The following is a 144,179-nucleotide window of genomic DNA, read 5'->3' on the forward strand; positions in this document are numbered from 1 at the left end:
ACAGGGGTGAAGCTGCAGCAGGTGGTGGGCCAGGAGGGGATAGTGCACCTCCTCCTGCTGGGCAGAGTTCTGGAGGGGAAAGGCAGGGAAGCGCTCCTACGGCGGAGCCACAGGGTGCACCTCGAACCCAAAAGGCAAGTAGGGTCCCTCAAAGAGAAAAGGGGGTACGGCATGCAGATGTTGCCCAGGCCCCTGTCACTGAAGTTCAGGTGCCCGGTCCAGATATTGGTCAGGTGGAGGTAGTTGGGCCTCCCTTTTTGGATAAGGGGGGGGCACAGGGTTCTGTTTCCCAGGTTACTGCTCCCACTCCCCTTCCTCGGAGATGTAGGCCGGGCAGACGTCTGGTCACTGTCTCCTCATCCGATTCTTCGGCTGGGGATGACAGGTCTGGGGAGGAGGAGATGGAAGTCTCGGTTAAGGGGGCTCAGAAACGCCCAAAAGAAGTATCGGATGAGGAAGGTGAAGTGGCTTGGGTCACGATTAGGAAAAAGCAGGGGAAGAAGAAGAAAAAAAGGGCCCCGTTACCTGAGGTGGATCCTGGGCCACCAGAAGGGCCTAGCAGTAGGGGTGATGCTCTACTTATAAATTTTTCTTCTGGGGAGGAGGAGGGGGAAGATGACATGTAAGTTGTTTTTTCCCTTTTGTTTGTATAGTTTATTATCTGTTAAATTGCAAAGTGTATGTTAACTGATATTTGATTTGTAATGAAAAATTTGTATGTTCGGTAGCAGATAACCATTAAAAAAATATCCACCTATATAGCTAGCTATCTTGCTCTTTTTAAATAGAGCTTGCAGTCAGCTATAGGAGATTGTGCGTGCTGTCTGCGTGCCCTGACCGCAGAATACACCGTTATATCCACCTATATAGCTAGCTATATTGCTCTTTTTAAATAGAGCTTGCAGTCAGCTGTAGGAGATTGTGCATGCTGTCTGCGTGCCCTGACCGCAGAATACACCACTATATCCACCTATATAGCTAGCTATATTGCTCTTTTTAAATAGAGCTTGCAGTCAGCTGTAGGAGATTGTGCGTGCTGTCTGCGTGCCCTGACCACAGAATACACCGCTATATCCACCTATATAGCTAGCTATCTTGCTCTTTTTAAATAGAGCTTGCAGTCAGCTGTAGGAGATTGTGCATGCTGTCTGCGTGCCCTGACCGCAGAATACACCACTATATCCACCTATATAGCTAGCTATATTGCTCTTTTTAAATAGAGCTTGCAGTCAGCTGTAGGAGATTGTGCGTGCTGTCTGCGTGCCCTGACCGCAGAATACCCCGTTATATCCACCTATATAGCTAGCTATATTGCTCTTTTTAAATAGAGCTTGCAGTCACCTGTAGGAGATTGTCCGTGGTGTCTGTGTGCCCTGACCGCAGAATACACCGCTATATCCACCTATATAGCTAGCTATCTTCCTCTTTTTAAATAGAGCTTGCAGTCAGCTATAGGAGATTGTGCGTGCTGTCTGCGTGCCCTGACCGCAGAATACACCGTTATATCCACCTATATAGCTAGCTATCTTGCTCTTTTTAAATAGAGCTTGCAGTCAGCTATAGGAGATTGTGCGTGCTGTCTGCGTGCCCTGACCGCAGAATACACCGTTACATCCACCTATATAGCTAGCTATATTGCTCTTTTTAAATAGAGCTTGCAGTCAGCAGTAGGAGATTGTGCATGCTGTCTGCGTGCCCTGACCGCAGAATACACCGCTATATCCACCTATATAGCTAGCTATATTGCTCTTTTTAAATAGAGCTTGCAGTCAGCTATAGGAGATTGTGCGTGCTGTCTGCGTGCCCTGACCGCAGAATACACCGTTATATCCACCTATATAGCTAGCTATATTGCTCTTTTTAAATAGAGCTTGCAGTCAGCAGTAGGAGATTGTGCATGCTGTCTGCGTGCCCTGACCGCAGAATACACCGCTATATCCACCTATATAGCTAGCTATATTGCTCTTTTTAAATAGAGCTTGCAGTCAGCTGTAGGAGATTGTGCGTGCTGTCTGCGTGCCCTGACCACAGAATACACCGCTATATCCACCTATATAGCTAGCTATCTTGCTCTTTTTAAATAGAGCTTGCAGTCAGCTGTAGGAGATTGTGCATGCTGTCTGCGTGCCCTGACCGCAGAATACACCACTATATCCACCTATATAGCTAGCTATATTGCTCTTTTTAAATAGAGCTTGCAGTCAGCTGTAGGAGATTGTGCGTGCTGTCTGCGTGCCCTGACCGCAGAATACCCCATTATATCCACCTATATAGCTAGCTATATTGCTCTTTTTAAATAGAGCTTGCAGTCAGCTGTAGGAGATTGTGCGTGCTGTCTGCATGCCCTGACCGCAGAATACACCGCTATATCCACCTACATAGCTAGCTATATTGCTCTTTTTAAATAGAGCTTGCAGTCAGCTGTAGGAGTGGATGTTGTGTATGCCTCCAGCACAATATACACTACCCAATTGCTGGTTTTCCCATCTCCCTTCAGGCCATTACCATGTCTGGAAGGCCAGCAAGGAGAGGCAGACAGGCGCGAGCCGATAAAAGATGGCAAGCAGGCTCTGTGTCTAGAGACAACAAAGCTGGTCGTGGACGCGGTGCATTGTCATCATCAGCACGTGGCCATGGGACACGCTTGTCCTTCTTTTCGGCAGCTGAACATGTTGAGCCGCAACATGCCGAAGACTTGGTAGAGTGGATGACCAAGCCCTCTTCATCCTCCTCATCCTCTCTCACCCAGGCTCAGGGTACTAGCAAAGTAGCTGCCAACGCATCGTCTTCCCTCCTCTCAATGTCATCATCAGTGACTCCTTCCCTAGACCCACCACATCCTCCTAAGGAGTCTCCTGAACTCTTTGAACACAGTGTTGGGTACATGCTCCAGGAGGATGCCCAGTGTTTTGTAGGCTCTGATGATGATACTCAGCTAGAGGAAGGCAGTAGCGTGAGCGCAGAGAGAGGGGATGCTCAAGAAGGACAGCAATCTGGCAGTCATGTTCTACAAGCTGCAGCATACTGCTCCAGCGATGAAGAGGGAGGGGATGATGAGGGTACTGACTCCACGTGGGTGCCTGGTAGGAGAGAGGAGGAGGAGGAGGCACATATACAACAAGGCAGGATGCCCTCCGGGGGCCAGCTTAGGGGCAGCACACCGACTGAATCACACCGCAGAGCTCCGCCTGTGCAGGGCGCTGCCTCTGCGCGTTATTCTAAAAGTTCTTTGGTGTGGGCCTTTTTTGAGACGAGTGCATCAGATCGCACCACTGCTATTTGCAACATATGTCGTATCTCGCGTGGCCAAAACATCAGCCGCTTGGGCACCACATGCTTGACCAGACATATGTTGACCTGCCATGCAGCTCGTTGGCAAGCGTACCTCAAAGACCCACACCAAAGAACAAAGCGGACCTCTCCTTGCTCCTCATCAGCTGGGATCTCCAACCCCACTAGACCTTCAGTCCTCTCTGAAACCTGCTCTGAGAGGAATGAATGTGTAGAATTAGGTGTGTCACAGCCAAGTGCTTCCGGGCACTCTGCTAGCAGTACACCCACGTCCGATTATAGCAGGCAAATGTCCCTGCCCCAGCTGCTGGACCGCCAAAAGAAGTTCACTCCCAGCGATCCACATGCCCAGCGGTTGAATGCTAGCTTGGCTAAATTGCTAGCACTTCAACTGCTGCCTTTTCAGTTGGTAGACTCGGCCCCCTTCCGTGAGTTTGTACAATGTGCGGTTCCTCAGTGGCCGGTCCCCAAACGTCACTTTTTCTCACGGAAGGCGATTCTGACTCTCTACCAGCATGTGGAAGGCAATGTCCTTGCCTCGCTGGACAGGGCGGTCAGCGGTAAGGTGCATATTACTGCTGACTCATGGTCCAGCAGGCATGGACAGGGACGTTACCTGTCTTTCACGGCCCATTGGGTCACTCTTCTGGCAGCTGGGAAGGATGCAGGACAAGGTGCAGTATGGTGGAGGTTGTTCTGTCACCACACCTCCAAAATGCTACTATTGGTTGTGACACACCTCTCTCCTCCACCCCCTCCTCTTCTTCTTCCTCCATGGCCTCTTCCAGTGCTCTGTCCTCAGAACCAGCGGTGCTCCGTAGGCGTTCCAGGGGCTATGCAAGTATGCAGGCAAAGCGATGCCATGCCGTGCTTGCGCTGGTTTGTTTGGGGGACAGGAGCCACACTGGGGCAGATGTTTTGTCAACTCTGCAGGGGCAGGCCGGGAGGTGGTTGACGCCATGCCAGCTTAAGACAGGAATGGTGGTTTGCGACAATGGCACCAACCTCCTCTCCGCCCTCCGACAGGGACAACTGACCCATGTGCCCTTTGTGGCTCACGTCCTTAACCTGGTGGTGCAGCGGTTCTTGGGCAGGTACCCGGGCTTACAGGATGTCCTGAAGCAGGCCAGGAAAGTCTGTGTGCATTTCCGCCGATCATTTAATGCCTGTGCTCGGCTGGCTGAGCTCCAAAAGGAGTTGAACCTGCCCAAGAACCGCCTTATATGTGATATGCCCACCAGGTGGAACTCAACGTTGGCCATGCTGCAGCGGCTGCACACGCAGCAGAGGGCCATCAATGAGTACCTGTGCGACTACGGCACCAGGACAGGGTCAGGGGAGCTCAGTTTTTTCTCACCACGCCAGTGGGGCATGATCAGGGATGCATGCACTGTCCTGTCACCGTTTGAGGAGGCCACAAGGATGGTGAGCAGTGACAGTGCATGCATTAGTGACACTGTACCTCTTGTCCACCTGTTGGAGCATACGCTGCGTGGAATAATGGACAGGGCACTTGAGGCAGAACAGAGGCAGGAAGAGGAGGACTTCCTTGCCTCTCAAGGCCCCCTTTACCCAGACAGTGTTCCTGTTGTGCCACCCATCACACAGGAAGAGGATGAGGAGGAGGAGGAGGATGATTGTGTCAGCATGGAGATGGAGGCTGGCACTCAGCATCAGCAGCAGTCTTGTAGGGATTATTTACAGTCCCAAGAAACCCGTGGACTTGTACGTGTCTGGGAGGAGGTAGCTGCGGATCATGTTGTCCTTAGTGACCCATAGAATTCCGGACTGAATGCCTCAGCTAACCTACGCTGTATGGCCTCCCTGATCCTGCGGAAGGATCCTCGTATTCTTCGGATCAAGGAGAGGGACCATTACTTGCTGGCCACTCTCCTTGATCCATGGTACAAGGGTAAGGTTGCCGACCTTATCTTGCCGTCGCAGAGGGAGCAGAGGATGAGACATCTCCGGGAGGCCTTGCAGAAAGGTCTGTGCAACGCGTTCCCAGAGACTGGGAGGTTACAAACTCCCAGTCCTGGACAACGTGTTGCTGAGGCATCAGTCAGAAGGAGCGGTGGAGAAGGTGGCCCTCTGACCAATGCGTTCAGACAATTTTTTAGTCCGCAGCCCCAAGGTATGATCGGTTCCAGCAACCATCGCCAGCGTCTGATTTACATGGTGCAGGAATACTTAGGGGCAAGGTCAGACTTGGACACCTTCCCCACCGAAAATCCTCTGGCTTACTGGGTCTTGAGGATGGATCACTGGCCAGAGCTTGCACAGCATGCAATTGAGCTACTGGCCTGTCCTGCATCCAGCGTTCTTTCGGAACGCACCTTCAGTGCTGCTGGTGGCTTTGTTACCGATCACAGGGTGCGCCTGTCCACCGACTCAGTTGATCGACTGACCTTCATCAAGATGAATCAGTCTTGAATCACCCACAGCTACCAAGCACCTGAAGCTGATGTAACCGAATAATTTTTTTTAAATAATCACATCCCTTCAAGACTGCCTATGCTGATGCTGAATGACTGTCCTGTTATGTTGACTGACTATCTTCTTCCACCTCAATGATCCTGCTGATAGCTTGGAAGAAAATGACACTGTCCTGTTATGTTGATTGTCTATCCTCTTCCTCCTCCGCTGATATGTTGGAAGAACATTTTTGGTTCTGGGTGATGCCACCAGCCCAATTTTTCAGCCCCTGTTTAACAGGGGCGTTTAATTACAATTTTTGATGCAATTCTTTGTAGCAGGGCTCATTCCTGCACCACAACTAGAGTATATGGGAGAGGTGTAGTGTTGTGGCACCAGCACCAGTGCCTAAGGCCCAATTTTTCAGCCCCTGTTTAACAGGGGCATTTAATTACAATTTTTTATGCAATGCTTTGCAGCCGGGCTCATTCCTGCACTGCAACTAGAGTATATGGGAGAGGTTGCAGTGTCGTGGCACCAGCACCAGTGCCTAAGGCCCAATTTTTCAGCCCCTGTTTAACAGGGGCATGTAATTACAATTCTTGATATAATATTTCACAGCAGGGCCCGTTCCTGTACCCACCCAGAGTAACTGTGAGGACTTATAGTGTTGTGGCACCAGCACCAGCACCACAACCACCAAAGGCCCAATTTTTCTACCACTGTTCAACAATGGCATGTAATTACAATTCTTGATATAATCGTTCACAGCAGGGCGCTCCAGCGCCCACCAAGAGTCACTTTGAGAGCTTACAATGTTGTGGCAACACCAACACTTTGTTCCGCCATTTCTGCTGAGCATATAGGGCAGGCCCCTACTTTCAAACATCCAACTTACAAACGTCTCCTACTTGCAAAAGGAAGGAGACAACAGGAAGTGAGATGAAAAAAGACGGACGGCAAAACAAATTATACAGGGGTGATAACCCTTCCCTATGTTTTCCAAAAAGCTTAAAAATAGATTTTTTGACTGGAGCTACACTTTAAAAATGTACCAGTTGAAAATTACAAACAGATTCTACTTAACACAACAAACCTACACAGTCCCTGTCTTGTTTGCACCGCCTGTATACTGCTGTTCTGAGTATATAGGGCCTGGGGGCCAAACGTATTACCTTTTTTTAATATGGGTACGGGGTTCCCCTTAATATCCGTACAAGACCCAAAGGGGCTGGTAATGGGCAGGGGGGGCTACCCATGCCATTTTTCTCAATGATTTTCATCCATATTGCAGGAACCAGATATAACATTAAAACCGCAAGCAGTTTTAAATGACGTTATTTCCGTTAAAAGTCATTTTGTGCAGGGACTGTTCTAAACACAGGCAACACGTGGCACTTCACAGGCATACTATAGACACCCCCCAGGCATGATATTTAAAGGAATATTTCACTTTTTTTTTTCACTTTAATCGTCATTAAAATCAGTGCTCCAGCCAAAACGGCCATTTTTAACCACTTCAGATCCGCGCTATTGCCAAATGACGGCATTAGCGCGGACCTACATTTTCAGGACTACGTCTATTGACGTCGTCCTGGTTACGAGCGGCCTGCGCGCCCCCTGAGGGGCGCGCGCGGCGCGCTCTGTGATCGGCGAGTCCGTGAGACTCGCCTGATCACCGATCCGTGTAAGGGGTCGATCCCGACCCCTTATCACGTGATCAGCTGTCAGCCAATGACAGCTGATCATGTGATAGAACGGAGCCGGTAATCGGCTATTATTCCTCCTCGCGCTGACAGCGCGAGGAGAGAAAAAAAAAGCCGATCACCGGCGGCCGTGATCGGGACATCAGTCCCGATCACGGCCATCAATACAAGGGACCACCTGCCACCTGCCTGTGCCCACCTGCCTCCCGCAGTGCCATCCTGAAGTAAAATAAAAGAAAAAGTAAGTGCCCCCCGTCAGTGCCCCCTGTCAGTGCCCATAGTGCCCACAGTGCCACCCACAGTGCCACCCACAGTGCCACCCACAGTGCCACCCACAGTGCCACCCCACAGTGCCACCCACAGTGCCACCCAATCTGCCTCAAAGGTGCTGCACCCCAGTGCCGCCCATCAGTGCCCAGCAGTGCCGCCCATCAGTGCCCAGCAGTGCCGCCCATCAGTGCCCAGCAGTGCCACCTATCAGAGCCACCTATCAGTGCCACCTATCAGTGCCTATCAGTCCCATCTATCTGTGGTACCTATCAGTGCCCATCCGTGCCACCCATCCGTGCCACTTAACCGTGCCACCCATCCGTGCCATCTTATCTGTGCCCATCTTTGCCCATCAGTGCCGCCTTATCTGTGCCCATCGGTGCCGCCTTATCTGTGCCTATTAGTGCCGCCTTAACTATGCCTATCAGTGCCCACCAGTGCAGCCCATCAGTGCCCACCAATGCAGCCCATCAGTGCCCACCAATGCAGCCCATCAGTGCCCACCAATGCAGCCTATCAGTGCCGCCTAATCAGCGCACTTCAATGAAGGAGAAAAATGACCCGTTTGCAAAATTTTATAACAAACTATTAAAACATGATTTTTTTTTTTTTTTTTTTTGCATCTTTTTTTGTTTGTTTAGCAAAAAATAAAACTCCGAGCTGTAACTAAATACCACCAAAAGAAAGCTCTATTTGTGGGAAAAAAATGATAAAAATTTCATTTGGGTACAGTGTTGTATGACCGCGCAATTGTCACTCAAAGTGCATCAGCGCTGAAAGCTGAAAATTGGTCTGGGACTGAGGGGGGTTTAAGTGCCCAGTAAGCAAGTGGTTAAAAACATTTTAGGCATTGACCCATGTCCCCTGGGACAGGAGCCAGGTCCCCAAACCCTTTTATGACAGTATCTTGCATATTAGCCATTAAAATTAGCACTTTTAATTTCGAACGTTCGAGTCCCATAGACTTCAATGGGGTTCTAAAGTTCGTACGAATTTTCGGTCCTTTCGAAAGTTCTGGTGCGAACAGAACCGGGGGGCTCATCCCTACTAAAGATATTTTGATGCATCCCAAAATGTAATATCCCTTTACATTTGTATCATTTGTATTTAAATAGGTGTTCCAGCTTTATAGGAAAATGCACCATTGGGATACATATTCATAAATTGTTCCAGGAGTGAAAATATTGGTAATTCTTTTGAGCCACTTTTGTTCCTCTCACAACCTTGCCACATTACATACCCAGCATGATAACACCATTATTGCATTTTCTTGTATTTTTTTTTGTATCATTTGTCTGCTCAGTGGAATATGGCTGGGCATTAATAGACTGTTCTAAGCTGCCTAGACTCCCAATCCTCCAGATCCTGGTTCTTCAGGACATGATTGATTGACAACACACCACTACAGATGACATTGTGGAAAGGTAGTTTGTAAGGCATAGCTAGTTCAATTTCAGTTGCATGTGGATATGGTACTTATGCTGCCTGCATTGTTTTAAAATGAGGCTCCTTATATTTCTGGTTAATTTTACCAAACAGATGACGGCCCATAGGTTTGATACTCGTGCCAGTACCTCGAAGGAATCCTGCTGTTGGATTTTGTTCTGTTTGTCCTTTTGTTTTTCTTTGTTTGTACTTACTTTCTAAAAAAAATAAAAAAAATAAAATGAGGCTCTAGTTTTTGAGAAAATAAAAACTATACTCTTTTGACCAATTATGTAGCTTACAAATATTTCAACAAAGTTTATTGCAATTATTGCCTATTTATGTTCTTTGTTCTCTCTCCTATTGGCTGAAACGCGTCTAGATTTGATTGCGTCATTGCGACACCAGACCAGCCCAAAGAACGAGTACAGGAGACCGAGCCTCATCACAACTAAGTGGCGTCCAAAGGAGATAGGCCGAATTACCTTCCATTAAAACACATGCTGATCACACCGAGTGCCAGGCACAGGCACCAAACCATGTTAGTGCATCTTTTATGTTTTTCTTTGAATTCTTTTAAATCTCCACTTTACCAATACTGGATAATACTAAACACCAATGTTTATTTCATGTATTCATTTACTTATTGTCTCCTTTTTAGAAAATATGGTCTCTTCTTGCAAAATACCCCTGAAGAAGGAGACAACCTAGTACTCTGAAACGTGCCGGGTGCAAAAAGTATAAGCTGTATTACATTATAATATATAGGATGGTGTATAAGCTTTAGATGTGTTTCAAACATTCCTTGTATATTTTTTATATACTCTTTCTATGTACACTTTTCTAATAAATACTTTTTGAAAAATATTTAAACACTTCATTAAATCTTTTGAAAAACTATTGTGCCTCAAAAGTCCACCACATAGGGGATTTATTTTTCTTTATTCCCCACAAAATGCAAGTGACCACTCTAGCAATAGGTGAATGTACATCCATGTGGGACACCTCTGTCTGAACACTGAGCATTGGAGCACCATTATTTATCTACGCACGAGCACTTTATTTCACTAAGTGGGACCTTTATAACAATTTTGTATCAGCTAAGCACAGCGTCTAACTATTTATGCCCCCCCCCAAAAAGGTGCCAAATGTGGCACCAAAGGGGGGGCAGATAAGCAGAAGTTCCACTTTTAACTCCCATTAATCCATTAAAACAGAGACATAAAGACAAGGACATAAAGGCATAAAGCACTAGACAAATTGGGTTCCAAGTAATAGTTTAACCACTTCCCAACTGGCACACGCCGGTGTACGTCGGCAAAATGTCACGGGCAGGCATATTGGCGTACAGGTACGTCCAGTTTTAAATGCCGCCCTGCCATCGCGAGCATGCCGCCGGCAGTGCGCTAGCGTGCCGGTCGGGAACCCCGTGAGTCTGGTTGCGGGTCCCGCGGACTCGATCACCGCGGGCATACCCGCGATCGTCTCACGGGGCAGCTGAACGAGGAAATGCCGTTGTAAACAGCATCTCCCCGTTCTGCCTAGCAACAAGTGACGCTGATCTCTGCTCCATGTGATTGGAGCAGAGATCAGCGTTCACTAAAACAAAGCCCAGCCCCACAGTTAGTAACACGTCCCTAGGAACACTTAACCCCTACACTGCCACCCACTGGTTAATCCCTTCACTGCCAGTGTCATTTACACAGGAATCACTGCATTTGTATAGCTGTGATTGCTGTATAAATGACAATGGTACCAAAAATGTGTCAAAAATGTCTGATGTGTCCGCCATAATGTCGCAGTCACAATAAAAAGCGCTGATGAATTTACACTCTCTTTTTGTTTACAGCGCAAAAAATAAAAAACGCAGAGGTGATCAAATACTGGTCTTAAGCCAGCAAAATGGTCCGGTCTGAAAAGTGGTTAAGTAGTTTCCCTGAAACTTGTTTGGTTTGCTGCTTAATGAATTTGATATATTTAATAGTCATGCATTTAAAAGAGGGGAGATAGGGAGTTGTTTAAAAAAAAAAAACTTTACCTATGGTCTTAGGGGTTTGAGGGGCCGGGTACTGCCCTGGGGGACATGTATCAATGAACAAAATGTTTTTTTTTTTAAATGATAGTTTTTTATTAGGAGCAGTCATTTTAATTATGTTTAAAGTGCAACAATAAAAATTGAAAATTCCTTTAAATACAGTGCCTGGGGGTCCCCTTGGTCTGCATGCAAAGTGGTATCTGTAGCATATATATTTATAGCACATGCTGCAGCAAAAATTACATTTCTAAAGAAAAAACAAACAAACAAATCAAATAACATTTAAATTGACTCACGGTTGCAATTGCCAGCACCTGGCTATTGAAAAAGAAAACTAAGAAGAAAATAGCTTGGGTCTCCCTCCCCCTTCGAGTCCCTTCAAGTCTGACATGGATTTTAAGTGTTTGTTTTTTTCTTATTCAGCTGTCAGCGGGGGAAGCCCATTGATGATGACTCTTCAGGGAGCCTTAACAGCCAGCTTTTACTGTGCCTGGTTGGGCAACATTTTTCCCAATGAGGAAGCAGAATGCACTGCTCAGCATGTAGTGCATTGCAAGGCATTCGGCAGGGACACCGTAACAACTGACTTTTACTGCACCTTGATTGGGCAAAACTAAGGGTGCAGTGCACAGGGCATTTCAGGTTGTACGGTGGGTTTTCCGAATGGGGCAAACAGTCAATGTTCAGCCTGAACTCATGCTTTTGCCAAAACCGTTCACTCAACACTAAGTTATTGATGTCTCAAAGCATATAGAAAAAATGGCTTCTTGGACAACTCTATGTACATGTTTATGATTAACACATACTGTGCAATAACCTCAAGGTTTTTGTACAGAGATGCCAGTTTTGCTACATTTTGTTAGATTTTTCTAATACAGCAAGCGTTGGTATTACTGGGTCCTTTTACCTAAGACACATGCCCTGAGTTTCTTTCCTGCCTGGTGCCATGGGTGCTGGGTTGAAAATGCCATTAAAACAGTTCCACCATCTCCTTTTAGTAACGTATACCCCATTCACCCCATGAGATCTCCATGTTAATAGAGCCCTGACATCACTCTTCAGCCACACTACCGATTGGCCACTCATTAGAATCGTCATACAGCTGCATTATAGTGCCTGTATATCAATACACCTGTTTATATGCACCCTACTTTAAGCAGGCTGCAGGGCATATGGCACTATGCAGATAAGTATATGATAGCAGCAACACAAAAAGTTAAAAAATTACTTTCATATGCAGGTATTTTTATGTTGGATGCCTGTGTCCTGACTCCTGGTAGGGCTCAGTTACAAAGTGTCATTACCAAGGGAAACCACAGCAGGATTCAGATGTATACTGAATAGGAGATATCCCTACAGATTGATCAAACTGCATAAAACATGGACTTGGACATGGTTGATGAAGTAAAACAGTCATGTGCACAGTGACATGTAGACACACTGAATTAAACAAAATAAAAAATGAATTCATGTCTAGGATAGTGTATGTGTGTGTGTGTGTGTGTGTGTGTGTGTGTGTGTTTTTCTGTGTTGTTTGAACTGGATGGACTTGAATCTTTTTTTCAACCATATTAACAATGTAACTATGTAACATAAAATTGTTGATGTGACACAAATTTCAGGGCTCATGCAGAGTAATGCCCAGTTCTGTGTGTAGACACACTTACTTGTGTGCTACTTTTTCACATATGCACTGCAAAAGCACACATACGCTGCAAAAGACAGTTAAATGACCACTGTCTGTCCTGAATTAAAGTTGTCATTACAATAGAAATACTGTAGGTAGGTGGGACAGGCTACTTCAACTTCATGTCAAATATTGCAAAATGTCTGAAAGTGGTTGTGTAATTGATAATTATGTTACAACCCTGGCAAACTGACAACATCACAAATCTCAAGAGACATCGCCATGCTCTTAAACAACTGTGTCGTAAAACTAAATCCCTGCAGGACTTCGCCCTCCATGCTGCCGAACAAACCTACTTTGTCTCTCTTTTTAATACCTTGTCATCCAGTGCCTGTTGGTTCTTTCTACCTTTAACTGTCTTTTTGTTCCCCCACCCCCTCTACCCACTATCTCACTCACTGCCCATTCACTTAAGACAAGATTGATGCAATATGTGAGGACACCTCCACTGTACAGACATCTTCCCCATATAACATGCCTTGTCTAACTCCACAGTCAATGCTTTCCTCTTTTGAACTGGCTACTGCTGGAGGGGTTCCAAAACATTTCTCAGATGCCCACCTAACCAACTGTCCCCTGGATCCTGTTTCTGCACATCTACTAAAGTCATCCTCTTATTCTGTGCTATGCTCCCTCATTCACATCTTTAATCTCTCCATCTCTACTGACACCTTCCCCTCCCCTCTACAGCATGTGCAGATCACTCCCATACTAAAAAGGCCCTCACTGGACCCCACCAACATGAACAACTTAAGATCCATCTAATTGCTCCCATTCACCTCTAAACTTCTACAATGCTTAGTCTACAACCGTCTGAGCTCCTACCTCATTGAAAACCTTCTTGACCCCTTACAGTCTTGCTTTCACTCACAGTTTTTCACAAAAACTTCCCTACTAAAACTCACTAATGATTTAATAACTGCTAAAACCAAAAGCCACTACTCCATACTCTCACTACTTGATCTCTCTGCCGCCTTCAGTACTGTTGATCACCGGCTCCTTCTCCATAAACTCTGTTCCCTTGGCCTCCAAGATTCTGCTCTATTGTGGCTCTTCTCCTACTTATCACAGCGTTCCTTCAGTGTTACCTACAACTCTGTCTCCTCATCTCCATTTCCTCTATCTGCAGAGCTCCCCAAGGCTCTGTTCTTGGACCCCTTCTCTTCTCTATCTACACCTCCTCCCTTGGTCACTGGCTTTCAATACCATCTCTATGCCAATGACACCCAAATCTATCCCTCTACTCCTCACCTCACTCCTTCAGTCTCCTCTCGTATTACTAACTGACATTTTGGCATGGATGTTGCACAACTTCCTTAAACTAAATATTTCTAAAACTGAGCTGATAATATCCCTCCTGCCCGCACCCCCTCCGTGACTTTTTCATTGAGGTCTTGACTCATGTCTTGACTATTGCAACTTCCTTCTCATAAGCCTACATCTTCATAGGCCATCCCCTCTTTAGTCTATTAAGTATGCTCCTGCCAGACTCATCTACTTGCTCATCTGCCAATCCCTGCACTGACTTCCGATCACCCAGCAAATTAAATTAAAATACTAACAACATACAAAACCATTCACAACTCTTCCCTGAGCTACATCACCAATCTTGTCTCCAAATATCCCCCATATATCACCTCTCCGCTCAAGACCTCCTTCTCTCAAGCTCCCTTTTCTTCTCCTCCTCCCATGCTCATCTCCAGAACTTCTTCAGAGCCTCTCCTATTCTCTTGCACTCTCAACTCAATCTGTCCAGCTACCTCCTACTCTGCCTGCCTTCAAGTGATCCCTGAAAACTCTTCATGGAAGCCTATCATGCCTCCAATTAATATTTTATCACTTCCATCAGCTCATCCCCTACAGTTACAACCTTCTGTAGCACTTGCCCCATCCTATTAGAGTGTAAGCTCTTATGAGCAGGGCCCTCTTAGCCCTCGTGTATTTTATTGTATTGAAACTGTACTGTCTTCCTTTTATATTGTAAAGTGCTGCGTAACCTGCTGACGCTATATAAATTCTGTGTAATATTAATAATGGTACCACTAAAGGGGTTTGCACAGTGCTGTATCTTAGATGGGACAGTCTGGTGATGACATGTAATTAACATATTACAATTACTTCTTGTAGTTCTATCTGAACATTTTTCAGTCATCTGGAGTTAGTCATGTGAACTTGGAGAATCACTGCCTGTATACTATCTACATCTACATAGCAAAAATCAGTTGAATCAAATATTCAAATTATGGATAGGGTGAGAAAGGCTCAAAACTTTAGTCTATTTCCTTCTGGTGATTACCACTCACTTCTTGGGCTGGTAGCTTGTTACAGAGATTTACATTCTAAATACCTTTCTTATTCGCACAATATATATATATATATAAATACTATTTTGTATTAGAAATGTCTTTTTTTCCCTTTTTTCTCTTTCTCTTTTTAGGATGGGAAAGATTAGAATATGTATTGTTTTGAGTAGATGCAGTTTCCCAATCCCCTCCCCTTCTCTGTCTCCCTCATGTTCCTTGTCTGCTCTCTTTATTTGCCTGAATATAAATCACTGACAGTACCTTCAAGCTTTTAAGCCTGTTTGGCCCATCTGGGCTTAATCCAAGGAACCTCTTTGACATTGTCTATTTTCTTCCTTTTTTTTCCTTTCTCTTCTTTGTCTTGACACACCTACCCTAAATACAGGTCCACCACAGGGGCCTGTGGATTCTTTATTACTTGACCACAGGATTGTCTTATGTAATTGTTTTATGTGTCATTTGAGAATGTTCATTAACAGTGTTTCTTGTCTGCTGCACTAAAATGTAAACCTTTTTTTCTTTGTAAAATCCTTTCCAAATAAACACTGCATAAAACATAGGTACTGATGACACTCATCTTGTTTTTTTTTTTTTTTTTTGGTTTTCTATTTTTTGGATGTGGCTTGTTTGTATTGAGATTTTTTCTATGGTATATGTGTTTGTTGGGAACAAAAAAAAATCAATAAATAAAGTATAAAAAACATAACTCTTCTTCTTTCTTGATAAATACATATTATTTTGTTAAACAATCAGATTTATCTACTTGAAGTATTAAAAAATAACACATTTAACAACAGATACCAAAATATATTATTTAATAATTTTACATCATATTAGTAGGGCACTTGAGACACATAAAAATACAAATTGTGTGTACAATGTGTTGGTAAACATCCTTTTCTTTTAAAGGGTAACAACAAAAGCAAAGTATGTAGAGATACGAAAATATATTATTTAGAATATTTTAGGGTTTTTTAGAGTTACACAAAATTCTTTTGAACAATAGCTCCTGATATGACAAATTAAATACATATTACAGTAATAAGACGTAAACAAATCATGATGTTCACAAGTGATTTCAAGTGCTGTAAATGAAAGCTATGTATACCATAAAGAATGGTACCAATCCAATCAATCTACCCTTTCGCTGTACAGCATGAATGTATCTGGTTGGTTCTACTTCACCAAAAGATTTAGAATCTCCTTGTCACCATATCAATTATTGCACAAGTACATGGATGCATCAATACTTTTCATATACGCCCTGTACTTCATTTTACTTTATTTACTCTAAGTTAATTACAGTATTTAGTGCCTCTTTTATGTCAGTGCAAGTCCAAGGACAGAACTTTGCTCATGAGACCTAAGCAATACTCTCAAATTGAACAACATTCTCTCATTGATATATCTTGTATTGCTGTGGCAGACATTCAGTAAGGGTGTTGACAACATTGTCTTAGCCCCTGTACACACGGTCGGAGATTTCCACAACCAAATCCGTCGGATTTTGCCCGTCGGATTTTGTCTGTCGGATCTTATCCGAAACTGTTGCATACACACGGTCGGACAAAGTTGGTGAAAAATCCGATCTTTCAGAACGTGATGACGTAATTTAGTTATGATGGGACTATATTCAGGCTAGTAGCCAATAGCTTTGATGTAGGAATTTGATCTGAGCATGCGTGGCACTTGGTCCGATCAAAATTCTCTACACATGTTCTGAGTATGTCCGATCGGCCCAGTTGGTTGGGAAATATTTCCAACATGTTGGAAAATTGGGTCCGACGGATATTCTGACGGAATCAGTCCGATGCATACCACACACAGTCGGATTATCCGACGACACGGTCCGATAGGACACATTCCAACGGATTCTCCGACTGTGTGTACAACGGCTTAGAGTTATTTGCCATTCAAGGATCAACTAAAAACATTTATATTCCCAGACAAACAAGCAAAATTGTGAAAATGAATCCCAAACTGCTTTTAGGTAAACATTAGAATTCTGTTCTGCAAATCCATGATATATAGAAACATTTCTGTGGATGGGGCAGGATCTTTTCTATACACTCTATGCTAATGGATCATCCTAGGCAACACTTGAATCCTGTATGGATTTCATATGGTTTAGGGCATTGATCTTTATTCGGTATATCACTCAGTTTTTAACTTTAAAGCTATGTACACACAATCGCATCTGACAACAAAACCGTGGATTTTTTTCCGACGGATGTTGGCTCAAACATGTCTTGTCATACACACATTCATACCAATGTTGTCGGAAATTCCAAACGTCAAGAACGCGGTGACGTACAACACGTACCACGAGTTAAATAGCCAGTGCAGCTCTTCTGCTTTATTCCGAGCATGCGTGGACTTTTGTGTGTCGGAATTGTGTGCACACGCTCAGAATTTCCGACAACAAATCTTTTTGTTGGAAAATTTGAGAATCTGTTCTCAAACAGTTGTTGTCGGAAATTCCGACAGCAAATGTCTGAAGGAGCATACACACAGTCGGAATTTCCGTCAACACGCTCACATCGAACATTTGTTGTCAGAAAATCCTATCGTGTGTATGGCCTATAACGCTAGCTGTTCATAGTTTGGTAGTGTTTAGATTGAGAGCATATTTTTTGTGCTAAAACACATTTTATTTGTTCAGCAGCTAAATAGGAGGACTGCATTCTAACTCAATAATATGGCTCTATTATATCTGATCAGGTCTGCCTAAAGTGCTAGTCAAACAGTTCCAGGAACTAAGTAAACATTCCCACTCTATGCAGAGTGAGCAATCTAAAGTAGGGTCAGTCAACTTTGTACATAAAGGTTCAGTAGTAGCTTGAGAGCTTTTCATAATACTTGTTGAACTATCAAATTTTTACATGGTACACATAGCACTGGAAAAATGAAGAACACACAATTATTATTCTTATTTCAATACAAAGATGAGAGACTTTCTCCCCCAATAGAATATCTAAATTAATTACACCTACTTTTTTTTTAAAGATTTTACCATATATTGATATTACAGAATCCAACTGCATTTAACATTTAATTAATAACATTCCCTTAGTCATCCAAAATAATATATTTATGGATGATACATATTTACATCTATGTTACAACCTCATCACAAATCAGTACATTTAGATCTGAATGATAATTGATGGATTGGCAAAATATGAAACAAAAAACATACAATGATGGTAGTGTTGTACTCATACAAGTCAACATGGTGTTCTCTGTTAAAAGTAAATGATAGGTATAATTAGAATTCAGCTTTTTTTTGTGCAATCCTTTATGGAACAAGTGAACCCTTCAGCCATTTGAAGCATTTAAATGTCCTGACTATCAAACCACTGGGTGCCTCTTGCCTTTGCTAGCCAGAAAAGTCTTATCTGTGCTCACCTCTGACCCTCATCACCTGGTTATGGATGGCCTGATAGACCCGGCTTTTATAGTAAAGCTCTTCCCACTATCAATCCCTTTATATAGCCAGAGTGCCTCAGTTGTCAGTATGACTGCTTTTATTGTACAAAAGATGGTGGTATTAAATGCCTTACTAATAAAATAAAACCGGCACATGTAAAAATGAAACTGGCACACATGGCAGAGTTATTTTAGTTAATACAGATAATAGCAGGTGTGTTTTGGTGCTCTGCTCTTAGATAAGGCTTTTATAATAAACATGCTAAATAAAGAACAGTTTCTTGACTCTCCAGTATTCAAAGGATGACAGTATATATTAAATGTATAGGTCACTGAAAATGATTATACACTTTCCTTTAATGGGGCTCATTTTCCACCAAAGTACAAAACTAAGATTGCAACCAGTCATTAATTTGTTTTCATTAGTCTAAAATGAATTAGACCGATCATAGAAAATTTCTGATTGGTTGCTATGGATTATTGCACACAGCTGCTGTAGGTAAAGCTACCCACTTTGCGTATTCCATTAATGGAACAGCAGCAGCTCTCCTGGGGAAATGACCGTTGTTCATGAAATGTGTAGAGAGTTTTGACACTTCTTTTAATGGAATAAGCAAAGCATGCTGTTCAAAATGTTATTAGCATGTCTAATAGTGGATGTGTGGTAGATTTTATATAAGGCACCTCCTGTGAAATATTTTACCAGTCTTCCCATTTTTGAAAATGTATTTGTTGGGTAAAATGGTTACCTAATTTCTAGTCTACAATAGTTTATCTTTTACTAAACATCTAGTGCAGGGGTCTCAAACTGGTGGCCCTCCAGCTGTTGCTAAACTACAAGTCCCATGATGCATTGCAAGGCTGACAGTTACAAGCATGGCTCCCACAGGCAGAGGCATGATGGGACTTGTAGTTTTGCAACAGCTGGAGAGCCGCCAGTTTGAGACCTCTGATCTAGTGGGTATGTTAGCTAATCATAAAACAAGGCAGAGCTCAAAGCTCCACTATACAAATGTAGTCAAACAACACATACATTTACAGTAAAATAGGTATGACTACCTTAGCACTTTTATTTTTTTAAATGTTTGAAAAATGATTTCTTTTTTGATCTGTATTAAAACAAAATCACTGGCTATCATTTAAGATTTGTGCTGATGCAATCGACCTCTTTTTGTGCCTTGATGCAGTATTTTACATTTCATCCTATTGTTGTCTTCACAATTTTTTTAGTAAGTCAGTTTGTGTCCGGAATAGCAATTATTTCCTAAAAAAAAGAAATGCAAAAAATTACTTAAACAATAATACCAGTAGTAATGTTGAACCGTTTAAGTATTTGTAAACCTAAATCTATTTTTATTATGTGCGGCACCATGCCTTAATCCAAAATACTGCCACTAAAAACCTCAAGGCTAACTAAAGCATATTAAAGTGATTGTAAAGCGTTGCAGGAAAAAATAATAATAATTACTTACCTTAGAGCGAAGCCCTCCAGTAGTGCCCTGTCACAGCTGACAGGGCTACCATCTTACCCTGGTCTTTCTTCTGGGTTTGCAGACTCCGGCTGTGCATGCGCACAGAAGCCCGTTAAGAGAGCATGCTTCAATGATATCATCGTCTGCATCCAGTGTGAATATCTCCTAAACTTTGCCCATTTAGGAGATATTTATTTTACCTACAGATAAGCCTTATTCTATTATATTTACCTGTAGGTAAAAATCACAAAGCGGAATTTACTACCGCTTTAATGCCTGTCTTATATGTAGAAGAGTCTTTGATTTTATACCAGTATGCTTTAATGCAAACATTTTCCTTAACCACTTCTGGACCGCCTTACATTCGTGTACTGCGGTAGGGTGGCCCTTCAGTGCGAAATCACGTCATCTTTAGTCCTGGGTCTGGGGCACACATACGTGCCGCTGGTGACCCACTCCCGCTGTGATTGGAAACACCGAGAGCCAATCAGCGGGTCTGATGGAGCCGATGTTCGAAGGCAGCGGGCGATCGTTCCCAGGAGAGGCAGGATGGTAGTCTGCCTATCTAAACAAGGTAGATCACCTTTCTGTGTGAAGGGAAGATGGAGATCCTGTGTTTCTGCTAAGCACTCTGAACAAATGACATGGCTGAGTGGATGGAGCCATGTTACACCCTAAATACAGGTGCCAAAAGGATTTATAATTATGTTCAGCCAATATGTGTTAAGGAACACCTGCCAGAGAGCAAACCTAGGCCCTGGACTCAATGCAGCCCAGTCCAAGACTGTCCCTATCTATAATAAAACAAGGTCCAGCAGCACTCTGATGAAGTCATCCCTCTGCTCTCCCCTTCTGTGAGCATTATCATAGACCACACCATGCAAAGTAGTAGGCATTGATTGTCCCAGATTGGTGTCCATTGTTCTCTACAGTGCTGCGTGACATGGATTACAACAGGCTGGAATTCAATACAGATTCAGTGCAATGTTTTTTACATTTAGAGTCAGCATTAAATTAATGAAAATATAAATCAGAATGGGCACTAACTTTTGCATACATTTAGTAGACTTACTTCTTAGAGCTTCTAACACAAAGTGCTATAGAACAGGAAAGGAAAATAACACCACCCAGACATATTAGCACGATCCGTATAACGTCCAGCACCTTCATTGGCACAGTCACACTTGATTTAAATGTATTTGCTGATTCATCACCAATAAGAGCCGTCTAAAAGAAACACAGCAAAACATTAGTAATTGTATCAAATTTTTAGTAGTCTAGTATAATACATTACAATGAATAGAAGAAAAATTGCACTGCAACTGGTAACACAATTGTCTATACAGTTGTTATGTTGTAGCCTTTGAATTTTTAAAAATAAAATAGCTAAATTAGAATCCAGGACAAAACGTAGTTGCTGGAATGTTGATTTCTACCTATTGGTAACTTACAGTATGTTATCACATACAGGAAAACAATAATATATAATAGATCAGCCTCATAACTTTTTAAATCACGCAAAAGTGTTTTTTTTCTCCAAAACGAGATACCACATATCTGTCATTCACTGCCAAAAGGGGACGTGTGTATCTAATGACTGTATAATGTATGTGCCATACAAACTATAGTAGGTTAAAAAGTAAAAAAAAAAAAAAAATATATATATATATATATATATATATATATATATATATATATGTATGTAGCACCCCCCCCCCCCCCCCGTGTCTAATAGGAGCAAAAAGATAACTCCAGGGGCAGGGGGAAAGCTTACATTTACCCCAGGGCTGAGTTCATGACTATAATGGGAGGTTAGAACATAATTTGGGTACATTTTCTTATCCAGGCCTGCAGATGACCACTTTGTCAGAGTTGATATGCCGGCCATAGTTCCATTAGTAGCCAGCTTTTCTGAAAAGCTTTGGTACAGACAGAAAGCTTCACTGTATGGCTCATCTGGCTTTTATTCAATTTCTTGCATAGGATAACATATGGAAATTCCAGGCCATATTCTGTAGCAACTATTTTTGTTGAGCACTCTTTATAAGCAAGCAAGCTTTGGCAAGGCTCTGGTATTCCCCAATCCAGGAAGCACATGTGGATTCAGAGACTTTTGCACCATGGCTTTAGCAGACAACGTTTTAGTTTCAGCTGGACTGATAACTTTAGGCAGAGGCTCACTTGTAACACTTGGCATTTCCACACTAATTGGTGTCTCCCCAAAGTCTAAAGCTGCCCAATCTGGGAAAGTGAAGGTGGAAGCAACATCCTCACTATTAGCCCACAATAGTTCTTGTGACATAGATTCAAACAGTTCATTATCACCGGATAAATCAGACAAGAAATCCAGCTCAGAATCCCTTAATTCTTCTGCGGGCCTATATTTACATATTGACCCCACTGAATAGCTTGTCCCAGATTTCTCACCAGTTCCTGATGTGGATTTCCCAGGAGTGATGCCTTCCTCGGGTTCCGGTTCTGGTGGTCTCTGGAGTAAGTTTTGACTGTGGGATGCCCTTACATAGCGCACCTTCTTCTGGACAGGTACAGCGTTCACAGTAGCGATGGCGATGTCTGCTGATGGCACTTTAGGAACAGTAGCAGCGACATCATCAAATGGAACCCTCATAGTAGCAGGCGTGATGAGCGTAGGTTTTACAGCAGGAGCAAAAGCAGCAGACTCCACAGTAGCAACACCTGTGGCCCAATCAACTCTGTAGGCATGGGGCGGCAGGGTAGGGTGTTCCAAAGAAAAAACAGGTACTCCCTCCAGTGCAGGCAACAAACAAATGGATGGAGATGTATGGCCAGTCCTTCACACATGTGGCATAGCATACCCAGTGTTTCATTGTCTCCAACAGTATACAACATAAACCAACCACGTGGCTTCAGACGGATGCCAGTTTCTGTTAGCAGGGTTCCAGACAGCATAGCACTTGCAGCAGTGCCATCAGGAAACATCTTGGACCCCACTCTAGTTTGCACAAGAGAAAATTCAGCCATGACTGGCCTGTGATCTTCCCAGTAGTAACAGCAAACTTTCTCTCTTCAGCGTCAGACACACAAACACACAGCGCCTAACGTGGCAGCAGGCAGTAACTCCTCCCACTTGCTCTTCTGATCACGTAGCTCCCGGGCTTCCCTCACTCCACCCACAGCTCACGTAGTCATAAATGTGATCTTGCAACTAACCCCTGTTTTCCTGGAGAAAGTTACAAAGTCCAGTAACCCCTCTTTGGCAGAGACTCTCGGGTTCTTCCCCAGTAAATAGTGCAGCACTTTGGAAACAGTCTCAAGGGCTTTACTTGAGGTCACAGTTCACAATCCTCACGGTGCCATGAAGATATTCCTGAGTTGCAGTTGGTTGCTAGTGACAACAACAAATTTATTCTGTCAGGCCCCACATTGGTGCCAAAATGTAGCACCACCCCCCCTCGGTTCTACAGGGAGAAAAAAGGTACCTCCAGGGGCAGGGGGCAAGCTTATAATCACCCCAGGGCTGAGTCCATGGCTATAATGTGATGTTAGAACAGAATTGGGGCGCCAGTCACTTTATATATTTGTAATGCTTTAATAAGGAACTTGGAAGAAGTAGTAAGAGAGAGGTTTAGGGGAGATTTCAGATACCATTTGCAGATCACTTACAGACGCCTTGAATCCAAAGGTAAAACAGCTTTCTCTTTTAGCAGATCTTGAATACCTGGAGAGGCCTCTCACACAGACCTAGCAGCCAGTAGAACACCTGGATAAGCCTCTCTCACAGACTTAGCAGGCAGGAGTTAGTTACCATGGTTTAGATTATAGAATAGGATTTAGTTTCACAGTGACAGAAAATTTAAGCCATCCAGTAACACTGCAAGAGTAGTTTTTATTTAGGTGCATCCTCCAAACAAGTCACCAGGCCATCCTGAGAGACCAGCCTTCATCTTGGCTCTCTCCAGCAGGGTCCTCCCTTGGATCTCCTCAGCTTGGCTCAGCTTCTTCCACACAAGCAAGACAGCAGGATTAGTAGGCCCCAGACAGGCTTCTGGTCCTACTTGCAGAACTTGTAGCAACACACCCTCGGACCAGGAGGGCCCCAAGGCAATAAATGATACTAGAGCACATGGCTCTGTCCAATAAATACCCCCTTCCCAGAATGAACAGCAGCCAGGAACCTCCTACTAGGCTTTTCTGGAGAAAGAATATTCATTGCATAGCTCAACCTAGTTGTAGTTCTCATACTAGCATGTGGTACCAGTGACACCTATCGGCAATATAAACAAGAAACTATGTTTAAAATCACTGCATAGCTTGCTTATTGGATTTAAATATATATGCATTTATGATTGTGCATTAATCAAGGAAAACAAAATTGTACAGGTAAATATCAGTGTAGCTACTGCATGTACAATTAAAAGTGTTCTGACAGCTAATGCTGCGTAGAAGTGGTCGGATTTTCATAGGAGCTTGTTGTCCGAAATTCTGACCGTGTGTAAGGTCCATCGGACATTTTCCATCGGAATTTCTGACAAACAAAATTTGAGATCTGGATCTCAAATTTTCTGACAACAAAATCCATTGTCTGAAATTCCGATCGTGTGTACACAATTCCGACGCACAAAGTTCCATGCATGCTCGGAATCAAGCAGAAGATCCGTACTGGCTATTGAACTTTAATTTTTTGGCTTGTCGTACGTCACCGCATTCTTGACGTTCGGGATTTTCAACAGGATTTGTGTGACCGTGTGTATGCAAGACAAGTTTGAGCCAAAAGTCCATGGATTTTGTTGTCGGAATGTGCGATCGTGTGTACGTGGCATTACTGTGAACAGCTGTATTGAATTGTAAAATTTATAGTAATGGATGAATATCATTTATTTATAGCTAATATTTTCAATAGACACTGTATAAATACACTATAACAAGTGCATAGTATTTGCTTACTTCGTTCAGCCACAACACAGGAAACACAAATTCTGACTGGAGATTTGCCAAAACACTGGAAAATAAAGTAAAAAATAAATAAATAAATGCAACTATTTGACAGATTGCATGTAGGAAACAGCAAGAAGCCTGCAGTGGGTGTTTATTGGAATATCTCTCCTGTATTACAAGCAGGGGTTCTCAGGGGATCACCATCTGGATGAAAAACTAAAGTATTCAGCAGGTAGGTTGTGCTACCCGTATGCAGCACAATGTTTAATTTTCTGCTTTGAATACAGTGAACATTTAATGGTCCAAAAATGAGAAAACCATTGCAACAGTAAATCTGTAAATACCATACAAAAGTAGGTATATAACATAGTAATATTTAGTTAAATCATCATAGCTGCTATTATATTATATACAGTAATACCTCGGATTGTGAGTAACGTGGTTTACGCGTGTTTCACAATACAAGCTATTTTTTTTAAATCCTGACTCTGTTTGTGAGAGTTGTCTCACAAGACGAGCAGGATTCAAGCCCCTAGAGTGTGAGGTAACGTATTTGGCCAGAGGTGCGGGGACGCCAGTGACACTCGGAACAGCACGGAGACACTTGGAAACACTCAGAAACACTCCATTCCAGAGTGTCTCAGAGTGCATCTGAGCGGCTAGGAGCAAGTGTTTACGGTGCCCCCCCCCCCACCTCTGGCCAGATGCAGTACTGCATAAACTAGCAGTGCCCCTGGAACTAGTTATCTGATTTTCCAATGACTCCTATGGGGAAACTTGCTTTGATATACGAGTGCTTTGGATTACAAGTATTCTTCTGGAGCGAATCATGCTCGTAATCCAAGGTAGGACTCTCTCTCTCTCTCTCTCTATATATATATATATATATATATCTGCCTTCAGCTAACTGAATCTTCTACTTCCCTCATCAATTGATTCTCCACAGTCACTACATTTTGTTTCACCAGCCCCTCCCTCTTAGACTGTAAGCTTGCAGGAGCAGGGCCCTTCTAACCCTCTTGTATTGAATTGTACTGTTGGTGTATTGTCTCCCTTTATATTGTAAAGAGCTGTGCAAATTGTTGGCGCTATATAAATCCTGAATAATAATAATAATAATTATATATATATATATATATATATATATATATATATATATATAATGTTTTTGACAGGTTTGTCAAAGTGACATTCACACAGTATAGCAAGAACCATAAAATGCCTCATGTACCTGCCCTAAACTCTGCTGCCATCAAAGCTATATTCATGGGCCAAGATAAATCCAATTCTTCGGGACACAGGAGCTAGCACCCCCACTTCAATGCAGCACTTGATATCTAAGCACTGTCAAATGGAGGTAGGGGCTTTTGTTGTTCTGTGTAGGTTTCAGCATTCTAGACCTTGCACAGAAATCTCAGCGGAACACCATGAGCAGATTTAGCTAGCGGTGGAACTTGGGGTAGGTACTATGGTCACACTGTTTGCCAATTGCCCTTTTCAGTCAATCAATAGCGGAAACATCCGCAAATGTGTGCTCTTTTTTTAAATTTGGTATAAAAGAAAGCAGCTGACATCGGTCTTGGTTTGGGCTTTGCATGTATTCTGAATATGTTATACCAAGTGCATTGCATTGTAATACAAATCAAACTGCAGACAGACTCAGTGAAAATATGTTAATATTTCTCATTTATAAGGTACTGCTCTGCAAATAGTTGTTTCTTGGAAACAGGTTACTTTTTAAAGTAGAACTTAGCTGACTATTATTTCTAAAATCAGAATCTAAAATGGCTACATAACATCACTCATTATAATTATACCAAAACAAAATCCAAGCTAAATGTATTATTTTGGCGGTGTTCTCAAGAAACATAGAGACATTTGAAATGATATCTCTCTGTGATCACTGTGTCTCTATGATTTATTAGGAGCGTAAAAATGTACATTATGCTGCAAGTTAATGCAGTTGATGGGAATCAATATACATACAAGTTTTAAGGCTGTCGAGTACTCTGCAGAAAATCAGAAGCTCTCTAGATGGCATACAATTGATATGGTCTGATCAGTTATAACTTGAGAAAAATGTAATATTGCGTATTATAGAGAGCAGATTTCTTCATTTCTACTGTAGGAAGCAAAGACTATTGCATTAATGATCGCATGTTTAAGCTAGAAGAAGGAGAAAATGTATAGTGGAAAATGCTTGGAAAATACTATTAAGCCCCATACACACTATCAGTTTTTCTGCTGATTTTTGGTCTTCAGATTTACCAAAACCATATAATATGAAGTCAAACCTGAGGAGTTTCAAAATGTGTATGCAATCAGACAGGCCCTTGCACTACATGGTTTTGGTAAATCTGAAGACAAAAATCAGCAGAAAATTTGATAGTGTGTTTGGCGCTTTAGAATGGCTGTAGTGATCATTCTAAGGCATTAACAAATGCACAAAAATATATATAGAATTTATACAACTGTCTTTGACTACACCTGATTTTTTATCACAACAGATGACAGGTTCAAGATGACAGTTCAAGAACATGAACTATCATGAAATGTGGCCTCTTATCATGAAATTTGGCCTCCTAGACCGGTTTATGAAAATTGCTACAAAAACACTGCAGTTAACTAAAGATGATAAATAATGGTCACTGTCAAGCAACAGTCCTACATTTTCTCCAGTTTTCTGCGTTTCTGTTTTTTATTAACCAGTCACATTTAATACACAGAACTCCAAGTTTCTGTCCATGCGATACAATGTAAAACAGACAGCATGTATGCTGAGAACACAATTTTTATCTACAAATATTATTACTATAATCCTACAGACCACAGCCGGAGCAAAGGACAGGTCTAGTGCAGGTGAGATCAGGGGCGGACTGACCATTCGGACACTCGGGCACTGCCCGAGGGCCCCATGCCACTAAGGGGCCCCATCAAGTTTGCCAGCTTCAATAAAACCAGGGACAGTATGTGAAAATCTGTGTTTTTAACCACTTCCCGACCAGCGCACGACGATGTACGTCGACAGAATGGCACGGGCAGGCATATTGGCGTACAGGTACGTCCAATATTCGATGCCGCCCTGCCATCAGGAGCGCGCCGCCGGCGGCACGCTCCCGCGCTGGTCGGGACCCCCGTGAGTCTGGTCGCGGGACCCGCGGACTCGATCGCCGCGGGCATCCCCGCGATCGTCTCACGGAGCGGCCGAATGGAGGAAATGCTGTGTAAACAACATTTTTCCATTCTGCCTAGCAACTAGTGACGCTGATCTCTGCTCCATGTGATTGGAGCAGAGATCAGTGTACACTAAATGAAAGCCCAACCCCCCCACCGTTAGGAACACACCCCTAGGAACACTTAACCCCTACACTGCCACCCACTGGTTAACCCTTTCACTGCCAGTGTCATTTACACAGGAATCACTGCATTTATATAGCAGTGATTACTGTATAAATGACAATGGTCCCAAAAATGTGTCAAAAATGTCCGATGGGTCCCCGCCAATGTCGCAGTCACAATAAAAATCGCTGATCACCGCCATTACTAGTAAAAAAAAAATAATAAAAAATTATTAATAAAAATGCTATAAAACTATCCCTATTTTGTAAACGCTATAACTTTTGCGCAAACCAATCAATAATCGCTTATTGCGTTTTTTTTTACCAAAAATATGTAGAAGAATACGTATCGGCCTAAATTGAGGGAAAAAAATGTTTTTTTATATATTTTTGGGGGATATTTATTATAACAAAAAGTTAAAAATAATGCGTTTTTTTTCAAAATTGTCGCTCTATTTTTGTTTATAGCGCAAAAAATAAAAACCGCAGGGGTGATCAAATACCACCAAAAGAAAGCTCTATTTGTGGGAAAAAAAGGACGTCAATTTTGTTTGGGAGCCACGTCGCACGACCGCGCAATTGTCAGTTAAAGCGACGCAGTGCCGAATCGCAAAAAGTGGTCTGGTCTTTGACCAGCAAATTGGTCCGGTCTGAAAGTGGTTAAAAAAATCCCAAGATTATAGCTGTCCTGCCTCTCCAGTACCTTTGTGTGTATGCGTATACTGTGTGTGTATATTGTGTGCCTGTGTGTGTATACTGTATGTGTGTGTATACTATGTGGCCCCATAATCTATTGCCTGGGGGCTCTGTCTGGGGGCTCCATAATCTCCTATTGCCTGGGAGCCCCATAATCTCCTATTGCCTGGGAGCCCCGTAATCTCCTATTGCCTGGGAGCCCCATAATCTCCTATTGCCTGGGGGCCCCATAATCTCCTATTGCCAAGGGGCCCCATAATCTTCTCCTATTGCCCGGGGGCCCCATGAGTTGTCAGTCCTCCCCTGGGTGAGATATAATACTTGTTGCATACTCACTCTATTTGGCTTGTTGGCTGAAACATTACATTGACCTGTAATCTTTTAGCAAAGTGCATTGTAAACCCAGTTATCTGAAAAAGAAACATATTAAATGCATAAAACTGGCATATCAGCACAGAAATAAGACATAATAATAGCAAGACTTTGTTACTGTTGATTACTATGGGAAATATCAAGTATTTTCTTGTTTCTTAAAGTCATAAATCCCACAACATTGAAATCACCATTCTTTTATTGCATAGCTTTATTTAATATATAGATCACAGTAAGTAAAGCCCAGTTGAAATCACAGACATAGACATGCAGTCTGATAGACAATGTACTAGCAACCTTCATCTTCATTGACGTACCTCTATTTTCTTGTTATCTCAGTTATGCGGCTTTTTAAAATGACTGTGCAGCTTAAAGTGGAAATACATTCTCCTATCATTTTCAGCCAAGGAAGCTGCCATCTTTGCCTCTGTTTAATCTTCCATGGTGTTACACATGTGATCGTTTATGACACCAGCCATTGGATGGTTTGGCAGTTTGGTTGAGAGCATAGCCAATGTGCAGTTAGCATTCCTGGCATGCCAGGAATGTAACTGTGCTTTGAAACTATTAAATCAATGGGTTTACTATCGCTTTAATAAACATCAGAGCTAGACCCAGTGCACTCTGTGATCGGTTCTTAGTACCAGACCTGGCCAGGAACACTCCCTACCCTTCTCTTCAATACAAGTCTGTGTGGGGACATTTATGCTAAGGGGTGTAGCATTTTCACATGTATCTTACAGAATTCAGGGGAAAAAAAAAAGTGAAGACTATAATGAGATTAAAAACAGTGTGTGACTTCAGTTGGGCTCCACTTAAGGACCAGGCCTCTTTTGATTTGGTGTTTACATGTATAAAACAGTTTTTTTTTTTGCTAGAAAATTACTTATAACCCCCCAAACATTATATTTAGTTTTTTTTCTAACACCCTAGAGAAAAAAATGGCTGTCAATGCAATACTTTTTTTCACACCGTATTTGCTCAGCGGTCTTACAATCGCAATCGCACTTTTTTTGGAAAAAATTCACTTTTTGAATAAAAAAATAAGACAACAGTAAAATTAGCCCTTTTTTTGTTATATTGTGAAAGATAATGTTACGCCGAGTAAATTGATATTTGTGTTACAGAGGAGGTCTAGGGCTAGAATGATTGCTCTCGCTCTACCGATCGCGGCTATACCTCACATGTATGGTTTGACCGCCGTTTTCATATGCGGGCACTACTCATGTATGCGTTCGCTTCTGTGCGCGAGCTCGTCAGGACGGGGTGTTTTAAAAAAATATATGTTATTTATTTTACTTGATTTTATTTATTTTTACACTTTTAAAAAAAATTTAATAAAATAAATGGATCACTTTTATTCCTATTACAAGGAATGTAAGCATCCCTTGTAATAGAAAAAAGCATTAAAGGTCCTCTTAAATATGAGATCTGGGGTCAAAAAGTCCTCAGATCTCGTCTTTGGACTTAAAGTGGTTGTAAACCCTTACAAACCACTTTGACCTACAGGTAAGCTTAGATTAAGGCTTACCTGTAGGTCCAAGCAATATCTCCTAAACCTATATGGTTTAGGAGATATTTGCCCGAAAACGGGCACCGCTGTCTACGGCGCATGCACCGCGCAGGCGCACTGAACGCGGCAGTTCCAAAAATGGAGCTGCCGCATTTGTCGACTCCCTTGCGCATGCGCGGGAGTGACATCATCGCGGCTTCGCCGAATGACAGCGGCGGTGCTGCGAGACGCCTCAAGCAAGATGGATGCGGCGGACTACAGGGGACAGCGCGACTTCGCTGGCTCCTGTGTCAGGTAAGTGACACATAATGGGCCTACTATGCGATGCATAGTAGTCCATTATGCTTTACCTTTGCAGGGAAAAAAAGAGGAAGTAAACTCATCAGGGTTTACTTCCTCTTTAAATGCAATAGAAAAAAAAAATTTCATTTGAAAAAATGACATTAAAAAATGTACCTTTAAGAGGTATGGGTGGAAGTGACGTTTTGATGTTGCTTCCGCCCTCTTATGGTATAGAGATGAGTGGGGGCCATCTTAGCCTCACTCGTCTCCATACCGAGCAGATGAAAGGATCCGATCGCCTCTGCCGCTACCAATGGCTCCGGGAGGGGGGTGGTACCTCTCCCGCCACCGATAACGGTGATCTCGCTGTGAACCCACCACGGAGACCACCGTTATCGCACACAGGACCGCCTCCTGTAAAGAGGGATATCTCGGTTGTGGCAGCAGCTGTTGCCGTTACCGAGATAACCCTATTCAAAGTACCGACGTATATCTAATCAGGGAGGAGCCAGGTGTTACTATTGTCACTCCCTGTCGTGGCCGAGACTGGAAGTCTGTTTGTTTACATACTCGCAAATTTGTCTTCAGAACTGTAAGTATGGATTTATTTTGAATAAAGTTTTTACTATACATACTACACATGGGAGCCCCCCCCCCCCCCCCCTGTCTCTTTCTCATCTTATACATGGCTGGTGAATTGATATTACTGACGAGCTGAACTTACGAGAAGGAAAAGAGAAGTGAGAGTGTCATCAGGGTTTACACAGTGCTGTATGGCCTTTGATGGTCTTACATTGAGGTGAGAGGCTGGGGAAAATATTGGTTGCACAAGCTGGGCACTGAAATATCGGTGGACTGACACAACCAGGAGTTGCTGCAATTTTTATTTCACTGCATGGACTTTGTGGACTGTCACTGTTTTATATTGAAGTTTGCACTGCACTTTTGAACAAGATTTCACAATTCTGATATATTGGATTTCATGCATCATTTGCACTTGTTTTGCACTTTTATTGTCTATTGCATTTATGTGTATATTGCACATTTTTTTTGTAATTTTAAGTGTGGTTATTATTGCACTTTAGGCGCTGTTTGCACTTCAGCTATTTTGCACATGTTTTATATTATTTTTGCTTATTTTGCACATATTTATTATTAATTAATTCGTTTTTATTGTATTTAATTATTTGCAGTTTGTAGAAAGCGAGGTAGCGCCCTTTAGTTATTTGAGTAATAGGTATTTATTAGGGTTATTAATTGGGTGGCACGCACTAGTACCTGTGTTTACATTTCATCTGATTGGATGTAGCCACTTTTCGTCTGACAATTTTCCTCCTGGTACCTTCAATATTTCAGTTCAGGGATGTTAACAGGGCCACCCACCGAGGCCACCCACCTTAGGAACAGATTCACTATTCACAGATTCACTGGGGGGGTGATCTGAGGTGGAGAGGGGGGCACAGAGACAACTATGGGGGTAAGGGATGGGAGTACCTGCACCTATCCTCCTTCCTGACAGTCACACTACTCCACAACTGAGCAATAAAAAGCATTTAGCACATTGCTAATTACCTTATAATACACAGATCATGTTGAAAGGTAGAATAACTGAAAGAGTCATTTTTACACTAGCCTAGTGTTAGCTCCAGGCATTTATTGTGAAGGGGAATATAAAATAAGAAACAGAACATTTCTCTGAACCTTGTTGAATAGACGTAAACATGCATTAGATTTAAAGTAGATGAAGCTGAAAAAATAAATTGCCGTAAAAAAATTTAAGTAAAAGAAAAAAACAGCGTGGGGTCCCCCCAAAATCCATAGCACCCCCCCACTGCTCCCCACCCCAAGGCACCTTGTCCCCATGTTGATGGGGACAAGGGCCTCATCCCCACAACTGTGGCCAATGGTTGTGAGGGTCTGTGGGCAGGGGGCTTATGGGAATCTGGAAACCCCCTTTAACAAGCATGCACCAGTCCATGACATCAGAAGGGGGTTGTGCCACCAGGTGACATAGCCAGGTGGCCTTGCCCCTCACCTATATCAGAACTGTCAAATAGCTTAGTCTGCAGTTTTAGTTTTTTGTGTGGCTTCTTTAACATGTAACTGGCTCTCACAGAAGTTACATGATTGGGAGCCCTTCCCTATGACATTGACAGCTCCAGTCAGCATGCTTGGAGCGCACTGTGAGCACAACCTCCTGCCATCCTCCCACCATGAATACATATGTTCTATGGATAGACATTAAAGCCCAACTTACTTGCTGCTGCATACGGTATATACATTACATGGTCAGCAAGAGGTTAAGAGCAGGTTTAATGGAAACTTCTATAATTAGAACATGTAATTCAGACCCAACTGACAGGATAAAGAAGGGAATGATAAGAGTTGCCATACAAGAAGTTACAGCATGTCTTCCAGCACTGATCATATTGCAATGAGGATATTTGCAATGTGTCTGGCAGCACAGGTCTAAATCACAGGTCAGATTTCCGTGAATCTCTGTATGGTATCTAACCTCAGAATAAACCTCTGTAGGGTATCTGTATAAAGAATACAGCACTGTATGCATACAGAAAACATCACCTCTAGGTCTTGCATTATCACTAGTGGCCTCAGACCTCCTTAGACCTGACATCACTCCCCTTATATATTGAGGTTTGCTACCATTTCCCATGACTCACTATGTATAATTGTTGGTTCTCCTCAAGACTATGCCTCTGTATATACACAACTGCAGCTCTATCTCTATACAACTGTTGTATTTAACTCCCATGATTTACTGAAACGTTTTGCTTGTCTGGCATTGGCTTGTTTAGTTATTTTCTTTTTGAAGGTTGCATCTAAACTTACTTTAACTGGTCTATTATATTCTTGATGCCTTTTCTCAATAAAAAAAACTTACAAGAAACAAGAACTCCTGTAGCGAAATACAAGCAGTCATTTATTAGTTTGTTTTACTCACAGGCTCAACATCTACAAAAGTCTCATGTTCTTCTTTACTAGGATTCAGACCAGACACTTGTTCCAACAGGAAGTCACTTCCATACAAGAAATGAGGCAGAGATAGGAATATAGGTTTACCTAGACGAAAATAAGTATATATTAGGCACAATGAAAATGTCAACATTGAATCATGACATCTCCCATTGACCAAGCAATCTATAAAGATAAATTTGTCAGGCAACTACACGGCTATGCACCCATGTAATAATGCAATATAATGCCCATGACAGACTTCAACCTCATTTATTTTATTATTTTAAGTTAAAGCCCAACTCTGGGCACAATAACTATACTAAGATCAAAGCAGTTATAAGTGATGCTTTCTCAAATGCAACCTCCATCATGCAGGTTTTGAGGTTATGTGTTCACCTCCATCTCCTCCAGGCCATTCACAAGACCCAATAGCTAGGAGAAAAGGAAAGAGAGATGGGACCTTAACACTTGGGTCTATGAGACCTGCAGCACTTACATATAAATGACCTGGAAGAACATCTGAGTAGCCTGGAAGAAAATCTGAATGGCCTGGAAGTACAGGGCAGGGGCTGTACTAATCTCAGCATGTAAACAGGCAGATTTGCCAGATCTAGAAAAAAAGACTACATGATAAGGGATTGCTTTTGAGGTAAAGGGATGTATGACTAATTAATTGCTGGGCTTATGTTATGTAGGGCTTTAAATAAATTGTAGAAAATGATAGCAATACATTGACTTACTGAAGAGACAGTTGATCCAGTGCTATTTTTTTTACACATGCACATTCAAAAACAGAGGTTTGGGCCCCCGGGATATGAAATGCATTGTTTTTATCATGCCAAACTTACCACCTTGGCAAGCTCGAAGGTCCAACACACCAGCACCCGTACAGTTTCTGGATAACACTTCATCAGTGCAAAAGCATTGATTGTCTGGATTGGTGACGGGTGAGGCAAGAGCCGCGCTTGGCACTACAAATCGATACAGTTTAATTCCCTTCTGCATATATTCAGTTTCAAATAATCCATATATGGATCTATAGAGGGGGTAAATGAATAATGTATTATTAACATTTATAATAGTTACTCTTGTAATTCAGAGGAGCAGCTAAATAGATGGGTTAACAATGCATTTTAACCAGTTGCAGACTCTGGGCGTGCTAGACACGCCCCCAAAAAAGTAATCGGTGTACACAGGGTATGTCTAGTACATCCCGTCCTGCCCTACTGCTGGGATTTCCCATGTCCCAGTACATTACAATTTAGCTCTGTTGAATCATAGATGCATTGCCGTGTACACAAAGAAGGTCGAGCTAGAGCTGTCTCAAAAAACTTTCTGACAATGTTTTTAACAACATTGCTCAGCCACAAATACAGAAACATGGTTACATTTTGTATCTTTCTGTTTATTCATTTACAGCAGGGATATGCACTTAGCGGACCTCCAGCTGTTGCAGAACTACAAGTCCCATGAGGCATAGCATGACTCTGACAACCACAAGCATGAAACCCAGAGGCAGAGGCATGATGGGAGTTGTAGTTTTGCAGCTGGAGGTCCACTAATTGCAAATCCCTGATCTACAGGGATGAACTTCAATCTGCAGATGAAGTTAGTTAAAACAACCTAACAAGTAAAAAAAAAGCTTTTTTTATTCATTAAATGTTCCTCTGTTTAACCGTTTCTTTATCCTTATACCCCATACACACTATTAGTTTTTCTGCAGATTTTTATCTTTAGATTTACCAAAACCATGCAGTGCAAGGGCCTGAATGATTGCATACAAATTGAAACTCTTAAGGTTTGACCTCATATTATATGGTTTTGGTAAATCGGAAGACAAAAATCTGCAGAAAATCTAATATTGTGTATGGGGCATAAGGGGTTGATTTACTACTGATTTGAGAAAGCCTACTTAGACCCCATACACACTATTAGAATTAGAACTATTAGAATTTCTTCAGCTTTTTGTCTTCAGATTTACCAATACTCCATATAATATGAGGTCAAAGCTTAAGCCCTTGTACACACGGTCGAACATTCTGATGGAAAATGTCCAATCGGACGTTGTTGTTGGATAATCCGACCATGTGTGGGCTTCATCGGACTTTTTCAAAGTTTGAGAGCTGGATATAAAAAATTTCCGACAACATGAACCGATCGGACGTTGTCCAATCGTTTGCAGAGAATTCCAATCGGACAAAGTGCCATGCATGCTCAGATCAAATTCCTAGACCAAAGCTATTGGCTACTAGCCTGAACGTAGTCCCGTCGTAACTAAATAATGTCATCACGTTACGAACGATCGGATTTTCTGACAACTTTGTCCGACCGTGTGTATGCAACACCAGTTTTGGACAAAATCCGTCAGAAAAAATCTGATGGATTTTGTTGTCGGAATGTCCGACCGTGTGTACAAGGGCTTTAGGCTTCATGCACACGAGACGCAGATGCAAACGCTGCTGGACACATGTTGAAACCGGCGTTTAGAAACGCGCGTTTTGCCGCGATTTTTACAGCGATTTAGCGGCGTTTTACCGCGCTTGCGTCTAGAAGCGTTTAGTTAAGCTAACATCATAGACCCTCCCCAGCTCAAAAATTAACTATTTCAGCAATTTTGTGAGACCAGAGTGAGTAGCAGAAGCTGTGAGAGCTGCAGTGTACTTGTATTTAGCGTGTCACTTGCCACGGCACCTGCCACAAGTTGTGGATTGTCCACTTGCCACGTGACTTGCCACATCACCTGCCACGTCACTTGCCATGTCATCTGCCACAAGTTGTGGATTGTCCAACTGCCACGTCACTTGCCACATCACCTGCCACGTCACTTGCCACGTCACCTGCCACAAGTTTTGGATTGTCCACTTGCCACGTCACTTGCCACAAGTTGGGGATTGTCCACTTGCCACATCACCTGCCACGTCACCTGTCACAAGTTGTGGATTGTCCACTTGCCACATCACTTGCCACCTGCCATGTCACTTGCCACAAGCTGTGAATTGTCCACTTGCCATGTCACTTGCCACATCACCTGCCACGTCACTTGCCACGTCACCTGCCCCAAGTTTTGGATTGTCCACTTGCCACGTCACTTGCCACGTCAGCTGCCACGTCACTTGCCACAAGATGTGGATTGTCCACTTGTCACATCACCTGCCACATCACTTGCCACATCACCTGCCACGTCACCTGCCACAAGTTGTGGATTGTCCACTTGCCACGTCACTTGCCACATCACCTGCCACATCACTTGCCACGAGATGTGGATTGTCCACTTGCCACGTCACTTGCCACGTCACCTGCCACGTCACCTGCCACGTCACCTGCCACGTCACTTGCCACGTCACCTGCCACAAGTTTTGGATTGTCCACTTGCCACGTCACTTGCCACGTCAGCTGCCACGTCACTTGCCACAAGATGTGGATTGTCCAATTGTCACATCACCTGCCACATCACTTGCCACATCACCTGCCACAAGTTGTGGATTGTCCACTTGCCACGTCACTTGCCACATCACCTGCCACGTCACTTGCCACGAGATGTGGATTGTCCACTTGCCACGTCACTTGCCACGTCACCTGCCACGTCACTTGCCACGTCACCTGCCACAAGTTTTGGATTGTCCACTTGCCACATCACTTGCCACATCACCTGCCACGTCACCTGCCATAAGTTGTGGATTGTCCACTTGCCACGTCACTTGCCACATCACCTGCCACGTCACTTGCCACGATATGTGGATTGTCCACTTGCCACGTCACTTGCCACGTCACCTGCCACGTCACTTGCCACGTCACCTGCCACAAGTTTTGGATTGTCCACTTGCCACGTCACTTGCCACGTCAGCTGCCACATCACTTGCCACAAGATGTGGATTGTCCACTTGTCACATCACCTGCCACATCACTTGCCACATCACCTGCCACGTCACCTGCCACAAGTTGTGGATTGTCCACTTGCCACGTCACTTGCCACATCACCTGCCACGTCACTTGCCACGAGATGTGGATTGTCCACTTGCCACGTCACTTGCCACGTCACCTGCCACGTCACTTGCCACAAGTTTTGGATTGTCCACTTGCCACATCACTTGCCACATCACCTGCCACGTCACCTGCCACAAGTTGTGGATTGTCCACTTGCCACGTCACTTGCCACATCACCTGCCACGTCACTTGCCACGATATGTGGATTGTCCACTTGCCACGTCACTTGCCACGTCACCTGCCACGTCACCTGCCACAAGTTTTGGATTGTCCACTTGCCACGTCACTTGCCACGTCAGCTGCCACGTCACTTGCCACAAGATGTGGATTGTCCACTTGTCACATCACCTGCCACATCACTTGCCACATCACCTGCCACGTCACCTGCCACAAGTTGTGGATTGTCCACTTGCCACGTCACTTGCCACATCACCTGCCACATCACTTGCCACGAGATGTGGATTGTCCACTTGCCACGTCACCTGCCACGTCACCTGCCACGTCACTTGCCACGTCACCTGCCACAAGTTTTGGATTGTCCACTTGCCACGTCACTTGCCACGTCAGCTGCCACGTCACTTGCCACAAGATGTGGATTGTCCAATTGTCACATCACCTGCCACATCACTTGCCACATCACCTGCCACAAGTTGTGGATTGTCCACTTGCCACGTCACTTGCCACATCACCTGCCACGTCACTTGCCACGAGATGTGGATTGTCCACTTGCCACGTCACTTGCCACGTCACCTGCCACGTCACCTGCCACGTCACCTGCCACGTCACTTGCCACGTCACCTGCCACAAGTTTTGGATTGTCCACTTGCCACGTCACTTGCCACGTCAGCTGCCACGTCACTTGCCACAAGATGTGGATTGTCCAATTGTCACATCACCTGCCACATCACTTGCCACATCACCTGCCACAAGTTGTGGATTGTCCACTTGCCACGTCACTTGCCACATCACCTGCCACGTCACTTGCCACGAGATGTGGATTGTCCACTTGCCACGTCACTTGCCACGTCACCTGCCACGTCACTTGCCACGTCACCTGCCACAAGTTTTGGATTGTCCACTTGCCACATCACTTGCCACATCACCTGCCACGTCACCTGCCATAAGTTGTGGATTGTCCACTTGCCACGTCACTTGCCACATCACCTGCCACGTCACTTGCCACGATATGTGGATTGTCCACTTGCCACGTCACTTGCCACGTCACCTGCCACGTCACTTGCCACGTCACCTGCCACAAGTTTTGGATTGTCCACTTGCCACGTCACTTGCCACGTCAGCTGCCACATCACTTGCCACAAGATGTGGATTGTCCACTTGTCACATCACCTGCCACATCACTTGCCACATCACCTGCCACGTCACCTGCCACAAGTTGTGGATTGTCCACTTGCCACGTCACTTGCCACATCACCTGCCACGTCACTTGCCACGAGATGTGGATTGTCCACTTGCCACGTCACTTGCCACGTCACCTGCCACGTCACTTGCCACAAGTTTTGGATTGTCCACTTGCCACATCACTTGCCACATCACCTGCCACGTCACCTGCCACAAGTTGTGGATTGTCCACTTGCCACGTCACTTGCCACATCACCTGCCACGTCACTTGCCACGATATGTGGATTGTCCACTTGCCACGTCACTTGCCACGTCACCTGCCACGTCACCTGCCACAAGTTTTGGATTGTCCACTTGCCACGTCACTTGCCACGTCAGCTGCCACGTCACTTGCCACAAGATGTGGATTGTCCACTTGTCACATCACCTGCCACATCACTTGCCACATCACCTGCCACGTCACCTGCCACAAGTTGTGGATTGTCCACTTGCCACGTCACTTGCCACATCACCTGCCACGTCACTTGCCACGAGATGTGGATTGCCCACTTGCCACGTCACTTGCCACGTCACCTGCCACGTCACTTGCCACGTCACCTGCCACAAGTTTTGGATTGTCCACTTGCCACGTCACTTGCCACGTCAGCTGCCACGTCACTTGCCACAAGATGTGGATTGTCCACTTGTCACATCACCTGCCACATCACTTGCCACATCACCTGCCACGTCACCTGCCACAAGTTGTGGATTGTCCACTTGCCACGTCACTTGCCACATCACCTGCCACGTCACTTGCCACAAGATGTGGATTGTCCACTTTCCACGTCACCTGCCATGCCACCTGCCACAAGTTGTGGATTGTCCACTTGCCACGTCACCAGCCACATCACCTGCCACAAGTTGTGGATTGTCCACTTGCCACACCACTTTCCACGTCACCTGCCACGTCACCTGCCACAAGATGTGGATTGTCCACTTGCCACGTCACCAGCCACATCACCTGCCACAAGTTGTGGATTGTCCACTTGCCACATCACTTTCCACGTCACCTGCCACGTCACCTGCCACAAGTTGTGGATTGTCCACTTGCCACGTCCCTTGCCACGTCCCCTGCCACAAGTGGATTGTCCACTTGCCACATAACTTGCCACATGACCTGCCACAAGTTGTGGATTGTCCACTTGCCACGTCACCTGACACAAGTTGTGGATTGTCCACTCGCCACGTCACTTGCCACATCCCCTGCCACAAGTGGATTGTCCACTTGCCATGTCACTTGCCACGTCCCCTGCCACAAGTGGATTGTCCACTTGCCACGTCACCTGCCACAAGTTATGGATTGTCCACTTGCCACGTCACCTGCCAGGTCACTTGCCGCGTCACCTGCCAGGTCACTTGCCACGTCACCTGCCACAAGTTGTGGATTGTCCACTTTCCACGTCACTTGCCACCTCACCTGCCACGTCACTTGCCACAAGTTGTGGATTGTCCACTTGCCACGTCACTTGCCACCTGCCATGTCACTTGCCACAAGTTGTGGATTGTCCACTTGCAATTGCAATTGTTTAAAATATTTTTCTAATGGTTTTTCATCATTTGCAATCATTTTTGAGATTTTTAATGTAAAAAAAAAGGTCACCTTTAAAAACGGATATAAACGCAAACGCGGGTAAACGCGGTAGCGGCGTTTTGCCGCGTTTTGCCGCGTTTTGCGTCTGAAACGTGGAAATTTTTGCTTCTGAACGCATTTTTTTGCTTCTGGAAAAACGAGATTAAACGCAACTGCATAAAAACTGAAAAAAACGAGACTGTGTGCATGGACACATAGGATAACATTGAATGAGTTCAGGAGCAGTTGAAAAAACTGTCCAACTGCATCTGAACGCGCGTTTAACTGCGTCTCGTGTGCATGAGGCCTAAGAGTTTCAATTTGTATGCAATCAGGCAGGCCCTTGCACTACATGGTTTTAAAAGTGTGTATGGAGCCATAGTAATGTAAAGCTGTATGCACTTTAGGCACCAAATCATAAAAAATAACTTGCTACAATATCGGATGAGTGACATGAGCATGACTCAATGTTGCTAACTGAACATTCTTTATTGTTTTAGTTAATCAGTCGCATTGATAAGCTACATTTTATTAGGGTGATGTAAATTATTGGCAACATTTTCAGAGAAAGAAGGGTGTGCTTGACAACCTGGAGAAGCTATCTATAAATTAGCACTTGGTTATTTATTTTTTAGCTAAATTATGCCTATTATGAAGGAAATAAAAAAAAATAAAACCTTACCTGCAGATTTCAGATGAAAAGAAATATAAAGCTTTCTTTTTATCAACGAATGGAGGAAATGAAGCTGCATCTGTTATACAAAAAATACTAATATTAATTTTGTGGTAAACATTATTTTATATAGCCCACTGGCAGTTAATTAGATGAGATTTATGTTGTTCTGTGTGTAGGATCTCTAGGGCTCTAGGACTGTGGCCATAAACAGGCAGCTCTCTATTTGACAACGATACGAAGTGGGAGTTCTGCACACGTTTACTCAAACTGTATGCCTATCAAACCAGCCACAATGCATTTTCCCAGCACAATCAGTAAGCTGCTTTGCATAGCACAACACTTGTGTAAAAGACTTGTGGTTTTCTTTGTGGAAAAAAGCAAACAATCTGCAGATGTTTGCAAAGATTTTCCAGGCTATCAAAAGGTCTCTACATGAATTAAAGCTGAATTATAGGCAGATATAAAAGGCACAAATTGCTGCAGCTCTGTAATTGTTAATACATCATTTTTTATCATTATTTTATTTAACCACTTGCTTGCTGGGCACCTAAACCCCCCTCCAGCCCAGACCAATTTTCAGCTTTCAGCGCTGATGCACTTTGAATGACAATTGCGCGGCCATACAACACTGTACCCAAATGAAATTTTTATTATTTTTTTCCCACAAATAGAGCTTTCTTTTGGTGGTATTTAATTACAGCTCGGAGTTTTATTTTTTGCTAAACAAACAAAAAAAGATGCAAAAAAAAAAAAAAAGTCATGTTTAATAGTTTGTTATAAAATTTTGCAAACAGGTCATTTTTCTCCTTCATTGAAATGCACTGATGAGGCGGCGCTGGTGGACACTGATAGGCTGCACTGTTGGGCACTGATAGGCACAGTTAAGGTGGCACTAATAGGCACAGATAAGGTGGCACCGATGGGCACAGATAAGGCAGTACTGATGGGCACAGATAAGGTGGCACTGATGGGCAAAGATGGGCACAGATAAGATGGCACAGATGGGTGGCACAGATGAGTGGCACGGATGGGTGGCATGGATGGGCACTGATGGGTACCACTGATAGATGGGACTGATGGGCACTGATAGGTGGCACTGATAGGTGGCACTGATAGGTGGCACTGATGGGCACTGATGGGCACTGGTAGATGACACTGATGGGCACGGATATGTGGCACTGAGGTGCAGCAGTGTTTTTGCGGCAGATTGTGGGCACTGATAGGTGGCACTGTGGGCACTGATAGATGGCACTGTGGGCACTGATAGGTGGCACTGTGGGCACTAATGGGTGGCACTGTGGGCACTAATGGGTGGCAGTGATGTGTTTCACTTTTTCCCCTACTTAGGTGGCACTGGCAGGGGGCAGGTGGGCACTGATGATCTGGCCGCGATCGGGACTGATGTCCCAATCACGGCCGCCGGTGATCGGCTTTTTTTTTTCTCCTCGCTCTGTCAGCGCGAGGAGGAAAAATAGCCGATTACCGGCTCTGTTGCGATCACATGGTCAGCTGTCATTGGCTGACAGCTGATCACGTGGTAAGGGGTCGGGATCGACCCCTTGCTCCGATCTGTGATCAGGCACTGATCACCGAGCGCGCCGCGCACGCCCCTCAGGGGGTGCGCAGGCCGCTCGTGCATGGGACGACGTCAATAGACGTAGTCCCGGCAAAGCAGGTCCGCGCTGTAGCCGTCATTCGGCTATAGCGCGGATCTCTAGAGGTTAATGCAAGCAATGCATTCGAATTATTTGCCATATCTGTTAAAACAGGTTTCTGAATTTGATCTGGTATCATCAGGGCTGGGACAAGGGGTGGCTGCCCTGGGCGCAATGGTTTCTTGTAGGGATGAGGGTGCCTTCCTTCTGTTACAAGGCTGACAGGAGTAGTGACAACAGCAGTGATTTTGACAAGCTATTGACTGTTGGGCATAGGATCCCCTAAGCTTGCACATCATGAACAGGGGAGGGTGGAAACTGTTTGGCATCTTTGGGCTCTGGATGACCTTGTCCCAGCACTGGGTATCATACACTTGCAATCCCTGTAGAGCAGGGCTGGAGTTTGAAATTAAGTAGCACTACGAGGATACATCCAGGGAAGATAAGTTCTTTAGCTTCCCTTGCTAAGCAACTCAAAGAGGCCACACCTTGGCTTTGGGCAAGAGATCTGAAGCCAAATGATCCAAATGAAATGCAGATTCTCCAGAAGGCACAGTTACTGTGGGAAGCCCATGCATCAGCCCTTCCACCAGAGCACTCCAGTTCCATTGAGGTAGCCTTTTTACCTTGGGCCTTGGATCCCTTCAGCTGTTTGCCTGTGCTACCAGAGCTACCCTGAACTTCACAGAGAAGGGCACTGTTTATGAGGATAATAGCAACTAGGAGTTTGTGTTCTGAACTGTTTGGCTTAAGAGATTCTCAGCTAGAGTCTCTGTTTTTATAGAGTTTTAAAGAGGCTATGCAGCTACCTATTACACTAATTGAACTACAGGGACATTGCTCTGAACAGTCAATGTTTGTGCACTTTTGTATACTATGTTGTGTAGTATTTTGCATGCTCATTGTCATACTGAACCTGTTTTGCATTATTGCTTCTAACTTTGCACCTGTTTAGAAAGCTTTAAGGTACAGTTACTTGTATGGGGTATTGTCCAAGCTTCAGGCTAACCCAACACCCGTTATCCATAACCCATCTGAAATAATACTACCAGACACCCTGTTTGGGATTTAAAATGGCCATAGCAGCCTTTTATTAACCAAAACATAACATCAAAAACATTTTAAATCATTAAACCTACTAATAGTAAGATAACATACACTGCCGAGGGTTTTTGAAGGCACCATAGACATTACTCCCTGTATCCGGCACCACCTTGCCACCTACCCGGCCCCTAGCCGTGACTTACGCCAGCACAGGGACAATAATTGTGGCAAAATCAACCAGCCGGTACAGCCACCTCTTACTTCTGCCCTCCTTAGGGCAGGTCCACTTGCTTCAGTGATGGGCCCAGCCCATCTTTTCCAAATCCATTTTTACCATCCCCCACCTTCAAAAACCCTACGACCACCGCCAGCTGCTATGACATCAGAAACATCACAAACCAACTCCACCCTTCGACTACTTTCAAAACGCACCCAGTACAGGGAGGGCGGGCGGGAGAACGTCACTGGATTGCTGCCTAGCTGAACTGATCCAGGGTCCCAACACCCCACCTAGCAACCCATTAAGGACCACCCTGCCCCACCTACCACACCCTATCCTCCACCAATGACCTTCTTCTTCCAATACTCCCCCTTCCTGACTACACCCTACTCTTACTGACTATTTTAACCCCTTATTCCTCAGCCTTCCTGTCCAAACCCCATCATGTAGGCCCTCCAACTACGCTGCACTACGTCTCCTGGCCTATACTTGTATGGGGTATTGTCCAAGCTTCAGGCTAACCCAACACCCGTTATCCATAACCCATCTGAAATAATACTACCAGACACCCTGTTTGGGATTTAAAATGGCCATAGCAGCCTTTTATTAACCAAAACATAACATCAAAAACATTTTAAATCATTAAACCTACTAATAGTAAGATAACATACACTGCCGAGGGTTTTTGAAGGCACCATAGACATTACTCCCTGTATCCGGCACCACCTTGCCACCTACCCGGCCCCTAGCCGTGACTTACGCCAGCACAGGGACAATAATTGTGGCAAAATCAACCAGCCGGTACAGCCACCTCTTACTTCTGCCCTCCTTAGGGCAGGTCCACTTGCTTCAGTGATGGGCCCAGCCCATCTTTTCCAAATCCATTTTACCATCCCCCACCTTCAAAAACCCTACGACCACCGCCAAAGCCGGCTGGCGTGACACCTTACGCCTGGCCGGCCCGCCACACTGCTATGGCCCTTTGAATCCCCTCCTAACAACCCCAAAAACCACCTGTCGACCAATTGCATTCAGGTGCACCACAGCTCCCCTCAAAAACAACCAAGGCTCCCTCTCCAGCTCCCGGTGCCTAACTGCCAGACCTCCGTTGCGAACAAAGAATTTCATCACCGCTTTGTGCACCTTTATGCGGGCCCTGTTCACCCGGTCTACCGACACTACTTGCCTCCAGGTCGCCCTGGCCACCCTATCAGACCCCACCACGACCGTAACATTGTCCACAAATGTAGCAAATCAAATTTTATGTCCCTGCATAACTCCCTTGATGCTCGCAACCCAAGGTCATTACCCCTTCCCATGCAGTACCAGGACATCGGGGGGCCTATCCAACCTGGCATAACGATGAACTTCAGGGAGCACCTGTGACCACAGCATCCCAGGAAACCCCGATCCAGCGAACCTTCCCCTGGTCCCTCGGGAAACCCAACTGGCGCCCGGCCGGCCTAAATTCTGCCCTCTTGCTCCCCAGAACACGGAAGCGTGGCCCAGGAACCCCACCAAAAATTCAGCACCTGCAAAAGAAAATGACAGTCCAGAACCCCGAAAGGCCCTGACATGCACAAACTAACAAAACACCAACACGAAAAACGAAACACAAACAACATGAACCAACCAACTGAACACCCCAGGGTCTCCAGACTCAAACCCAGAACCACCCACCTTACAACCATGGAAGCCTCACATAGTACCTAAAACGATGTGACTCCCATCGCCCTATGTGCTTTACCAGCTCCTCCTCTACACCCCAGCGAACCGCGGCTGTGGCTGCACCAATCCAAAAAGAATGGGACGAGTAGTCCCTCACCTCCACACCAAAAGCACTCAAGTACTTATGAAACAGGGCCCCAAACAGGAATCAAGACAACGCTGACCCATCCGAATGAACTAACAGCAGCCCCGGCTCTGGCCCCCCAACACCAACCAATGGCGCACCACCTGAACCGGCCACAACGGCGAGCCCAGGACTGCAGCCAACACCACCCACTTACCTTTCTGGTCTGATCCATCTGGGAAAGCCCAATGCGCATGGAGAGGACATCACCCCTAAGATGCACATCTTCTATCTCCATGCCGCCCCCCCCCCCCACGTTGTGACACACACACCAGTTCACTGATGCGAAACGCCCCAAAAAATGCCAAGATGAATGCCGTCCTAAAAAGATCGGCCACGAAAACTAAAGAGCCAACCCCCTCCAGAGCAGCCGCTTTAGTGCCCAATAACTGGAAGGACACCGGACAGTGCCGGTCCCGAAGTAGCCACGTAATACCTTCCTCACCACGCACTTTTCGTAACGTCCTCGACCCCCATCCACATTTTTCCCAAAAAAATCCAACAACAAACCAAAACGTTCTTCATCCGAAGAACACCCACCCTTCTCCAATTCCAAAGCACGCCATTCAGACCATATAAACTCATACGCAGATAAAGTAGCCGTGCATACCGAATTCTGCAGCAGACCCGCTACTATCCGAAAAACGATGTCCCACAAGAATGCCGGGCAAGAAACTCCGTGCTGCTCCGCTCCCTGTGCCAACACACGAAATCCGTCCCACCGTTGACGAGACCACGCATCAGCCACCTCATTATTAACCCGGCACATGCACAGCACAAACCTAACAATTTTAACCCAGACACTGTAACACCAAATGCCTAAGCAACCGGACAACTGGAGGAGACAAAGCCGATACACTGTTGATCGCCCGAACCACCCCCAGATTGTCGCAACGAAAACGCACCCGTTTGTGCCTGAAAACCTGTTGCCACAGCTCAACAGCTAAGACAATCGGGAACAATTCCAAAAGTACCAAATTACCCAGCAACTCCGTCTCCTTCCAAGACTCAGGCCAACTCCCAGCACTCCGTCGGCGACCCAGAATGTCCCCCGCCGACCCTGCGGCGTCTGTGAAAAACGCTAAATCCCAAGCCAAGACCATTCTCTCCATCCACACCGCCCGCCCATTAGATAGCCGCACAAAATGATGCGGCGCCCGAATCCCGGACGTGGTCGCTGCCAGACTCCAACAAAACCCTGCCCATGGGCATAATGCGGTAGGCAAAATTCAATTTGCCCAACAGGGACTGAAGGGCGCGCAACTGAATCTTGTGACCCCCAAGAGCCGCTGCTACAGAGGCCTGCAAGTCCGCCACCTTATCCGGGGGCAACCGGCATTCCATCTGCATCGGGTCGATCACGATATCCAGGAACTTGATCCTCCTAACAGGGCCTACCGTCTTGACCTACGCAAGCGGCACTCCAAAAGAACGAAAAACGCACTGCAAGGAAGCCAATAGAGTCTGACAAACCCTGCTCCCCGCTGGACCGATCACCAAAAATTCATCGAGATAATGAAGTATGGAGTGCACCCAGACGCATCTTCAACCACCCATTCCAGGAATGAGCTAAAATACTCAAAGAAAGAGCACGACACCGAACAGCCTATTGGGAAGCACAAAACCACAAGCCGCCAGCTGCTGGGATGCACCGGAAGGAGGCGGAAAGCCGACTCAATGTCGGTCCTTGCCAAAAGGGGGCCCCATGCCAAACCTGCGGACCCACGACACCGCCCTGTCAAAGGAAGCGTACGAAACCGCACAGAACTCTCGGTCAGGTCAATGCCATTGTTGACCGACGAGCCTTTTTGGCGAAAACAACCCAGTCCACCAGGGGAGGCACCACAAACCGGACCAGCCATCCTACCCAGAGCCACTTCCTAGGCCAGCTTTGCCGACCCCTGATGTTGCCACGCGGAAATCAAATTTCGAGGAACCGGCGGAACCGTAGCCAACGCACTCGGAATCATAAAACCATCGGAAAAACCGCTCAACAAAAATTCCGCCGCCGCCCTGTCCGGGTACCTACTTAGGAAGGGAGCCAGTCTATCCACCCTCACCGGCGTCCTCCCTCTCTCCAGGCTCGCCAGACTTGCCTTTGTTCTTGCTAAAGCACTGGGAGAGCTGATGAGACCCTCCGCATCCGGAGCAGTCATGCCGGAAAACGGCAGTTCCCACCAAACTTGTGGTTCCCTTCATTGAACTGCCAGCAAAAACCATTCCGCTTTCCGGCCGAAGATGCCTAGGTTCCTGCGCTGCCACCAGCCCCCCCTTGAAAGTGTGGGCCAGATGTGCGAGTCATCAAACGCATCCACCAGCTAATATCCTTGTGGTCCCACCGGATGGAAGGCCTAACCGCCTTCCGCTGCCGAAATTGCACAATGTACCGCAACCACGACAACCCACCATAAACACGCTGCGCCTCACCAATCGCGGCGGCATAACAAAAAAGCGCCGAGCATTGCTCCGGTGCCTTTTCCCCGATAACAGTCGCCAAAATATTAAACGCTTGGAGCCAATTTCCAAACGTCCTGGGAATAAGCCTGTATCTCCGTTTCTCTTCTTCCTCTGTCTTGCTCTCATCCAGTTTAACCTTATCCAGATTAAACATTACCAAGGGCAAGAGGGAAAAAATTTCCACATACTCACCCCTCCATATGCGTTCCTTCACTTCCTGCTTGAGGTGGGCTCCCAGCGGGCCCTAGAAGCATACATACCTGCACATTTGGCCGCCTCTGCCAAATGCATGCCATCCACGTCGCTCGACCCTTTTGAAGCCGGCTCCAGTACATTCTCCGAGGCCTGCCCTGCACCCACATGAACCCCACTACCTTCCAACGGCCGTGCTACCCCTGCCAGAGGAGGCGGGGACACAACCGCCCCTCCCCGACCTGCCGCGTGCGTTGCGCCCGACATCGCAGCCCCCATCCCCTGCGGAGCGGCCATAGGTGTCACCCCCCCAAGCCCCCGCAGGGAAACCCCCCTGCGGGTCCCGCACCCACCTCACACCGGGCCAGCGCCTCGCTGAACCCGGCCAAGAAGGCTTGAAGGAAGCCAGTCACACCCCCACCCGCAGCAGCCGTCACCGGCACTGCCTGCTGGGGAGCCCCCCTCAAACTCACATCTGACCCTACACCCCCAGGCGTCCCCCCGGCTGATAACAGACCAGGAGAGCCACCCAACAGACACTGATCCCCTGTACCTTCAACAGACATTAAAGACTGCACATGAGACATAGACACAGACACAGACTGACACTCACCAGGCTGCCCCCCCTCTGCAGCCGCAGGTCCAGAGCCAGGACGCCAGTCCACGCTGCCGGGCTGTGTGTCCTCGTCCGATGAAGAGATCTCCCCCTCAGAGCGGCTCCCCCGGTCAGCACAGGCGCCCTGCAAACAGCGCGTTCCCGGTGACAGCTTCCGGCCGGTGACGTCACTCTCCTCCGGCGCTCGCTCCACTGCAGTGCTTCTCTTCCCCCGCTGTGCTCTCTGCCTGATAGAAGCCGAGAACACTTCCTGGGCTGCGGTCGACACGCTGCTGCTCTCCACCACCGCACCTCCGCTTCCCCTCCCGCCAGTCCCGGCCGCCCCAGGCATCAGGCCGGCGCTGGGTGATCTCCTCCTCCTCCGCTGGGCACCTCTGCTGGCATTCCTGGATCCCTCAGAGGCCGCATGGTCCCCGACTTCTGAAGAGGGGGGGGCAGGAGTGGGCTCATGACCCACTGCGCCCCCAGGGGCACGCCTCAGAGGGGGATTCCTCCCAGCTCCCCCGGCCCGCGAGGGCGTCCTCTTAGGCGCGGAGGCTGAAGGGTCCAATACTGGGCTCCCAGCGCGGCGACAACCCCTTGGGGTCAGCTGTGGTCTCAAGCGCTCAGGAGGCCGTGACCTCCTAGCACGTTGCCTGACAGGGGCAGGTGTAGCAGTCACCTGCCCCGACCCCGGCAAAACACCCGCTAATTGGGCACACAGCCACTGTGGCCCATCAGCGACCGCAGCCACCCTAAAATAGGATAGCATAATTTCCAGATCCTCCATGTCACAGCAACTACCTCAGCGAGGAGAATGTCACTCAGAACATCACTGGATTGCTGCCTAGCTGAACTGATCCAGGGTCCCAACACCCCACCTAGCAACCCATTAAGGACCACCCTGCCCCACCTACCACACCCTATCCTCCACCAATGACCTTCTTCTTCCAATACTCCCCCTTCCTGACTACACCCTACTCTTACTGACTATTTTAACCCCTTATTCCTCAGCCTTCCTGTCCAAACCCCATCATGTAGGCCCTCCAACTACGCTGCACTACGTCTCCTGGCCTATACTTTCTGTTTGATTATTTGTTCGATTTCCTATACTGTCAAAATGATACATTTAAGCTGAATATTGCAGCTATGATTGTTTTATTTTTCTTCTGTCATATAATGGGCTATTCATTTTTATTTTATTTTGCCTGACGTTCTTTCAATGTCCAAAAGTGCTTAAAGCGGGAGTAAACCCGCTGAAGTTTCTTTTTTTCTTGACCTGCAAAGGAAAAGGCATAATGAGCTAGTACGCGGTGCATACTAGCTCATTATGAAATACTTACCTTAGAACGAGGCCAAGACATCTGGCCTGATCGACCAGCTGACATGTTCCCTCACGTTTCTTCGGGGTATTGTGGCTCTGGCGCTGTGAGTGGCCGGAGCCGCGATATCGTCACTCCCACGCATGCGCGTGGAAGATTTCTTTCCGGCGGGGTCCAGCATTTGCCGGACTTTCAGCCGAGAATCCCCTGTGCGCATGCGCTGCTGCAGTCAGCGGCATATTGCGAGGGGAATATCTCCTAAACCGTACAGGTTTAGGAGATATATTTTTTTACCTACAGGTAAGCCTTATCATAGGCTTTCCTGTAGGTAAAAGTTATAAAAATGACTATACAACAACTTTAACATTGGTCAAAGCTAACATGTACATGGGTTGATTAGTAGTACTGTCTTCTGCTGCTGTAATCGTGATGCTTGTACTCTCTTCTAACCTTCCTCTAAAAGTGTTATTATACTGTATGGCTGTATGCTGGTGCTTCAGGATAAGGAAAATATGATTTTCCATTATTACCCCAAACACTTCTGTGCATGCCACAGCAAAAAGAAAAGACTGGTGGTTACTTGTTAGCAAAACATGTTTCCCTTTATTTATCAAAAAAGAAGTGCAGTGCTTATAAAGTATAAATTATACCCAACTAATAATATTGTGCATAAAGTGCATGTATATCCAACAAGTGCTGGAGACTTACGTATATCACGTAAGTGTATTATGTGACTTATATCACATGTGTATTACATTAAAAATATATGTATCAGAATGAAAAACATATCACACTAGAAACCAATAATGAAAGTTCTCAGAAAAGCGCCTGAACGTTGCTGATCCTATAGCCAACGTGTACGGCTTCACTCGATAAGTTTCGTGCGCATGCAAACTATTGTGTTTATGGCTAAATACTACACTATTTACCACTTTTCTGGCTCCGAGGGGTGTGCATTTACCTAACAGGATGGATGTTTGCCAGCACTTTACACTTGGAAGGTGTATTACGATTACAAGCTAATATCCATTAGTCTTCTGGTGAGTGCTTGTTGATGGAGGATTTGCACCAGCGGATGAGTGGATGTATCATACACTTCTCCTTTTGTATAGTGCACCAGGGCACTTTATGGTTGGCAACTTGGAGTGATAGCCACATTTTAGGATTATTTTATTTTGGACTACGTAAAGGACCAGCACCTTTCAGATGCTTTTCTGAGCGCTTTTATTATTGATTTCTAGTGTGATATGTTTTTCATTCTGATATATATTTTTGATGTAATACACATGTGATATAAGTCTCCAGCACTTGTTAAATATACATGCACTTTATGAAAATATTATTTGTGAGTTATAATTTATGCTTTATAAGCACTGCACTTCCTTTTTGATTTATTGCTTTAGTCCTCTTTTACACTGGGGCGCTTTTCAATGCGTTTTTCAGGCGTTTTAGCGTTAAAAAAACGCACGTAAAATGCCTGAAAGAAGCCTCATCTGCAATCCTAATGTGAAAGCCCGAGTGCTTTCACACTGAGACCCCTTTCACACTATGGCGTTTTTCATGTGCTTTAGCATTAAAATAAGCGCCTGTAAAGCGCCTGAAAGAAGCCTCAACTGCAATCCCAATGTGAAAGCCTGAGTGCTTTCACACTGAGGCTCTGCGCTGGCAGGGCGTCAAAAAAAGTCCCGCAAGCAGCTTCTTTGCAGCGCTTTTGGAGCGGTGAATATACCGCTCCTAAAGCGCCCCTTCCCATTGAAATCAATGGGAAGCGCCTGCAAAATGCCTTCAAAGTGCCTGAAAAGCGCCTGCAAATCGTTTTTTTGCAGCAGTGCTTTGTGGGTACTTTTAACCCTTTATTTGGCTACTAGCAGAGGTTAAAAGTGCCCCAATAGCGCTCAAAAAACGCTGGTAAAGCGCCGCTAGTTTAAGCGGCACTTTACGGGCATTTTTCGGGCGCTGGCAGTGTGAAAGGGCTCTTAACCCCCCTGACGGTCTTCCCGAGTCTGGCTCGGGGTGGAATTTTTGTACCATTAGTGGTAACCCCCGAGCCAGACTCGGGACCGCATCGCTGGATCCAGGAGGAGGTTTACTTACCTTCTCCCTCGGATCCAGCGTTGTCTCCCCGCTGTACGAGCGAGCCGTGCCTCGCTCAATCTATCACGGAGCCGATCTCCGTGCCCTGCGTGCGTTGCGACGCACGGGGACGGAGATCAGCGCCAAATTCAAAAAGTGAAACACACAGTATACATACAGTATAATGTAATCTTACAGATTACATTGCTGTATGTAAATATTTCACATATCCTTTGTCCCTAGTGGTCTGCCCAGTGTCCTGCATGCAGTTTTATATAATAAAAACTGTTCTTTATGCCTGGAAACTGGAGATTGTCCATAGCAACCAAACTGTAATTTTACATCAAAAATGGTTTTAGACCAGCTAGAAAACAGCAATAATAAATTAGAATCACTCGCAGAATTGAGCGATAGCGATTTGTGGGGAGATCCGTCATCAAATACTGAAAAGTAATGACAGTGACAATTCTGCAACTGAGCAAATTTCAGTGTTTTTGATTTGATTACATTATTGAATAATTTTTATTATTGGTATATTATTATTTGGTACAATTATTTATAGTTATTTATTATAGTATAATTTATGATTTCATTTTTCAAACTTTATTATACCCGGGATGTCTGCTAGACTCTGGTTTGGACAGATTTAAGAGAGTTATTCCTAAGAATTACAGGACTACAATATAAAACGCCAAATTTTCATGCAAAATAATGGTACCGCTTTTAGCACCTAAAATCCGAAATAATCGTACGGCCAGGGAGGTTAAAGTTCTCGGGCTTTCACATTGGGATTGCAGATGAGGCTTCTTTCTAGCGCTTCACATGCGTTTTTTTAACGCTAAAGCGCCTGAAAAACACCTGAAAAATGCCTCAGTGTGAAAGGGGTCTTAGGGTGGTCACCTATTTAGTGCAAGCTGCTCTTTTTGTTTTTGGGTTTTGGGTGCTCACTTTTGCTTCTAAGTTCCCTTTATTTATGTCTACACCTTTCCCCTTCTGTTCCAAAAAAAAACATTTTACAATATAGTCAGCATTCAGCAATTTTTGCTTTTAAGACATTTTTGGGCAAAACGATTGAAGGAAATTACACACACCTGTTCCATTTATCATGTCACAGTAGTTATCGTTCCAGTTTGAGAGAGTACTGAAAGAGAAACATTAATTTTAGTAAAATTTGTAACTTGAATACAACATGGGGAAATAATTAAATAAAGTAAACCTTTGTTTGTTAACATTGTGTGCTGTACATTGGCATAGTTAAAGGGCTTGTAAAGGCAGAAGGTTTTATATCTTAATGCATTCTATACAGTAAGATAAAAAGCCTTCATTGTGCAGCCTCCCTAATACTTACTTGAGCCTCATCTCTATCCAGCGTTGTTGCATGAGTGTCTCGTCTGCTTGGGACACTTCTCCTCGTTGGCAGCGCCATTGGCTCCCGCTGATGCCAATCAAAATCAGTCAGCCAATCAGGAGAAAAAGGGAGTGGGGCTAGGTCATGGCTCCATGTCTGAATGGGCACAGGGGGCTGTGACTCTGCTCAGGAGGGAGGGGCCAGGAGCACCGAAGAGGGACCTGAGAAGAGGAGGATCTGGGCTGCTCTGTGCAAATCCACTGCATAGAGTAGATTAAGTATAACCTGTTTGTTAATTTTAAGGCCCCTTTCACACGGGCGGAGCTATCAGGTCCATCTGTCAGTTTTTTAGGCGGACCTGAACGGACGCTGTATGCAGGTCTATGGAGTGACGAATGTTAATGGTGACATGTCCACTGACATCTGAGCCGCTCCCATCTGCTAAATACAGACAGGTGGAAACCCTATTTTCCATCCTTCTGGCGGATCGGATCGGATAGGCGGTCCATTTTCATCCGATTCCCCCATAGAGGAGAGCAGAGCTCTGACAGGTCCATCCCTGCACAGTGTGCGGACATGGACCTGTCACCTGCCTGCTCAGTGGAGATCAACAGAGCGATCCCTGCTGAGCAAAGTGGAGTCCGTACACGGGGAAAGGGGCCTAATGCAAAAAAAAAAAATAGAACTTTACAATCACTTTAAACCTATTATGCATTTATACTGTATATATATATATATATATATATAGTGCCTTCGAAAGTATTCGGCCCCCTTGAAATTTTCAACCTTTTGCCACATGTCAGGCTTCAAACATAAACATATAAAATTTTAATTTTTTGTGAAGAATCACCAACAAGTGGGACACAATTGTGAAGTGGAACGAAATCTATTGGATATTTTAAACTTTTTTTAGCAAATTAAAAACTGAAAAGTGGTGCGTGCAAAATTATTCGGCCCCTTTACTTTCAGTGCAGCAAACTCACTCCAGAAGTTCAGCGAGGATCTCTGAATGATCCAATGTTGTCCTAAATGACTGATGGTGATAAATAGAATCCACCTGTGTGTAATCAAGTCTCTGTATAAATGCACCTGCTCTGTTATAGTCTCAGGGTTCTGTTGAAAGCGCAGAGAGCATCATGAAGACCAAGGAACACACCAGGCAGGTCCGTAATACTGTTGTGGAGAAGTTTAAAGCCGGATTTGGATACAAAAAGATTTCCCAAGCTTTAAACATCCCAAGGAGCACTGTGCAAGCGATCATTTTGAAATGAAAGGAGTATCAGACCACTGCAAATCTACCAAGACCTGGCCGTCCCTCTAAACTTTCAGCTCAGACAAGGAGAAGACTGATCAGAGATGCAGCCAAGAGGCCCATGATCACTCTGGATGAACTGCAGAGAACTACAGCTGAGGTGGGAGAGTCTGTCCATAGGACAACAATCAGTCGTACACTGCACAAATCTGGCCTTTATGGAAGAGTGGCAAGAAGAAAGCCATTTCTCAAAGATATCCATAAAAAGTCTCGTCTAAAGTTTGCCACAAGCCACCTGGGAGACACACCAAACATGTGGAAGAAGGTGCTCTGGTCAGATGAAACCAAAATCGAACTTTTTGCCCACAATGCAAAACTATATGTTTGGCGTAAAAGCAACACAGCTCATCACCCTCAACACACCATCCCCACTGTCAAACATGGTGGTGGCAGCATCATGGTTTGGGCCTGCTTTTCTTCAGCAGGGACAGGGAAGATGGTTAAAATTGAGGGGAAGATGGATGCAGCCAAATACAGGACCATTCTGGATGAAAACCTGTTGGAGTCTGCAAAAGACCTGAAACTGGGACGGAGATTTTTTTTTCCAACAAGACAATGATCCCAAACATACAGCAAAATCTACAAAGGAATGGTTCACAAATAAACGTATCCAGGTGTTAGAATGGCCAAGTCAAAGTCCAGACCTGAATCCAATCGAGAATCTGTGGAAAGAGCTGAAATCTGCTGTTCACAAACGCTCTCCATCCAACCTCACTGAGCTCGAGCTGTTTTGCAAGGAAGAATGGGCAAGAATTTCAGTCTCTCGATGTGCAAAACTGATAGAGACATACCCCAAGTGACTTGCAGCTGTAATCGCAGCAAAAGGTGGCTCTACAAAGTATTAACGCAAGGGGGCCGAATAATTTTGCACGCCTCACTTTTCATTTTTTTATTAGTTAAAAAAGTTTCAAAAATCCAATAGATTTCGTTCCACTTCACAATTGTGTCCCACTTGTTGCCGATTCTTCACAAAAAATACAAATTTTATATCTTTATGTATGAAGCCTGAAATGTGGCAAAAGGTTGAAAAGTTCAAGGGGGCCGAATACTTTCACAAGGCACTGTATATACACAGTATATATATATATATATATATATATATATATATATATATATATATATATATATATTTTGTTTTGTTTTGTTTTTTTGTATGTATGAGGAACATTTGTCTAGGAGAGACCTGACAGCAGTGTTAATTTCGTTGACTAAAATATTTTTACCGACTAAATTAACATTATTTTAGTGAACTAGAATATGACTAAAACTAAAACAATTCAGATGATTAAAATACGATTAAAACTAAAACAATTCAGATGACTAAACAACTAAAACTAAAACAATTCAGATGACTAAAATATGACTAAAACTAAAATTGCATTTTAGTCTAGAGATTATGACTAAAACAAAATTGAAATTTGATGTCAAAATTAACACTGCACTACCACATAAGAATACGTAGGGGACATTTACTAAGCTGCTGCTGCTACAAAGAAGAAAAAGGCTTGTCTTTTTAAAAAAAAAAAAATATTATTATTATTTAATGTAGGTAATATATTCAGGTAATATGTGCAATAGCATTACAGCCAATAGAGTATACCGTTTTATTTCTTCTATTTTTTTTCAAAGTTTAAAGTTACACTTCTGTTTGTCAAAAAGCAATATTTTTATTTCTTTATGAAACTTGGTTTTATTTATAAAGACGTTATCTATCACACTGGCTGAATCTGTGTCAATAGTGCATGCTCAAACCTTAATGCCATAAATAATAATAATAATAATAATAATAATAATTAATGTTATTACGGTATTAATGCTATTACATTTTTAGTCCAGGAGTATATAATGAGTTTGGCAATTCTAGAGAAATGTTTAAGCCCCTGTTCACACCGGTGCGACTTGCAATGCGATTTGACAGGTCCAAATCACATGACAAGTTGCACCCCATTGTTGGCAATGGAACTGTTCAAATCAATATGACTCCTGCTTTGCAGTGCTGCACCAATTTGAAAAAAAGGATCCTGCATTATTTTTTGTGATTTCAGGTACAACTTGCATAGTCATTTGTGCATGAAGTTGCACAGATGTCAGCCAAGTAGCACCAGAAGTTGCACTGACCTGCAGCTTTGAAATTGCATGACTTAAAGCGAAGTCGCACAATTTCAAAGTTGGATTCAGTGTGAACGGAGAATAATAATGCATTACAAGTTAACTAAACCCATTTGATTTTAATAGACTAAAATGTACTGGGGATTTTGCTCGACTAAAATACAACTATAATGAAAACAATTCAGATGACTAAAATATGACTAAAACAGACTATGACTAAAACTAAATCAAAATTTGTTGTCAAAATTAACACTGCCTGGCAATGATGATTTTAGAAGAAAGGATGTGTGGCGCCAGGCAAGGCAGCACAGTGAAAATCGCTGGAATAGGGAAGAATTATCAGGGCCGGCTGCACTATTGGGGGATTTATTACAGTATAAGATCACTAAAACCCGAATGTGTCTCTTAAGTCATCTTACATATATCTATATATATATACACACACACACACACACACACACACACACACACACACACACACACACACACACACACACACACACACACACACACACACACACACACACACACACACACACACACACACACACACACACACACACACACACACACACACACACACACACACACACACACTTTTTGCCAAAAGTATTGGGACACCTGCCTTTACATGCACATGAAAGTTAATTGCATCCCAGTCTGTAGGGCTTGAAATTGAGTTGGCTCACCCTTTGCAGCTATAACAACTTGTACTCTTCTGGGAAGGTTGTCCACAAAAGTTTAGCAGTGTGTCTATGGGAATGTATGACCATTCTTCCAGAGGTGCTTTTGTGAGGTCAGGCACTGATGTTGGATGAGAATGCCTGGCTCGCAGTCTCTGCTCTAATTCATGCCAAAGGTGCTCTATTGGGTTGAGGTCAGGACTCTGTGCAGGCCAGTCATGTTCCTCCCCCCTTCAACTCGCTCATCCATGTCTTTATGGACCTTGCTTTGGGCACTGATGCGCAGTCATGTTGGAACAGGAAGGGGCCATCCCCAAACTGTTCCCACAAAGTAGGGAGCATAAAATTGTCCAAAATGTCTTGGAATGCTGATGCCTTAATAGTTCTCTTCACTGGAACTAAGGGGCCAAGCCCAACCCCTGAAAAACAACCCCACACCATAATCCCCCTCCACCAAATTATTTGGACCAGTGTACAAAGCAAGGTCCATAAACACATGGATGAGTGAGTTTGGGGTGGAGGAACTTGACTGTCCTTCACAGAGTCCTGACCTCAACTCAATAGAACACATTTGGGATGAATTAACCGCTTCCCGCCGATCGTACGCAGATGTGCGTACTCGGCTTCCGGGGGTATACCGGGATGATGCCCGCACCTGCAGGCATCATCCCTGTACCGTTTTTTTCAGCTGGTGATTGGCTATCCAGGCATAACAACCGATGCGGCTAAAAGCAGCTCGGCTGTTATGCCGGAGGAGCGGGAGGGGACGTCCCCCCTCCCGCCACCTCCCGCCGCCTCCCGCCGCTGTTACCGGTGCTCCCGCTCGATCGGGAGCACCGATTCAAGTTCCGCCGTCTCAGGCGGCTGGGGAGGAACTGGAACGAAGCCGTAATCGGCTTCATTCCAGTCACCTCATAGTAAACACGGAAGTGACGTCATGATGTCACTTCCCGTTTACTCGGCTGCCAATGGCGCCGGTTTTAAAAAGATATACGGTATTCAGAATCGGCGTTTTCGGCGATCTGAATACATTGAAGTGTAGAGGAGGGGTGGGGGGTCTTTTAGACCCCCCATCCCTCCATAAAGACTACCTGTCACCACCTATTACTGTCACAAGGGATGTTTACATTCCTTGTGACAGCAAAAAAAGTGATCAAATTTATTTATTTTTTTAAACAATTTAGTCATTTTAAAATAAATAAAATAAATAAAAAAATAAAAATAAATTTTTTAAAGCGACCCGCCGTCCCCGCGAGCTCGCGAAGCAAAGAAATCGCATACGGAAGTCGTGCCCGCATATGTAAACGGTGTTCAAATCACACATGTGAGGTATCGCCGCGATTGTCAGAGTGAGAGCAATAATTCTAGCACTAGACCTCCTCTGTAACGCTAACCTGGTAACCGTAAGAAAAATTTAAAGCGTCGCCTTTTGAGATTTTTAGGTACCGTACTTTGTCGTCAAACCACAAAAATCATCTTTCACATTATGCAAAAAAATTGGGTTAATTTTACTGTTTTTTTTTTTAATTCATGAAAGTGTCCCTTTTCCCAAAAAGTTGCTTTTAAAACATCGCTGCGCAAATACCTTGTGACATAAAATATTGCAACAATCGCCGTTTTATTCTCTAGAGTCTCTGCTAAAAAAATATATATAATGTTTGGGGGTTCCAAGTAATTTTCTAGCAAAAAATATGGATTTTAACTTGTAAACACCAAATGCCAAAAATAGGCTTAGTCATGAAAGGGTTAAAGCAGAGACTTTGAGCCAGGCGTTCTCGTCCACATCAGTGCCTGACCTCACAAATGCTCTTCAGGAAGAATGGTCAAACATTCCCATAGACACACTCCTAAACCTTGTGGACAGACTTCCCAGAAGAGTTGATTATATGAATATATATCCTGAAGTTTAGCTAAAAAAGCAGAACAACTGTACATATGGTGCAAAGGGGACCCATCCCCTCCTTCTTTCACCTCCATTCTTTCATTGATTACATTTGTAGCACTATCTGTGAGTATGGAATAGTCTGATCAGTCACAGTATTCCCCATGCACAGACAGGTCCCATGGGTCATCTGTAATGCTGTTCTGCCTGAAGAGCCAAAGCTGTTAACTTTTGCTGTATCAGAAGTTCAGAGACAGGAAGAGGACAGGCACTCCTGCAATGAAGATTTCTTCAGGATCCTGCTGTCAGCACAATGTGGGATATCCTTCATTACATGTAAGGCCCCTTTCACACTACCGCGACTTCAAAGTCATGCGATTTTGATGTGATTTTTCCGTGATTTCAGGGAATGCCTGTGTAACTCGCATCAACGTTGGACCAAAGTATTACAGGGACTACTTTGATGTTGGTCCGACTTGAAGTCGCACTGATATCAATGGTCTTAATTGGAAATAATGGGGTACAACTTATCATGCGACTTTGCAGTCTTAAGTTGCAGGACAATTCACACAAGTGTGAAAGGGGCCTAAGAGATATGACTGAAGCTTTAAGACACCTTACTTTTTGAGTCTTATAACAGTCTAACAATATAGTTGTTCATTATACTTCACAAATGTGACACATCTAGTAGCAAACAAAGCAAAGAATACTACAATATTTACCTTTCTCCCTTATATTTGGTAATTATGGCTACTCTACTGATATCATTCCTGCCGTTATACACTGTGTAAGGCCCGTCCATTGTTCCATTGTACTGCAGGTAAGAAATTATAATTAGTTCAAACATTAAAGCAATCATTGCCATTTTTAGAAGACAAGAACGAACACACACTAAAAAGGTTTTGTAACAAGAACTTAAAGTGAAGCTCCACCCAAAAGGGAAAGCTCTACTTGTTGGCTTCCTTCCCCCCTCGGCTACCACATATGGCACCATTTGGGGGGAGCGGGCACCTGGTTTTGACAGGTCAGGTACCCGTTCTCACTTCCGGGTGACTTCACCACGACGAAGAAATGCAGAATTTGGGCCCTCCTCCTCCTTCCCCCTTCACCAGGCCATTCACAAAGCGCAGCACGCTTCACGTATTTGCAGTTGGGAGCCGGCTGTGAAGCCGCAAGTCTTCACTGCCGGTTTCCCATACAAGAGATGGTGGCGGCATCACCCGAGAGCTGGATTCATGGACAGTGTCGTGATATTAAAAGTCAGCAGCTACAGAGAGAAATGGGTATTTTTTTTTGCATGTATCAAATAGATCTAACAAAACACATTAAATGGTATATCTAACCGTCCAGCCATCTAAAAGGGAGCAAATAAAATAAGTGAGGGTTTACACAGTCAACTTAAATAAACTTAAAGTGTTACTAAACCCCGGACCCTGCATTTACTATATCTGGTCTCCCACAGTACACAGAACACGGAAATACAATTATTTTAGTAAATATAAACTGCTAAATATGTTTTCTCCTCATCAATATGTAAAAAATCTTTTAACTTCTATCAGTTCCTGGTAAAGCTTATAGGAGGAGTTTTCATACTGCGCTGAGCTGTCCTATCAGGATCCAGGACCCCTGAGCCTCTGTCTGGACAGTGCTGATTGGCCCTGTGCTGATCACATGCACTCTCCCAAAAAAAATAAAAAATAAAAAAAACTCTCTAGCAATACACACCAAACTGAGCATGTGCAACCTGGCTCCAAAGGCTCTGTATTATCCGTACATATTCTGGAGTCAGTGGAAGAAGAGGAGCATCTGTGCATACAAGATCAAACAGCGTTTTTTTTCAATGCCGAGGATTAACCATTTAGGTTCCACAATGAGTATGACAAGCATGCTTTACTGTATATACAGACTGATGTTACTGTATAAACAATAAACAAAAAGAGGAGGTCTGGTTAAAAAAATGTTTTTTTTTCAAAGTCAGCAGCTACAAACACTGTAGCTGCTGACTTTTAATAAGCATACTTACCTGTCCAGAGTGCCCGCAGTGTCGCCCGCCCAAGGCCGATTCGTCCATCGGATCGGGACGGGACCCGGTGCCACCACTCAAATTAAGGGAAACAGGCAGTGGAGCCTTGCAGCTTCACTGCCTGTTTCCTACTGCACATGCGCGAGTCGCGCTGCGCTTTGTGAATGGCCGGCGGCGTTCTGGGACACACACAGTTCCCAGAACACACTGCATCACCTTCCCCAGAAGACAACACGAGGAGGAGAAGACTGAAGATCACCGCGGTGTAGGAAGTGGCAGATTAGGACGATCTGCATGGCAACAGCCATTTCTGGTAAGCTAAAAAAAAAATGTTTTCTATTTTTTTTCACATTTTTAGGAGCATTTTAATGCAATTTTTTTTTTTTTTTTTTAGGGTGGCCCTCCTTTTTAATTTACTATAATTTACAAGGTCCTCTATTTAGCTTTACAGTAGACCTTTTAATATGCATTTCCTTAGTGCAGCCCTAAAAAAAATAGTTTATCCTAAATGTACTGGTAATGCTTTTGATGATTACAGTTCAGTAAAGCACTTGGCACACAATAAAAAACAAAATCCATCCCTGCCTTGTCCCACTGCTTGCCAAAGAATCAGGAGCTTGTTGTGAACCTGAGTTATGTAAAAGATAAGAGAGTAAGTTAGTAGGAAGTAACTTGCTTCAGGGTGGCCCACTATTCTCAGAGCAGACCTCATAAAATATAACATCATCTCACCTTTTGCAGTTCTGTTGCAAAATTGATGCCCAGGAAGGATGAATATGGGTATCACACATTTTCTTGCGATTTTTGTTGACGTAGCCAACCAGAATGGTCTTTAGTGCATACAGCTAAAGAACAATGTTAGACTGGTGTCTAAGGCCAGGTTCACGTTTGTGCAATGCGGTTGCGCACACACAATTGTGCATTTTTCCGCAGTGTATAAAAACACGCATTGCTTTTTCAGGTGTTGTAGTTCATTAACTCTTAATGGCACCCCAACACACCTTGTTAATGTGATGATTCTACTAAAATCGATTTTCATGTATAGGGTAGCCCATTTAAAAGAAAAGGCTGCCTTTATCATGACTCTACTAAACGCACAAAAACACACACTGACACACCTACATAAGTTAGTGTGATAATAGTTTTGATAGAAGCAGTAATATGTAAGCTTTAAAATTTCGTTTGTTCTATAACAGTAATGGCGAACCTTGGCACCCCAGATGTTTTGGAACTACATTTCCCATGATGCTCAACCACACTGAAGAGCGCATGAGCATCATGGGAAATGTAGTTCCAAAACATCTGGGGTGCCAAGGTTCGCCATCACTGTTCTATAACTTACTTGAATCTGCTTGCCTCATTTTCGAACTAATAGTAGGATTTACAATAGGGGGCTTATTAAATGAACATAGAATCATTGGTCTGCGGAACCACAAATAAATATATTAAAATTATTACACTTGCATTTAGACCCTTGTACAGCTTTATCATAAATTTTTATATACTAGTTCTATACTTACCGGATAGAATACTCCAGTGTTTTTATCTGGTAAGAGGAAATTTGGTATTTTTTCCAAGAATGGATCTCTGTAGCCCCACAGTAACTCCTTCACACTTCTGAGTTGAAACAATGATGAATTGGAAGACTTTATGGCAGCGTTTATCACTCCCAAAACGGACGGAAACATGTCGGGGGCAGCCTGATGTGCACAAATAATAGTAGGTGATCAGTAAAAAGAAATTGAGCAGTCTATGGTAATTCATTGATTTAATGATCTTAATAGAACTGGTGGTATTCATTAACTGTAGAAATGCAAAAAGATAAATATTTTTAAATGAAAATATTACATTTTGCTTCAACGGTTTTGCCTCACATGGCTAATCCATGATGGGGCTCTTGTATATAGTCGTTGTCAGGCACACTTGCTAGTGTGAATATAGCCTAAATAAAGTATGATATAGTGGGGTTGATTTACTAAACAGACAGACTTAGCTTAAAGCCTTACTCTGTGGGTATTTTGAAATAGTCCTCCATCAGTGCTCACCACCAATCCAGTGCTGTTCCCCACAGTAATTCTGGGTTGAACGATTCTGACTTAAAATATACTGTGAATGCAGGGCTTCATGGACCTGCCCCCTGAGGAGGCATAACCACAACTTTTTACATTCACAGTAATAATTAGGAGAGTGGCAAAGATGTAATCAACCCTGAGTGTCATTTAACTGGTCTGAAAACAAAGGTACATATATAATAATGAAATAAACAATAAAGGGGGCCAGTGGCAAAGCAGACATTCTTTCACCTACAGGGGTCTCCAAAGTATGGCCCTCCAGTTGTTCAGGAACTACAATTCCCATCATGCCTAGTCATGTCTGTGAATGTCAGAGTCCCTCATGGGACATGTAGTTCCGCAACAGCTGGAGGGCCACAGGAAAAGAGGGGGGATGAGAAAGCGCCTCCCCTCCTGAACCGTACCAGGCCACATTCCCCCCAACATGGGGAGGGTGCTTTGGGGTAGCCCCCCAAAGCACCTTGTCCCCATGTTGATGGGGACAAGGGCCTCATCCCCACAACCCTTGCTCAGTGGTTGTGGGGGTCTGTGGGCAGGGGACTTATCAGAATCTGGAAGCCCCCTTTAACAAGGGGACCCCCAGATCCCGGCCTCCCCCCCTGTGTGGAATGGTAACAGGGTACAAATGTACCCCTACCATTTCACAAAAAAAGTGTGCAAATGGTAAAAACGACAATAGACACCTTGGAACGAGTCCTTTATTAAAAAATAAAAAAATAAAAATGTCCCAAAAAGTCTTTTTCTTCTTCCTCTGCTGGCTGGCCAGAGACCCAAACAAAGCATTAGTCAACAAATATTTATTAAAAATTATAAGATAAATAAAACTGCTCAGAAGTATAGGTAGTATGCTTGCACAAAGAGCCACTAAAGGTGGCAACAAACTGCAAACTTTGTCGGAACCTCCAGCTTGAGGGAGACCTCACCAGGGTATCTGCTGGCTGACGTGTTTCGAAGGTGTCACAGGCCAGGGCTCTGTTTGGAGTTTGCTGTCACCTTTAGTAGCTCTTTGTGCAAGCATACTACCTACATTTGTGAGTAGTTTTATTTGCCTTATCATTTTTAATAAATATTTGTTGGATAATGCATTAGGCCAGTGTGCCATCTTTTTTTCATTCCTCTACAGTGAGCTATGTTCATACCTGACCATATTTAGGGTGGAACATGAAACATGTTCTAGCTCCTGCATCCTCTCCCCCGATCCCTCCTCCCTGTGATCTTCTCCTCGACCTCGTACCCAAAGTCACAATTTAAAAACAGTGTGGCTGTGCATAGCTAGGCCACAAGGCCGTGTCACTCATTCAAGGAGTAAAGTGAATGAATGAACTACAAATACAATTGGCCAACGCGGCTGATGGCTTGCAGCTCTCAATAGACTTGAGGGCTCTGGTGAGCATCCTCATAGTTAATTGATTATTTCTGCAGTTCAGTAACTGCCTGCCCATGTACAGGCAGACAGTGGACTGAGAGCCTGCAGGAACCTGGCATTGCACTCGCAATCTGCTGATCACGGATGCAGTGCTTTACAGGCTCCGGTGTAAAAAAGAATAAAATCACATTTTTCACCTGCAAAAAGTGAACTTATCCCATGATTTTAGTGTTATTTGCATCTGATTATCCCTGTGTTGCATATAGTGTTAGCTCTATCTGAAGTGCTGAACAATTCCTAAATTTGTTGTACGAGGTGTCTTCAAAAAGTTTCTGCACTTTTATATTTTCATTGGAAATGATGAGGGCGAGAGGAGTAGTAATTGGTCGTGTCTGAGAGTGTCATGTGACTAGTCTGTCTGCTGTCTGGCATGCCAGCTGACCTTGAAGTTTAGTAAAACTGATGTATTTTGTTTTTGAAATTCTTAATAAAAATAGATTAAAAAAAGTGACGAAACTCTTTGATGAACCCGTATATATATATAACATCTTTACATTGGTAGCTTAAAGTATAACTAAAAGCAAAACTATATTATTTTAAGTGGAGTGGGATTAGAACACCTGTTAGGTTTTTATTGTTGTCTGTGCCCCAATAGAGATGTAGCGGATGACATTTGGGATCAAATGTCATACGCATGTAAATTTAGTTTTTGGTCTCAGAACAATAAAGGTTCTGAGGGTTCATTGTGTAGATGGGCCTTAACACCAGTCTGGCCAGGCTGTGTTTGGAAGTTCTGCCTGGTCATGTGAACGGTGAGGTGCACATGACAGACCGGAACCAGGTCTGGTTGGATGTTTAGGTATCGGCCTTCTTGGAGCCAATCAGTGGGAGTGCCGGGGCCCGTTGGGGAGTCTGGGAAGGGGTACTTAAGGGGGTGTGGGTCACGTGTTCGAGGATCCAGAGTTGTTTGTGAGACCCGTGTGGTCTGTTCTGGTTCCAGGACCGGGGTAGTCCCGTGAGGGGTCCCAGTCATGGGGTGTTCGACACCCCACAACATGTTCCTGTCAGTGGCCCCTGATAGACCTGTCTGGTCTTGGGTAGGGATCTGTCTGTTCCCGAGTCTCGGACCCGGCTGGTCCGAGACGCAGTAACTGAGGGAGGATTCAAGGTGTCCGGGTGTGCTCTCAGCTTGGAGGGACACCGCAGCTCGTGGAAGTGACCGGGGAAGGTAATTAGTAAGCCCGTAAAGTCAAGGCCGCCCTGCAACGGGTTATGGCCGCTACAGGGAGATCCACCCTCTCTATTTGTCATGTTTACCATTCTTAGACCCCTTTCACACCACACCGCCCATTGCGTCGGCGGTAAAACGCCTCTATTTTTAGCGTCGTTTTACCGCCGGATTTGTGGCGGATTTGCAGCGCGTTTCGGCCGCTAGCGGGGCACTTTTACCCCCCGCTAGCAGCAGCGAAAGGGTTAAAACCGCCGGCAATACGCCACAATAGCAACGTTTTGCCGGCGGTATTACAGCGCTACCCCATTGATTTTAATGGGGAGCAGCGGTGGAGGAGCGGTAAACACACCACTCCTTCACCGCTCCAAAGAAGCTGCTGGCAGGACTTTTTTCTGACGTCCTGCCAGCGCACCGCTGTAGTGTGAAAGCTATAGCGCCTGCAAAACGCCCTGGTGTGAAAGGGGTCTCAATGAAAGCGAATTCCCTTAATTTGCAGGGATATCCTCTTACTTCCTGTTTGGCTACAGGGCAGGAAGTGAAAGTAAATCTCCCCAATGGGACACAGATAGAAGAAAATTAGCAGGGGTTATAAATCTCCCTTACTCTATCCAAAATGAAAAAAATAAGCTTTGTCTATTGTTCTTCTTTAATTGTTCATACTTACAGCCACAGCCAGATTAAGAACTGTATATGTATCTTCCTCGGGTCCAATAGATAAATGCCGTTGAAAGATGGCTTCATTTGGCTGATAAAACGACACTGTATCATTATTGTTCTGTGTCACATTACTCTTTTTTACATGTCTGACCCTTTAAAAGAAAAAATGTTTATATGAGTGTGGTGAGAACTTTCATTATAAAGAGATGTCAGGCTAGAAATATGGGAGTAGTAATTGCCAACTTATTTTAAAGGTTCTGGTGATGTGGACTTGAAATAAGCATGTGTATATCAAGGCGGTGCTGCTAACATTTCAAAAGCTGCATGCCAGTCCCAAGTCCTGACAGCTTTAATTTAAAGAAAATCTCTGTCTTTATTCCTCGCAAATTATAAATACATGGAAAAAAAATGTTGTTTTTAAAGAGGAACTGCAGTCTGCTCACATAATTTGTAATAAAAACATCTTTGCCATTCTGAAGCTTCCCTCCAACCACATTGGTTATTATTTTATATATACTGTGATTCTGTACTTGCCAAATATACTACAGAAATCTCCCTCCACCGAGTCTGGCTGCATCCATTTTAACAGTGGGCAGCTGAAGCTGCTGCCTGTTCACTTCCTGGATTTACGCAGACACACAGAGGCACACCTCCAGCTCTGCAGATCTTATTGGTACTCTTATGGTTCATCCCCCTCCCTCCCTGGCAAACTCCCACGAGAAAGAGAGCTGTGCATGATGTCATAAGCCTAGGCTTTTTACCAGACAAGAAACAAGAAGTGGGCTGTATAAGGTATTTACTGGCAGAAGAAAAAATGTTTTACTATCCAACGTTAAATCAACAAGGGCAGAGGATTTAATAGATGGAAAGATTTAAAAAAATGACTGAAGTTCTGCTTTAAGTTAAAGTAGTTTAGTTTTTAATTTTGATATAATATACAATACAGGCTTGTATTGGCTGAAATGTATGCTAGATAACAAGGCATTGCTGATTGTTTATATTTGTTACACCTTACTGTATATGTAATGTATCTGTAATGGAACTACAAAATTGTCTTTCAGAATGAATTTTTTCCCAAAATATTGATGAATTACAAATGTTACCCAACCATTTTTTTTTGTTACGTAGAAATGTTATGTTTAATCAGTCAGTGGTCTCCTTCAGAGAATTAGGCAGGTTAGGATGTGCCAAAAAGAAGAAAAAAAAAACATCACTAAATAAGAAATTGTGCCTCAGCACCCCAAATGATCCAAGTCCAGCTGCTCCCTTCATTTAATCAAAGTAGATTCTGAAATTTTGATCCAAACACGAATGTTCTCCTCTTACTATTTGACAGTAGCTCTGTTATTCTCGCACTTACTGTAACAGGCCAAACTGTCCTTCAAATGTGGTGCTTACATGAAGTCTGCTAAATATCTAGAGCAGTTGTCAATCATCTAGCGGAGGCATTGAGGGCAATGGATTGGAGAAAAATACAGCTGCCTGCCGTTGGTATATAGAGGATGGCAAAGTTCTTGACACATTAGGGATTGGTGATCATCCTACTAAAGTGGTTGTAAACCCTTACATATACCCAGTAAAGTGACTGGCCTCAGGTGATACTCAGAGATTAAACAAATCATCCTACATAAGTCATACATGTTTATCTGTAGCCTTCTTTTCTCTACAGCTGTTCAAATTCCAGAATTTATTAAGTTTGTCTGAGCTGTTAGATAACAGGGGCGGAGAGCTGAAATTACACTCTGCAGAGCTCAGTGAAGAGAGCTCTGAGAGCTGATTGGAGGGAAGGAACACACCCCCTTTCACACAGCACACTGAAACAGAGCTGAGACTGTCAATCAGCTGGAAGTCCCTCCCCTGTCTCCTTTTTTCTCTTGGTGTCAGGAAAGCTTGTCAGAAGTGACTCATGCTGATAGCAGAGGAATGAAGCAGCAGACAGAAATGAATGACACTTTGTGCTCTTAATGTAGACAAGTACACATTATAGAGGGGTATGCTTTCTTCATATTTCATGTCTGAGGTTTGCAACCACTTTAAACAATGCTTTAGAGAGAGCAGCAGCTGGTAGGGATAACAAGTATTCATTCAATTTACTTACAATAATACAAAAATAAAAGATTGCACAACAACATTTACAAAGTAAAATAGGAGCTATTTACATATCTATTTTTACAGATTTATAATTTGAGTTTACATACACTTTAAGTATAACTGTAAAAACAAGGTGATCCAATGGTGACTTCTCTAACAATATGAGTGACGTTATCACATGTCTGTGCCTAAAAATAAGACCTAATAGTCTTATACTATTAGATTTCATCTTTTAAGGTCTGGTGAAATCTTTCACCAAAATATCTTTTAGCTGGAGAAGAGTTGATACCTGTAGAATCTAGCCTCCAAAATAAGCAAGCTCAGAGATTTAAAGCAGAGTTCCACCCACTTTTCCAACTAGATCTTAAAGTGGTTGTAAACCCTTACAAACCACTTTGACCTACAGGTAAGCCTAGATTAAGGCTTACCTGTAGGTCCAAGAAATATCTCTTAAACCTATACGGTTTAGGAGCTATTTGCTCGAAGACAGGCACCGCTGTCTACGGTGCAGGCGCACTGAGCGCGGCATCGTCAATGACGAAGATGCCGCGCGTGTCGGCTCCCATGCGCATGCGCGGGAGTGACGTCACCGCGGCTTCGCCGAATGACAGCGGCGGAGCTGCGACACCCCACCGAGAAGATGGATGCGCCGGACTACAGGGGACAGCGGTGACTTGGCTGGCTCCTGTGTCAGGTAAGTAACACATAATGGTCTACTATGCGATGCATAGTAGTCCATTATGCTTTGCTTTTGCAGGGAATGAAAGAGGAAGCAAACCCATTAGGGTTTACTTCCTCTTTAAAGGAAAGACTACCCCTCGTTTTTGGCTAATTATTTTTTTCTATTTTTCCTTACTACCTTAAATGAAGTACATTATGTACTTACATCCAAGCTTCGCCCAGGGCATCATTTCCTGCTGCTCGCCCACTGCCTTCTGGGACCTGTTTGTGTCCCAGAAGACGATGGAGCCATTCAGAAAGTGCCTTTCGACTTGCGCATACACAGTAGGAAACTGGTGGTGAAGCCTCAAGGCTCCACTGTCAGTTTCCCTGAGTCAGAATGGCGGTGGCTGCACCCAATCCGATGGACAGATTGGCCTCGGGGGACCCACATCGTGGGCTCCCTGGACAGGTAAGTGCCCTTATTAAAAGTCAGCAGCTACAGTGTTTTTAGCTGCTGACTTTTAAAAAAAAATGTGTGGCTGGAACACCACTTTAATAAGTTGGTACACCTGGTGGAACCAAAGTAAACATGAAATGTAGATGCAGTATATAGCTAGGCTGGGCCCTCTGTCTATTTAAAGGGCAACTTTTGATTCTTTCCCTAAAGGGCAGTGTTATCAGTGGATCCAGCAAAGAACTTGCATCATGGTTATATACTGTAACTGTCCAACTTACATAGACAAGGGCAACAAGGAGCATTTTTAATTATTACATAACCCCTATAAAAAAAGCCTTTCAATTCTGGATAGAGTTGGTTCTCAACATTTACTGAATATGTGCATTCATAAAATCTTAAAATCATACTGGAGCAATGCCACTCCTATTTTAACATGCTCAGTTTTATGCCCTGTACACACAGTCGGACATTCCGACAACAAAATCCATCTGATTTTTTCCGACAGATTTTGTGCCAAACTTTTCTTGCATACACACGGTCGGACAAAGTTGTCGGAAAATCCAATCGTTCTTAACGAGGTGACGTACAACACGTACGTCGGGACTATAAACGGGCCAGTAGCCAATAGCTGTGGTCTCTTAATTTATTCTGAGCATGCGTGGCACTTTGTCCGTCGGAATTGTCTACACACGATCGGAATTTAAACGATCGGATTTTGTTGTTTGACAATTTTAGATCCTGCTCTCAAACTTTGTGTGTCGGAAATTCCGACAGAAAAAGTCTGACGGAGCCCACATACGATCGGATCAGACAACACGATCCGATAGCACATTTCCTGTCAGAAATTCCGACTGTGTGTACAGGGCATTAGAGATGAGTACAAATATTTCAGTAACATCTATTTGACTGCAATGTCAGGAACTCTCAATTTCTCCCCATGAGCATTTTAGGCAAAATTTGTTTGACAAAAACACCTACGGTACTTTTTTGTGTATTTATAGCAGTTTAGTCTATTTAATTTATTGTTCTTCGTGTTTTTTTTTTTTTTTTTCTTTTTGTGCATTGTCAATTTAGTTTTTTTTTCACTCTTTTCTCACTGACTATTTTCTCTTTCTTTGAAAAAAAAAAATGGTAAAATAATGAGGCTAATGAGTGGCTGTTTTTGGCACAAGAATAATTCCTGAATAGATGTCAAGAGTGTCATTTAAAGCCCATTGCATCCTTACAGAGACACTGTCAGCTTGCCCAAATATGAGGTACGACATAAAAATATATATACTTACAAATATGAATAAGGTCCTTTTTGTTCTAAATGTGGCTTTCCTCCTTTTAAAATTTCATCTGGATTTGTAACATGGAAAATCCAAAAACATCTATAGACGGGACTTCCAGGTACGATCCAGTTGTCATAAGCAATAGTTCCTTCCTCAATGACAGCTTCCTAATACAATAAAACAAATACTGAGATGAGATGTTTAATAAATCAAGATAAGGATAAATGACTTTAGATAACGATCTCCAGTTCTCAACCTACTGCCTTTTGGGGGTATTTTGAGTAAAACACACCACACCACTTTCTAAACTTTTTAGGTTACAAAGGAGTAACTGATTTACAGTCATATAAAAAGTAAGTACATCCCGTGGAAATGTTTGACTTTTTTGTTGACTTGGTAGACAGAACGAGTAAACACTAGATTCCAATTTCAATTTTGATTCATGCAATAAAATTGAATAAAAATACATACAACTATTTTTCTTTTCAGTCATTCATTTAACAAAATAATCTGTGAAAGAAGGTGGTATTGCCCTGTTAGCAGAAATTACTTTTGATATGAGTTTTTCATAGCTGTCCACCAGTCTCTGACATTTACCACGCCACTATGTAAAATGCATTCAGTTTCAAGATATTTGCACCCCACAACATTTTAATAGGATTCAAATCAGAGTTTGGACTAGGCCAGTCCATAACCCTTCTTTTCCTCTAAAAAACACAATAAAGTTGCAGCGCTCAAAAAACCATAGAGAGTCCAAATAGTAATCAACAGTTCATCAGTGTTTCTTGTTCAATATTTTTATTGAAAATTTTTCATCAATATAACAAAACAATGGAGAAATCAATATCCTAAACCGGGAGCCAACATAGCCCTTCAGTAGGGTTTATCAAAAACAAAATTTAGAAAGATAACAGCGATGTTAATGTAACAACATATTTATAACATAACAATGCTAATTAATGCCCTGAAGGGTTGTGATAAACCATTGATCAGAGCAAATTAGTGACAATAAATTCTTTATTTGCTATAGAATAATAAGATTGAGCAGGGTCGGCAGAGTATCAAAATCTGATTTTGTTCCAGAGGGAACAAGGGAGACACACAAGCCACCCCAACTGGGATCTAGCTGTGAACTGTACGTGTCCCCCCGATCCCCCCTGAAATTTCTGTTCTGCCCTCCGCCCCCTCCCAATTAATTAAATAAATGTAATAACTGCCTAGGTGCATTACTCCAAATGATGTAGTTAATAATAGATGACTATTGATCAAATGGCATGCAAAATAATGTTTTTATGATAAGTAAAAAGAGAAGAGAGTAATAGGAAAGGAAAGAAAAAAGAGAGAGAATAAGTGCATCTGTGATGTGATTATCAAAAAGGAGCGGAGGAGGAAACCAATTATTTGAATCAATCGTTGAGAGAAATTAAGGTAAGTGGCCCGGATATAGGGGAACCTTGACATAGCGAGCCCAAGGATCCCAAGTAGCTTCAAACTTGGGCACCCTTTTCATCAGTGTTTCAAGAATCTTAGTCATTGAAACATCTCCCTATGGGCTTAACAGAAGAAGTAGCAACTCACCAGAAATAAATACCATCTCAATCAAGAGAACAGCAAAATCACTTAGTATAATCCCTCTGTGGTATGGTGTCAGAATACAGTATTAAGCTGTTCAAAATTCTCCTCAGGCTACCGCAATACCATAGAATGTGAATCACCATGGAATCAAAACAAGCTTATAGTGTAGAAATTTAAAAAAAAAAATATATATATACAAATAAATACCAGTGCAGGCAGTAAAGAACAGTATACACTTGTGATCTAACGTTCTTCCTCCTCATGCAATGCACACTCACCAGAAGTATTGTGCTGCAGAAGAAACTGCTGCAAAACAAATTTTGTGAAATGAATATAACAGTAGATGTAAATCACACATCAATCATGAGCCAGGACTCCTCCCCCTCATGCAGTGCACACTCACCAAATCTATTGTGTTGCCACAGAGCACAACTAACACACCTAGCAGGATGGATGGATAGATAGACACAAGAAAGATAACAATCTCCTCCAGTGACATACTTACATTTATCTTCTTTAGGGGCACTTTACAGCTTATTTGGTTAAGCAATACCACCAAAACGACATATATTATGAATCTTATTGTAGCATTCTTTATTGAACCAAATGTAGCAGCAATATAATCACTCTCAAAAGTAATGATCAGCCAGTAATAGAATAAAAAGAAGCCACTCATTCACTTACGTCCAAACGCTGCCAGCTTGGAGACCGGCGTGGTGGCGTGATGTTGTGTAGATGCTAGCTCTGTCCTACATGTTTCCCAACCAATGTGCATCCTCAGTGGCCTCTTTCTGCTATGTCCTTTTCCTCTGAGCCATTCCTTGATGGAATTGTTAGTGCACTTCAGATCACTTTAGTATTGTTTAGTCAACTTTTATACAGATGGCTGAAATCTGATATGATGCAGAATAGTGGACTGCAGGCTGCCTAGGCCCTATTAACCCCAAACTATAACCACTTGCTGCCAAATCACATACATGTACATGAATGACTTCAAGTGGTTATACCAGGGTTTTGGCTGCAGCTGTCAGACACAACCATAGTATCAACATTTTCAGCTGGCAATGAATGAATGAATAAATGAATGAAATACTTGTATAGCGCACAATGCGAACTGAATCGCCTCTAGGCAATGCTCTAACAAGTAAAAGGAATCCTAGCAGCTAACTAGCTGCTGGATTGCTTTAACAGGAAGTGGAAGGGGGTCCCCCCTGCTACCCTCACATGCCTGCCCCGGCGAGGAGCCCGGCATCCGATCCGGCACTTTCACCGGCTTACAATAGATGTGACTGAAGACTGGATCATCTATGACCACCTCTATGGTCTAGGACAGTGGTCTCCAAACTGTGGCCTCGAGGCCAGGTGGCACTTCTCCCATTGATAAAAGACACTATTCCACCAACTGATATCAGAAGTGGTGCACATTTGCTCCCACTGACACCAACAATGGGGAACTATTTATCCCCAAGACACTAACAATGGGCCACTATTCCTCCCACTGACACCTACAATGGGGAACTATTCCTCCCAATAACACCAACAATGGGGCACTATTCTCCCATTGACATCAATGATGGGGCACTATTCCTGCCCTTCATACCAAATATGGTGATGTTTACTCCTGCTTATGACAGGAAAATCTCCACTCCTGCTGGACACAGTCCGGCCCCCCTAAAGCCTGAGGGACAATAAACCGACCCTTTGTTTAGAAAGTTTGGAGACTCCCAGAAGCAACAAGCACTTTTGTCATTGAATTTAGGGCAGATGTTTTTTTTTGGAAAGCATGAGATCAATGTTTTTTTTTAATCTTATGCTTTCAAGGGTAGAGGAGAGATCTGGGGTCTTATTGACCCCAGATGTCTCCAGAAAGAGTTACGTTAGATATCTATTTACACGGGGTAACATGATCTTTTATATTTTGCTTAAAAAATTGGTTATATAGTATATTGTTTTTGTTTTTTGCCATTAGTGTATTTTGTTTTTAAATTGCATTTGAAAAGCTGCTACTCAAACACCATATGAAAAAATTACAATGACCACTATTTTATTCTCTAAGGTGTCTGCTAAGAAAAATATATAATGTTTGGTGGATCTAAGTGACTTTCTAACAAAAAGATACGGATTTTTACATGTAAAAAAAAAAATGTCAGAATAGGCATGTTTTTCAAGTGAATAACATTTCCAACACCGTGCCTCACAGTTGGTATGAGGTTGTTGTCCTAAAATGCAGTCCTTGATTTCTGACAAATTCTGACTAACTTTACTGTGTCCAAACAACTCATCAGCCCACATCACATTTTTTTCCAGCAGGCCTGCCTGATGTTTACCTATATGTTCAATGACAAACACCAGTTTTGTGCTAATGTTTTTTTCTTGCACATAACCCATACAAGCTAAATTGGTGCATCCCCTTTCTGATTACAGAAAGAAAGGTACAGAGTACCACCAATTGTTGTAATACTTACCCACAAATCCCTTAGTGAAATTGTGGGGTTTTTTGGAGACATTTAGCTTCAAATCATCAGTTCTGTGGTTACATTTGCCAGATTGGGTAGTTCTGGACATATTTGCAGTTATTTTAACATCTGTTTTAACTGATGTTAAAATAACTTTTAATTTGTCCAGAACTGGCCAATCTGACAAATTATCGAATGAAATGATCAGTTTCAAATTATTTGTTGATCAGGTATTCCACCTTTGAGATTTCCAATGACCTCCTATTGGAGTGATAACTGTAACATTTTGGATTTCCCCTCTTTTTTTGTTGCAGTTATGACCAATACAGCTCCCAACAACTTACTAACCCTTTTCAAATTCCCCTTTAAATAATAAATGTATAACAACTTTGGATACTCTAGGATATGTCCAAACTGCTTACGTGTTATGGAAAGCAAAATAAAAAGTTAAAGCGGTAGTAAACCCGCAAATTTTTATTTTATTTTTTTTAAACCTGCAAAGCAAAAGGCATAATGAGCTAGTATGCACTGCATACTAGCTCATTATGAAATACTTACCTTAGAACGAGGCCCCGACATCTGGCCCGATCCACGCCAAGGGAGCTGACATGCTCCCTCAGCGTTTCTTCTGGGTATCGCAGCTCCGGCGCTGTGAGTGGCCGGAGCCGCGATATCGTCACTCCCGCGCATGCGCGCGGGAGATTTCATTCTGGCCGGCCGGCCACTGCCGGATTTTCAGGCGAGAATCCCCTTGTGCACATGGGCCGCTGCAGTCAGCGGCGCATACCGAGGGGAATATATATATATTTTTTACCTACAGGTAAGCCTTATTATAGGCTTTCCTGTAGGTAAAAGGTAAAAATTTGAGTATACAACCACTTTAAGCAAAATAAAGAGTTTAGCGTTGTCCTACTGCTTTCAGTTGATAATCTGCTGCTTCTTCTATTTTGTATTGCAAAGTCTGGACTGATTTATTTTCTGTAAGAAAATGATTTAATAAATGTTACCCTATGAATATGAGCATATCTGCATATGTTTAAAAAGTGCTCATTATATTTTCTTAGTTCTGTGACAGATTAGAGGCTTAATTACCTAACATTTTGAGGCTGATTTACTAATGAAGTTAGAATCTTCATTGGAAAAAATTGTGTGAATAATTACTGCACTTCAATTATCCAATCACGTGAAAAGCAAATTCCACTTCACTTTGTTCAGTCATCTGCAGATGCTTTTAAAATGACTGGGTAACTGTTCACAGAATTTTCTCAACTTTTTTAGTAAATCAGTCCCAATAACTGCTTGCAGAACAGATAGTTGCTATATGGCCACATAAAAATAAAATAAAAATAAATCTGTCCCTTCAGATACAAAACAGACAGAAATATTCATGCTAACATTTTAGCACACAACTTGTACCCCAGTTAACACAGAGCTGCTTTAATAAATGTCCCCCAATACAACCTACTAAGGGCTCATGCACATTGCAGCTCAAAAAAAAAAACAGCTGCGCATTTGAGCATTTTAGCTTGAAGAAGCTTATACTTTTTTGGGCATGTTTTTATTGAGCTTCTTTGTGATGGTGGTGATAAAATGGCGGCGGAACCTTTATTGGTATATAAACATAAACTTTATTAATCTTTATCTTTATTAAATTCCTCAATAAATAAAACTTTAAAAAAATGTAAAATATCTATCAATATCTCGCTCAGTCATAGAACTCAAGCGAGTACCATAAATAAAAAACATTCAGCAAAAGTACCCCACCAGCCTGTTTTGTTAACAATACAAAAAACGGTCTACCCCAGCACTGCGGGCCATTTCTATAATATTTTGGAGACTCTGATTAAAAATATCCAGGCCCACATCAGACAAATGAACTCCGTCTTGTCTATAAAGGCCAGAAAAACCTCCTTCCAAATCTACATGTCGGAAAGAGAAGGTATCCAAAAAAGGAATTTTTCAATAGAATGGTTCACACGCCTGCTAATCTTTTCCAAAGGTTTTTTCTCTGAATAAGATAACCAAACAAGATGCGGAACCATCTCAGAAAAAATTACTCGAGCACCAGGTAAGGAAAGTTGTATGCAATGTAAATCTCGTTTTAACATAAAGATCAAATCCAATGTTGATTGTTTACCTACATAATTGCCACCTAAATGAACTATTAATATAGCTGGAGAGGGCCAAAGTTGAGTCAACTCAGAAAGGTGAAAGAAAAGATTAGCCCATTGAAGCCCACGAATGCCAATCCAAAGAACTTTAAAAGAAGCAGGAGATAAAGATAAGTTGGCAGTATAACAGCGTTGGCATGCTCTTTGGTGAGCCCAATGAACAAACAAATGTCCAATAATCCAAATGTAGGACTTGGAACCTAAGAAATCAAAGAGATTAGGACGAACATAAAGATTAAACCTCTTGGACTCCCACCTCCCTAACCGCATAATAACTGCATCATTAATGCCCAATCTAGCTGCTTCTGTGGCGGCTCCAATGCGAAATGAGTGTGAAGAAAATTTAAGGTGAGAAAGACCTAAATGAGATAAACATCGCTGTATAAAGCTGAAAATTGAAATTTAGTAAGGGGAGAATGATCTAAATGGACCAAAAAATTACCCGAACATGAAGGCCTAACAGAAAGATATTTGGAAAGCACCTCATAAGGACAAATAATGGAGTTTCCACAAGCATGTAAAGTGAGCCAATGCCCTTTACCAGTAATGCCCATCTTAGATCTGCTGATAAAAACCTGTATCTTATCTTGTGAAATTAAAACCTCATCAAAATGTAAGCCTGAATTACCTTTTTTAATTATCGGAACTATCTCAGAGATACGAAGTTCTGCAAAGAAAATTAGAACAAAAGCTGAATGAAGTAACAACGCTTCCTATTCTGAACGGCACACCATGGGAGTTGTTAAACACATTTTTTGCAATATATCTAAAGAAATGGGTCTACGCATTTCCGGTGTAAAAGATTGTCTCTTACAACCTTTAAGTGCTTGGCGTATGGAGAAAAAACTAGTACAAACTGGCAATTTATGAAGTTTTAAGAAAATGAAATTCCTGCCAAACTCCTATTAATATGATTATAAGAAAAACATTTCTGCATGATTGAACAAAAAAATGCTAATACTTTTTGTTCTGCAGGTTAAAAACCAGAGAAACCCATTTCTTCATTAACCACTTGGGTACCGCGCTATTGCCAAATGACGGCAACAGCGCGGACCCACATTTCCGGGACGACGTCTATTGACGTCGTCCCGGATACGAGCGGCCTGCGCGCCCCCTGAGGGGCGCGCGCGGCGCGCTCTGTGATCGGCGAGTCCGTGAGACTCGCCTGATCACCGATCCGTGCAAGGGGTCGATCCCGACCCCTTATCACGTGATCAGCTGTCAGCCAATGACAGCTGATCATGTGATAGAACGGAGCCGGTAATCGGCTATTATTCCTCCTCGCGCTGACAGCGCGAGGAGAGAAAAAAAAAGTCGATCACCGGCGGCCGTGTTCGGGACATCAGTCCCGATCACGGCCAGCAATACAGCTGACCACCTGCCCCCTGCCAGTGCCCACCTGCCCACCGCCGTGCCATCCTGAATAAAAGTATGTGCCCCCCATCAGTGCCCCCATCAGTGCCCCCATCAGTGCCCATAGTGCCCACAGTGCCACCTACAGTGCCACCCACAATGCCACCCACAGTGCCATCCAGCAGTGCCACCAACAGTGCCACCCACAGTGCCCACAATCTGCCTCAAAGGTGCTGCGACCCAGTGCCGCCCATCAGTGCCCAGCAGTGCCGCCCATCAGTGCCCAGCAGTGCCGCCCATCAGTGCCCAGCAGTGCCACCTATCAGAGCCACCTATCAGTGCCACCTATCAGTGCCCATCAGTCCCATCTATCAGTGGTACCTATCAGTGCCCATCCGTGCCACCCATCCATGCCACTTATCCGTGCCACCCATCCATGCCATCTTATCTGTGCCCATATTTGCCCATCAGTGCTGCCTTATCTGTGCCCATCGGTGCCGCCTTATCTGTGCCTATTAGTGCCGCCTTAACTATGCCTATCAGTGCCCACCAGTGCAGCCTATCAGTGCCCACCAATGCAGCCCATCAGTGCCCACCAATGCAGCCCATCAGTGCCCACCAATGCAGCCATCAGTGCCGCCTAATCAGCGCACTTCAATGAAGGAGAAAAATGACCCGTTTGCAAAATTTTATAACAAACTATTAAAACATGATTTTTTTTTTTTTTTTTTGCATCTTTTTTTGTTTGTTTAGCAAAAAATAAAACTCCGAGCTGTAACTAAATACCACCAAAAGAAAGCTCTATTTGTGGGAAAAAAATGATAAAAATTTTATTTGGGTACAGTGTTGTATGCCTGCGCAATTGTCATTCAAAGTGCATCAGCGCTGAAAGCTGAAAATTGGTCTGGGACTGAGGGGGGTTTAAGTGCCCAGTAAGCAAGTGGTTAAACAATAGCCATTTTTTCCATGCGACCAAATATTCGGTCCATGTTCTAGGAGAAATAGAATACTGAATACCCGAAAAAACATGGGTTAAATCCGATCCCATAGATGACTCGGGCAAGTGTAACCAACTAGGTCCGCTTCGGGAAAAAGCTGCCTGAAACGAGCCATCTGGAAACGAGATAATGTCAGCTACCACATTCTGTTTACCAGGAACATACTTTGCTTTAACCCAAATATTCAGTTTTAAGCATAATAGAACAAAATAGCGCAGACATTTTATTACATACACAGATTTAGAAGAAACACAGTTTAATGCAAAAAGCACTCCTTTGTTATCTGAATGAACTAAAATCCGTTTGTTAGCAAAAAAATCACGCCCGCCTCTTTTTCTGAATATGTCACGGCCACTGTGCTGATGCGTGGTGATGTCATCGGCCTCCTCATCACATGGGCGGGACTCCTCCTCAAATGAAGCTGCTGATGTGGCAGGACGCTCCGGCAGGTGGCTTCATTGTTGCCTGTGGGCTTCAGCGTGCTGAGTAGATGGAGGTTTATCAGGCAGCAGTGGGGGACCGGCTTACTATCCACCTCAGGGGCCAATGGATGTGGCGCTAGATCTTTCATTCTCGCATCCAGTGTCGGCTCCGCTTCTAAATCCGCCAGACATTTCTTCAGCCACTCTTCTCCTGGATGCATAGTATATATTTAAACAGTATACCCTGCCTTTGGCCAATTATGGTTCTCTTAGCAGAGGGCGCTGGGACTGGCTAAAGGATGCAGGCCAAGTTCCATTATATGATATAGTTTCCCGTGTGTAGATAATTGTTGTACATGGTTGCATGACCTGCTGTATAAGTGATGCATTTATTTTCTCACTTAATAAAATGTTTAAAAAAAAAGACTAAATAGTACCTATTAGATATGGAGTCTGTTAAATGTTAAATAACTCGTATGAAAATCATAAATTAAATATTCAGTTAACACTGAAATGATACATAGAAGGTTAAAGAGGAAGTAAAATATATTTGTTTAATTGTACTTGCAGGTAAGCCTTATTAAAGGCTTACCTGTAGGTACTGTAAATATCTCCTAAACTTGCACCATTTAGGAGAAATTTATATACGCCAACACATGTGTGGGAGCGATGTCATCACAACACCGGAGCACACAAATCCAGAACAAACTCCGGGTAAAATCTCAGACTCAGTGGTGTGCAGGCACCACTGCAACAGCTTTGTTCTAAGGTAAGTATTTCATAATGAGCTAGTATGCGAAGCATACTAGCTCATTATGCCTTTGTCTTACAGGTTTTTGTTTTTTACAACCTCTTTAAAAGCTGGGGTACGTTGTAATCTAGTATCTAGTATCTACAACGATGCTATTTAAAGTATAATACTGTAACACAGCAATAGCAATAACTGCAAAAATATATACAGTCTATAGAAAGTGAGCTCTAAGAGAGTGAATATACAACTCCCTCTATAACAAACGGGTACTTTTTTAATCCATTGATTAATCCATTATGTAATTTAAAATAAAAAAAAAAAAAGTATGATACAGTCCCACAATGCGATGTGAGCACAGTTCTTGACATAAAATAGGTCTCCACTTTGTGCATAAATGATATTCCAGTTGTTCAACCATACACTCATCGCCATTACACTCCACCAGGTGTCATGTGGACAAAATTAACTTCAGTGAGTCTCCACCAACATATACACTCATCAGAGATGTCAGTTACCGACCTGCCTCCTCCGCCTGAGCTTAACTCCCTGAGCCTAAGCTGTGGGTTCGGAAGGAAGCATACACTGTCCTCATTGTCTTAGGCAGTAGGTACACATCTGGAGAGATTTACTAAAAGTGGAGCACTCAGAATATGGTGCAGCCATGCATGGTAGTCAATCAGCTTCTAACTTAACCTCCCTGGCGGTATGATTATGTCGGATTTTAGGTGCTGAAAGCGGTACAATTATTTTGCATGGAAATTTGGCGTTTTATATTGAAGGCTTATAATTCCTAGGAATAACTCACTTAAATCTGTCCAAACCAGAGTCTAGTAGACATCCCGGGTATGATAAAGTTTGAAAAACAAAATCATAAATTAAAATATAATAAATATTTATAAATAATTATACCAAATAATAATATAATAATAATAAAAATTATTCAATAATGTAATCAAATCAAAAAGACTGAAATTTGCTCAGTTGCAGAATTGTCACTGTCATTACTTTTCAGTGTTTGATGATGGATCTCCCCACAAATCACTATCGCTCAATTCTGCGAGTGATTCTAATTTATAATCGCTGTTTTCTAGCTGGTCTAAAACCACTTTGATGTAAAGGGACAGTTTTGGTTGCTATGGACAATCTCCAGTTTCCAGGTATAAAGAACAGTTTTTATAATATAAAAATGCATGCAGGACACTGGGCAGACCACTAGGGACAAAAGGGATGTGAAATAATTACATACAGCAATGTAATATGTAAGATTACATTATACTGTATGTAATGTGTGTGTTTCACTTTTTGAATTTGGCGCCGTTCTCCGTCTCCGTGCGTCGCAACGCTCGCAGGGAACGGAGCTCGGCTCTGTGATAGATCGAGCGGAGGATGAGACGCTCACACCGTGGGGAGACATCGCTGGATCCAAGGCATAAGGTAAGTATACTCATCCTGGATTCAGCGATGCGATCCCGAGTCTGGCTTGGGGTTACCACTAATGGTACTGAATTTTCACCCCGAGCCAGACTTGAGAATACCTCCAGGAGGGTTAAGCTTGTTCCATACATCTATGAAAATAAAGCCTGGAAGCTGATTGGTTTCTATGCACAGCTGCACCAGATTTTGCATGCTCCAATTTTAGTAAATCCTCCCCATCATTTACAAAATATCAGCTACTACTTTAAATGATCACAGCATAAATTATGATTTAAAATGAACACAGATTATATTGTAAACCCTGGATTCAGCCAAGTCAATAAAAATAGTTATCAAGAGATTTCATGTATTTGTAGGTACCAGTTAGCACTTAGCAGCAAGCTGTTAATATTTAAATCATGCAGGACGTTTGCTATATCACCAAGTAATGGAATAGGAAGAAATAATAGGCATTCTGTACCTTGTCTATTGTATTCCCAATGATTAAATCTCCCGCAGGAAACAAGACTCCTCCAAGGATAATCAGTAGTCCTCCTACCACAGATCCCACTATTAGCCAGCATTTTTTATTGCAGCACATGTTGTTTTTTTGTTAAAGGGAATCCAAACAGGGTAGAGACACAGACTGAAAGGCATCAGTCCTTTATATAGTGAATTTTTGTACCATGATAGATAAACTCCCCCATTACCAGTAACTACAGCGATAAAGAATATTATGTCTGTTATTATGGACCAAAGTTCAAGAAACCACAAGTCTATGATAAGATAATAAGTTTTGCAAGCACTATAGTTTGCTTTGTTACATTGATTTTCAAAGGTACAGTATACATTCATAGAATATGTACAGGTACAGTATACATTCATAGAATATGTACAGGTACAGTATACATTCATAGAATATGTACAGGTACAGTATACATTCATAGAATATGTACAGGTACAGTATACATTCATAGAATATGTACAGGTACAGTATACATTCATAGAATATGTACAGGTACAGTATACATTCATAGAATATGTACAGGTGCAGTATACATTCATAGTATATGTACAGGTACAGTATACATTCATAGAATATGTACAGGTACAGTATACATTCATAGAATATGTACAGGTGCAGTATACATTCATAGTATATGTACAGGTACAGTATACATTCATAGAATATGTACAGGTACAGTATACATTCATAGAATATGTACAGGTACAGTATACATTCATAGAATATGTACAGGTGCAGTATACATTCATAGTATATGTACAGGTACAGTATACATTCATAGAATATGTACAGGTACAGTATACATTCATAGAATATGTACAGGTACAGTATACATTCATAGAATATGTACAGGTGCAGTATACATTCATAGTATATGTACAGGTACAGTATACATTCATAGAATATGTACAGGTACAGTATACATTCATAGAATATGTACAGGTACAGTATACATTCATAGAATATGTACAGGTGCAGTATACATTCATAGTATATGTACAGGTACAGTATACATTCATAGAATATGTGGTTTAAAACAGTAACTAGTTTGTGGGTAAAATATAGCTTGTAGCTTTGTAAAAAATGTAAAAGAATGTTTGTGTCTTCAGGGGAGGGGTGGTATGCTGTCTAAAGCTAGCCATGTATGTTACAATATGATTGTACTATATACATTAGATCAACTAACAGCTTTTTTACTGTAAGAGCCTGCCTATTTTTTTTTTTTTAACGGATTATTAAATCAGAGATTAACCACTTAACGCCTGCCCACCCACTGCAGGCAAGCGGCAGGCGAGCAACAGCTGTAGGCAAAGCGATGTACTCATATGTTGCTGCCTTCTCCTGGGTTTAGGGCGCCCCCTGCCCGATTCCGATTTATCAAAAACATGTAGCAGAATAAATTTTGGCCAAAATGTTTGAAGAAATTTGATTTTTTAATTTTTGTTTATTGGATGTTTTATAGCGGAAAGTAAAAAAAAAATTTTTTTTTTTTTTTAAATGTTCAGTCTTTTTCAATTATATCGCAAAAAATTAAAAACCCAAATACCACTAAAATAAAGCACTATTTAAGTGAAAATAAAAGGAAATAAATTTGGTTTGGGTGCATGACTAGGCAATTACCAGTTAAAGTAGCACAGTGCTGAATAGAAAAAAATGGCCTGGCCATGAAGGGGTAAAATCTTCCAAAGCACAAGTGATTAATCACTGCTTAAAAAACGCTAATTCTAGTGGTTAACAGTCATTGATTTAATCACTAGCGTCGTTGGAGATTTGCTACAGCATTGGGTTGTGTTCTGCTACAAATCACTCCCCTTCAGCGATTTGTAGCTAAGCCTAGCAATTGCTGCAACATTTCATAGAAAATGTTGATGGATCTCAATCGCTGAGACAGAGCAACACATTGCTTTAAAAATGTCACTGTTGGTGGCCCTACAAAAAATGATCATGAGTTTCTTAGTAACAGATTCCTGTAACAAAATTGTGGGGGTGGTCGCTGCAAAAAATTCCCGTCAGCCAAAAGAAGATTGTGCAATTAGATTGTAAGGTGTATGGCCAGCAATGGGTTTTCCTTAATTTTTCCTCTTTTTGCTCTATTTCTGTTCTTGGAAACATGCCTAGCAAAGGAATGAACATGTTTTAATTAGCAGGGAAAAGTGGGACATGGCAGCCTGAGGATGTATGGCTGTGGCTTGGCAACACAACAGCTACAGGTGGCGGTGCTAGTGATGATGGTTGCAATGACTGATGGAGTCTCTACCAAGGCAAAAGTCTACCTGTGATCATTACAAATTCAAACCCCAATTTTGAGTTTTGTGGAAAGATTGCAACGAATGGTCTACTGGATGAATTTTCATAAACTTTAAACTCTTTCTCTCTCTTCCTTTGGTCATCATGAGGGCCAGTATTACTGAGTAGTTCTAGGACAGAATGCCACTCTTGTTTTATATGTTCAGCTGTGGTTAGGGACAAATGTCCAAGCATTGATGCAGCTGACTGTGCCCAGGCTCAAACATTTGTCCCTAACCGCTCTGTGTGCGGCTTCATGTGAATAGCAGCAGCTGCACTCAGACAACTATTCATTTAAATGGGCTGAGCAGCCACTGCTGACCACATATCCTGGTCATTTGAACAGCAAGAATCCATTGATTCTTGACATAGGAATCTGGCGGTTGCAGCTACCCGAGAGTAATGCCCTGTACACTTGGTCGGACTTTCTGACGGAAAATGTGCGTTCGGATCGTGTTGTTGGAAAATCCGATCATGTGTGGGCCACTTCAGACTTTTTTCGCCTGAATTTACGCCCCATAAAGTTTCAGAGCTGGATCTAAAAAAATTTCCAACAACAAAATCCGATCTTTTAAATTCCGATTGCGTGTAGACAATTCCAACAGACAAAGTGCCACGCATGCTCAGAATCAATTATGAGATGAAAGTTATTGGCTACTGGCCTCTTTATAGTCCCATCATATGTGGTTTAAGTCACCTCGTTCTGAACAATCAGATTTTCCGACAAATTTGTGTGACCGTGTGTATGCAAGACAAGTTTGGGCCAAAATCCGTCGGAAAAAATCTGAATGTCTGACCGTGTGTACAGAGCATGAAAAAGAGGCCTTAATCTGCTGATTGGTCACTGGCAGTTTTTAGATCTATACTTGGTATTTTGTATACATTGTATTCATTTACATTTGATTACTGTGTTTCTTGCCAATTTAGGAATGGAGTACTTGTGTTTTGGTGTATTTTTATTACACACTCCTGGTTGCTACAGTAATGTGAAAGTGATCCATCAGCTATACAGCTGTGGGATCACTTCCATGCACCCCTCGTACAATTGACCCCCTCCAAGTGACCATCTCACCATGCTTTACAGGCTCCTCTTTCCCACCTGCAGGCAGAGAATTCCTTGGCCGGTCATCTGGGTAAAGGGAAGGTAGACCAGTGAATGTCAGTTCATTGATTTCCCCTACCTAGTAAAAGGCCAGGAGCAGCATGCATTACATCACTTCTGTGATGGGCTGTCTATTTTCCCACCCAGGCTACAATGGAGGCACATCAGTGGTCAGCTTCCCCAGCTAAATAGACAAACATCATTTGTTAAGGATACTCCTCATGTGATCAAAAAAGTAGATGGAAAGGAGGTTTCTCCTTATACCCTCTTGGTGAGCCTTGATGTAGAGGCACTCTGTGTTGTGAAGCGTATGAGAATGTGCTGAGCAATCAGCTTAGTAGTTCACTAGGCTAACATAAAAGGGGTTGTAAACCCTAGTTTTTTTGTTTTGTTTTTAAATAACAAACACATCATACTTATCTCCACTGTGCAGTTTGTTTTGCACAGAGTGGCCCCGATCCTCGACTTCTGGTGTCCCCCAATGGCGCTCACTGTTCCTCCCCGCATCGGAAAACCCCCTAGGAGAAGCGCTCTCCCTTGGGGTTACTGTGCATATGTAGGGGTCAGCCCCTAGGATTACTGAACTATATTGCACTGTGTTCCATCTATAATATATACAGCCTGCTATTTCCAGTTTAGCCACAAGATGTCACTGTTGCTGCGACCCTTCAGAGGAGAGGAAACAGGAAGTGGCAGTGAGAGAGAACTGTGAGGAGTGTGTGGGCAGCTGAGGAATTCCTGTGCGGAGCTGAGGAAAAGTCAAGTCTGCCCTGAGGAGAGGGAGACTTTGTGTGGATAAAGAGTCGCAGTATCCAGCTAAAGATCGGGCACCTCGGGCAGAGAGAGAGAGCTGTGGTGATTTTGGGCCGCATCTGTGTTCATCCATCCGTCCCAGACGGGCAAGCTGCAGCACTAGGAACTGGACTTCACCTGCCTCATGAAGGAGGCCAAGACAAGGGACCCTCCAGCTGTCTAACAAACTGTGAGTGAGCACCGGTGCTGGATTGTGATAGGGAATAGTACAGTCCCTACTGAGATAGTACGTTGTAGAAACGTGTCCCGATAAGCGGGAATCAGGCAGGACATATTAGAAGAGGGTAGCCTGTATCACTGTGCATGTGTTGGCGGGAAAGCCATTTTGTGTACCACATTCCAGTTAGCCTTACTGTAAACTACTGTGAATTGTTAATACTGTTATCCTCCTCCTCCGGCCATTATATCTTACTGTTTAATAAAGCCGGTTTTTGTTTCAGCCTCCTTGTCTGCTGTCCCGTACTTGAAACCTGCATTGCGGTCTCCTATACCTCTGACCGCTACACATACGCACACCCGAGTCCAGAATTTGCGCCCATAGACACAGAATGTCAGACTTGGCCCCGCCCCCTGGTGCCCACATCATTGGATTTGATTGACATCAGTGGGAGACAATGGCTACCCTGCTATTAATCTAGAGCCAAGACAATGGGTAGAGAGGTAGAGGAACGAACAGGATCAGGTGAGTAAAAGGGGGGGGGGGGGGAGTGGCTGCGGGGCTGGCCAGTGTCAGAAGAATGCCTTAATGTCATAGAATGCATTAAGGTGAAAAAACACAAGGGTTTTCAACCCCTTGAAGTCTTGCAATTTCAATCCACAAAAAGGCATGTGGTGTCATTCCATAAAAGGAAATTAAAAGTGCATTTTTGGCAGATCAACTGGTATTTTTCTCTATTTGCAGAATCGTTAAAGCCCAGCTTTGGGCACCTTGATTTTTTTTAATTATAAAATGTTTACTGTTTTCTAACGACTGTTTACTTAGTAAATGAATGGCAACTGGGCTATAATGGAAATATATACTGCATGGTATATACAGTAGATGGCTGCAACACCCTACATTTCCCGTTTCTTTAGCTGCTATACTTTTTTTTTTCTTTAGATATGAAATGGTTTAGCTGGTTATGGTAGTTGCAGTTGCATCACTTCATATGACATATTTCTAACTGATGTAAACTAGTGAATTAAAAGCTTTATTCATTTAGACTCTGGAAAAAGGAAAAATACAATTTAAGTACAATTTTAAATCATTTTGTAAACTCTTGCTTAAGCATTTGCTGATCACTTCTGCTTGACCTGTATCTTTTACTGATTGCTGCTCAGTACATTTGCTAATAGACTATACAGTATAATATAATAGTGACATCTGGTGGCTATATGTCAGTATTTCACAAAAGTAGTAAAAAATCAATTATACACAAATGAAGTGTCAAATAAAGTGGTATATATATCTCCAAATCAGGTGGGGGTGAACAGCACAACGGTAGTGATAAGCAATCAGGTCATCCTACAGGCCATATATAGTACAAAGTCCAAAGGGATTGCTGCATATAAAAAAAAAAATATTTAGAAACAGTCCATATAAGACAAACAAGTCAGAGGTATCTCAAAAACAATTTTGGTCTTCCATGGTTACGCCCTTCTTCAGATATGAACATATCTGATAATTATTGATAATAAATATAATAATTATTAATAATATAATAATCAATTTCTAATTATTTAGAAATTAGTACAGTTTATTTTTAAGATTTGCTCTCTAATGCACTTTCTGTAACTTGCTCCCACATTTCTTTTAAAATTTCATACTTGCATATATGCACAATTTGATCATCGTCTATCCTCAGGGATATGGTACTTTGAGCTTTTTGATATTTCACTGTCCACTCATCTGTAGGTGAGTTTGGTCTGTCCTTTTGTATAAACTTCCGTGTGCCCTCTCTTATCAGCAACATCTTCATTTTAAACTTCCATGAATTCTAATTTTGGCTGGGAAATATAAAATAAAAAATCACACGCTCACCTAGGTAGCTGCAGCATCGGGCTGCTGCTGCAATTGTCACCCGTTGGATCTAAGACTGAGACCTGAATGGTCACCTGATCACTGGCTGCTCAATGATTATTTATCACCACTGTCTGCTCTGCTCCTCCACTTTGGCCATACTTTTCTTTTAAGTACTTTGGCTGCATAACAAGTTGGAAAGTTACTGTATATATGACTCTTACTAATCAAAATTTTGCTGGACATGTGGCTGGTGCTTTCTTGTTCTACTGAAAAACAACAGATGCAAAGAGACAGGAAATTACATCATAACCATGAAATGCCATTAGAAAGGCCATTACATTATACAAGCATTAAAATATCATTACCTCCTTGTAGCAGAACTACTGATCAAAGTATACGATATGAAAATGGTTGTTGTACCTACAGTGCCTTGAAAAGTATTCTCACCCCTTGAAATTTTCCACATTTTGTCATGTTACAAGCAAAAACGTAAATGTACTTTATTGGGATTTTCTGGGATAGACCAACACAAAGTGGCACATACTTGTGAAGTGGAAGGAAAATGATAAATGGTTTTCAACATTTTTTACAAATAAGTATGTGAAAAGTGTGGCATGCATTTGTATTAAGCCATAGTGGTGAATATGTAGCGCTAAACCAAACATATAAACAGTGCAAACTTGTGAGCAAGATTAATCAAACAAAAAATAAGTGAGAAAAAGTCCACGTAGAGGTAAATGAAACACCAAATGTCTATCTAGACACGTAGGTGAATACACAGGATGTCACACACCCCCTAGAGTCATCAAATTGTAGGCATTTTCAAAATGAACATCAAGGTTCATATATGCTTACCAGAGATGTTGGACTCGACTATCATAAGACAATGAGCCAATCGAGCATGAATGCACCTATGGGACAGGTCCACGACGACTGTATATCCAATGTCAGGAAATTCCCGGATTGGCCTTACTCCAACTTCACACGGTATTGACCCTGGATATAATGGATACTGCAGGTGGTACCAGGACAGGAATGGCAGTGATGGCAAATGAATGACCAAAACCAACCCTAATGAGGGTGCTGGAACCAAATGGTGAAGCTCAGTAGCACTTGCATCGGTACACATAAAAAAGAAAAAAGGGGGGGCTCTGATAGTGCAGGTCAAAAGACGGCTTTTAAAAGTTAAAAACCAATGTACAAAAAACTTATAAAAATGTATAAAAACAATCACATGTGATAAAAGCAATACGGGGAATAGAGTACCTCGCCCCATGGGTTTCGTCCAATACGGACTTCTACTGGGGCGCCATATTGCTTTTATCACATGTGATTGTTTTTATACATTTTTTGTACATTGGTTTTTACTATATGAGACCCCCCTTTTTTTTTCTTTTTTATGTGCACTGATGCAAGTGCTGCTGAGCTTCATCATTTGGTTCCAGCACCCTCATTAGGGTTGGTTTTGGTAATTCATTTGCCTCATTAGGGTTGGTTTTGGTAATCCATTATATCCATGGTCCATACCGTGTGAAGTTGGAGTAAGGCCAATCTGGGAATTTCCTGACATCGGATATACAGTCGTCGTGGACCTGTTCCATGGGTGCATGCATACTTAATTAGAAAGTAATACAAGACTACAGTGATGAAAGGCCAGCACATATATGACCATATAAGATATACCCTAGACATGGTGTAACACCTGTATTCTTTAGCAGAAGAAATTAAAGATTGTCATAAAGCAGCAGTGGTCTCCAAGACAGTTATGAGAAATTTTATACAGCACTTGATGCTCACCCAGAAGATGGCCATAAGGATTAATATAAGTGAAAAACAGATAAAAATGCTCCCATGGCAGAATCTGCTTTTAGCGTCAATGACCACAATAATAGTAATATGCAGCTGTGAATGTTTTGTGTCACCTAAAGACAGACTGCAGAACTCGGAAAGCTAGACACAAGATAAGCAATAAAAGGCCAAAATTCAAAAAAAAGAAATAGTACATGCTTCAGATACTAAGTGTGCCTTTCATTCCAAGGAGGGTACTTCATCATTTTTGACCTGCCAAATTGACTCTGGAGCAGAAAATCATATGGCCAATTATAAAAATGTCTTCACTTACCTTGATCAAAGCAAGATAGCCAGACTTGCAGCAGCTAATAAACAATATATAGTATAGTGTCAAAAGGAATAGGAGACAGTTATGTACACTACCCTCTATCCCCAACAGTCACCAGAAAGATACCTATTAAAATTTGCTATAGGTTTCTACTCTTGGAAGCAACCTCCTGTCAGTGAAGAATCTCACCAACCAAGGACCTGTAGTGAGGTAACAGCTGTAATATCAAAAAAATAAGCAAATACCAGCTAATAAAAAAATCACAGATGAACTGTATCAACTGAAGTGCAGTAGTTAACACTGTCAAAGAGGAAAACCTTTTAGTGTTCACATCTAGCACTGTTGCCTTAGATAATGGATCCTAAAACTTATAAAAAGCTAGCTGAAGATCAGCATTTCAGTGGCATTGATCTATGCAGTCAACAAATGAAGTGTACCACTTACATAAGGAGAAGGTAACCAGTAAATATTTTCCAAAAATATCAACAGCAGAGTCCATCAAAAAGTTTTTTACCTAAGTGCAGTCTAGAAAAACGTTCTGCATGCAGTATGCTATTGGCTCCCGCTGCTGTCAATCACAGCCAGTAAGGAGGGCCGGGAGTCGGGAGCAAGCACTTGGTGGCAGGAGAATCCAGGAACGCTGACAGGGGACTGAAGAAGGTAAGTATATCGTGTTTGGCATGTAGACACAGGGGAAAGGTGCCAAGGAGCCTAATATAGTGTGGTAAGTTCATTTATTAAAAATAAAGTTAAAAAACACAAATAATATGTACTCACAAGTGTGGAGAAAAACAAGGCATGGCACTATTAAAGACAGTCCAGGGCTGGATGGATGGGTCAGCTGGAGATGCAGGGTGCAAAGCCGCTGGAGCTGCTGCCCCTGCTACTACCAGAGAGCTGCTGGGACCTGGATTGCTAGTATCTGGAAACTGACATACCTGGGAGGAATCCCCTTTGGAGGCACAACTTTTGGGTTTAGTGTAAACCTAAAAAGTGTTTCTGAGGTGCAGCACACTTCCTTTATCAACTTAAGCTGACGGTGTTTCCAGGTGGTGATTCTTCCTATTTATGTTGATTTGGTTTCCAGCTACTAGTGATCCAGGTACCAGTGGCTCTCTGATAGTAGTGGTGGCAGCAGCTCTGCACCCTGCATCTCCAACTGGTCCATCTATCCATACAGGCCATGGGCTGTCTTCAATAGTGACATATATTGTTTTGCTCCACACTTGTGAGTACACTATATTAGGCTCCTTGGCACCCTTCTCCTGTGTGTACAAGTTTTTAAGATGCCGGTTTCCCAAGCCTGTTTGAGAGATGGCAGCCTAGTGTCAGCCAGTTTCAGTTAAATTGTGTCTAGTATTAAGCCATACCTCCGGGAATATCTTTACTTGTATTGTCACACTTTGTATCTTTTTATATTTTAAATATTTTAGTTGGCTGCTACTTTTTATCTTAACACTATTACAGGTTATCAATTTCAGCTGGCAGATAGCTTACATTATAGCTACCAACTGTCTCGTCATATTCTCTGATCTCTTGTCGTATTTTAACCCCTCCTAATGATTTGGATTAGGAATGAGCACTACAGCCACTTTTACAATCACTTTAATTCACTTGGATTTTTGTGGTCCTATGAAAGCTCAGGCTCCAGAAAATAAAGGGTCCTTCTCTCATGTATTCATGACTCCTCAAGGTATACTGTGCTCTACCTGTGCAAAAGTGTAAATGCTAAGGAAGCACTTATATGTTAAATGTCTCATTAAGTGATATAGTCAGCATGCCCTGCACATCAATCGGAGCAAGAAGCCCCACCAGTACTGCGGATAGAGAAACAAACTATCAATCAATATTATGAAATTGAGACTCGTGTCACTGATTTATCTTTTGTAAGTCAGAAAATCTGTTAGATCCAATAAGGGCATCTCAGCTAGATTCTTGTCATATATGGGTCTGAGACTTTGTGGAACAATATGTGATTGTATTGAATACTGTATTTTTTTTAACTTTTGGTGAACTATCAGGCCCGTGATGTATCACTTTTGAGAGAGTAAAAAGGAATGAGGACATATATTCATTAGTCCCTTTCTCTGCAGCCTCAGCTGCCCTGGACAGTGAATTCCTGTTCAATCACAAATGGAAACATAGTAAACTGTGTTACCAGCGGCCCTGCACCCCCCCTTAAGGCAGCTGTCTAAGAAGCCTTATGCTGGCGCCAGCCCTGTCTAGAGTGAATAGTAGTCATTTTGACTTCAATTTAAAATATACTGTATCTAAACCCTAACAATGAATTTCTGAACCAAGAAGATGAACATAGATAAACACATCTGTTGAGATACAAAAATTCAAATGTAAACATATGAATATATGGTGAATATAAAGTGATATAATCCATAATAAAATAATATATTTATATATGTTTTATCACCTTGGTTCATTATTATTGTAAAATTATTTGACATTTTTAGGTGTTGAAGCAGCCACATATTTTTTTTTATTTTATTTAACTCTATATATTTTTTCTTTCACATTATGTATGCAAATGTTATATTTAGGTAACGCAGAGGTATTTTCTGTTTATCTATCCCCAATGAATTTGTCTTATTGTCTCCCTTTTGGTCTGTTAAATATACCATTGTATATATATATATATTTGTATTTATTTATAGGAGATGTGTGGGATAGCAAAAAAATAAACTTAAATTCTCACTGATATGGCAGCAGCATCGGTCCAATGCTGCAGCTGTCCCTCACTAGCTCTAAGACTGAGAACTAAGTCATCGCATGATTGTTCAGTTCTCTGTTTTCACTGGGCAAAGAGCAGTGACTGTCAGTTACCAGTTCTCTGCTTTACTCCTCCAGAGCTTACTGGAGCACCAGGCTGTGGAATGAGCAGCTGGCTTGGGCTGTCAGCAGCACACTGGGAGGCTCAGCCAGCTACCAGTTAGGCATCTTAGTGAATCCTGACCTTACATTCGGGATCCCTGGACAGAGCCTGGACTGGCTCTGTGATGTCAGCTGACAGTGAACTTTAACCCACTGTAAGCTGAATCTGGGTCACAGGAGTGCAGAAATAAATGCCAAAAAGCTTTGGCCATATGTCTCTCTTAAATAAAATGTCGGCCTATTAAATATACCATTAAATGTATTTTGTTATATCTGTTTGATATGTTCAAAAATACCTATTAAATTGTTCTCAGCTATCTCTGAGGAGTGCAGAACCACTGTCTTTTATTTTATGGAAAATAGGGGAGGAGCGGGGTTCTATAGTTCTGTCTTGTTTCTGTTGCCTGATAGACAACTGTAAGTACGTGTTTTGTTCCTAGAGATGGAAGTGTGCTACTGGCAGAATCACAAGGTGAAAATACAGGGGAAAAAATCGTAAAAGTAAAAATAATACAGCCACCACATTTAAACACCGGTAAGCAGTATACTGTTAAGCAGTACTGTAGCTGCTGACTTTTAATATTAGGACACTTACCTGTCCAGGGTTCCCACGATGTCGGACGATTTTTGGATTGACTCTCGGGTGCTGTGCTACCACCACCATTTATGTTAAAGGAATCTTAAGGGTTCAGGGTTCCCTACTGCGCAGTTTCGGAGTGCGCTCCACTTTCTAACTGACCCAAAAACTGGTCCAAAAACAGGTTCTCGTTCCCCTCTCCCCCCTGAAAGGTGCCAAATGTGGCACCATAGAGGGGGAGGAAGTAGATAAGCGGGGGTTCCACTTTTGGGTGGAACTCCACTTTAATTCCATGCTTATTTTTCTTGTATAGAGTGAAAGGATAATAGTGCCAAGCTGTAAGCTTTAGTCCAGATATGTATATATATATATTTGTCAGAATAAAGGGTCTTTAAAGTGGTTGAAAACCCACTTTTTGGACTTCTACCTATAGGTAAGCCTAGAATAAGGCTTACCTATAGGTAGTGGAAATATCTCCTAAACTTGCGGTGTTTAGGAGATATGTCACTTGTAGTCCACCGAAAATTTCTATGGCGCATCCTAAGTGCCGTTTCTTCCCTAGCCTGTGCCGTTAGTTGTGGCTCCCATGCGCATGCGTGGGAGTGACGTCACGTGGCTTCCGGCGAATCACAGAGCTGGAGTCCGCAGCCCGGAAGGAAGAGGGCCAGAAGATGGACGCTGCCCACACAGGGGACATCGCTTAATTCTTTTTCAGGTAAGTAGCAAAAAAAGTTCAAACCCCATTTAAATCATAAAAAAGCAAAAAAAAAAAAACAGGAGTGCATGTTGACTGGGTGTTTGAAACAAGTGCAAGCTATGCTTAGTTGGCAGAAAACATATTCTTATACTAAATAATCCTCAGGTTGCCAGATCTCAACACAACATAATTTTGAGCAAACTGTTTTTCCATTACAAACCACTAGATGGGAGCCAAGAGTCTTCTTTGCTTTCATCAATTATTCACTAAATTCCATCTCCATGATTTGAATGTTTGGCAGAATGAGATCCAACTTACTACAGTATACACTTTAAAATGACATAACTATGAAAGGACATATATTACTTGTATGATAACAAACATACATGCATAAGCTAACATTGTGGAATTGAGTATAAGAAGGTGTAGTATTGGTGGTGTAATCTATTTTTAAGGGTTAGAATGGTGAAGGGGATATGGGATATAGTATATGATGGCTTCATAGTTAAGGGTAAGGTTAGAGTGGTGCGGGTGAAACTAATTGTATGACAGTAAACAAAGTGGAAGATGGAAAATAATGTAAAGAGCATCAAGGGTATGTTGTTGGGGGATGGACATGGATGGAATTAATATGTGAGGGTGGGAGGAAAGGGAAGGGAAGTAAAATGAGGAGGAAAGGAGGAGGGGAAATGAGAACTAGGGAAAGAAGGTGACGGGAAGGAGCAGAAGGGGTTGGGAGGTGGGGAAAAGGGCAATGGTACCCAGAGAAGTCTCAGAATGATGGAGCCAGGGGTTGGTTTCAGGTTTCTCTTATGATGTTTTTACATTGTGTTGAGTTATTGTAGCGTATCCAGGATGCTCCTGCAGTACTAAAGTGTTTTTTTTGTTGTGGCTGCAAGGTTTTCCATATACGCATAATGTTGTTCACATTGTTAAACCAGAGGAGTAAATCTGAAAGTGATGTTTATTTGCATTTGTCTGAAATGCAAGATCTTTCTGAAATAAGAAGGTGCATAGGCATGTGCAGGAGGTGTGCCAGGGGTGCCTGGGCACACCCTAATCACTATGTGCCGTACTGATTCCCCCTCCTGGCTAGGTATCCCCCCATGTTGTGCCTCCCCCCGCAGTGCTGCTGGCTTTCCTTCTCCCCCCCGCCCCAAATGATGCGGGGGATACTTCAGAATGGAGAACAGGGGGAGGTGCTAGTAAATATGTAAATTACCGACCCTTACTTTTCTAAATGAACAAAGTGAACACATCCACTCACTGTGTTTATTCATAACTTAAGCATAAGAAACAGTTTCTTATGCTTCAGTTTGTGAATGAACAGAAAGTACAGATCACTTTCCATTTATTCACTGTCTAGTGCAACTGAGGCTGAGAAAAGCATTATGCCCTGTACACATGAACAGACATTCCAACAACAAAATCCATCAGATTTTTTCCGACGGATATTGTGCCAAACTTGTCTTGCATACACACGGTTGAACAAAGTTGACAGACAATCCGATCATTCGGAACGTGGTGACGTTCGTTGCATATAACGGGACTATGTAGAGGCTAGTAGACAATAGCTTTGGTCTCATAATTTAATCTGAGCAAGCGTGGCACTTTGTCTATCGGAATTCTCTACAAACAATTGGAAAAAGTCCGATCTGATTTTTTTGTCAGAAAATTTCAGATCCAGCTCTCAATCTTTTTCCGTCAGAATTTCCGTCGGAAAAGCCCACGCATGATCGGATTTTCCAACAATATAATGAGATCGGACCTTTCCCGTCTGAACTTCCGACCGCGTGTACAGGGCAGAAGTGTTTCAGCTTTGGGCTACACATCCTAAAGGCAATAAGCTGCACAAACCTATGACAAGGTGTATAGTAAGGAAATTGGTGTATTTTTAAAGGGATGGTCATTTCAATGTATAAAGTATAACTGGGTTGTCTCCTGGGTCAATTGTCACTTCTTGGGTTGTGTGCCTGACTCCCAGAAACATCAGTTTTTTTGGCAAGACTAAAGGATACGTAACAGAGTACCTGGTTCAGATTTACATCTCTAGCATTCAAGTACTTGTTTATGGAATTTGTGAAGATCTGCTGGAACTCAAAGCCAATAGGACAAGATCTTGTACTTTTGTTCCTTGATTTTTTTTAGCAGGAGTGAGTCGGCTTGTAAAGCTTACTTTGTTATTCAGGGAGTATTTGAATCTCAAGGCCTGATTCTCATTTGCAAATATAGAAGGGAACAAAATAGGTGGAGAACTAAGACATTTGTAGGTACAAGAAGAAGAGGGTAGTAGAGGGAGGAGAGTTTTAATTTAAACTAAGCTAACCCACTGATAAATGGCTAGTATTAATTTACTGAGATAAAGAAGATTGTTAATATGTTTCTTTTCCAAGCCAGTTGGAAAGTCTGAGAGCCCATTCACACAGGGGCAACACGACTTGTAGGCGACTTGATCAGGCTACTTGGACACGACTTGACAGCGGCGACTTGGGACGACTTCAAAACGACTTGTGATGACTTCAAGCGCGACTTGGGACGACTTACAAGTCGCCCCAGGCCAGGCGACTTTTGCCGCGGCCAAGCAGAGAATGAGCTCAAGGGGAAACTCCACGGCAAATTTCTGAAAAAAATTTGGCGTGGGTTCCCCCTCCGAGAGCATACCAGGCCCTTAGGTCTGGTATGGATTCCAAGGGGAACCCCCTACGCCGAAAAAACGGCGTGGGGGTCCCCCCCAGATCCACACCAGACCCTTATCCGAGCACGCTACCCGGCCGGCCAGGAAAGGGGGTGGGGACGAGCGGGCGCCCCCCCCCCTCCTGAGCCGTACCAGGCCGCGTGCCCTCAACATGGGGGGGTGCCTTGGGGGAGGGGGGCGTGCGGCCCCCCCCACCCCAAAGCACCTTGTCCCCATGTTGATGAGGACAAGGGCCTCTTCCCGACAACCCTGGCCGTTGGTTGTCGGGGTCTGCGGGCGGGGGGCTTATCGGAATCCGGGAGCCCCCTTTAATAAGGGGGCCCCCGGATACCGGCCCCCCACCCTATGTGAATGAGTATGGGGTACAATGTACCCCTACCCATTCACCTGTGAAATAAAGTACAATAAAACACACAACACAGAGAAAAAGTATTTTATTGCACAGCCGGGGGTCTTCCGTCTTCGGGGGTCTTCTCGCCGGACTCCTCCGCTATGTGTGTGTAGCTCTTTTGCCAGCGGAGGAGTCCGGCTTTCTTCCTCCCCGCCGCCGGCCTCTTCTCCCGACTTCGGGGGTCTTGTCCCCCTCTTCGGTTCTTCTGCCGGGCCACCGCGCCTGGTCCGGTGGCCCGGTCTTCTGTCGCCGTCTTCCGTTCTTCTGTCGCCGCCTTCGGTTCTTCTGCCGGGCCACCGCGCCTTCTTATAGCTCTTTTACAGGCGGTGGCCCGGTCTTCCGTCGCCGTCGCCGCCGCCGCCGCCGCCTTCCGTTCTTCTCCTTCTTCTTCTCCTGGAGATGTTGACTCGACGAGCTCTCCGGCCACAATGCCAGGGACGCGCTCCGCTGCCTCTTATATAGGGACAATGGGGCGGTGTCACATGGGTTGATGTCACATGGGTTGGTCACATGGGTTGATGTCACATGGTGACCCCGCCCCCTTACCATGTGACATCAACCCATGTGACCAACCCATGTGACATCAACCCATGTGACACCGCCCCATTGTCCCTATATAAGAGGCAGCGGAGCGCGTCCCTGGCATTGTGGCCGGAGAGCTCGTCGAGTCAACATCTCCAGGAGAAGAAGAAGGAGAAGAACGGAAGGCGGCGGCGGCGGCGGCGGCGGCGGCGGCGGCGGCGACGGAAGACCGGGCCACCGCCTGTAAAAGAGCTATAAGAAGGCGCGGTGGCCCGGCAGAAGAACCGAAGGCGGCGACAGAAGAACGGAAGACGGCGACAGAAGACCGGGCCACCGGACCAGGCGCGGTGGCCCGGCAGAAGAACCGAAGAGGGGGACAAGACCCCCGAAGTCGGGAGAAGAGGCCGGCGGCGGGGAGGAAGAAAGCCGGACTCCTCCGCTGGCAAAAGAGCTACACACACATAGCGGAGGAGTCCGGCGAGAAGACCCCCGAAGACGGAAGACCCCCGGCTGTGCAATAAAATACTTTTTCTCTGTGTTGTGTGTTTTATTGTACTTTATTTCACAGGTGAATGGGTAGGGGTACATTGTACCCCATACTCATTCACATAGGGTGGGGGGCCGGTATCCGGGGGCCCCCTTATTAAAGGGGGCTCCCGGATTCCGATAAGCCCCCCGCCCGCAGACCCCGACAACCAACGGCCAGGGTTGTCGGGAAGAGGCCCTTGTCCTCATCAACATGGGGACAAGGTGCTTTGGGGTGGGGGGGCCGCACGCCCCCCCTCCCCCAAGGCACCCCCCCATGTTGAGGGCACGCGGCCTGGTACGGCTCAGGAGGGGGGGGGCCGCCCGCTCGTCCCCACCCCCCTTCCTGGCCGGCCGGGTAGCGTGCTCGGATAAGGGTCTGGTGTGGATCTGGGGGGGACCCCCACGCCGTTTTTTCGGCGTAGGGGGTTCCCCTTGGAATCCATACCAGACCTAAGGGCCTGGTATGCTCTCGGAGGGGGAACCCACGCCAAATTTTTTTCAGAAATTTGCCGTCGAGTTCCCTCTTGAGAGCTGATAATTCTGTCAAAGTCGCCTCCGTATAGACGGAGATCCGACTTGGAGGCGACCTCCATTGAAATCAATGGGTACCTGTCGCCTACAAGTCGGATAGAAGTAGTACAGGAACCTTTTTTGAAGTCGGAGCGACTTCAGTAGCGTGCATTAACACGGCTCTCATTCACTTACATTGCTTTTTAAATGTTGTCCGACCTGAGGCGACCTGAGGCGACTAGGGGCGACCTGCAGTCGGATCAGGAGTTGCCCCTGTGTGAATGGGCTCTGAGTCACCAAAAAAAGGGAAAATATTATTAGAAGGGAAGACTTCTTTTACAATATTAGGAGTAGCACCAATAGTTGGGTGAGTTGTCCCCAGCTGATACTTGTTGGAAGGATATCCAAGGTAAGCTTTGCAAAGGTATAGCCGGATCATCTTGCTCCATACAGACCCATTGCCTACATTGTTTGAGTCAAAAATGGTAAGCTCTGCTCAACGGGGGGTGGCTCTATAAATCCCCGCTGAGCAGGAGGTTTACAGGTCCGTCTCTGCACACTGTGCAGGGACGGACCTGTCAGAGAGCCGCTCTCCCCTATGGGAGATCGGATGAAGATGAACCATAGAGTCCTTTGTCACCCGATTCGATCAGCAGATGGATGAAAAAGTAGGTTTTTCCTCCGTCACACTTTTTTGGATCAGAGCGGGTCGGGTGTCAGCGGACATGTCACTGCTGACATCCATTGGTCCATAGAGGTTTAGGGAGCGTCCATTCAGGTTCGCCTAAACAACTGACACTTGGACCTGAACTGATCGTCCTGGTGAAAGAAGCCTAATTCCACGTACACACGATCAAACAATCCGGTGGAGAAGTCAAGATAATCCCCCCGTGTGTGGGCTCCGGCGGACTTTTTTTACCCAAAAATCCGGCGGACTAAGAAAGTAGTTTTGCACCAAAATATGTCCACCGGACTCGCAGTCCGGTGGACAATACGGCCGTGTGTGTGCTAGTCCGCCGTACTTTTGAAATGAACGGACTTTCCCACGTCGCTGGCCCCGTCACCTGGTATGGAGTTAAAGGGGGAGCCCTATGCCGAAAAAACGGCGTGGGTCCTCCCTAGGTCCATATCAGACCCTTATCCGAGCACGCAACCCGGCCGGTCAGGAAGGGGGGTGGGGACGAGCGAGTGCCCCCCCTCCTGAGCCGTACCAGGCCGCGTTCCCTCAACATGGGGGGGTGCTTTGGGGAAGGGGGTGCCGGGCGGCCCTCCCAACCCCAAAGCACCTTGTCCCCTTGTTGATGAGGACAAGGGCCTCTTCCCGACAACCCTGGCCGTTGGTTTCGGGGTCTGCAGGCGGGGGGCTTATCGGAATCTGGGAACCCCTTTAATAAGGGGGCCCCCAGATACCGGCCCCCCACCATATGTAAATGAGTATGGGGTACAATATTTTTCAATTGGGTACAATGGGGTACAATTTTTTTTTGTTGTACAATGGGGTACAATTTTTCTCACAGGTACCCATTCACCTGTGAAAAAAAAGTAAATAAAACACAACACACAAGGGTTAAAAATAGTTTATTGCACAGCTCCGGGGGTCTTCGTCCGTCTTGGGGGGTCTTCTCGCCGGACTCCTCTGCTATCTTCTGCTCTTATGCTAGCTCTTTTGCTAGTGGAGAAGCCCGGCTTTCTTCTTCGCCGCTGTCCAGGGGTCTTCTTCCAACTTTGGGGGTCTTGTCCCCCTCTTGGGGGGTCTTGTCTCCCTCTTTGGTTCTTCTTGCCGGGCCTCCACGCCTTCTTCTAGCTCTTTTACAAGCGGTGGCCCAGTCTTCTGTAGCCGCCTTCTGTTCTTCTCTTCTTCTTGAGCTGTTGCCTCGTCGCTGTCTCTGACCATAATGACAGGCACGCGGCGTACGGTGACTTATATAGGGACATCACCGGATGATGTTCCCGCCCATTATGATGTCACAGTCCCAGAGGATGCCATGTTGATGGGGACAAGGGACTCTTCCCGACTACTATGGCCATTGGTTGTCGGGGTCTGTGGGTGGGGGGCTTATCGGAATCTGAAAGCCCATTTAACAAGGGGCCCCCCAGATCCCGCCCATGTGAAGTGTCCCGTGATGTACATCCATCATCAATCACACCGCCCGACAGACCCAGAAAATAGAAAAAAAACGTCATCTCCTTTGGAGGATTCCTGGCAACTGCTGTCTTTTGACTTTAACAGCTGTTATATAGGCAAGGGCGGGGCAACCTGCTGATGTAACCGGATTACCCCGCCCCCTCTGATGTCATATTATGACACATGATGTCAAAAGGGTGCAGGGATCACTCAGTTACTTCACCAGGTGGCCCTGCCCTTGCCTATATAACAGCTGTCACAGGCAGTCCCGAGGGGAAGCTTTTTTTTCTCAGTTTTTCTGGTCCGTCGGGTGGAGTGATTGAAGATGGATGGACATCGTGGGACATTTTTTTGTTTTCTTTTTTAACCACTTAAAGACTAGCCTCGTTTTGAGATTTTGGTGTTTACAAGTTTAAAACAGCTTTTTTTCCTTGAAAATTACTTAGAACCCCCAAACATTATATATTGTTTCTTTTTCTAACACCCTAGAGAATAAAATGGCAGTCATTGCAATACTTTTTTTCGCACTGTATTTGCACAGTGGTCTTACAAGCGCACTTTTTTTTACTTTTTTGAATAAAAAAATAAGATAACAGTAAAGTTAGCCCATTTTTTTTTTATATTGTGAAAGATAATGTTACGCCAAGTAAATTGATACCCAACATGTCACGCTTCAAAATTGCGCCCACTTGTGGAAGGGCGTTAAACTTTTACCCTTAAAAATCTCCATAGGCAACGTTTAAATAAATTCTACAGGTTGCATACTTTGAGTTACAGAAGAGGTCCAGAACTATAATTATTGCTCTCTCTCTAATGATTGCGGCAATACCTCACATGTGTGGTCTGACCACCGTTTTCATATACAAGCACTACTAACATATGCATTTGCTTCTGCATGCGAGGTTGTCAGGACGGGGCGCTTTAAAAAAATAATAATATTATTATTTATTTTATTTAATTTTAGTAATTTTTTCACTGTTTTAAAAAAAAAGGTTTTGGGTCACTTGTATTCCTATTACAAGGAATGTAAACATCTTTTGTTATAGAAAAAAGCTTGACAGGCCTTCTTAACCACTTGACAACTGGGCACTTAAACACCCCTCGTGACCAGACCAATTTTCAGCTTTCGGTGCTCTCACACTTTGAATGACAACACTGTACCCAAATGAATTTTTTGTCTTTTTTTCCCACAAATAGAGCTTTCTTTTGGTGGTATTTGATCACCTCTGGGTTTTTTATTACTTGCGCTATAAATGAAAAAAGACAGAGAATTTTGAAAAAAAACACATTTTTCTTTGTTTCTGTGATAAAATTTTGCAAATTTTTTTTTTTTGTTCATGAATTTTGGCCACAATTTATACTGCTACATATCTTTGGTAAAAATAACCCAAATTAGTGGATATTATTTGGTCTTTTTGAAAGTTAGAGAGCCTACAAGCTATGGTGCAAATCATACAAAATTGATCACATCTGTGCTGGTGGCCTATCTCATTTCTTGTGACCCGAACAAGCCAGGAAAGTACAAATACCCCCCAAATGACCCATTTTTTGAAAGTAGACATTCCAAGGTATTTAGTAAGAGGCATGGTGAGCTTTTTGGTGTTGTCATTTCTTTCCCACAATTCTTTGCAAAATGAAGATTTTTTTTCACAAAATTGTCATTGTAATAGGTTATTTCTCTCACATGGCATGTGTATACCACAGATGATGCCCCAAAATAAATTCTGCTACTCCTCTTGAGTATTATGATACCACATGTGTGGGACTTTTCCACAGCCTGGCCACTTAGAGAGGCCCAACATGCAGGGAGCGCCGTCACGTGTTTTAGGAGCATAAATTACACATCTAACTTGTTGACTAACTATTACACTTTTGAAGGCCCTGGAGCACCAGGACAGTGACACTGATGACAGATGGCACTGATACGTGGCACTGAAGACACGTGACACTGATAACAGGTGCCACTAATACGTGGCACTGATGACACGTGACACTGATGACAGATGGCACTAATATGTGGCACTGATGACAGATGGCACTAATACGTGGCACTGACATGTGACACTGATGACAGATGGCACTGATACATGGCGTTGATGACACGTAACACTGATAACAGATGGCACGTGACACTGACAGGTGGCACTGATGACAGATGGCACTGATACGTGGCACTGATGACAGATGGCACTATGTGGCACTGATGTGGCCCTGATCACAGATGGCATTATACATGGCACTGATGACAGATGGCACTTATACGTGGCACTGGGGACAGATGGCGCTGACAGGTGGCATTGGGGCAAATGGCACTGATAGATGGCACTGAGGCAAATGGAACTGGGGACAGATGGCACTGACAGGTGGCACTGGGGACAGATGGCACTGACAGGTGGCACACTTGGGACAGATGGCACTGACAGGTGGCACACTGGGGACAGATGGAACTGACAGGTGGCATACTGGGGACAGATGGCACTGACAGATGGCACACTGGGGACAGATGGCACACTGGGGACATATTACTTACGGCCGCTGCAGCCGCTAATCTCTCCCTCCTCACAAAGACAGCGATGAGAGATGATCTCATATGTTTACATATGAGATCATCTCTCATTGGGCACGCCGATCGCGCTGTAAACGGCCGCTGTGATTGGCCGTTTACAGTGATCTGTGACTGGCTGTGTCCGAGGGACACGGCCAGCACAGAACTTCCCTGATGCGTGCTCGTGGGAGCGCGCATTGCGGAAATAAACAGGAGGCCGTCCAGGGACGGCCTCCCGGCAATTGGCGTCCGCTCTGCAGCCATCTTTCGGCTATAGAGTGGACGCCTAGTGGTTAAATATGACATCTGGGGTGAAAAAATGACTTTGAAAAAATGTGCCTTTAATAGCTATTAAGAGTTTTGACGTCGCTTCCACCCTGCTATGTTATGGAGACGGCGGGGGCCATCTTCCCCTCACTTGTTTCCATACCCGGGCACAGAGAGAACCTGATCGCCTTAGCCACTGCCGTCGGGCTCCTTGTTAAAAGGGGCTTCCAGATTACGATTAGCCCTGCGCCCGCAGACCCCGACAAGCAGTGCCCAGGGTTGTCGGGAAGAAACTCTTGTCCCTATCAACATGTTGAGAGCAAGAGAGCAAGTGGCCTGGTATGTTTCGGGGGGAGCTCGCTCATCCCCCCTTTCCTGGCCTGCCAGGCTGCTTGGTCAGATAAGGGTCTGGTATTGATTTTTGGGGGGACCCCAAGCCAATTTTTGTTTACATTTTGGCGTGGAGTTACCCTTATAAAATCTATGCCAGACCCAAAGGGCCTGGTATGGATTTTGGGGGTGGGGGGTCGTGCTGTTTTTAAAAAAAAAATGGTGTGTCATTCCCCTTAAAATCTATACCAGACCTGAAGGGCCTGGTATGGATTTTGGGGAGACCCCATGCCGTGTTTTTCCTAATTTTGTCATAGAGTTCCCCTTAATCCCTTCAATGCGCTGTATTATATACTCTGCACTATATACCTTACACTGTATTAAATATACTACACTGGCTGCACTATATACTCTGAACTGCATTTTATATATGATATGGCCTGCACTATATACTCTGAACTGCATTATATATACTATACGGACTGCACTATATACACTGAACTGCAGTATATATATTATGCGGACTGTACTATATACTCTGCAGAAAAATTGGGCCTTAGGTGTTGGTGGTGTCAGAACACTGTAACTCCTCATGTTTACTCTTGATGGGAGCAAGAAAAGACCCTGCTGTTAAAAATGTGTTTAAAGATTGAAATTACATGACTCTGTTAAACATGGGCAGAAAAATTGGGACTTGGGTGTCAAAAATATTATTGGAAGCTAGCATCATTAAGATTTGGGAGGAATAACATAGACGCTGCCGATGGCTGCTTGAACTTGTCAGCCCTGGAGCACCCCATGCCATCTTTTAGCCTGACTGCTTGCATAGCCCCTTGAACGCTTAGGGAGCACTGCTGGTTCAGAGGACAATTCTGCAGAAGAGGCCAGAGAGGAAGAAGAATAGGAGGGGGTGGAGCAGACAGATGTGGCAGAATCATCACCAGCTTTTTGGAGGCATAGTGGCGGAACAAGCTCTAACATTGAACCCTGTCCTGCATCCTTCCCAGCTGCCAGCAGAGTTATCCAGTGTGCCGTGAAGGGAAGGTAACATCCCTAACCATGCCTGCTGGACCATGATTTAGCAGTATTTTGAACCTTGCTGCTGACTGCCCTGCAAAATAAGGCCAAAACATTGCCTTCCACATGATGGTAGAGAGCTGTAATGGCCTTACTTGAAAAGAAATGTCTGTTTGGAACCTGTCACTAGGGATGAGCTGAAAACCCACTGGTTCGGTTCGCACCAGAACCTTTCGAAGGGACCGAAAATTTGTACGAACTTTAGAACCCATTAAAGTCTATGGGACTCGAACGTTCGAAATCAAAAGTGCTAATTTTAAAGGCTAATATGCAATATATTATCCTAAAAAGGGTTTGGGGACCGGGCTCCTGCCCCAGAGGACATGAATCAATGCAAATTTTTTTTTTAAAACTGACATTTTTCGGGAGCAATGATTTTAACCACTTTCAGACCGGACCATTTTGCTGGTAAATGACCAGAGGTCTTTTTACAATTTGGCACTGCGCTGCTTTAACTGGTAATTGCGCGGTCATGCAATGTTGTACCCAAACAAAATTTGCGTCCTTTTCTTCCCACAAATAGAGCTTTCTTTTGATGGTATTTGATTGCCTCTGCGATTTTTATTTTTTGCGATATAAATGGAAAAAGACCGCAAATTTTGTAAAAAAATGATATTTTCTACTTTTTGTTATTAGAAAAATCCAATAAATTCAATTTTAGTCATACATTTAGGCCAAAATGTATTCAGCCACATGTCTTTGGTAAAAAAAAAGTCAATAACTGTATATTTATTGGTTTGCGCAAAAGTTGTCACATCTACAAACTAAGGTACGTTTTCTGGAATTTACGCAGCTTTTAGTTTACGACTGCCTATCTCATTTCTTGAGGTGCTAAAATGGCAGGGCAGTACAAAACCCCCCCAAATGACCCCATTTTGGAAAGTAGACCCCCTAAGGAAATTGATAAGTGGCATGTTGAGCCCATCGAATATTTTATTTTTTTGCCTCAAGCGATTGAATAATGACAAAAAAATATATATATATTTTTTTTTTTTACACAAAGTTGTCACTAAATGATATATTGCTCACACATGCTATGGGCATATGTGAAATGACACCCCAAAATAAATTCTGCTGCTTCTCCTGAGTACGGGGATACCATACGTGTGGGATTTTTTGGGAGCCTAGCCGCGTACGGGGCCCCGAAAGCCAAGAACCGCCTTCAGGTTTTCTAAGGGCGTAAATATTTGACTTCACTCCTCACTACCTATTACAGTTTTGAAGGCCATAAAATGCCAAGATGGCACAAAACCCCCACAAATGACCCCATTTTAGAAAGTAGACACCCCAAGCTATTTGCTGAGAGGCATGTTGAGTCCATGGAATATTTTATATTTTGCCACAAGTTGCGGGAAAATTACAAACTTTAATTTTTTTTTATTTTTTTTTCACAAAGTTGTCACTAAATGATATATTGCTCACACATGCCATGGACATATGTGAAATGACACCCCAAAATAAATTCTGCTGCTTCTCCTGAGTACGGGGATACCACATGTGTGGGATTTTTTGGGAGCCTAGCCGCGTACGGGGCCCCGAAAGCCAAGAACCGCCTTCAGGTTTTCTAAGGGCGTAAATATTTGACTTCACTCCTCACTACCTATTACAGTTTTGAAGGCCATAAAATGCCAAGATGGCACAAAACCCCCACAAATTACCCCATTTTAGAAAGTAGACACCCCAAGCTATTTGCTGAGAGGCATGTTGAGTCCATGGAATATTTTATATTTTGCCACAAGTTGCGGGAAAATTACAAACTTTTTTATTTATTTATTTTTTTTCACAAAGTTGTCACTAAATGATATATTGCTCACACATGCCATGGACATATGTGAAATGACACCCCAAAATAAATTCTGCTACTTCTCCTGAGTACGGGGATACCACATGTGTGGGATTTTTTGGGAGCCTAGCCGCGTACGGGGCCCCGAAAGCCAAGAACCGCCTTCAGGTTTTCTAAGGGCGTAAATATTTGACTTCACTCCTCACTACCTATTACAGTTTTGAAGGCCATAAAATGCCAAGATGGCACAAAACCCCCACAAATGACCCCATTTTAGAAAGTAGACACCCCAAGCTATTTGCTGAGAGGCATGTTGAGTCCATGGAATATTTTATATTTTGCCACAAGTTGCGGGAAAATTACAAACTTTTTTATTTATTTATTTTTTTCACAAAGTTGTCACTAAATGATATATTGCTCACGCATGCCATGGGCATATGTGAAATGACACCCCAAAATAAATTCTGCTGCTTCTCCTGAGTACGGGGATACCACATATGTGGGACTTTTTGGGAGCCTAGCCGCGTACGGGGCCCCGAAAACCAAGCACCGCCTTCAGGCTTTCTAAGGGCGTTACAGTTTTGAAGGCCATAAAATGCCAAGATGACACAAACCCCCCCCCAAATGACCCCATTTTGGAAAGTAGACACCCCTAAATTTAGGGGTACACTAGTGAGACTAGGTAATAAATGGCAGGTGCCCTGAAACTATAAAAAAATAACTAACCAACCAGCGTCGCCTGTAACCGTTATATGGTGATCACTGGTGAAAGGGTTAACTAGGGGGCAATCAGGGGGCTTTATGTGGCAGTATATGGGGGTCCCTGGCGCTATAAAAAGCTGCGGCGAACCTAAATACCTACCTGCCTAACTAGCGTCACCTGTGACACTAATACAGCGATCAGAAAAATGATCGCTTATTAGGCTGGGTTCACACTGGAGCGATGCAGGAACGCCACGAATCCGCGGCGGGTTCCCGCATCGCATGCCTCCCGGCGGCAGTTCACACTGCCCTATGCGAACTGCTGGGAGTGTCAGTGAAATGTTAATGACACCCCCAGATCAGTTCGCATATCGCAGTGCGATCTGCAAACTCGGATCGCATGGTGTGAACACCCATGCGATCCGATTCTGCTGCGGACCAAAAAAAGGGTCCCGTGCGAGTTTGCGGCGGGTGCGGCGGGTGCGACACAAATTCAGCCATACTATCTGTATGGCTGAACTCGAATCGCACAGAGATCGGATGTGATTTACACTGCAGTGCGGTGCGAATCACATCCGTTCTCAAACCGCTGCAATGTGAACCCAGCCTTAGTGACACTGGCGACGGGGGGTGATCACGGGGTTAAACCTTTATTGGGGGGGTTAGGGGGGTACCTTAGAACTAAAGGGGGCTAACCCTAACTGCCCTAACAGTTATTACAGTCACAAATGACACCCGCCGGGTGATCAGGGGGTTAAACCTTTATTAGGTAATAAATGGCGGGTGCCCTGAAACTATAAAAAAATAACTAACCAACCAGTGTCACCTGTAACAGTTATATGGTGATCACTGGTGAAAGGGTTAACTAGGGGGCAATCAGGGGGCTTTATGCGGTAGTATATGGGGGTCCCTGGCGCTATAAAAAGTTGCGGCGAACCTAAATACCTACCTGCCTAACTAGCGTCACCTGTGACACTAATATAGCGATCAGAAAAATGATCGCTTATTAGGCTGGGTTCACACTGGAGCGATGCGGGAACGCCACAAATCCGCGGCGGGTTCCCGCATCGCATGCCTCCCGGCGGCAGTTCACACTGCCCTATGCGAACTGCTGGGAGTGTCAGTGAAATGTTAATGACACCCCCAGATCAGTTCGCATATCGCAGTGCGATCTGCAAACTCGGATCGCATGGTGTGAACACCCATGCGATCCGATTCTGCTGCGGACCAAAAAAAGGGTCCCGTGCGAATTTGCGGCGGGTGCGGCGGGAATTCAGCCATACTATGTGTATGGCTGAACTCGAATCGCACAGAGATCGGATGTGATTTGCACTGCAGTAAAAAAAAACGCTGCAATGTGAACCCAGCCTTAGTGACACTGGCGACGGGGGGTGATCACGGGGTTAAACCTTTATTGGGGGGGTTAGGGGGGCACATTAGAACTAAAGGGGGCTAACCCTAACTGCCCTAACAGTTATTACAGTCACAAATGACACCAATGCAAAAAAAAAAAAAAAGCAATTGGTGTCACTGTGACTGGGGGGGCAGGGGTAATTGGGGGGGTGATCGGGGGGTAAAGGGGGGGTGTGAGTGTGCCTGGCATGTTCTACTGTATGTGTGGTGTGTTGGTGCAACTCACCGAACCTCTCTCCTCGGTGCCGGAACGAAAAATACCGACACGGAGGAGAGAATACATCACTTCCTCTCCTGTGTTTACATTACAGGAGAGGAAGTGATGTCACGAAGGATTTCCATTCGTCGAGAGCGATCGCGAGGGGGTGGCCATGAATGAATGGCCGCCCCCTCATCCCAGATCGCTCTCGAACGAATGCCGACCGCCGCAGGCACCGGGGGGGGGCCCGATCGGGCCCCCCACCCGCGGGCAGGCAGGGACTTATATATATACATATACATATATATATACGTATATATATATATACGCCCATATGCCTGCCCGTGCCATTCTGCCGACGTATATCGTCGTGCGGCGGTCGGCAAGTGGTTAATGACGATTAAAGTGAAAAAAAGTGAAATATTACTTTAAATATCATGCCTGGGGGGCCTCTATTCCGGCAATACGGATGAAAATCATTGAGAAAAAGGGCATGGGTAGGCCCCTGCCCATTACCAGCCCCTTTGGGTCTTGTACAGATATTAAGGGGAACCCTGTACCCAGATTAAAAAAAGGAAAGGCTTGGGGCCCCAGGCCCTATATACTCAGAACAGCAGTATACAGGCGGTGAAAACAAGACAGGGACTGTGTAGGTTTGTTGTGTTAAGTAGAATCTGTTTGTAATTTTGAACTGGTACATTTTTAAAGTGTGGCTCCAGTCAAAAAATATATTTTTAAGCTTTTTGGAAAACATAGGGAAGGGTTATCACCCCTGTATAATTTGTTTTGTCTGTCCGTATTTTTTCATATCACTTCCTGTTGTCTCCTACCATTTGCAAGTAGGAGATGTTTGTAAGTTGGATGTTTGAAAGTAGGGGCCTGCCCTATATGCTCTGCAGAAATTTGGCCCTAAGGTGTTGATATTGCCACAAGTTAACACTGCAAGCCCTCAAAGTGACTCTTGGTGGGCGCTGGAGCGTCCTGCTGTGAACTACTATATCAATAATTGTAATTACATGCCATTGTTGAACAGTGGTAGAACAATTGGGCCTTTGGTGGTTGTGGTGGTGCTGGTGCCACAACACTATAAGTCCTCACAGTTACTCTTGGTGGGCGCAAGAACGGGCCCTGCTGTGAAATATTATATCAAGAATTGTAATTACATGCACCTGTTAAACAGGGGCTGAAAAATTGGGCCTTAGGCACTGGTGCCACAACACTGCAACACCTCACAGAAACTCTAGCTGGAGAGCAGGAATGAGCCCTGCTGCAAAGCATTGCATTAAAAATTGTAATTGCATGCCTCTGTTAAACAGGGGCAGAAAAATTGGACCTTAGGCACTGGTGCCACAACACTGCAACCTCTCCAAGATACTCTAGTTGGAGTGCAGGAATGAGTCTGCTGCAAAGCATTGCATCAAAAATTGTAATTACATGCCCCTGTTAAGCAGGGGATGAAAAATGGGGCCGTAGGCACTGGTGCTGGTGCCACGACACTGCAACCTCTCCGAGATAATCTATTTGGAGTGCAGGAATGAGCCCTGCTGCAAAGCATTGCATCAAAAATTGTAACTACACACGGGGTGAAAAATTGGGCCTTAGCCACTGGTGGCAGCACCCAGAACCAAAAATGTTCTTCCAAGCTATCAGCAGGATCATTGAGGAGAAAGAGGATAGTCAGTCAACATAACAGGACAGTCACTCAGCATCAGCATAGGCAGTCTTGAAGGGATGTGACATTTAAAAAAAAATATTCGGTTACATCAGCTTCGGGTGCTTGGTAGCTGATGGTGATCCAAGACTGATTAATCTTTATGAAGGTCAGTCGACCAACCGAGTCGGTGGACAGGCACACCCTGTGATCGGTTACAAAGCCTCCAGCAGCACTGAATGTGCTTTCCGAAAGAATGCTGGATGCAGGACAGGACAGTAGCTCAATTGCTCATCCTCAAGACCCAGTAAGCCAGAGGATTTTCGGTGGGAAAGGTGTCCAAGTCTGACCTTGCCAATAGGTATTCCTGCACCATGTAAATCAGACGCTGGCAATGGTTGCTGGAACTGATCATACCTTGGGGCTGCGGACTAAAAAATTGTCTGAATGCATCGGTCAGATGGCCACCTTCTCCACCGCTCCTTCTGTGACTGACCGAAGCCTCAGCAACACGTTGTCCAGAACCAGGAGTTTGTAACCTCCCAGTCTCTGGAAACGCTTTGCAGAGACCTTTCTGCAAGGCCTCCCGGAGATTTCTCATCCTCTGCTCCCTCTGCGACGGCAAGATAAGGTCTGCAACCTTACCCTAGTACCGTGGATCAAGGAGAGTTGCCAGCCAGTAATGATCCCTCTCCTTGATCCGAAGAATACGAGGATCCTTCCGCAGGCTTTGCAGGATCAGGGAGGCCATGCAGCATAGGTTAGCTGAGGCATTCGGTCTGGAGTCCTCTGGGTCACTAAGAACGACATGGTCCACAGCCACCTCCTCCCAGCCACGTACAAGTCCATAGGTTTCTTGGGACTGTAAATCATCCCTACAAGACAGCTGCTGCTGAGTGCCAGCCTCCACCTCCATACTGACACAATACTTCTCCTCCTCCTCCTCAACCTCTTCCTGTGTGATGGGTGGGACAGCAGGAACACCGTCTGGATAAAGGGGGCCTTGAGAAGCAAGGAAGTCCTCCTCTTCCTGCCTCTGTTCTGCCTCAAGTGCCCTGTCCATTATTCTACGCAGCTTATGCTCCAACAGGTGGACAAGAGGTACAGTGTCACTGGTGCATGCACCGTCACTGCTCACCATCCTCGTGGCCTCCTCAAATGGTGACAGGACAGTGCATGCATCTCTAATCATGCCCCACTGGCGTGGTGAAAACAAAATGAGTTCACCTGACCCTGTCCTGGTGCCGTAGTCGCACAGGTACTCAATAATGGCCCTCTGCTGTGTATTCAGCTGCTGCAGCATGGCCAACGTTGAGTTCCACCTGGTGGGCATGTCACATATAAGGAGGTTCTTGGGTAGGTTCAACTCCTTTTGGAGTTCAGCCAGCCGAGCACTGGGATTATATGATCGGTGGAAATGCACACAGACATTCCTGGCCTGCCTCAGGACATCCTGTAAGTCCGGGTACCTGCCCAAGAACCGCTGCACCACCAGGTTAAAGACATGAGCCACACAGGGCACATGGGTCAGTTGTCCCTGTCGGAGGGTGGAGAGGAGGTTGGTGCCATTGTCGCAAACCACCAATCCTGGCTTAAGCTGGTGTGGTGTCAACCACCTCTCGGCCTGCCCCTGCAGAGCTGATGAAATATCTGGCCCAGTGTGGCTCCTGTCCCCCAAGCACACCAGTGCAAGCACGGCAGGGCATCTTTTTGCCTGCGTACTTGCGTACGGAGCACCGCTGGTTCCGAGGACAGAGCACAGGAAGAGGCCATGGAGGAAGAAGAAGAGGAGGGGGTGGAGCAGAGAGGTGTGTCACAACCAGTAGTAGCATTTTGGAGGCGTGTTGGCGGAACAACCTCTAACACTACTGCACCTTGTCCTGCATCCTTCCCAGCTGCCAGAAGAGTGACCCAATGCACCGTGAAAGATAAGTAACGTCCCTGTCCATGCCTGCTGGACCATGAGTCAGCGGTATTCACCTTACCGCTGACCACCCTGTCCAGCGAGGCATGGACATTGTCTTCCACATTGCGTTAGAGATCTGGAATCGCCTTCCGTGAGAAAAAGTGGCGTTTGGGAACCTGCCACTGAGGAACCGCACATTGCACAAACTCACGGAAGGGGGCAGAGTCTACCAACTGAAAAGGCAGCAGTTTAAGTTCTAGCAATTTAGCCAAGCTAGCATTCAACCGCTAAGCATGTGGATGGCTGGGAGTGAACTTCTTTCGACGGTCCAGCAGCTGGGGCAGGGAAATTTTCCTGGTACAATCGGACGTTGGTGTACTGCTAGCAGAGTACCCGCAAGTACTTGTGTGACACACCTAATTCTACACCTTCATTCCTCTCAGTGCAGGTTTCAGAGAGGACTGAAGGTATAGTGGGGTTGGAGATCCCAGCTGATGAGGAGCAAGGAGAGGTCCGCTTTGATCTTTGGTGTGGGTCTTTAAGGTACGCTTGCCAACGAGCTGTATGGCGGGTCAACATATGTCTGGTCAAGCATGTGCTGCCCAAGCGGCTGATGTTTTGGCCATACGAGATACGCTTGAGACATATGTTGCAAATAGCAGCGGTGCGATCTGATGAACTCGTCTCAAAAAAGGCCCACACCAAAGAACTTTTGCAATAACATGCAGAGGCAGCGCCCTGCACAGGTGGAGCTCTGCGGTGTGATTCAGTCGGTGTGCTGCCCTTAAGCTGGCCCCCAGAGGGCATCCTGCCTCGTTGGAGATGTGCCTTCTCCTCTCTCCTATCAGGCACCCACGTGGAGTCAGTGACCTCATCATCCCCTCCCTCTTCATCACTGGAGCAAACCTGGCAGTATGCTGCAGCTGCTGGAACATGACTGCCAGATTGCTGTCCTCTTTGAGCGTCCCCTCTTGCTGGGCTCACGCCACTGCCTTCCTCTAGCTGGGTATCATCATCAGAGCCTTCAAAACACTGGGCATCCTCCTGGAGCATGTACCCAACACTGTACTCAAACAGTTCGGGGGACTCCTCAGGAGGACATGGTGGGTCTAGGGAAGGAGTGACTGATTCCATTGAGACGAGGGAAGAGGACGCGTTGGCAGGAGGCCCAATACATTGACTGTAACTGCCCCAGATGCCTGTGGTATAGAAACGGAACAACACCAGCAATTGAGGGTAGCTTCAGGTGTATACTGTGCAGGTGGCACAATACACCGACTGTAACTGTTCCAGATGTCTGTGGTATAGAAATGGAATAACACCAGCAATTGGGGGTAGCTTCAGGTGTATACTGTGCAGGTGGCACAATACACCAACTGTAACTGCTCCAGATGCCTGTGGTATAGAAATGGAAAAACACCAGTAGCTTCAGGTGTATACTGTGCAGGAGGCACCCACACCCACTGTTAAAAGCTGCAAATGCCTGTGTTACAGAAACAGAACAACACCAGCAATAAGGTGTAGCTTCAGGTGTATACTATGCAGGAGGCACACTACTGTCACTGTAACTGCTGCAGATGCCTGTGTTACAGAAACAGAATAACACCAGCAATAAGGGGTAGATTTAGGTGTATACTGTGCAGGAGGCACACTACACCCACTGTAAATGCTGCAGATGCTAGTGTTACAGAAACAGAACACCAGCAATAAGGGGAAGCTTTAGGTGTATACTGTGCAGGAGGCACACTCTGTCACTGTAACTGCTGCAGATGCCTGTGTTACAGAAACAGAACAACACCAGCAGTAAGGGATAGCTTCATGTGTATACCTGTGCAGGAGGCACACTACTGTCACTGTAACTGCTGCAGATGCCTGTGTTACAGAAACAGAACAACACCAGCAATAAGGGGTAGCTACAGGTGTATACTGTGCAGGAGGCACACTACACGCACTGTAAATGCTGCAGATGCCAGTGTTACAGAAACAGAACAAAACCATCAGTAAGGGGTAGCTTCAGGTGTATACTGTACAGGAGGCACACAACACCCACTCCAAATGCTGCAGATGCCTGTGTTACAGAAACAGAACAACACCAGCAATAAGGGGTATCTTCAGGTGTATACTGTACAGGAGGCACACAACACCCACTCCAAATGCTGCAGATGCCTGTGTTACAGAAACAGAACAACATCAGCAATAAGGGGTAGCTTCAGGTGTATACTCTGCAGGAGGCACACAACACCAACTGCCTATCCTGCTCTTTCCCTGCACGCAAACACACTACACAAGGCTGCCATGCTGGTGGCCTTATATAGTATGGGGAGTGTAGTAAACCCCCCTGAGCTATAATTAGCCACAGGCATCCTGCCTGTGGCCAATTATGGCTCTTTTCACTACTGGCGCTGTGATTGGCCAAGCATGCGGGGTCACAATGCATGCTTGGCCAATCATGAGCCAGCAATGCACACACACGAATATGGCGCACAGCCCACAAAGTTCTGGATTCGCCGAACAGGCGAACAGCCGGAGTTAAAGTCAAACATGCGTTCGACTCAAAAACCGAGCTCATCCCTACCTGTCACTGTGGTACAGCATATTCCACAAATCCACAAAAGGGGGCAGAGTCTACCAGCTGAAAAGGCAGCAGTTGTAGTGCTAGCAATTTGGCCAGGCTAGCATTTAGACGCTGAGCATATGGATGGCTGGGACAGTATTTTTTTTGCGGTTCAGCAACTGGGGTAGCGAAATGTGTTTTCTGAAATCAACTGGAGTTGTACTGCTAGCAGATTGTTGGCAAGTACTTGTGGCACCTATTGCTATACCTTCATTCCTCTCAGTACAGGTTTTTGAGAGGACTTGAGGTATAGTAGGGGTTGAGATCCCAGATGAGGAGTAAGGAGAAGTCCACTTTTTTTATAATGTGGGCCTTCCAGGTGCTGTTGCCAATGGACTGCATGGCAGGTCCTCGTGTGTCTTGTCAAGCATGTGAACCCCAAGTGAGTGCTGTTCGGGCCACACTTGTTCCACTTTTGGCATAGATTGCAAGAGGCAGCTTTGGCAGCTGCATTGGAGGGCAAACTAGTATGAGCCTGGGTGACAGATGATGAGGACAGCTAAGTTATCCACTCCACCAACTCTTCTGTATGTTACAGCTCAATAACAAGGCCAGCAGCAGAAAAAAGGACAAGTGTGCCCCACCTGCAGAGGATACACCATGTCCGCGACCACCACTTTTCACTGTAGACACAGAGACTTCTTATCCTCTTTTAGTGGCCTGTGAGCATCTGCCTCTCCTTGGTGACCTTCGGGATTTTTTTTTCACACCGCACTACACTGTATTATATACTCTACACCGCCTGCACTGTATTATATACTGTACACCGACTGCACTGTATTATATACTGTACACCGACTGCACTGTATTATATACTGTACACTGACTGCACAGTATTATATACTGTACACACTGTATTATATATTGTGTACACTGCCTGCACTGTATTATATACTATAAACCGACTGCACTATATTATATACTGTACACCGTCTGACTTGTATTATATACTGTACATACTGTATTATATACTGTGTACACTGCTTGCCCTGTATTATATACTGTATGTGTACACCAACTGCACTGTATTATATACTGTACACAGCCTGAAGTATGTCACAGTACATGTTGCCATTCATGGTTCCCTCAATGAACTGTAGCTCCCCAGTGCCGGTAGCACTCATGCAACCCAGACCATGACACTCCCACCACTATGCTTGACTGTAAGCAAGACACACGTGTCTTTGTACTCCTTACCTGGTTGCCGCCACACACGCTTAACACCATCTGAACAAAATACGTTTATCTTGGTCTTATCGGACCACAGGACATGGCTCCAGTAATCCATGTCCTTAGTCTGCATGTCTTCAGCAAACTATTTGTGGGCTTTCTTGTGCATCATCTTTGGAAGAGGTTTCCTTCTGGGACGACAGCCACGCAGACCAATTTGATGCAGTGTGCGGCATATGGTCTGAGTACTGACAGGCAGACCCCCCACCCCTTCAACCTCGGCAGCAATGCTGGCAGCACTCATATGTCTATTTCCCAAAGACAACCTCTGGATATGATGCTGAGCAACTCAACTTCTTTGGTCGACCACGACGAGGCCTTTTCTGAGTGGAACCTGTCCTGATAAACCGATGTATGGTCTTGGCCACCGTGCTGCAGATCAGTTTTAGGGTCTTGGCAATCCTCTTATAGTCTAGGCCATCTTTATGTAGAGCAACAATTATTTTTTTCAGATCCTCAGAGAGTTATTTGCCATGAGTTGCCATGTTGAACTTCCAGTGACCAGTATGAGAGAGTGAGAGCAATAACACCAAATTTAACACATCTGCTCCCCATTCACATCTGAGACCTAACACTAACAAGTCACATGACACTGGGGAGGGAAAATGGCTAATTGGACACAATTTTGACATTTTCACTTAGGGGTGTACTCACTTTTGTTGCCAGCGGTTTAGACATTAATAACTGTGTGTTAAATTATTTTGAGAGGACAGCAAATTTACACTGTTATACAAGCTGTACACTCACTACTTTACATTGTAGCAAAGTATAATTTCTTCAGTGTCATCACAAGAAATTATATAATAAAATATTTACAAAAATGTGAGGATGTACTCACTTTTGTGAGATACTGTACATATATATACAGTATATATACTAGACTGCCTGCACTGTATAAATAGTCTATATGGAATGCACCATATATATAGTCTACACTGAATGCACTACAGTATATATATATATATATATATATATATATATATATATATATATATATATATATATATATATATAATACTGCCTGTGTCTCACCTTTACTGCTGTAGGTTGGCTGGCACCTGTTGTTCCACTAGCTGGTGTTCAGCTCTGTGCATTCTGCAGCTATGGGTGTCGCCGCCCCTCACCTGTTGCCTAATATATGATTCCTTTCTGCTACTACCTGCTGCTTCCTGATACTTCCTTCCAGCCCTCATGTGCTTCTCTATTTAAATCCCTTTCAAACCAGCTACTGGTTACTTGAGCAACATTTGTTTCTGAGCTCCCTTCGTGTAACCTGTTTTACCTGACCTCTCGTGAACTGATCTCTTTTGTACCGACCCGGCTTGTTCTGATTATGTTGTCTGCAGCCCACTCTGACCTTGGCTCACTATCCGGCTCTCCTTTGCTTCATCCATCCACCTATCCTTGTCTACAGTGTCTTCTGATACTTCCCTAGTCAGTAGGGTTAACCTGAGGGTCGTGACCTGGGGTCAGCACGCAGCTAAGCCCAAACCCTCGTGAGGGGGTCCCTGGCAGACTACCGGCTGGCCCTTAGACTCCACGCCCTGGGGGATCCCATGTCACCTGCTCACCTGTGGGCTCACTGTAAGTAGTAACGTGACACCAAATAATGGAGTCATGTATCTCCCATCTATGACCCATTCCTGGCATCCTGTGGAACTAGTATTAATACATTTAAAAAGTTATTTCAAAAAATATTTATGTAAAAGGATAGTTGTGGACCTATTTTTTAACAAACACAATGTCCTAATCTTTAGCTGATGCTGACAGCAGAACACACTCACAGGACTTCAGTAACACGTTTCATGTGTCACCTACCAGCTATACCTTTGTCACACAATTCTGAACTGATGAGGGTACATCATTGAATTTTGTCTCGTAGAGAATGGCAAATTAATGATCATTCTAATCAGCTACCTCCAAATGAGCTTATAGAAACCTTATATGTACAATATACAGTTTTGGACTCCTGTTCTCAAAAAGGATAATCGGGGAACTGGAGAAAGTGCAGAAAAGGGCAACCAAACTGATAAGAGGCATGGAGAAGCTCAGCTATGAGGAAAGATTAAAGGAACGGAATGTATTCTTTCTTGAAAAGAGGAGATTAAGGGGGGATATGATGGACATGTACAAATACATAAGTGGTCCATAGAGAAAACTTGGTGTTGAGTTATATATTCACTTTAAGGTCATCACAGAGGACAAGGGGGCAGTCTTTACGTCCAGAGGAAAAAAGATTTCATCTCCAAATATGGAAAATTTCCACACAGTAAGAGCTGTGAAAATGTGGAATAAATTTTCTCCAGAGGTGGTTCTGGCACACTCAGTAGATTGCTTTAAAAAAGGCCTGGATTATTTCCTAAATGTACATAATATAACTGGGTACTAACATTTATAGATAAAGTTTATCCAGGGAAAATATGATTGCCTCTTGGGGGATCAGGAAGGATTTTTTTACAACTGCTGTAGTTAATTGGATCATGCTTTGCTGGGGTTTTTCGCCTTCCTCTGGATCAACTGTGAGTGAAGGATTCTGTATATGGGATTGTAACTCACTGTGATGATCTGTTCAGTTTTTTCTATAAATAGCAGCTTGAGCTACTGATCACTGCAAACAGGCTTTTTTTCTAAATGACCGTAGGGAGGTAATGTGAAAATGTGCATAGAATGCAGCCCGCTGGCTAAAATATTTTTACCTGACTATATACTGTATTTATCTGACTAAAACGAAATATTTATTCATTGTTTTAATCCTAACGAAATAAAGAAAACATGTACAAAATCACTGTGCCTTCTTTTTATTGGATTTCTTTAGAATTTTAGAATTCCTTAGAAAAGCCCTCTCTCTGCATGTGCACTAATTGCTGTGGCATTATTATAAGGTGAGCCTTTCATTGCTGTCATTATTCCTCTCTCCCAGCAATTGAATCTCTGTCTAGAGTCAACTGAGAGTTGTCAAATCTCGCTGGGAGCGTTATCCTGATACAGATGTGTTTGCTGTGGTGTACAGAGTGTGTGTTTAGTATGATTTGAGTGATACTCATAGAGGTGCTTCTGTCCATTTTATTTTGGAGTTTGCAGTTTCCCGTTATCTATTTGCTGCCTCAGAAGATTTTACCTGTTTACCATTCCACATCTCACATACAGGACAGTCTTTTGCTTTCCCAATTATATTTTTTTTCTTACTTTTAATAAGACTGATATAAACATTGTTAGACATAGGGGTTTATTTACTAAAGGCAAATCCACTTTGCACTGCAAGTGCACTTGGAAGTAAAGTCGCTGTAGATCCGAGGGGGGATATGCAAGGTAAATAAAAAACAGCATTTTGGATTGCACATGATTGGATGATAAAATCAGCAGAGCTTCTCTTCATTTCATATCTACCACTTAGATTTAGAGCGACTGCACTTTCAAGTGCACTTTCAAGCGCACTTTCAAGTGCACTTTCAGTGCAAAGTGGATTTACCTTTCGTAAATAACCCCCATAATGGGGAGATAATGGATTAAGAAAAATTATCAAGCATGAATAAATCTATCAAACCAAATAAGTATTGTGTCCATTATCCCACAGAAGAGAGGCAATCCTTAGCTCCTGTATATTGCAATTTTTTTTTTAAAAAGGCCCTCTTACTGGAGTAAGAGCACTCAGTAAGTTCATCTGGGCACCAAATGTTTGGGAGATTGATAGGCCTTTCCCATCAAAACGCATTGTCTATGTCTGGTATGTATTTTCTTTACAAAGAATATTTTGTAAAAACGTAAAGGAGAACAACATAAGAAAGTTAGTATTAAAGAGTAACTTTTGTTGAGAAAAAAAAGTCCTCTCTGGGTGATCTATGTACGTTGTATAAATAAAAGTGCAGCGCTAGATAAGTAAAGGGAATGTGTACGAATAACACTGCACGTGATATGTGCAAACATCCAAATAGATATATTAAAGTGCAATCTGTGCATTCAATAATATATGAGCAATATAAGTAAACAATAAAAATTGCATAAAGACTGTGAATAAATTCTAAAACTACATCACATGTGAAAGGATGCAATTATGTGCAAAAAGAAAAAGTTCACTCAAAGAGCTGAATTTCATCAAAGAAAGTCCCATGGAGGAAAAGTGTACTGGAAATGACAATCAGACACCTGGCAGCATGCTACCTATCACTACAACAAAATGGAGGCTTAACAGAAAGCCAGAGACCCCCTTTTTACTCAGGGAGGTCACAAAGCGCTTGATTGGATCTGAGTGAATCTGCATGGGAGTGGTTTTATCATTATCAATGAGCTGCTGCACCTGCAGGGCTCTAATGAAGAAACTTACAGGTTTTGCATCCCTTTAGACGAGATGTCCCTTTGAGCGTATCTCACCAAAATTACATTTTTGTTGTGGGGGATGCTCAAAATCTGATTTGTATCTTAGTGCAGACTTCTTGGAAAATCAGTATGCCAGTCACAAAAGCAGGCAACGACATATCTGGGGGCCGTTTTGTACACGGCCGTTCTGTACACATACTTTGTAAATAATGCCTCCGGGTTGCTATATTGCATTGCATTTCACAGAAAATGACAGTGGATGCAGTTGGAAAGGAAAAGTAATTTTTAATAACACTCAATTACAATATGACTTTTGTTGCAATTGTATACACTATATTATTATTTTTTTATTCGATAATTTTTTTTTACCACAAAAGTGGACTTACCCTTTAACATTAATTCTAAAAGAATAGCAGGTATGTGGAACACAATTTATTGGAATTATTATCCAGAGGTATTTTATTTTAAAAGATATTTAAAAAATGATGTGAACATGTATAAGAGGTGTTCTTGAGCTATCATGGTTGACCACTAAACCCCCCCATAGACACTGGTGTCTGACCACAGGGCTGATTGACAATGCTCATCTCTGCCAGCAGACACATGCTGGAGACAGGTGCTGTCATTCAGTGTAGCAGCGAGGCTTACCTCCATTCATAACACAAGTAACTAAAAAAAGATCAATCAGTTCTCGTGGGACTGTGTTATTTATCTGCCAGTACTGTAGATGCTTGCTAGCAGATAGATCACACAGCCCCATCAGTGATGATTGATTGTTTACTATTGTGAATGAACAGTCAGTGCTGGTGATCTATTTCTAGGTCCGTCTGAATTTTTAAAAGAAAAACGATTGGATTATCCCACACGAGATCAAAATATCCGACGGAATGATTTGTCAGACCTATTCTGGTGGAAAATCCGGTTGTGTGTACGCGGCATAAGATGGACTAGGGACTATGGAATTTGTAATGTGCATAGAGCAATACACATGACCAGAACTAATACGCACTGCTCGTATCAAATAAACAGAAGTGAGAAGAAAAGGAAAGGTTCTTGAGCTCACTGAGGACATTACATGGAGACAGAAACAAACAGTAAGAAACTATTTTATGAAAAATAGATTGCAGGGCCATTAAGTTATAGAGGTATATGTATTATTTTTGGAGCATGTGGATATTTGTGTCACTTTAACTGCAGTGGAGAAATTTGAACTCACTGAACTGGCTGTTTAGTGTGGTAGGAGTGTGCTAATCACAAGACTGACTGAACAGAATTACAAATCTTTCAGCAGGAAAGGTAGATCGCATTTATGTGCTTTAAATAAATATTGAGCTGTTTGTTTAGCGTGAAGCCATAAGCAGATTCACATTATCCACTTATGCAACCAGGGATATGTGCTGTTTTGGATTGTCCGTATCATTTGGTTGTAATGAGATATTTATTGCAGTTAGCAAATACAGTATCATTTCATAAAGTATTCATTTGGCAAAAGAGCGTATGCAACCTACATGCTCAAAAGTAGGTCAAATCACAGTTTGACATTTTCTGTGAATCAGGCATAATAAAGCATTTTTTCTATTAATAAAATATATGAGATTCTAAAACACTAAATAATATTCAAAATTAAACCATTAGTCCAGTCCCAAAATAAGGATGACTGTTTGCCATACATATAAGATATATGCAAATTATTTCTAAGACATTTTTATGAATGAAAAGTTATTTTACAGAGAAAGATGAATACAAATATTTGCCAGCATAGGTTCTACTGTACTTTTCAGGTACTGTAAGCCTTCAAAGTGTATCTACACCAAAAATCTATTTTTTAATGTTTGGTATTGTGATTCACTGTATTAAAGAGGTTGTATGGGCTAAACAGACTTTTTATCTTCATGTATTCTATGCTTGAAGGTAAAAAAAAAACATTCTATGTGCAGCAGCCCCCCCCCCCCCCCATACTTACCTCTGCCTCTTCTCGATCCAGTAATGTGGCACGAGAGCTTCAGCTCCCAGGAGTCTCTCCCTCCTCATTGGCTCAGACAGCAGCGAGAGCCATTGGCAGACAGTGAGACAATGAGACAATGAGAATAGAGAGGGGGTGGGGCCAAGCCATGGCTCTGTGTGTGAATATACACACAGAGCAGTGGCTCAGGAGCGAGCCTGCTTGGGTGGCCCCACAACAAGCTGTTTGCTCTGGGGGCCCTCAGCAGGAGGGAGGGGCCAGGAGGGTCTGCAGGGAACCCGGGAAGAGAAGGATCAGGGCTGCTCTGTGCAAAACCACAAAGCAAGTGCCGTATTTATCGGCGTATAACAAACACTTTTTTCCCCCTAAAATCAGAGGGAAATCGGGGGTGCGTGTTATACCCCGATCCTCCGCTGTTTCTATACCCTTCTGCTGCTCTCTGGTATTTTTGGCTATCTTCGGCCGTTCTCGGCTATCTTCGGCCGTTCTCAGCTATTTTCAGCCATTCTTGGCTATTTTCGGCCATTCTCGCCCACTCTTGGCGGCTTTCGGAAAGCTAAAAGCTGCCGAGAACGGCCGAGTGTGGCCGAAAATAGTCAACAACGGCCGAAAATTGCCGAGAACAGTCGATTGCGGCTGAAAAAACTACCGAGTGGGGCCGAGATACACAGGACATCTGCTCTGTATCTCGGCGGCGCCATTTTTAAATGGCAAACACACTAACGAGGCTGCAAAGGACTGGCAAGGCTGCAATAGAAGGCTGCAAATGACTGACAAGGCTGCAATGAAACGCTGCAATGCAAGGCTGCAAATGACTGACAAGGCTGCAATGGAAGGCTTCAAATGACTGACAAGGCTGCAAATGACTGACAAGGCTGCAATGGAAGGCTTCAAATGACTGACAAGGCTGCAAATGACTGACAAGGCTGCAATGGAAGGCTGCAATTGACACTGACAAGGCTGCATTGATGGGCATTTAAATGTAAGTTTTTTTCCTTAAACTTCCCTCCTAAAAGTTTTTTTCTTTTAAATTCCCTCCTAAACTTGGGGTGAGTGTTATACGCTGGTGCGTGTTATACGCTGATAAATACGGTATGTATACCATTTGTTATTTTTTGTTTTTGTTTTGTTTCAAATGTTTTATTAAACATTTGTTATTTTTAATAAAAAAAAATCTTGCCTTTAATAACACTTTAAACAAACATTTTTTGTGAATCTATTGTAAAGCTTCTCATTTGTAGATCCCGCCAGTAACAGCAGGTCCTGTTGTAGGCTTACAAACATAAGGCACTGCCTTGCAGTAAGCAGAAGTGTTGTTGGCTTGCCTTCTACACTCCTTCAGTTGGTCAATGGGCGGCCTATCTGATAGGCCCATGCCTCCTTATTTGAATTAGTCATTCTTGTCCAACGTTTCAACAACTGTGTGGAGAACATGTGCTGTTGACCACTTTTATCTATGTGTATTCACTCCTCTTTGTTGATCTGTCTATAGCGTATCAGCTGGCTGTTCTCCTTGTGTCCTTGTAGCCATACATAGATCGAATAAAGGCCAGTTCAGCAGGGACCAGCCTAATTTCGATCCATATATGGACAGGATGGTTTATAGAAGTCGACTTACCAATCGAATTCTGTACAGCCGCTCTGTCGGAAAATTTTCACTCGATCAGTGCTGCAGGGTATAGCCAGCAGCGCTGAAAGGTGTATTCTGACAGAAAGGTCACCCGGCTACCAGAATACAAAGGCTTAGCAGGGAGGATTCCCCCTGTCCACATGGAATGGGTGGTTGGGGGAATCAAATAAAAAAAATCAAGTAAAAAAAAAAGAAAAAAAGAGAGAATCGATGGACTGCCTTAGTCGCTTGTGTTCCAGGCCTTGTGATTGCCCCTGTGCCTGTGTCTTTCTTTTCTGGATCCTTGCACTCACACAGGCCTAGGTATAGAAGGAGAGCAAACAGGCAGAGCAATAAGGTTGTAATTTGCCTTCAGTTAATTATGAACAACAGTAAAACTCATACACAAGTCAGTAATATTGCTTATTTATATTTTATTATTTAAGGCTTTAAAAAACAAAAACTTGTGTATGAATTTAATATGAAGCTTAGGAATGATGTATATGTAGACATGACATCCACACACCAATTTCTAAATCCCATGACTTATGCCGCGTACACACGATCGGAATTCTTGTCGGAAAAAGCTCTGATGGTTTGCCCAATGGAATTCCGACGAAATTCGGCTCAAGCTGTCTTGCCTACACACGGTCACATCAAATTCCGATCATTTATAACGCGGTGATGTACAACACGTACGACGTGACTAGAAAAAGGAAGTTCAATAGTCAGTAGCCAATAGCTTCTGTCTCGTAGTTGAATCTGAGCATGCGTGATTTTTGGCGTGTCAGAATTGCATACACACGATCGGAATTACTGATAGAAAGTTTTTCCATCGGAAAAATTGAGAACATGCTATTAATTTTTGGCTGGCGGAAATTCGGACAGCTAAATTCTGATGGAGCATACACACGGTCGCATTTTCCGATAAAAAGTTCTCATCTGTCTTTTTCTGGTCGGAATTCCGATCGTGTGTACGCAGCATTAGGCCAGGCATGCACGGTTTTAATCTTGGCTGGTTCAGCAGGAACCGGCTGAGATTCAAAAAGTTAATGGGCAGGCTGATTGTACCGAGTTAAATGATCGTATTGATGGATTCGTGGGTTGGAATCCTTGCTGGGAATCGTGTAAAATTCTTTCTTGCAACTTGTGGTTGCAGGAAAGAAATTTGCACCTTGTATGGCCAGCCTTAAAAATTTGGAAACATTTTCTGCTGTTAAAGACTTTGATTAAGACTTCAGAACAATTAATGTTTTTCCTATAAGATTATGAGGTCACAGAAATTAGATGGTGGTTGAAGGTTAGGAACCATTCAACTGCCAAGCAATCTTTAGTATGCTCCTAGTTAAAGCTGAACTCAAGAATATTGTCCAAATACAAGAGGTGTGTATATTCTTTCTTGAATCTTAATGTGCTTTGTATATTTATTCCAGATCTGTGGGATAATTCAGTCTGTTGTCTGTTGGATAGGTAAAAAAATGTGAGAGTCTTCTTGCTTGTTTGTAGGCAATCAGATTTTCCCATGCACAGCCATTGATAGACAGAGCCTTAAGGCAATTGTGTGCCATTGTAGCACATTGGAATTTGATCATCCACAGTGAAATCATATTTAGCTCAGAGACCAGTGCTATTTAAATGTATCAAGTCTTATAACATATCATTTACTATAGTTGTGTAAATTGTAGTGTTTGTAGATTTTTCTCTAGTATCCCTTACATAATGATTACTTAAATATAGCTGTGTGTTTTACGGATGGCAGAAGATTATAAGGATCTTGACATTGCATATTAAGTGTAGTTGTTGTAGAAAAGCGGTTAAAAAGGTTTAAAAGCGATATGGACTGTTCCTTTTTGTTTGGCTTGGATTGCTACACAAAGATTTTTTTTTTTTACAAAGTTTATTGGAAATATATAAATTGAGATATATTGAAAGTTTAAAACAGTAAGACATAAATAGAATAGATTCAGGGATCAGTAGATTTCATCACAGCATGGCAAATAGAGCAATTTAGAACCCTAGATATGGGCTTTACAGATGCATATGACTGTTAGCTCACTCTAGTGCTTCCATCTTTAACCACTAAGCAAGCTACTGACTTTGATATGTATATCTTTTATTCCTGAATCTATACTTTGTTTTAAAGAAAACCTTGCAACTGCGCTAAAAGTGAAAACGCAACAAGACTATAGCAACCAGCAAGCACACCAACAGATATAAATTGGTCACAACAACTAATATACAAAAGTGCTACACATATACAATATAGTGCAAATTATAAATAGCAAAGAAAACTAGTGAAGTCCAGTGAAAAAAGTCTAATAAAGTGCCCGATATGAATGGAGTTAAATCAGGGCTCAAGTCCTGCGGGAACGCATGGGAACGGAGTTCCTGTACTTTTTTCACAACAGGAACTCAGTTCCCGTTAGCAGCCGTGTCCTGCAAAACTTTGAAGTATGTGAGCTGTGTGGAAGGTGCTACACCAGCAGCCGCCGACACAGCTCGCAATAGTAAGTGAGCCTGACCATTCAGGCATTGCCAGTAGGGGGCCCCATGACAGCTTCTGCTTCGATCTACCTGTCAATCACAGCTATCTAACGGGTAGATCGGGTCCCTGCTGCTAAGAGATTGTATTTAGGTAGACCTCTCGTGATGCTCCTCCCCGTCGGCCCCTCCTCATTTTCTGTCTCCTCATCCCCCCCCCCCCAGTCTCCTGCACACTTGTTCTGTGTGTCCCGCTGAATCCCCCCTCCTCTATCTTCAGTGCCATATGATGAGAGACCCCAGAGGAGGAGCACAGCTATTCTGCTCACCGGACATGCAGGGAGAGAGGTGAGCTGAGGGAGGAACATCAGTTTGGGGTGGTAAGCTGAGCACAATACCTGGCAAAGTTTAATGCCAGGAGGGAAGTTTATGTGGAAACATGTGAAGGGTTGGAATAGCAGCGAGTGTGTGTTGGAGCCCCTGCAGAGTTTGCAACCCCCCCAAGCTAACATACATCTCCTAAGCAGGAACACATCACTATCTCCCCAAGCATTCTGTCCAGATAATGTGCAGTAATTTATGACCTTTCTGTTTAACCCTGTGTTATCCAAACTCTGTTCAATGAAAAGTGTAATCTCACCACATAAACACTCTATATACAAAATAACATCCCCAATAAAGATCAGAACATGATGTTCACATTTCCATGGAAGCACAATGAATGAATGCTGATCATTCAGAGAATTACCGTATTTATGTTTATTGAGGATTTTTTTTTTTTTTTATGTACTAACAGTTAAGCTTCATACACACAATGCGAAAATTGGATGAAAAATACCACTTTTGAAGTGTTCGTGCATATCAGTGTATCATTTTTTTTTGTGGGGGAGTGGATCTAGGGTGGGAGTTCCCACACTTTTTTCCCTAGGACTTGACCCCTGAGTTAAATCCTACCAATGTGTACCTCTATTAAACATTAAAGGGCTCCTGTTTACCAGAATGCTTTGACCCCCATTACTGAGCAGTCATAATGGCCAGGCGATAACCAGGCTTCCACCACAGAGCCGCCCATAATCGCCATTTCAAGTCAGGACTCACTGATCACCCTACAGTTCAATTATAATTAAAAGAAAAAACAGGGGAACAACATAGTGTGAAACTGATAAAACGTGCTTCTCATTTATTTAAACCAAGTAACATAGTTAAAAAAGCAATAAAACATATGTGAATCACAGCCAGTCTCAGTAGAGGGGCGGGCTCACAGAGCGTGACATCACAAACTTAGAATCCACCCTATGGCATGTACCGAAAAATGCTAAACCCCCTTTCCCATAAGGCAAGTAGGCCTACTGATACTTGGTTGCCCCCAGGTCTTATACACAACACAATGCTATAGTGCCTGGTCACCATGCTGGGGCAGGAGTGAGCTAAGCAGGGCAAACAGGTACTTGTGGTTGGCAAACAGGTAGAATGATCTAAAGGCAGTCTGGGTTCAGGACAGGCAATGTTCAGAGAGTAATCAGGGTCAAATCAATGGTCAAAAGGCAGGCAGAGTAAGTAGGGCTTAGATGAAGGTAAAGGTTAAAGCACTGGAACAAGACAGGCAAACAAGGAGCCTGAAGTACGTGTGCCAAACATTATCACAAGCATGACACTACGGGCTTGCAGGCTTAAATCTGGTTTGGACTCATACATGTGTCTACATCAATCCCCCTGCAGGTGGACAGTCAGACAGGGAGAGTGCAGCCCAGGCAAAACTGGATGCTGCAATAAGACCAGCAGCTGCCATGGAACAGGAGTGTTACACGCTCTTGACAATTAGTAGCAATATACAGCATTGAATATAGTACTGTATATAGCACTATATAGTTCTTTAGTAGCACACTACACTAGCAAATATACAACGCTCTCTCTAAAAACACAGTAAGCAGTCCTTCGCTCTCACTAAACTCCAACACACAAAGGGTTACTGGGAGAGCTGCCTTTTATACAGTTCGGCTCATGTGTAAGGTAAAGTTTACAGGTTTGGAAATAGTTTCTAAATGGATAGAAAACTGGCTAAAAGACAGAATTCAGAGAGTAGTGGTTAATGATTCTTACTCTGAATGGTCTAAGGTTATCAGTGGTGTACCCCAAGGTTCAGTGCTGGGACCCTTACTTTTTAATATCTTTATAAATAATATTGGGTCTGGGATCAAAAGTAACATTTCCGTGTTTGCAGATGACACCAAGATATGCAGTGGAATAACATCCTTACAGGATGTCTCCAATTTACAAGCTGACCTCAATGCACTGTCTACTTGGGCGACTATGTGGCAGATGAGGTTTAATGTTGAGAAATGTAAAGTTATGCACTTGGGGGCTAAGAATATGCATGCATCATACATGCTAGGGGGAGTACAACTGAGGGAATCCATAGTGAAGGAGGATCTGGGGGTTTTAGTAGATCATAAGCTCAATAATAACATGCAATGCCAAGCTGCGGTTTCCAAAGCGAACAAAGTCCTTTCCTGTATTAAGAGAGATATGTACTCCAGAGAGAGAGATATAATTTTGCCCCTGTTCAAATCATTAGTAAGACTTCATCTGGAATATACAGTTCAGTTTTGGGCACCAGTTCTCAATAAGGATATCGGTGAACTGGAGAAAGTGCAGAGAAGGGCAACCAAACTGATAAGAGGCATGGAGGAACTCAGCTATAAGGAAAGATTAGAGGAACTGAATTTATTCACTCTTGATAAGAGGAGATTAAGGGGGGATATGATCAACATGTACAAATATATAAGGGGTCCATATAGGGAACTTGGTGTCGAGTTATTCACTTTACAGTCAACAAAGAGGACAAGGGGGCACTCTTTAGGTCTAGAGGAAAAGAGATTTCATCTACAAATACGGAAAGAATTCTTCACAGTAAGAGCTGTGAAAATGTGGAATAGACTCCCTGCAGAGGTGGTTATGGCCAGCTCAGTGGATTGCTTTAAGAAAGGCCTGGATTATTTCCTAAGGCCGCGTACACACGGGCGGATTGTCTGTCCAACTTAGTCCGCTGAACCGTGTTTCAGCGGACAATCCGCTCGTGTGTGGGCTTCAGCGGACTTTTTCAGCGGACTGTCTGACGAACAAAGTCTTACGGAATTTCCGAAATTTTGTCCGTTCAAACTTGGTTTTGTCCGTCCAAACTTGGTTTCAGCGGACAGTCCGCTCGTGTGTAGGCAAGTTGGACGAACTAAGTATGGCGCATGCTCAGAAAGGATTTACACGGCCGAAGGTTGCATTGCAGTGTATAGGACGTCGTTTTTCTAGTCCCGTCGTACGTGCTGTACACGTCATCGCGCACGCTTTCAGCGGACTGTCTGCTCATCGTGTGTGGTCAAGTCCGTTCATGCAAATTTTGAACGGACTGTCTGTCGGATTGTCTGACGAACTTAGTTGGGCAGACAATCCGCCCGTGTGTACGCGGCCTTAGTGTACATAATATAACTGGGTACTAACATTTATAGGTAAGGTTGAAAATCTGGGGAAAATCCGATTGCCTCTCGGGGGATCAGGAAGGAACTTTTTCCCCTGCTTTAGCAAATTGGATCATGCTCTGCTGGGGTTTTTTGCCTTCCTCTGGATCAACTGTGGGTATAGAATTGGGTATATGGGCTGGTATGATATTTATTATATATATATTTTTTTTTTTTTGTGGTTGAACTGGATGGACTTGTGTCTTTTTTCAACCTGACTAACTATGTAACTATGTTATAGTGTATGGACTGAGACTTTGGCCACTTACAGTATGCTTTGTGGGATCATCTGCTGGCTAAATCCAACTGAACGCTCTTAAAGGAAAAGTATGGAAACAAACATACATACTCACTTCTATGTCCCCTGCCATCTCTAAATTTGAGAACTAGGTGATCACGTGACTGCTGATTACCCAGTTCTTGGTTTGCTCAGAGCTGAGAGCAAGGACTGTTATCCTTAATGGTTCTCCCTAGTTTGCATACCGTATATACTCGAGTATAAGCCGAGATTTTCAGCCTCTTTTTTGAGGCTGAAAGTGCCCCCCTCGGCTTATACTCGAGTCATCGCTGTCTGCCCGCTCGATCAGCGTGTCGAGCAGACAGACAGCGGCCATTCTATTCAAAAGCCGCGCCTCCGGCTCCGCCTTCGCCTGTGATAGGCGGAACACTGAATTTCCCAGCAGCCTGTGTTCCGCCTATCACGGACATCGTATCATCCTCGTACTACGGACGAGGATGATACGACGTCTGTGATAGGCGGAACACAGGCTGCTGGGAAATTCAGTGTTCCGCCTATCACAGGCGAAGGCGGCGGCGCAGCTTTTGAATTTTACAATGGCCGCCGACGAAGAGGGCACGGGACGGAGGCAAGGCAAGGCACGGCACGGCACGGGACGGGACGGGACGGGGGCAAGGCAAGGCACGACACGGGACGGATGCAAGGCAAGGCACGGCACGGGACGGAGGCAAGGAGGCAAGGCACGGGACGGAGGCTCGGGACAAAGGTAGGCTGGACACACACACACACACACACACACACACACACACACACACACACACACACACGGATGGATGGAGACACACACAGGGATGGATGGATGGATAGATGGAGACACACACACACAGGGATGGATGGATGGATGGATGGAGACACACACACACAGGGATGGATGGATGGATGGATGGAGACACACACACACAGGGATGGATGGATGGATGGACACACACACACACAGGGATGGATGGACGGACACACAGGGATGGACGGACACACAGGGATGGACGGACACACAGGGATGGACGGACACACAGGGATGGACGGACACACACACAGGGATGGACAGGCATGTCTCACCCTCGGCTTATACACGAGTCAATAAGTTTGCCAGTTTTTTTGGGGGTAAATTGGGGGCCTCGGCTTATATTCGGGTCGGCCTATACTCGAGTATATACGGTACTTCTTAATACTAACAAATGAGGCAAGAATATCTTTGGACTTTCATGTTCACCACCGACTTTTCCCTCATGTTTGTTGGAGTTGTCAACATTTCTGATGAAGGAATGTAATCTCTCTGTAGTTAGTGTACAGGGTGGGCCTTAATGGGAAGTTTTGCTGTTTTTGTTTTTGTAGTATTAGGAACACTGCTTAATCTCTTGCACTGTATTTGCCATTTTGTAGAATGCAGTGAGGGAAAAAAAAGTATTTGATCTCCTGCTGATTGTCTACTTTTGCCCACTGACAAGAAAATGATCAGTCTATAATTTTAATGGTAGAGACAGAATAACAATAAAAATATCCAGAAAAAAGCATTTCTAAAAAGTTATAAATTGATTTGCATTTTAATGAGCAAACTAAGTATTTTATCCCCTAATAATAAGCAAGATTTCTGGCTTGTATAAAAGACACCTGTCCACAGAAGCAATCAATCCATCAGATTCCAATCTCTTCGTCATGGCCAAGACCAAAGAGCTGACCAAGGATGTCAGGGACAATTTTGTAGACCTACACAAGGCTGGAATGGGCTACAAGACCATCGACAAGCAGCTTGGTGAGAGGGTGACAACAATTGGTGCGATTATTTGCAAGTGGAAGGAACATGAAATTACCATCAATCTCCCTCAGTCTGGGGCTCTGTGCAAGATCTTACCCTGTGGAGTTTTAATGATCATGAGAACGGTGAGGAATCAGCCCAGAACTACACGGGAGAATCTCGTCAATGATCTCAAAGCAGCTGGGACCATAGTCACCAAGAAAACAATTGGTAACACACTACGTCGTGAAGGACGGAAAACCTGCAGTACCCGCAAGGTCCCCCTGTTCAAGAAAGCACACGTTAGACATGTGCAGTTCGTTTCGTTCTAAATTAAAATTTGGACATGTTTTTGTTTTTCGGAAATTCGGATGTATCCAAATTTACAAATTACAATAGTACCGAATTTAAACAAATCCGAAATAATAATTTTTTTTTAATTTAGACGAAATTCTAATTCGAATCATTTTCAAGTCATTTTAGAATACTTTTTGAATTTGAATAGTTTTCAAATTCGAATAGTTTTATTATTATTTCCAAAGAGAATAAAATAGAATAGAAAAAAAAAGGAATATAATAGAAAAAAGAATATAGCAGAAAATATAATAATAAAATAATAGAAGATAATAGAGTATAACAGAACAAAATAGAATAGAAAATAAAAGAAGACCATAATTTGATAGAAACAAATAGAATAGAATATAATAACATAGAAATAATATAATATTATAATATAACCATCTGAAATTCAAATGTTAAATAAAAAAAATCTATTTTATAATTCAGCCATTTTGGAAGGATGTTCACAAAATCACCCAAAAATTCTCAACCCGCCCATTGCGGTTTTCTCCCAATCAATTCCTCCTTCATGTGTCGGCTCACCCTAAAAAGGCTTACATAGGCTCTTTACCCATGCACATGATCATGGCTGCAAATATGTGCATTCCCACAAAATGGAAAACGAAACACCCTCCCATGCTATCGGAATGGTTCCAACGCATAAACAAAACAGCCGAGATGGAGGAATTGATACATCAGGCGAATGATACCCCTTCCACCTTTACCTGCATATGGTCATCTTGGTTACTTTTCCGTTCTTCCCCGGATTACTGTTTACTGAATCCCCGACCCGACGAATCTGTCTGACATTGGCACGTGACCTGGCTGGTCCAGGTCATCTTTCTTTCTTTCCTTACCTAGCCCTTCTCTACGACTGATCATTTTAGTTCCCTTTCCTTTCCTATTTTTTCTTTTTCCTTCTCTTCTCTCTTCTTTTTTTAACAAATAACACTATACTATATATGCATAACCCCCCTCGCATATCCACATCACTAAAACCACTTACTCTATGACGAATCTATCGGATCGACAATGCTAGTTTTTCCCAACCTTCTGTACTGCACATGAGTTACTTAGTGCTGTGTCTGCATACAACATATCCGTTATTAAATGTTGATTACGGATATCTAAATCATGATGTTTGGAAATATTCTCCCTTTTGCCATAGTCTGTATACTATTGTTTTAGATTTGGGCTTTGTATTAGTTTATACTGGTATTTCTCTCAGCATTGTACTGTTCAGTAATGTTTTCTCTCCACTGGCTTTGTACTTGTCAATGACTTAATGCCTGTATTCTTTTCAATATTTAATAAAATGTTTTCAAAGAAAAAAAAATCAATTTTAATACATAAGAAAAACATAGAACATAAAATAATAGAATAGAAGAAAAAATAATAGAATTGCATAGACTATAATTGAATAGAAAATAATAGAATAAAAAAATAGAATAGAATAGCATATACAGAATATACCCATTTCCCAAAATTCTAATAGAATTAATTCAAATTTAAATAGATTAGAAAACAATAGATTAGAATAGAATAGAAAATAACAGAATAGTATAGAAAAAAACAGAATGGAATAGAATAGAAAGAATATAACCATCTTCCAAAATTCTAATTTCAAATAATAAATAAAATAATGTAATAGAAAAAAATAGAATAGAATAAACAAATAAAAAAAGTATAATTAAAAAAACAATAAAATAGAATAGATTAGAATAGAAAGAATATAACCATTCCCAAAATTCAATTAGAATCAATTTGAATTCAAATAGAATAGAAAAGAATAGATTAGAATAGGAAGATGGTTATTTTCATTCTATTCTATACTGTCCTATTGTTTTTTTCTATACTATTATGTTATTTTGCATTCTATTCTACTTTATTCTATTCTATTCAAAATCGAATTGCTTCTATTTGAATTTTGGAAATTTGTTATATTATTTTAATTCTATTTTTTATTCTATTCCTTTCTATTCTATTTTATTCTATTCAAATTTCAGAAGGTGGTTATAATCTTTCTTTTTTTTTTTTTTTTTTTTTTTTATTAAGGTTTTACAAGGTTTACAAGTTGACATCGATAACAAGAGTTGTGTACAGCATTGTATAAACTTTTCAATTTAGACAAAAATAACCAAAGCAGTATCAATAACATGTAGAACATATGTGCTAAACCGTCAATTGTACCTTGATCTATAACGTATATAGTACTCTCTTCAGAGGTGTTGTTTGTTTTTATATAAAGGTGTGGGTGTTCTAAATGTGTGTACTGTAAGATTAAATCACGTATTTCATTGTCGAAAATTCTAAGTATTATCGCTTGTTGGGCCTGTAGAAGGTATAATCTTGTACCGAAGAGCATTATCCCGGTCTCATTCACCCCTAAAGGGAGCTTGCTATGAACGGGCATGTGTTGTAATGTAAGTGTTTCGGGAAGAATCGGTACACCATTGCATGGGAGTGGGTCCCAATTTTTCTATGATCAACTGTTAGGTTATCAGTTGTTCGTGAGTGGGGGGTGAGGGTAAGTCATGAGTGCCCCTTGTGGGTTTCAACCATATTAAGAGAACAATGAGTACAGTCCATTGTAATGCGGGTATAGGTAGGTGAGTGGTCAGTTGGGTATAGGGGAATTGTCAAATCTATTGAGGGTTATGGGAGGTGAGTTTGGGGAGGGTGGTGGTGATTTTCTGAAGTGTTTCCAACATGCCTACATTTCCTCATATTTGATCATATTTGATCGGGTTGTCTCTGGCCTGGTGTATGAGGTTTTCCATTTCCTCTTACTTTATCAACTCGTCGTAACCACTCTTCGATGGTGGGGGGTGTAGAACTTCTCCAATGGACTGGAATACATTGGTTGGCTGCATTGATGAGGTGTAATGTGAGAGATTTCTTGTAAGAGTGTGTGGGAGTGGATATATGGTGCAATAGAAATTGTGCAGGAGTGAAGTCCGGGGTATAGGTTGTAATTTGGGAGATGAGGCGCTGTATTTCTACCCAAAATGGTTGTATGAGCGGACAATCACACCAAATGTGGAGTAATGTGCCTTGTGCTGTGTTGCATCTCCAGCATAGTGGAGGGAGACTCGGAAGGAATTTGTGGATTTTTTCAGGAGTTCTGTACCATCTTGTGTCTATTCTTGCCGTGATAAAAGGAACTATGAATTCTGCTGTCTACCAAGAGATCCTGAAGGAGAATGTCCGACCATCTGTTCGTGTACTCAAGCTGAAACGAACTTGGGTTCTGCAGCAGGACAATGATCCTAAACACACCAGCAAGTCCACCACCGAATGGCTGAAGAAAAACAAAATGAAGACTTTGGAGTGGCCTAGCCAAAGTCCTTACCTGAATCCTATTGAGATGTTGTGGTATGACCTTAAAAAGGCCGTTCATGCTCGAAAACCCTCTAATTTAACTGAATTAGGACAATTCTGCAAAGATGAGTGGGCCAAAATTCCTCCAGGACGCTGTAAAAGCCTCATTGCACGTTATCGCAAACGCTTGGTTGCAGTTGTTGCTGCTAAGGGTGGCCCAACCAGTTATTAGGTTTAGGGGGCAATCACTTTTTCACACAGGGCCATGATGGTTTGGATTTTTTTTCACCTTTAATAATAAACACCTTCATTTACAAATTGCATTTTGTGTTTACTTGTGTTGTCCTTGACTATTGTTTAAATTGGTTTGATGTTCCGAAACACTTAAGTGTGACAAACATGCAAAGGAACAGGAAATGAGGAAGGGGGCAAACACTTTTTCACACCACTGTATCTCCCTGATGCCCGACCAAGATTGGAAAAGATAGAGGTTGAATGTACAGCATTAAGGGGATTAGAGGAAGAGCGTAGCAGAGATGCGATGGAGCTTGGGAGATATAGTATTAGGAGGAAGGAGTGAAGTGGTTTAACTTATGGAGGGGTGATCATGTGCTGACTGAACGTTGTTATAGGTAGGTGAGAGGGCTTATGTGATTGCCGGATTTGCCGACGGATCTCAGTGAGGCCAACAATGTTGAGTTCAGGGTGAGGATCATGTAATGATAATCATGTTTCAGGTATCACAATACATAACAGTTAGAATTGGTGTAGCAATCAATAGTATACTTACAATAAAACTGTAACTGGAAGTCCATGAAAGGTATAACCGTTAAAATGAGCAACAACAAGCTACTATACCTATAAGATTGGGTCAGGTTGGTAATAGATTGTACCAGTTGAGCTGGGTACTTGAGATTGAGTTTTTTCAGACCCAATAATGATATATTGAATGATCGTTCTGTATGTGTCGAGGTCGCTTGCTGCCCGTCCAGGAGGGGGGTAAGAGGGAAGACAGCAGGAGACTTCCATTGGTCATGTGTTTCAATCTGTTAATCAACCTCAAATGGAGAGAGTCCATTGGCGCAGAGAAGGATCTATTAAATACCCATGGGGATCATAGTTTTTAGGCGATCTACGTTACTTAGAGAAATCACAATGTCCGTTAGGGTATGTGCTGTGGGTCATTGTGGGATACACCACTCATAATGTGACAGTCTAGCATAGTAGATAGTGTAATCAAGAGTGTCGTATGACCATAGATTGTAGATCCTTCAGCTCGTAAGGCAGCAGTTTGCATCTCACTTCTGGTTACTGAGGCTGGTGCCATTGCAGGTTCAGGTGGTGGACGTTGTTGGGGTAACAGACTGTGTGTTAAGAGACCATTGCCAGATGCTAAGATGCTGTTACCGTAGCGTGGTAGTGTTCTATCATGAAGTGAAACATAACCGACCGGACAGGGTGGATACTTTTCTGCAGGGTGTTATGGGGATTGAAGTTTGAACTGGTAGATATGTGAGCATCATAGAGTTCCTTCTTGTTGCACAATCGTATGGGTTCTAGAGTGTTGTTTAGTAGTATTAGAAGCATAAGATCAGGACAGAAGTCATAGAGTCTGCAGTGGCTCTGGTGATTTCAATAAACAATAAAGTTCAGTAACAATACCTTCTTAACATAAACATAGTATAAACTCATGAATGCCAAACAGGGCAGAACTGAAAGTGGTTACATTTTAGGTACCTGAGGGGAACATCAGTGGGCCCTTCTGGCTCTCCTTGAGCTGGGTGAGTTGAATGGGCTATGGTTTTGGCGTGTGTCATGGGGTGCAACACGACTGTCTGGGGCCGAAGGAGATCTTCTCCATCTGAATCTGGTTTCCTATGCCTCCATTGGTTCAGCAGGTGGTGGGTCTATTTTAACAGCAGAACGGCAAAATTCAGCAAACCAGTTAGGTACTTCAACCAATGGTATATTCAGGGTGCGGCAAAACTGTGGAAGATCTTCTGGCACTTTCAGAAGTGCAGTGCATCCTTGTGAGGTGGCCGAAAGGCAAAATGGGAATTTACATTTATATGAGATTCCATTAGTGCGGAGGGCATCCAGCAGTGGTCTCAGATCTCTACGATGCTGCAAAGTAATGCTCGAGAGATCCTGATAGATCTGAATAGTCTTTCCAGCATGTGTAATTTGTGGTTTCCCTCTAGCTTGTTTGAGGATTTCTTCTTTAATTTTGAAATCTGATAAGCAACAGACAATATCCCGTGGAGGATCAGTATCCCTCCCCCTGGGTCTCAGGGCTTGGTGGATTCTTTCCATATAGGAGTCTGAAGCGGTCTGTTAAGCAAATCATTGAATATGCCTGTAACTGAGGACAATATTTGATCTCCTTCAATTGCCTCTGGAAGACCTCTGACCCTCAAGTTGTGGCGTCTGTCCCTATTGCCGAGGTCTTCCAGATGCCTTTGCATGTCCCTCAGTTGGAGGGTATGGGTATCAACATGATGTGTTGTCTTCCGCAGCTGTGTGTCTTGGTGTTCTACAACCTTTTCAACTGTCATCACTCTGTCGTTAAGGGCACGAATGTCTAGGCAGAGCTTTGAAATGGCCGCTGAGAGGGTGTCCTTAATATCCGCGGCTATGGTCCAGAGGTCGTGGATGCTTAGTTGGGGTTGTGAAGATGGTGGAGCCTGTTCTAAGCCCTCGTTGTCCACAGATAAAATCAGGGGAGTTGCGGGTGGCGTTCCAATAGGCGAGGGGGCTGAAATCTGTGAGTTCCTGTGGTGGGCGGCCACCATATTCCCTCTGTTAGAGCGGAACATGTCAGGGACAACTGTTGTTCAAACTCCCGGAGTTCCCTCAGGGGAGCGGGAACGGGAGGTGGAGGAGTTCCGCGAAGCAGTCCCCATGTGTGTGAGAGGTTGTAGGTTGAAAATACCTCTGTTAGTCAGATAGCAGGTCGCGTGGCAGCGGGAGCTCTGGATCTAAGCGTCCATCTTCAAGCCAGATCAGGCCACGCCCCCATAATCTTTCTTTTTTATTCTATTCTATTCCTTTCTTTTCTATTCTATTCCATTCTATTCTGTTCTTTTATTTTCTATCCTATTTTGTTCTGTTTTACTCTATCATAATATATTCTTTTATTTTTGTTATATTCTTTTCTTTTCTATTCTATTTTTTCTGTTCTATTCTTTTATTTTATACTCTATTTTATTCTCTTTGGAAATTGGAAAACTATTCCAAATTCGAATTTGAAAACAATTTAAAATTTATTTGAAAACTTTTTGAAGCGATCTGAATTCGAATTCTAAAAATTAGAAAACTAATAAACTAAATGGATTCCAAAAATGAATAAAACAAATGAAACTAATTTAACTAAACAAATTTTTGTAAATATCAAACTAAACACATTTTTTTCATTCTGCACATGTCTAGCACATGTACAGCCCCATCTGAAGTTTGCTAATGAACATCTGAAGAGGAGAATGAGGTGAAAGTGTTGCGGTCAGATGAGACCAAAATCGAGCTCTTTGGCATCAACTCAACTCCATGTGTTTGGAGGAGGAGGAATGTTGCCTATGACCCCAAGAACACCAACCCCACCCTCAAATATGGAGGTAAAAACATTATGCTTTGGGGGTGTGTTTATGCTAAGGGGACAGGACAACTTTACCACATCAAAGGGGTGATGGACGGGGCCATGTACCATCAAATCTTGGGTGAGAACCTCCTTCCCTTAGTCAAGGCATTAAAAATGGATCGTGGATGGGTATTCCAGCATGATAATAACCCAAAACACATGGCCAAGGCAGCAAAGGTGTGGCTAAAGAAGGAGCACATTAAGGTCCTGGAGTGGCCTAGCCAGTATCCAGACCTTAATCCCATAGAAAATATGTGGAGGAGCTGAAGGTTCGAGTTACAAAATGTCAGCCTCAAAACCTTAATGACTTGGAGAGGATCTGCAAAGAGGAGTGGGACAAAATCCCTCCTGAGATGTGTGCAAACCTGATGGCTAACTACAAAAAACAAGGGTTTTGCCACCAAGAACTAAGTCATGTTTTTGCAAAGAGGTCAAATACTTATTTCACTCACTAAAATGCAAATCAATTTAAAACTTTTTTGAAATGCATTTTCCTGGATATCTTTCTCAGTGGGCAAACGTACAAAATCAGCAGGGGATCAAATACTTTTTTCCCACCTGTATAAGGTTCTGTAACTCTTTTACTGTGCCCTCAATATGTATGGTAATGTGAAGATTCTCATCTGGATTGATAGGAAAAGGGGAAGGTGGTTTCAATTCCCCTTTTTCCTCATGGGAAAGCGGCGGGAATAGGCAGTTTCAAGTTCCCCATGGGAGCTTTTGCTCTCAGGGGAATCTTTTGGTGAGCACGTGGCTTAGGAAGAGGGATACAGGTGACCTCTCCTGGGTCTCGTGTGTATGCCTGGGAAAATCTAGTTTAAACTGGGCTTATCTGGCTCAATCGCCTTAGAAGACTGGGCTGTGGTGTTCTAGGAGGTAATCTCCTTTGAACAAACAGTGTTTTTTGAGGCCGGAAGATGAGCCTGATGCGGCAGCTGATTGAACGTGCAGGAGAAGGCGGCGGGGAAGCCTGGATTCAGCAATACCTGGACCTACATAGGTCGTCAGGTCAAGAGGCTATGGTGGGAGCCACAACTAAGCATGGCTTGCAGCAGCTGAAGCTGGACTGATGGTGGAGGATCAGGAATGAGTCAACAAAGAGGAGGCGCACTCCACGTCAAAGACGCTCCCCCTCCTCACCTCCTTCAACGGCAATCTGAGAAGATGGGCAGTCCTCCACAGTTCGGATCAGAGCGACCAAAGGCATGATGAGAGGCGTAGCTGGCAACAGAATGAGAGGAGGAGCACAGAACTCGGCTGAAGTCATGGCTGGAGGCACAACCAGAGGCAGTACCAGAGGCAGGGCCGGAGGCATCACAAGAGGCGGAGCTATGTTATAGGGGCGCTTTCATCCCAACAGGAAGAACCGTCTCCATGGCAACTAATCTCTCTGATGGACGCCAGAGCGGGGTCAGCTACTGTGTCTGCCAATAGCACAGATCCAATCTCCAATACAGGTGACATGAATGTTGGAGACAGCCAGATGTTACCCACCTCCCTACAGCAGCCACAGCAACAGAGAAGTGGGGAGTCTTCTACAATGTCTATGTTATCCAATATAGCTGAGCTAATGCCCTGTACAGTCTAATGCCCTGTACACATTCCGACAACGAAAGCCATTGGATTTTTTCAGACGGATTTTGTGCCAAACTTGTCTTGCATACACACGGTCGGAAAAAATTGACAGAAAATCCGATTGTTCTTAAAGAGGTAACGTCAAACACGTACGTCGGGACTATAAACGGGCCAGTAGCCAATAGCTGTGGTCTCTTCATTTATTATGAGCATGCATAGACTTTGTCTGTCGGAATTGTCTGCACACGATCGGAATTTAAACAATCGGATCCTGTTGTCGGAAAAGTTTAGATCCTGCTCTCAAACTTTGTGTGTCGGAAATTCCGATGGAAAGAGTCAGATGGAGCCCACATACAATCGGATTTTCCAACAACACGATCCGATCGCACATTTTCCGTTGGAAATTTCAACCATGTGTACAGGGCATAAGCTGATTAAA

At 43.5% G+C, this 144,179-nt stretch overlaps 1 protein-coding gene across 1 annotated transcript; it reads right to left on the reverse strand.

The window, feature by feature from the left end:
* Positions 1-15,930: 15,930 nt before the first annotated feature.
* Positions 15,931-84,126, reverse strand: CD36 (CD36 molecule (CD36 blood group)). The gene is made up of 13 exons (XM_077474327.1): positions 83,954-84,126; positions 72,343-72,500; positions 67,856-68,000; positions 64,043-64,222; positions 61,222-61,313; positions 54,257-54,306; positions 41,762-41,831; positions 34,976-35,163; positions 34,114-34,232; positions 29,321-29,394; positions 24,960-25,014; positions 21,106-21,260; positions 15,931-19,825 (listed from the first exon to the last, which is right to left on the reverse strand). The coding sequence occupies exons 1-13, from the start codon at positions 84,071-84,073 to the stop codon at positions 19,819-19,821; spliced, it is 1,413 nt and encodes a 470-aa protein (XP_077330453.1). The 5' UTR covers positions 84,074-84,126; the 3' UTR covers positions 15,931-19,818.
* Between the last annotated feature and the right edge of the window lie 60,053 nt (positions 84,127-144,179).

The sequence above is a fragment of the Lithobates pipiens genome, unplaced genomic scaffold (assembly GCF_037356315.1).
Source record: "Lithobates pipiens isolate NorthernLeopardFrog02 unplaced genomic scaffold, aLitPip1_a1.2 Scaffold_8, whole genome shotgun sequence".
Lineage (NCBI taxonomy): Eukaryota > Metazoa > Chordata > Amphibia > Anura > Ranidae > Lithobates > Lithobates pipiens.

Coding starts and splice junctions, on each gene's coding strand:
- CD36 (XM_077474327.1), bottom strand. CDS start 84,073: ATGTGCTGCAATAAAAAATGCTGGCTAATAGTGGGATCTGTGGTAGGA. Junction 72,501..83,953: donor TTGGGAATACAATAGACAAG/GTACAGAATGCC, acceptor TTATTGTATTAG/GAAGCTGTCATTGAGGAAGG. Junction 41,832..54,256: donor TGACATGATAAATGGAACAG/GTGTGTGTAATT, acceptor TTTGTATAACAG/ATGCAGCTTCATTTCCTCCA.